The 144,179-nt window shown below is 31.3% G+C and overlaps 1 protein-coding gene, 1 long non-coding RNA gene and 1 pseudogene across 2 annotated transcripts; 2 read left to right on the top strand and 1 right to left on the bottom strand.

Annotated features, from left to right (window-relative positions):
* The first annotated feature begins 19,754 nt into the window (after nt 1-19,754).
* On the top strand, nt 19,755-51,119 carry LOC116775764 (dynein axonemal heavy chain 1-like). Its single transcript, XM_061525148.1, has 86 exons — nt 19,755-19,978; nt 20,336-20,446; nt 20,704-20,826; nt 20,982-21,127; nt 21,230-21,371; nt 21,472-21,557; nt 21,634-21,738; nt 21,810-21,954; nt 22,125-22,251; nt 22,324-22,445; nt 22,514-22,603; nt 22,798-22,877; nt 22,987-23,074; nt 23,291-23,506; nt 23,572-23,689; nt 23,798-23,939; nt 24,996-25,137; nt 25,236-25,463; nt 25,833-25,931; nt 26,009-26,152; nt 26,341-26,521; nt 26,888-27,048; nt 27,665-27,764; nt 29,023-29,214; nt 29,405-29,582; nt 29,662-29,794; nt 29,990-30,217; nt 30,338-30,476; nt 31,130-31,308; nt 31,448-31,611; nt 31,893-32,069; nt 32,263-32,386; nt 32,740-32,837; nt 32,909-32,981; nt 33,312-33,429; nt 33,524-33,702; nt 34,146-34,308; nt 34,427-34,537; nt 34,641-34,732; nt 34,852-35,006; nt 35,201-35,318; nt 35,426-35,629; nt 35,699-35,912; nt 35,996-36,158; nt 36,295-36,413; nt 36,602-36,807; nt 37,379-37,541; nt 38,400-38,560; nt 38,730-38,948; nt 39,035-39,129; nt 39,219-39,357; nt 39,421-39,583; nt 39,799-39,968; nt 40,208-40,429; nt 40,681-40,842; nt 41,087-41,264; nt 41,352-41,482; nt 41,566-41,671; nt 41,785-41,939; nt 42,025-42,213; nt 42,291-42,420; nt 42,501-42,648; nt 42,785-42,888; nt 43,034-43,110; nt 43,200-43,267; nt 43,671-43,800; nt 43,989-44,132; nt 44,346-44,512; nt 44,625-44,850; nt 45,112-45,307; nt 45,385-45,578; nt 45,810-45,964; nt 46,040-46,139; nt 46,268-46,400; nt 46,661-46,794; nt 47,179-47,320; nt 47,492-47,616; nt 47,776-47,940; nt 48,315-48,467; nt 48,655-48,790; nt 48,995-49,130; nt 49,209-49,304; nt 49,372-49,502; nt 49,604-49,785; nt 50,394-50,523; nt 50,623-51,119. The coding sequence occupies exons 1-86, from the start codon at nt 19,811-19,813 to the stop codon at nt 50,835-50,837; spliced, it is 12,561 nt and encodes a 4,186-aa protein (XP_061381132.1). The 5' UTR covers nt 19,755-19,810; the 3' UTR covers nt 50,838-51,119.
* Nucleotides 51,120-90,402: 39,283 nt separating this feature from the next.
* Nucleotides 90,403-92,654, bottom strand: LOC116775519 (uncharacterized; annotated as a pseudogene).
* A 13,360-nt stretch (nt 92,655-106,014) lies between these two features.
* On the top strand, nt 106,015-106,450 carry LOC133319724 (uncharacterized). Its single transcript, XR_009753247.1, has 3 exons — nt 106,015-106,069; nt 106,230-106,303; nt 106,389-106,450. It is a non-coding gene; the product is annotated as an uncharacterized LOC133319724 (long non-coding RNA).
* The last annotated feature ends 37,729 nt before the right edge of the window (nt 106,451-144,179 follow it).

Below are 144,179 nucleotides of genomic sequence, written 5' to 3' on the forward strand. Positions count from 1 at the left end.
ATGCGAACTAATATTCAAAATTTAACTTACGTATATATACGTGCGCGTGTGTGTGTGTGTGTGTGTGTGTGTGTGTGTGTGTGTGTGTGTGGTGTGTGTGTGTGCGTGCGTGCGTGCGTGCGTGCGTGCGTGCGTTTGTTTATCGTGAAACAATAAAACGATTCTTCCCTTATTACCTTTCTTACCTTCTCTTAGTTACCCCGAAAACTGATCATTCACAAAAAGCAAGGATGTAATAGCGATAGCCTTGTAGTTGGATAGACATTTCCGGTCACCAGTCTTTGGTAAAAGTGGGTTTAGCTGTCTTCCAATGAGTTGGAACTATTCCTGTAATATAGGAGACTCTAGTTTAAAGACTGAACCTAAATTATCTTTCAAGTCGTCACTGAGAAAATACGGTTTTTAATAAAATTACAGTTTTTTAATTGACTTTATTTTAACATAAAATGATTATTGAATACTCTCTACGTTGGCATCGATGTATGTTACTGTTTTACAGAATCCTCCTCGACCTCTCCTGAGATTATGTTCTGTGTCACCCCTTCGAAGAACGAAAGGATTAATATATAACCTTCTTGGAAAGAACCAAAAAATGGACACAACGGAAAATAGACAAAATCCAAAGCCATTAGTGGAATATAAAAAACTTTTTTAAAGATACTTCTATGTGATTTTATTCAATACAATAGCATAACGAAACAGACATAATAAAGTAAAGTTGTATTTTATGGGGTTTTCCAATAGGGACGCTTGAACTTTGACAGCTGATTGCGGCCATGTTGTTTGAGTGACAGCTGTCAAATGCAGTGTGTTATATTCATTCCGTCCTCCCAAACCACCATGGCAGGTTACAGTGTCGAGCAGCACGTGCAAATTATAAAATTGTTTTATGAAAATGGGTCTTCAGTTCGAGCAACGTTCCGCGCACTTCGCCCGTTTTACGGTCGCGATGATCGTCCTGCCGAGTCGACTATCCGTCGATTGGTGGACAAATTCGAGTCAACCGGGTCAGTTAACAATCAGCCGGTTCCCGTGCGTCAACGTAACGCGAGATCTGCCGAGAATATCGCCGCTGTGCGCGACAGTGTCCTCGAAAACCCGCGGCAGTCAATTCCGCGTCGCGCACAGGAACTCGGCCTTTCGCAGACGACAACTTGGCGAATTTTGCGTTGTGACTTGAGCCTGCACCCGTACAAGATCCAGCTGACCCAAGAGCTCAAGGTTAATGACCATAGACAGCGCCGTGTGTTCGCTGACTGGGCATTAGAGCAGTTGGAAGTTGACGCCGATTTTGGCAAAAAAATCATCTTCAGCGACGAGGCGCATTTTTGGATGAATGGCTATGTCAACAAGCAAAATTGCCGTATTTGGGACGAGACCAATCCACACGAGGTTCACCAAGTGGCAATGCACCCGCAGAAAGTGACTGTTTGGTGCGGATTTTGGGCTGGAGGCGTGATTGGTCCGTATTTTTTCGAAAACGATAATGGTGTGGCCGTCACCGTCAATGGTGAGCGATACCGGTCGATGATAACCAACTTCTTTTGGCCTGAAATCGAGAATATGGATCTGGACAACATGTGGTTTCAACAGGACGGCGCTACGTGCCACACAGCACACGCTACGATGGAAGTTCTGCACGAGCAATTTCTGGACATGGTCATCTCGCGCGGAGGCGACGTGAACTGGCCACCGAGATCGTGCGATTTGACCCCGCTGGACTTTTTCTTGTGGGGTTTTCTTAAGTCGCAGGTCTATGCCAACAAGCCGCAAACCACCGATGCCCTCAAAGTCAACATACGCCACGCCATCGATCAAATACAGCCCGATTTGTGCGCCAGAGTCATCGAAAATTGGACCTTTCGTGTGCGCGCCACCAACCGAAGCCGTGGCGGTCATTTGAATGATGTCATATTCCATACATAATGGGGTCGATAGACCTTCCAAATAAAAAAAAAATTTTGCAAATATCTTTCCTACATGTATTTTTTTTTGCATTTCAAAGATCAAGCGCCCTTAATGGAAAACCCTATATTACGTCTGTTTTGCTATGCGTTTTATTTATTTTTTATATACAGGGTGATTTTGTTCAAGTCAAACAAGAATTTGAATGAAGCAATTGATCACATGGCTTGACCACATATTGCTATTCGATAAATACCAATTTCGTTCAAATTCAGATACAAAAGTTTTAAAAGATATTAGATTTTTCTATTAAATAAACGCACATATTTTAGGAAGTCAGAACTTTAAATATCAAATATCTAATTGTAATATTTTAATGACGGCGAAGGATAACATCGTGAGGAAACTTGGATTTATAATTTCAAGTTATAAGTTTGATATCGCAAAGCCGCCTTGAGCAAGCGTCGTGATTAAAGCTCTAACCTTCTCCATGTGAGAACAGACCTTGCTCAGCTGTGGGTTCTGATAGGCTGATGTAGATGATGATATCCTTTTGCAACAATTTATTCAAATATAAAATCTAAATTCCTCTTATTACAATCGTATGTATCGTGAAACTAACTAGATACACTTTCTGGAAAATTACTTTCCTGCGCAAGACTATTTTCGTATTTTCTCACACAGTAACTTGCATTTGCCATTACGTATAAGAACAGAATATTACGGACACTGTTACCGCTCCATTAGGTGAAATTTAGTTTCCAATTAAAACAACTCGGTTAACTTCAATACGAAACGTTTAAAATGTTCGTTCAAATGTCTTAAAGATGTTTGATAATTACGATTTAATATTCTTATTGCAGAAAACAAAACAAATAAAAAATAATGTACTTATTATGTGCACCCAAGATTTTATATTATAGGTTACATAAATAAATCTAATTTTAGATATAAATTATAAATAAAACTGTACTAAACAATAACCTGTTAAGTGGGTTGTAAAAGTTGTCATGCTTCAATATGATCCTTCGACATATAAGAGTTGATAATGACATTGTTTGTGTGAATCACGTTTAAATTTACTACTGCAGTTTAATTTCTTCTTTAATGGAAACAAAGTTATCTTTTGTCGACTATTATGTTTCAAATTATCATCAAAGGTTTGTTAAATGTATATTGTTGTAGACAATCCACCTTAATCTTCCAAGAGGACATAATAAACACAGACTTTTACTTTGTTGTTCTATATCGATTAATTCTTATATCGTCTTATTGTTTCACGATAAACAAACACACAGATACACACACACGCATATATATATATATATATATATGTCGGAGCGCCGAGCCCATTAGGGTCTTGTGAACCACTCATATTGCAATCCAATGATTAAAACTTCAATACACTTTGCAATAACTTTATTTCACTTGTCACTATTTTATTAACACCACGAAAGTAATTTACTATTATAGAATAGCAATTATGAATTTGAGCCACGTGGATTGGCGAGTGTGCGTCCAACACGGTGTCCAAGTGAACACTGCCCTTACAATGCGACTGCTCCCATTTATATACCTTGGTGACTGCTACGAAGTTGGCGCCACTAGCAACCCCACTCGACAATCTAACTGACACGTCCTCGTGTGTCCTAACAGAATCTAAAATCAAATAAAGAAATTTGATATTTGGTTACGCTCGGCTATTCTGACAGAAACCATCATAAACCTTTTAAAGACTGTCAACATTATATCTTACTATTGATATCTTTGACAAGATATAAACCACACAGATCTTTGTCAAGATATTAATCACACAGATCTTTGACAAGATATATACCACACAGATCTTTGTCAAGATATTAATCACACAGATCTTTGACAAGATATATACCACACAGATCTTTGTCAAGATATTAATCACACAGATCTTTGACAAGATATATACCACACAGATCTTTGTCAAGATATTAATCACACAGATCTTTGACAAGATATATACCACACAGATCTTTGTCAAGATATTAATCACACAGATCTTTGACAAGATATATACCACACAGATCTTTGTCAAGATATTATTCACACAGATCTTTGACAAGATATAAACCACACAGATCTTTGTCAAGATATTAATCACACAGATCTTTGTCAAGATATTATTCACACAGATCTTTGACAAGATATAAACCACACAGATCTTTGTCAAGATATTATTCACACAGATCTTTGACAAGATATAAACCACACAGATCTTTGTCAAGATATTAATCACACAGATCTTTGACAAGATATATACCACACAGATCTTTGTCAAGATATTATTCACACAGATCTTTGACAAGATATAAACCACACAGATCTTTGTCAAGATATTATTCACACAGATCTTTGACAAGATATAAACCACACAGATCTTTGTCAAGATATTATTCACACAGATCTTTATTTCTAATAATTAAAGAAAGTATAGAATTTTACCACAAAACATAAAAGTCAATTACATACTTTTGCCGTCACCGGCGCATCCAATAAGATTAGGATCTAATTCGAGTGGAACATAAAACTCGGGCAAGGCTCGTAGGCGATCATGGGCATATTTATATGTTCGCTTAGAATCTAAATCTTTCAGGAGATACCTGTCACCGCTTAGAAGTTGAGCTATCAGGTAAGGGACTTTAAATTTGGGGTCTAATTTGGTTTTATTGCGTTTATGGTTTTCTAAGAGGACGTAAACATCTACTTTAAAATGTTTAATTTTAACTTTTGTCTTATCAAACTTTACTTTATCAGTATTAACGTGAGTCAGTATTGATTGGGCCGCCCGCTCTCTTACCAAAGGTAAATCTACAGAATCATTTCTATCACTGTTTGGAATCATTAAATTTAATGGACGCGCCGTTTTCCCTATCAACACTTCTAATGGACTATATCAACACTTCTAATGGACTAGACTTGGTCACATGACAGAAAGTACAATTTAAAGCTATTTGGACTTCGGGAAGGGCATCTTACCAGGACCTATGGTTTTGAGTTTCAATTGAAGTAGGCATATTCTCGTACCTGTGGCTATTAAATGAAGTTTAATACAGTGCGAATCACAAACTTCTTTGAAGTCTTTGCTTGCAAAGCACCTACCCTGATCGGCAATAATACGACTGGGAGCTCCAAGTAAAGAAACGCTGTATTTTAATGCCTATATAGCATTAGGAGATCAATTTTTTTGGCATGATAAAGGATCGTATATTTTGTGAAAGCGTCTATTAAGACGAAAACATACTCTTTCAAGTCATTTTTACCCGTCAATTTTTCAGTTGCATCTATGTGTATAGTATGTCACGGACATGCAACCTTTGGGATGGTATACAATTCAGCTTGGATTTTGCCAGAATGACATTTAGATAATTAGCAAGTTATACAATTATCCACAAATTTCCTGACATATTTATTCATATGAGGAAACCAGTAATGACAGAATACCTTTTCTAAAGTTTTTTTTTTTTTTTTGTTCAACCTAAATGCATTAGACTTTCATGTATGTTATTTATTACTGCCAACTGAAAAGCACGAGGTACCATTGGTAGCCAGAAACTGCGATTGTTTCTTTCAACCTTTCTATGCAAAACCCCGTGCCTCATCTCGTACGTTTTTGCTATATCCTTATCTAGGGAATTGTTGTTAAGTTTTGAAATTAAATCAAGTATTTCCGAATCTTTTTGTTGTTCCGCATTAACCAGTTTTCCGAAATTTCAGTAAAATTTATTTGTTTCTGATTAATTTTTGTTGTAATTTTATTGGGAATAATATTACGCGATAAAAGATCTACATGCTCCATATTTTTTTTTTTATTTTTTTTTTTACCTGGTCGATATTCTATATCGAAATCAAAGATTTGAAGAAAGCACCACCAACGTTGCACACGTGGTGTAAGGTCCATTTTTGCCTTAGAAGCTTTAATTGCATTACAATCTGTAACTACTAAAAATTTTCGATTCTGTAAGTAATGTTTGAGATGTTTAATGGCCTTAACAACTGCTAACGTTTCTAATTCGTAAGAATGATATTTTGATTCACATGGAGAAGTTCTTTTGCTGTAATATTCAATGACATGAGGTTTGTTATAATTTTTTTGTATAAGTATAGCCCCATAACCCTCGACACTAGCGCCTGTATGTAATTCGATCGGAAAATTAGGGTCAAAAATAGTCAATATAGGTCTTTTGGTTAAATGGTAATGATTCTCTGACGGATTTCCTCTAGTTGAGGATTCCAATCAATAACTCCCTTTTAGATGTAATCCTGTAAAGTGTGGCTATTATTTGAGAAAATCCTGGGATAAATTGCCGGAAATAAGAAGCTAACCCTATAAATTGACGAAGATGAGTAGCAGTTTTTGGTGGAGGTAATTGAGTAAGAACAAAAATCTTACGAGGATTTGGTCTTATTTGACCAGAAGAAACGTGATATTCAAGGTAATCAACTTCTGTTTTTCAAGAAGGCACATTATTTGAGATTAAATGAAAATCCTGCTTTGGTCAGAGTGTCTATGATTAATTTAAGTCTCTCAATACCTTGTCCAATTGTGACAGACGGGATAATGATGTCATAAATGTAGCAAACTGCAAAAGATTCAGAAAATTCACCAAGGGTTTTATTAATAGCGCGTTGTTAAACAGATGGTGCATTTCGAAGGCCAAAGGCATAGTGACATATTCATACTGCCCATGTGGTGTTATAAATGCAGTACGCTCAATAGACTCGGGATGAATAGGAATTTAAAGTAATTTAGCACCAACCAAATGTTGTATTTGATCTCCAATTAGGGGCAATAGGTATCTATCATAAACTGTATTAATATGAAGTTCACTACAATCAACGCAGAGTCTATCAGTACCCTCCTTTTCTTGCCTAGTAACACAGGATTAAAAAGGAAAACAACTTATGACACATATTACACACACATATATGACCCGTACGACACCGGCATTGAGATCACGAATATTATCCCTAATATCTATTCGTTCATCTATGCTTAATCTATAGGGACGATGTTGAACAGTGCGACTTTAGTTTTATTAATAACTAGCCGTTCAGGTGATATTTCAACTGTAAAACCTAAAGTGACAAGATCCCGTCCTACTAAAATATCATTTTGAAGTGACTGATCAGGAACAACGTGAAACAATAACTCAATGTTGTGGTTTTGCATCAATAACGTTGACAAAATTTGTAAATGACACACTAAACTTTTCTTACCTATATCTTTCAAAAGCGACAGTATTATGAGATCGTTTACCAGAAAAAAAAATGTTTGCTACGCTTTCTCATATTAGCACAGATATTAGCACTGAGCACCGGAATCAAAAAATAAATAAAAAGGAAATCTCTCACCCAGATTATAAAGGTCCCCTGAAGCAGGACTGATGGTGCAGATATCTACCCGTTGTTTGGTCAGATCTGGGTGTTCAAAAGTTATCCCAGATCTAGTAGGACACGAGGGTGCTATATGTATTGGTTATCCACATCGGTAACATATGATAGTCCTCTGTGATGGTCCTCCTCGCTGCATCGAAGGATATTGATAGGATCCCGATTTGTTACAGAAGAATTATTCGCTAGATGTCCTGTTTTTCCACAGTTGTAGCAAGAACGGTAAAATCTTGGCTTTTGGGCTTCACTCAATGAATAATTTCTTTCAGACACTGGCAAGGTTCTTTTCTTGTAGACAAAAGACAGTAATTCCTGTTGCAATTTTGTTCGTGAACTTTTTTTTCTGTGGTAAATGAAAGTGCAACAGTAGTCGCAATTTGTTCTGTAGTCCGATTTTTCCTACGGTTCATAAGAATATTAAAAATCCGGGATGCGTACGATGAAATATTCTCCCCATCAGTTGAGCGGCTGTTCATTATTTTTAGAAACGGCAGCTGCTGGTGTTTCAGCAGTGCCAAATCGAGCGAGGAACAGATTCTTCAGTTCGGGCCACGTTGCATTTTCATAGGAATTTGGCGCCAGCCATGTTGATGCTGCCCCTCTCAAGGCTTCGCTTATTATCAATTTACTTCCCATTACGGTTGCACCACGCTTCCACATCCGCATCGATTCTATCCGGGTTGAAGTTGAATTCAGGAAAGGTGATTCTTGTTGCATCATCTTTGGGTTCCTTCGTGTAATTTACTAACTCAAAAATGTTACGCTGTTGTAGTTAAAAAAAGTTTTCTCCATTTGTCATGTTCCGCTGTTGTAGTTGACAAAGTTTTCTCCATTTGTCATGTTCGATTTGGAGAATTGGACTCCGACTTCGCGTGTGCGTATCCGGGTGAATCCCACTTCTGATGTCGGAGCGCCGAGCCCATTAGGGTCTTGTGAACCACTCATATTGCAATCCAATGATTAAAACTTCAATACACTTTGCAATAACTTTATTTCACTTGTCTCTATTTTATTAACACCACGAAAGTAATTTACTATTATAGAATAGCAATTATGAATTTGAGCCACGTGGATTGGCTAGTGTGCGTCCAACACGGTGTCCAAGTGAACACTGCCCTTACAATGCGACTGCTCCCATTTATATACCTTGGTGACTGCTACGAAGTTGGCGCCACTAGCAACCCCACTCGACAATCTAACTGACGTTAGCGTCGGCTCTTAGCAAAATTAAAATAAATTGAGTGTCTTTTTAAAATTACATTTGTAATATTTATCAACTAAATATAATCACATAAATAAACGAACACATTTAAATATAAACAAAAGAAATATAATCAAATAATTTTCTTAAAATGAGGTAGTTATATGATATTTTCTTGATACGCCGTCATATATATATATATATATATATATATATATATATTTTGATGACGCAGGGAAACTCTTTTTACGAGTCGTCTCACCGGCCTTGGTGGGGCCGGAGAGGATGTGTGAGACACGACCTGGGCAGGTCCCTACTCACTTTAGTGAGTGGTTTTAACCACTGCGAAAGCCATCGGCCGCTATGTTGGTGCACCGCGGATCTGTCAGCGACAGGGCACTCCAGCGACTGGCCGGTCCTGGCAAAGACCGGACTTACTCCCTCGGAGACACACACATATACTTTAACGAAAACTATTCGCTGTCATCGAAGTTAAATTGTGAATATTAGTTCACATAAAGATATCAATATAACATATTTTGAACAGCAATTTTGTCAAACAGTTTTTTTAACAAAACAACGATAACTGAATTTCCTTTTAAATGTTCCCTTTGATTTTTTAACTCGTCGCTTCTCATTTGCGTCAATTCATTATCGTCGACGGAATTATTTTTGAAACGCTTTCAATAAAATCTCAATTTTAATATACCGAACAAAATGTTCTGCTGTTTCTTTTGATGACAAATATCTTTATTCCACCAAAATTTTTGTCCTATAAACGCTCGAATATGAGATTTTAATTTAAAGCAACTGTCAAACGTAATATAATCAATCATACTTATAAAAAATATGACAAAGTAAACGAAATATATTTTTTCGTAAGACGTTTTATTTTTGGAGAGTCATAGTGTCTCTATGATTATTTACTTTCCTATCTTTATGAATTTCTTGAGAAAGCGAATAGGAATTGGTAAGCAAATAAGCGAAGTTCTAGCATATAATAGATTTATAAAACAATATTATAATAAATGTATCGGTATTATATTTTACACATGTTTATGTTTCTTTCTACATATTGACAATTTTGAGATGATTTCGAAACTGACATTTAAATATTGTAACCCACGAGACACCAGCTACGAGGTACAAATAATAATATTAGTAAAGTAAATCAGGTTAATACAAGACATTTTGAGTTCGATAACTTTGTAATGAAGAGTTAGAAACTCTTTGTCTTCGTTACGTTCCTACGTTTATTTACCAACATTTAAACTGGCAACAGTTTCCTCAACGGCAACAGCTCTATATCTTCAACAGTACGAGGTGTACATCGCGTGAGTTCTACCTTAAAACTGTGACTGTGATTTATTTCAACCGAGCGTTAACTATTAAGGGAACTTACACATTGAGAGTAGTTGAGGCCCTTTCATGCGGAACATAAACCAGCAAACTTTAATGCACTGGTTCAATATCACATTCAAATACATCGGCAGATTGGTTCATGATTTTAAGGTTTGAGTTTTTATACTACAAAAATATTTCAAATTGATCACCTTATCCTTAATGTACTAAGTGTTTTAGTTACGATCATTAAGATGTCAATAAATTTAATAATTTGCTAAGCGAGAGTAAGTTAAGTTCAGTATAAAATATATGTTTTGTTACATGGATGACGCAATGATTAAACCTGTTTAATTAAAATACATTAATAATTTAATTAATGGTATTGACACTATTATCCTTTAGTCTTATAAATATTAATATTTTGCTCAACCGATCTTATAATAGTAATATATTGCTTTGTTTAAATGTCTGTGTTTGAAGAAGATTATAACTACATATTCACTGAAACATTAATGTTAACAAGTGAAGTTTTATTTGTAAATCCCCACTATGCTTAGTTTAACCAAATGTCTTTATAAACGTGATCTGCACAAAACAAATTTTAACTGTGTGTTAAAGTACTAGTAAATCATTGTAGTTAACACTAGAACAAGTTTGTTGTTTCTCGCTCATGAAGTTGTGTAATATTGTTAAATGTATGGTCCTATAGTAATAACAAAACAACTCCAGAGTTTTCCAATAACAGTCCCAAACCACAGATACAATACGTTTGTATGTAAACATGTTCAATGTATGCGGCACTGCAATCCATTGACCCGACAATTGAAATCCTTCCGCTGTGAGTCTTAAGCCTGCTATACAATATATGAGTACATTTAATGTTTCAAAGCAATTATTTTAGTAAACAAAAGAAAGTATTACAGAGAAATCCAACTGCCCTTACCCCGCACTCTAATGTATGGCCTCCGTCATATAATAGGTTCATAGGAGATGCGTTTCGTGACCCTTCACTCTAAACCAGCCGTTGGTTGTATCAAGCTCAGGGCGACTTCTCTTAGCACAACCATACACAAATCACATCAATGTAATTCAAGCAATATAATTTAATCAAGGTAACGAACATTAACGTCGACGAGAACACATCGGTGACGGGTTTAATATGCACAAACAACATACGCCCGGTTAATTATAATATAATACATTACTTCTTCTTGATTGGAACAGTTCAGTTAAATATTTAAATAATAATAGGAGATATTTTAAATTATTATTTCGATATTAGGATACAAGTTGTTTATTCTATATTTTTAAGTATATAATTCTTACCACTTGTCTTTAAAACAGCTAAGGAAAAATAGTATAAGAAATAATATTTTTAGGTCACAGTCAGGCTATTATATTTACTAATACTACAGATTTAAGTTATGACATTTGTCCCTTTTTTTGTCGACTTGACTGTAGCTGTTAGCCCTATTGGCTTTTACAGCGTCACCGGGAGGGGTGGGCGGCCCGATGGGACCTACCCGTTTAATTCTGACCCGAAGGGCCCACAATTGTCGCATTGAGAAATCAAATGGATCTATGTACATATATGTTTATACTTAATGATATTTGCTTGTTACTAGAAGATAAGACAATAAGGCTAAATAATATAAGACTAGCTGTTACACGCTACTTTTCCTTGGTTTATTTTAATTGTTTAACATTTTATTTCATTCCCTGAATCTGAGATTAAAGCTGATTTAGATACGAAACTGATTTCGAGCTTAAAAATTCTGGTTTATTAGACATTACTCCATAGAAGACCAACTTGAAGTGCGTATAAAAGAAACATTTTCTTTATTCAATAAAACTGACGGAATCCTTAAGACTTAGGATATTTTTACTTTTCTGCCTTATCCATAATAGTTTTACCTTCTATTGTTATACTTTTATTTATTAAAAAACAGTTTGAATTATTCAAATCATAATGAAACTGTCCAATCTTCGTGTCGTGTGCTGTGTAGAGAGTGGATCAAGCGCTTAGCTACAGTGAGTGACATTATTACGTCTGAGAGCACAATATTTAAAGTGAGTGTATGTGTGCCTGAAGAGTGAGTCAAACAGAATTAGAGATTTTCCGTCCAATATGTAGCTTTGAAAGTAGGTTCAGCTTTCAGTTTATTCAATTGTGAAAGTTACAGGATGTGCTATTGAAATCATTAACAAGCTACGTTATCATCTTTATAATAATTAAGTCATATATTTATAAAAGATGAGAGTAAATTTACTCTGTCCATTCTTAGTAACAATAGTGATTAAGAGTGAGCGTATGTTGTAAATTAATTACCTTTATTAATGAAGAATCTTCTTCAAATTATTTCTCCTCTATTTCACCTACTATCAATATATTTAGTCGAATCCCAAGTCTGTCACAGTTCGTATGCTTTAAGCTTCTAGTTTGAATAATAAAGATAACACTATAGAATACTAACCATCAATTTCAATTGCTTTATAATATAAATGTCGGTCTTATCATCATCATCAGCCTGTCGGTGCCCACTTTTGAGCAAAGGCTTCTTCTCACATGGAGAAGGTTAGAGGATTAATCACCACGCTTGCTCAATACGGGTTGGCGATTTCAATCTTATAATTTGAAATTATAAGACCAGGTTTCCTCACGATGTTTTCCTTCACCGTCCGTCAGTGGTGTTTAAATATTCTAAGAAAGTACATATGACTCGGAAAAGATCACATTGGTACTTGCCAGGTTTCGAACCCGCGCCCTCACGTATGAGAGGCGGGTCTTTTAACCTCCAGGCCACAACGACATCAAAGAATAATAATAATGAATGTTAAAGTTACAATAGCACTATTTCACTACACATAATAGCAATTAAAAAGACTTCAAACTTCTCATAGTTCCTTTTTTTTATAATTTTCATCGTTACATCACAAAAGAACCGTTTTTTGTTTTTCATGCAATAATCTACGTTGCTACTAATGTGTGATATATGAACCACAAACTGATAACGCTGCGTGTTTAGTGTGACTATAAAATTTGTGGTAAGCGTACTGATAGTGAAGTGATTTTTGCAATAAACATCAGCTGACGTTTCTGAAACTAATCTATTTATCCTAAATTCTGGATTGTATATGTATATATATGCAGGCATCCTCTTTGAAAAAACTATTTTAGTTAGGATAGACGATTGAAACAGAAAGGAAAAGCCTATAGCTTTAATCAAGCCATAAGATCCTAATTTTAAACAAAATTTAATTTCCTTTCTCACTCTTTTGTATAGTTTATATAGCCAATGTTATGAAAGTCAGCTACATTTATGAATTAAAATAAGTAATATTTTATTTTAAGGTCAATTTTACATACTCTTTTTCATTAAAACCTTACGGTCGAGTTAAATTTCAGCACTAGTTTTATAACTGAGAGCATACTTGTACGTACAAATGTCGCATCTGTATTTTTATAGAACGAGTAACGAGAATCTGTTTGATACATTAATAATGATGTATCATTTATAATACTGTCATGTTTATACTCACGGAGATTTTAATGATTTGTATATGAATATATAAAATATAATTCGTAGTTCTAAATAATACTTTGATTCGCCTTAACCATTAGTAGCTAAGTTGTTAAGTCAATGAGTGTTGTAATAAAACTGTTGATGGATTTTTATTAAGAATATATATTTTTTGTTATAGTTAGATTTAAATTTCTATGCACTGGTTAAACTGTAATTCAAATAACCAAACACTAAGTCCGTCGTGTGTTCTGATATATAAATTCTATATAATAAATGTTAAGGTCAGTTGCTGGTCAACACAGACCTATATGATCTCCGACAGAGCAATACTGACAGAGAACTTTGTACAATCAACTCATTACGGTATCCTATATCCATAATTCCAAGGAATATCAAACCAAACAGTCCCATAGACGATATGTCATGTATAGGAATCTGTGATGTTGTATTACTACGTGTTTACATTAAGCTTTCGTTTATACTATGAAGTAAAATGGATTGTATATTTTAAATAACGTTAAGAATAAATGTGTGTATATAAATAAGGAACAGGAATTTGAGTGGTTGTAATTGAAAGGCAAGCAGTAGAAGGATCATAATTAAAATAGTAATTAAAAGGACCTTTTTACTTCACGCATGTATCAGTTTAGGAATAACGAAAAAAATATATTTATATGTTATTAAAAAATAAGTTTCGTGAATAAAAAAGTAATCTTAACTATGTTTAGATGATTTTAATGACTTGAAGTTTATTTTCAGTGACTATTTGCAGAAATCGTGTTATCTTTTTGTTACCTAAAGATCTGTGAGTGTTAAGATATTAAAAGTTATTGGTAAAATTTTTGCATTTCTTTCGATATTGTTCTATACTCGGTTCACTTTTAAACGAATCTAGTGTCTAAATTTTTACATTAAGTGACATGTTCAGGTTCCAACATTGTTTAATTCGCAGATCGACTTGTACCCACTTTTATTTGATTATTTACAAGATTTCCTTTCGATAAAGTTTAACGAGATTAGGTCTTTTGGGGTTTAAGCAAACTACATGCGTATAAAATTAAGGTCTTATCTCTAAGTCTTAATTATAGTTACGATGTGTTTTTCTCTCTATTTTGATTATTGTGGGTATCTAAAGAATCCTGTTTGACTTTAATTAATTTTGCGAATGTGATGGTGCATGCAGGCGTGTTTTAAATCCGAGTTGCCTTTAAACATCCCAATGGATCTTAATGTAATAAATAACTTAATAGTTTTTCGAGCTTTTTTTTAATAACCATGAATACTTAAACGCTATTTTAGCATTGTAACCCTAAACTATCTTGTAGTGAACCTCTCTGTATTGATTTGATAAATGTGGGTAGTAGGGGCTGGGTGAGGGTAGCTGAGGTTTGGGATAGATGACACAGTTTGAAGGAAGTATACGTCCAGAATATGACGGTACTCTGACTTGTTTGATTGAGTGCTTGATTGATTGATTGATTGATTGATAGTTTGGTTGCTATAATATTACTCTGAGATAATAACTAAATGTTTTAGTATGTACGTAACGTTAAAACAATTTAAACTGCGATTTTTGTAAATGAATAAATAAGTTCATAATATCCAGAAACTTGGGGAAGCGCTTTGGCTATTTATTGGATGCCTAAATAAATACATTTACCGTGAATGGATATTTTGATGGGCTTGATAAAAGATCTTTATTGTTATAGGAACGAACACGCCAAAGAAATATTATCTATATTTTACTTACATTTTAAACATTAATCTACCTCAAAAAAATTTACTCTTAAACAATAAACGTTAGCTTCCTGCCGTTTTCACTAATTGATTATGCTCAATATTTATCGCTAAATAAAATGTATAATCTGTTAAATGTCGCTATGAAATTAAAAAAAAAAATAGGTAATGTTTTCAAATATTCTATTTATTTTTAAGCTCTCGTCCAAATTTTTATTTCATTCAAATACCCGTGACAGTAGGCTTCGCCATAGTAAGTTGAAACTCTTTCTCCTCATAGATTTGGCCAATGTCATTTGTGAATATTATATTGAACTGTGTAAGGAGGTGAGTGAATGACTAAGTCACGAATTAAGTCTAAACTAAATGAGCCTTAAGATTTTTATGTACTAATCATTCGATTTGAGTGTTACAGGATTTTGGAGTGATTTAAATTGTGTAATCTAAAAGAACAGAGTTCTTAAAATATAATAATGAATTAATTGATTGATTGATGCATTCACTTACTTTTTATATTAGAATTTTATGAGTCTGGTTTTTATGGAATTTATTTAAAACTAGCTGTAGCCCGCGGCTCCGCCCGCGTGTTGGTCACTTTTTGCATAACCATATATATATCAAACTCAAATTAATAACATAAGGAAGAGAGATGATAACAAAGAATAGACAACCACAACCAGCTAACAAAAGAAAACCAAATGATATTCATAAATTATTTTACGTACAATAAAAGATACATAATTATAACACATTTATAATTTTTTATTAATCTTTATCAAAAACACGAATATTAAACATAAAAAAAATTAAAAACAAAATTTAATAAAAAAAAAAAAACATTAAAATTAAATGTATATTTTTTTAAAACTTTTTGTTAAATTATGCCATCGGTTTAGAGTTGCAAGTATAAGTATTTTAAATAGCAGTGTACAAAAAGGGGGAATAGAATTCAATTTCATAGATATGTATGTATGTACAGCGTTTGTCCTGTAACTTAGTATTATGTAACACTAATGTACTAAAATCTTCATCCAAAACATGATTTGTGAGTGCACTTACGCTTTCGGGTCGAGACTATCAAGAAGATAATAAAAGAGACAATGGCCAGAAATATATCGTTTCTTTTAACTGCTATCCTATTATTGAAACAATTTATAATGAAAAAAAAAATACTTTTTAAATTGAAAACGAAAATGTGTTTTTAAAAAAAAAACCTTATTTATTCGTCCTTTAATGTTGTGAACTTTCCTTGATTTTCGAAATGTAAAATATTATGTTTTTTTAAATAATTTATTTAGTGTATATATTTATATTCTTACTAAATTAAACTTAGTATAATATTATAATTGTTTTCCAGAGACGAAGTATATAGTGATGCTCGTTTATTGATTTGGAAAAGATTCATGAGCTTCTCGTACGCTGTCGACACAATGACTGAACTTGAACGAAATTACTTCAGGGTTTTCATCACCTGATATCTATGGATGGCAATTTCCGTGAACGCTTTCCTAAATTAATAATGTGTGATACGGCGGACATTCTTTTATAGTATACATATGTATAAATTATGTTTTATATCCTAGTGTATTAAATAAAAAAAATCCACACAAGCAAACTAACTTATTCAGTGTGACTTATTTTTAATAATAATTTTGGGGGGATCTAATTAAATATCCAGAAAGAAGTTCAAGTCATGAATACTATGTTTATCGAATGCAATAAGTGGTACTAGCAGTATTCTTATATTAATGAAAACTTATATACATTTTGTGCCTTTTCGGCAGACCCAACTATGATTGAAAGGTAATGAGTTATATAAGGTTTATCCTTTGGAGTATTGGGTATATGACCTAAAACCCCACGATGGCTTTCTGTTTCAGTCCAGAAATCTGTGAAAACACTATGTATGTAAATAAAATTCCCCAGTGCCATACGACTGGCCTACGAATGAGGGTTATTTCTTTTATAATAGCCGAGAAAAAAAATGGGTTAGACAATTTTAAAGGCGGCTATCCCGGCTTTTAAGTAAGTAATAGCTGTTGTGACGTCATCAGAAAAAGCAGTGAAGTACGCTGGATAGGTTTCATTATAAACGAGATATAATTATTTGAAATTTTTAACATTCGTTATAACTTAACAATGACCAAGTAATGAAATATCCAAATCGTCTCACATCCACACAATCAAAGTAAAGTACTATAGTAGCTATTATAATGAATGAAGTTGATTAAGGAACAAAATGATATAGCACTTGGATAAAGGAAACTATGGAATTATATTAAATTTCCTTACATTTTTATACCATAAAGCCTAAATAAACAGCCTCCAAAAACTTAAGGTGCTATGTGCAAATAAATTGAATGAAAATGATTTATTTGTTAAAAAGAGTTTCATTCTACAGTCAGTCGTTAATTTCTTTGAAATACCAACCTTTCAATACGATATATTTAATACTTATATGATAAACTGAAAATTATATCTTAACAGAATAAATAAAATGTTTACTTCCACATGACTTCCGCGTGTAAATTTAGACATTTTATTGTACAGTGTAAATTATAAATTCCATTCAGGAGGTAATAGAGCCAAGCCGTGGTCTAATTACTACTGGTTGAACATGTGCTGGCTCTTCCGGAGAAGCACTACCCTTTCACAGAAGATCGGCGTGAAGTAGTCTCTAATGGCAGCGTTCCTCCGATGAGTGATAGAATCTGTTGCCCTTTCCCTTTTGCCACTCTTTCCTTTCTCAAGATGTTGATGTGTGCCTGCTGTTTTGCATTGCGAAGTCTGTTTTGAGGTATTGAGCGTGTTTCATTGCTATGGGGTCTCCTTGGACCCTGGACCTGGATTGTTCAAAGTTGGCTCCTCGTTGGTCCATAGGATACCAAAACCTAGATTGTCCCGGCCTAGGACCCGTCGCACAGTTAACAAAAAGTTAGTCGATTGTTCACTGTGCCGCAGTGAGAAACAGGAGTGCACCCCAGTTTGGGCGTCTGGTCGTTTGCTCATTATTTCATAAAAAGTTACTGAATTCAATTAAGATGTATTAAATTTTTCTACAAAGCTACTTGCGTATTCGCTCAAGGCAAACCAATTTCGAGATACAGATCTGAGCGTCAACTCCTTATGACTACGTCGTTTCTGGGAGGAACTTTGGAACATAATACTGATTCAAATCCTTCTTATGGAGAAAAAAATTTTCAAACATTCCGTGGAGAATGGTTATGAAAATTTAACATACACTCTATTAAATGTTTTATGCCCATAATTTTAATAACTTATTTGCTTAATTATAATATATTCTTATACAATTTCTTGTTATTAATAAGATAAAGAGATTTTGCTTACGACTTTTTAGATGTTAGTTTCGTATCGCAAAACTTAAGCCTGTATGCCAAAGGATAAAGGGGTCCCGTTTTGAATTTCTTTCACATTTAGGATGATTTACTTTGATCGAATTTATTGGTTTTTTATATAAAGAAATACATACTATTCTGACCGAGGTTTGCTTCACCTTTCATTTAGTCTTCATTGACATACATACATTATTATATTTCTAGTTTAGTCTATTTTTCTATTACAAAGTAAAACAATTGAAAAAATAATAATTAATTCTATTTTATTTTACAAAATTAAAGTAAATGTTCTCCATTAATAACGAAGAAGCTAATTCTTTATGAAATAAGACATTACATACTTCAAATTTAAAAAGCTTTTGTTAAGTCTGCGAGATTAAAGAACTAAAACTATAGAGAGCACTTTCAGAAATATCACCAAGGCTAGAAATATTGGATCACTTTGTGGAGCGCCGTTCAAGCAATTTGTATCTTCATGAGGACTATTTATTATATAGTCCATCCTATTTGTCGTGTTACAGCGAGGATCGTTTGAAAAAACTGTAAAAAAAAAAATCGCAGCACATAAAAATCAGACAATTAAATAAGCAAAGATTTTAATTAATATATTATTTTTATTTATTAATAAAAATTAGGTTTCATGTGTAATCTGTTTTATAAGTCCAATTTATATTGATGTGATGAATACCGATTTTTGCGGTGAATATTTAACAGGGCTTATATTTGTTTTTGTCCAGCAATATGTTAAATTCAGCCAAAAAAAAAAAATAAATGAGTAAATACTTTTTGTTAAATAATATAAGTTGCTATTAATTTTTATTGTTCTGAAATGTTAATGAAAACTTAGTTGTTTGTTTTGTACATAACATATTTATTACATGTAAGCTGGTTTTTAAATTAGAAATTTTTATCTTTTTCGTTTTTGGTGAAAAAGAAATATGGATTAAAACTTATCAAAGAATTTAAAAATTTGGTATTAAGATAAGGTTAAGTTTACCTTATAATAGTTTGGTAATTATTACATGCTGAGAGGTTTCGTCTCTATAATACCAGTAGGATTTTAATATATAATATAAAGATTGTAGATATAGGTGAAAATACACAAACTAATAGTTGGAAATAAACGGAAACAATTGATATATCCCAGATTTTATTTTATACGAAATTAAAACTCCTTAGTTATTAAACATAGTTAAATGACGCTGGTGGTAATTTTACAAAAACATTTTAATGACAGGACACTGAAAATATTATTTGAAATATAATAAAATTTTGAAAATAAATCGATTCATTATATTTAATAAATAATATAAATAATGCACTGCAAAAAGAAAAGGATAAAAAGGCAAGATGTAGTCTACGATAACACCGACAGAGACTTGATTCCGAAGCGTGGATATTACTCAGAATTGGTGTCCGACATGACCAAGGAGCATACAGCAAAACAAGTGTTTGCTAAGAAAAGAATGAAGCTTTTGTTACAAGTACATATATTTACAACCTTAATTTTAAGCCTTGGAAGAATATTTTTACGAGTATGACTGTTTTTAACATCGGTGCTATATTTCATAAGGTTATATTTGAAAAACCAGATTATAAATATAGTGAATAGATCGGAAATTATTTATTATTATCAGTACATACGTTTTTTTTCATATACGAAGCGATATTGCTATAGTAAAACACGCTTGTAGGTTTTTCGCAACAGACCTTTTGCAATCGAATGGAGTTTAGTCTGCTTCAAACCAATTTGTGTTATACAAACGTGTTTACTTCTGAATTGTTAATTAATTCTTATAAATGAATTATAAAATGGTTTAAAATAATAATCTTTTTCCTAGGCAAAAACAGATAAACTAGCGCCAATGGTGACGTCATTAGCAAAACCTCAAAAACCTAAGATGTTACTACCCCCAGGAAGGTGGACTACCTATAGTGAGGATGATAGTGTTGTTAGTATAGTTAAAAAATTATTACTCAAGATATATGTAGTGATTTTGTATTGCTGTCTTCAGAGCTAAAAGAAAGCCACGTTGGTATGATGTTAGTTCTAAAAACTCTCCATATTCGTGGTATCCAAGAGATTAAATTTATTAATATTATATTTGTAATGATAAAAAAATAATATTTTTTTAAGTTTCACAAAAAACATAAGCAACTTCAACAAACTCTTATAGAATTGTAACAAAAAGAAATTTTGATCTCATAGCAATTTCCGTTTGAAACATTTGTTCCGAAACTACAATTTCTGAGCGTCGTTTTGCCAAAAGAGCTTCCCAGACTTGTAAAAATTGAAAGACTTCGGAGGAAATTTCTTGCTGCAAATATTAAGGTACGACAATGCATACATATGTTTTCTTTCAATCCTATAGATTTCACAACCTTCTTTGATCTCCATTTTTTCCTTTGATATAATATATATACGAGAATATATTATATGAACTTATGCTTTGATAGTAGTATATATGTGTACATGTTTTAAAATAGAAAATGTTAAGAGAACGTGGCGTCCAACCCTTTGTTTTAATGCCTCCATCCGAATATCCTATTTCGGATGAAGAATGTTATGGTCTATATAGTCCTTATCCAAAAATGGACCTGGAATTATTTGATAATACCGATTTTGATTGTAGGTAAGTAAAACGGTTTCGTTTGTCACTTTTAAGTATGTAATGGGATTTAAACCACTCGTATTCTGGTCTCTTGCTAAACGAGTAATAATGGATTTTTATTAGAATTCCAGAAGAATGGTTGAGCCTTGGTTTTATAGAAGGCGAACAATATCCCTGTCCAGGGCTAGCTTTTATACCGAAACAAGACGGAAAACCCCATAAACCATCTTCAGATCTTTTGCAAATGCTTAACAATTTGTATGAGGTAGGGGGAATTTTGATCAGAGTTTTTTTTGGTCAGATTGTGGCAATTAATAGTATAAACTTGCAATTATTTAAAATTAAAAATATATCGTTATTTACAGTGGACGAACGTGGCCGCGTTTAGCTACGACAAAAATACTGATAAATGGGAAGTAATGGCGTTGGACGGAACGAAGAGATATTTCAAGTAAGACATAATTTATTAATAAATAATAATAATAACAATAATAATAATACATGTATTATATATGTTTTGATTGTAGCATACCACGGATCCGTCTTATGTTTAAAGCCGATGATCCGGATACATTTGCGGAGAGAGTTAAATTCGCAGTAAATTTGCGGCGAGAAGTAGAGAATAATTTAAGGTGATATCTTCGAATATTCTGTTATAAATAACGATAACTATGCCGACTGTTAAACGTGTTATTCTGCTTAGATTTTACCTATACTTGGATTGTCTGCTTCTGGATGGTCTACCGAGGATGCCGTTGAGTTTCATGCCGAAAATAGTATCACTTGTACTTATACACCGGAGCGCTAAAAGCGTTGACAACGATCACTTAAACGCATTAAAACAAGAGGTTAACTTTTTATTTAACTATCATATCTAAAGATAAACGTCAAAACTATTTACATTTATTAATAATTGAAGTAAAGCCCTGAAGTAATCATATTAATCTAGATATACGTAGCTAAAAGTTATATATACATATATTATGTAACATTGAATACATGTAATGTAATTTTGTAGGCTGAACTCTTATACAGAAAAATCGAGGGTAAGATGAAAATCATTCACACGATGCAGAAGTACCCGAATTTATACAATTTTATCGATCCTCCGAGCAAGGACTACGTACCTCCTGTTCCAGATTATGGTGGGTTTTTGATTTTTGTTTCTTTTTGCAACAAAATAATTTTAATATATAACTTATTCCAAAATCACCAAGGTCGCTATCCATGTGACATGGTGGACTTCAGTGATCGCATGAAGTTCAATCAATGGAAATCTCTTTATGTACTCACGGAGTCAGTCAGTTGTATACATCTGGTTGTAGAGGAGTGCCTTAAGGTTACTTTAAATACAACATTGGTAATTCTCAACATATAAACGTGTATTTTAATACTGATTCGACATAGGTGGAGTCTATGTTGTTTTTCACCTCAAACTATGGTAGGAACGTGAGTCTAGCTGAGTTCGATGCAGCACAACAGCATTGCACCTCAATGGTAAGGTCATACGACTGTATATAATTATATATATAAATGTGTGTGTGTGTGTGTGTGTGTGTGTGTGTGTGTGTGTGTGTGTGTGTGTGTGTGTGTGTATGTATATATAAGTCTGCCTTCTTATTTATTGCATTTATCTTGAATATAAAATATTAAAGTCAGTTTAGGTCCTTACAATAATTTTATTCATACAGATGTTGAAATATCTAAACATAACATGGTTAAATGCTACGGCACACGCTATTCGGATGTCGTACAGGGACGTGGGCAAGGGGTATTTGTTATACTTTACTTTTTTCTTTCTATATAGATCTTAATTATTTATATGATGCAAGATAAATTGATTATATAATTTACTATACTGAAACAATAAAATGTTATAGATGGTTTAATATCTACGAAAAGAAATGGGATTTCTACGGAATAAGTAAGCTTAGTAGATTCATGCAATTAGTGAGATTTCGCATGCAGGTAAATAATTTTACTTAATGTTTTTTTATAGTAATTTGGTAGTTTTTGTCACTAAATTCAGTTGGATGTATTGTAATAAAAAAAATATTACTTTAAAACTTTCATTACATGGAATGCTGTAGAAATTTAATGAGGATTGTGATGAGATTGTTTATAAGTTCTTTTAATAAGATGAAACTAAAATAGTTTATTTAATAAAACGTTTTGGAATCACAGTACGCGCTGCGATACTGTTTGGAGCAATCAATGGCTATGTTCGTAGCCCTTTGTGAGACACCGTGTCTTTGTACGTATTGGTGCCAAGATGATTATGAATGGGACCCAACAGACCTAATAAATACGCCCTTTAGGACCCCTACAACATTATTCTACTTTCATCTAATGATGTCAGTCGACGGACCTTACTATACCACTCCTCCAGAACAGTTTGAGGTGATTATTAAAGTTTTTTGTGAGTCAATTTATAAGTCTCTATTCTGATATATATTTTTAAATAGATCGTGATCCAACGTCTCTTTAGAGAGATGTTGTACAGATGTCATTTCATACCGCAAGTGCATCCTAAAATAATGACTGGGCTCGTCTTTGATAAGGAACTCTTCCTTACTTCTATAGGTTTGTTAGAACGATATATATAATATACATTATTAAAATTAATGAATTATAATATGATAAATTTATGTCTACACTTGTGTTATAAGACACTTGATTAAATAATGATAGGATTAATGGAACCGAACGTCGTCGAATATAGAGACAGGCTGTTGAAGGCTTATAGGAAGGCTATAATTCCCTTAATAGCTTACATGCATCAGTACGACTGCTACAAGGACATATATATGCTGGATATAGAGGAATACGTTGAGTAAGTGTGTGTTCTAATAAATGTAAAACTTTGCAAAAACCGAAACATCGGGAGCATGTAGTTTTAAAATAATAAAATAGCGCGTACTAAATCTAAAAATATGAGTTTTATTTAAATGAATATTCGCGAAAGTATTAGATGTCATTAAATATTTATGTAGTAAATAGTTTTTGTTTAATTTTATGCAGTAAACAATTACCGAAAGGAATCGAACAATGTGAAAACTTTGAAATAAATGTAAAGGAACAAGTATTTTTAATAGTTGCGCCATATCTGTCTTTTTCGATTCACATAAGTTGGGCTGATTGTGTCTTTTCAATTTTGTTTATTTAAAGTATTGTTGCTAGTTTTAGTCATTGAATGAAACTAATATTTTTCGGATATACTACGCGGATTTTATTATTTTATTATGCGAGTCACATCTCGTCTGCCCGTGAACACGGTTGCTGAAAAGAAACCGAAAAGTAGGAATTATGTAGTTTTTTTAAATAATAAAATCCGCGTAGTATATCCAAAAAATATTAGTTTCATTTAAAAGAATAAAACTCGTGAAAATCTTGGATCTCATCATTGTATATTATTCCTTCGGTTGTGTGTATGAGGCGGGTAAATGATTTTTATAATTCAAAGGTTTTTAACCTTATGTTAGGAGATTTATAAAGGAAAAAATATTAATTTTGATAGTTTTTAAAATTAATTATATTTTTTTTGCGTTTTTGCTAATAGTTAAAACAAATTTTCGACTATTATTCAAAGTAAGTAAGGAAGTTTCTTTCAAGAATTTCAGCGACAGTCCCGAAAATGTGCTCTAGTTAACACAGTAGATAAAAATATACATGAACAATTGATTTGTTCAGTCCTGTGTACTTAAACTAACTGCCAATGACTGGCACTGATATAACGCAGTTTATAGATTTTTGGCTTGAACTCTTTGAAAACACTGATTTGTTTAAAAGAAACTAATTAAAAAAATATATAGAAGTTTTAGGGTATGGAAAAAGTCACTGTATAGTTTGAGTTTAATTGTAATTATTTAATACAAACATATTTAAAAAGGAATTTTCGTCAAGAGAAGCATACAGCGTCGGAAACTCGAGAAGAAATTCAAATTCATTACGATGCGAAGCAAGATTTGATTTGGCGTCTGCCACAGTATATTAATATTGGTCCATTCGCTATAAACGTGGACAGTCTAAAGGTCGGCAGTAGTTATCCAAAAAAAAAAGTGACATATGGTTCAATTTATATAAATTCTCCCATATTTTTCTTTACTTTTATATATTTTCATTGTTACAGCAAATGTTGGTAACAAAGCGATCAGATATCATAAAGGCGCTACTCATAATGTGGGCAGAGGAAGTCCGTGTTGTTGTTGAAGACGTTATACAAGCATACAAAAACATTATGAGAAAACTTGGCGAGAAGCCAAACACTATTGAACACGTATTTGAAATACGGGAGTGGATGGAATCTATCCCATTTTCATTAAAGACTCAAGATGACATAATGAAGAAAGTGCATACGGTAATTATATAACACAATAAACTAGGAGATGCACCTTCTCATTTTTTTCTTACTTCGCTCGAAAAAAAAAGCTCTCGGTGCAAGTTGAGTGATACGACCTCAGCGTTTTTTGGATATGGGATCCGTTTTCAAGCCCTAAAATTAAAATTGGTGGTCTTACCTTTTTTTTTTTTTATAAAATCCTCCCGAGATAATTATTGGCTTATATAACAAAAAAAAAGACTTGACTCGATCAGACATTCGGTTGCCGAAATCACGCCCCTGAATGAATGACCTGATTCGCCAGTAAAACGTTCCGCTCGCTTTATTTAAACTATTTAATTACTACTAATATACTCGTATATTTAATAAAAATAATATAATTTTCAGGATTATGAAGTGCTTGACGTATTTTTCACACCATTAGAGAATGAAGACTTCAGAAGCTTGTGGGAGGCTATAGGGTGGCCTATGAATATTACCAAACAAGTAACAATATAATAAAATGACATTTATTTGTAAATAACAAGAATTATTTTAAGATGTTGTGTTGATTTTATATTTAGATGGATGCAACAACAGATTTTCTTGAAGAAGAACAAGAGAAGTTTTGGAAGCTTCATCAACAGGATGAACAGACGTTGTTTGACAAAATTGATATGTTTACCTCACAATGTATGGCGCTGACTTTACAGAACGATTTTGCAAAGGTGTAATCCTACTTAGATGTCTATTATTTCCAAACTACTATTGATTTTAAAAAATTTATTGAATTTAATTTGCTGTGTAAAATGTATAAATCTTATTTATCGACGATTTAGAATAGTCTGTGCCTAAAAAATGAGACAAGATAACGATATACATAAATTAGTATAATATATTACTTGGATATATTTAGATACACGAAATAGCAAACGACATAAAGAAAGCTTGGAAAGGTATGAAGGACTCACAGGAATGGGGAAGAGTTCTCAATCAAAGACAGAAGTTGTTTGGACAGCCAGTTGTACCTTTTGCGGATCTCAATAGATTAGTGAAGGAATTTGAACCATACAGAAATTTGTGGGTCACTGCCTCCGGCAAGTATTTAGTGTTTGGGATTTGATTTTAACAAATTCCTATGATTTCTCACTATTATATTCATACTTAAAGTTCTTATATAATACAAATTTGTTACATAATAAAGTTGTTTGGTGGTAGAGTTGTTCAAAATGATTTTATCATTGAAATTGTGTAACATTTTGTTCAGATGTAGTTTGTATACCTATCCTGTTTTTTGTATTGGATAATTCAAATCGACTTATTACTGTAGTACTGTACACAAACAACAATAATATTAAATCTGTTTTGTTTTGCAAAAAATAATAATAGTAAAAAATTTACTACTCGTCACCTTAAGTTTTTTTTAGTAATAACATATATAATTAATTCTATTTCTTATATAGATTTCCTTAAGGCTCGTGAAGTGTGGTTCGATAATCCTCTCATATATGTGGACGCAGATTCAATAGAACCTTTAGTTAACGACTACTACAAAACTATTGTTAAATGTATTCGAGTGTTTGCCGATCTCCCTAAAGTACAGCAAGTGGCTCTAACTATACGGGTATTATTTATTATTTAGGATGTTTTGTTCCTCTGTCGATTTTATCAAAAGCTTTAAAAAGTAATGTTTTGAACGTATATATATATATATATATATATATATTTATTATTTCTTACGTATTGTTATCTACCTATATTAATATACCTGTAGTACTTTATCACTTAAATCCTTAGAAATGGAGTGAACATTCATAAATAGTTCAAAGATAATTTGGAAAAATATGAAAAAATAATTCAGCTTACGGACAATAATTGTTTTTCAATAACTTATCTATTTATATATATGCATAAGGTGCTATTTAGATTGTATATAGCTAATGCGTTATTTCGTTTCTATTAAAAGGAATTATTAAATTTTTTTTAATCTATAAATCTGAATTTTTCGTCAACGTACCATTTTATTTTAAGGTTATGTACAGTGTATACATAATAGTTCCATGGAAATATATTTGACAAGACGTTTTGTACTCAGATAAATAGTATCACATTCTCCAAAGACATTTTAAGAGCATAGAAATAGTTTAATAAGGCTAAATATTGTTTTGGACATATGTACGTGAACCGTATTTCAATGTTTTTAGCGACCTAACTGACGATATTATAACCTTCGTTAACAGGACGATATGGATGAGTTTAAGCCACTGATACCAGTGATTCAAGCTGTTAGGAATCCTGGAATGAAAGAGAGACATTGGAATGAATTTATGGAAAAAGCTGGTATGTAACAGTCATATGTTAGTTATTTTGTCGCGTTCCGTCTCCTACACTTGTTATTGACGTGTTTTATGCGTTACTTTTGAAAGCAACACGAGTTATCTTTAATTAAAAAAATCAACAAATTCAGTTGAAATAAAGTTATAGTATTAAAAGTTAATACCGTTTTAGGCGTTTAAATGCTATTGATTAATTTTATACTAAAATAAAATCAGAGCGATCTTGAACGAAATAGTTGCTTTTAAATTACCAATTATAAATTAGTAAGACTACAAGTCACTAAATTTTGGCCTGTTAAGGAAGTTATCAGTTATGTGGCATGCTGTTTTACAAAGAAACTCGTATATAAGTAGTTTGCTTTAATAAAAAAAAAAATCTCTAATGATAATTTATTACTGTTTTTTTTTTCAAATTTGATTCTCTTAATATCTCAATTAAATGATCAAATCGAGTTTTTAATACTGTTATATACATATATTAAGAGAATTTGTTTGTAACAAAATAAAAATTGAGTTAGCTAGTTTATTTAACTTGCTGTAGTAGTTTTTATTTATGATAAATAATCTAATTGTTTTTAATAAGTATATTATGTTGATACGCTATGTAATCTCGCGATTACATTTTATGTATATTTTGACATGTTTATACACAAATTATACAATGTCACAAGTTATAAATGTCAAGAGGTGAATGGTTAAATTCTTATGAAAATATGATGATGATTTTATGATCTAAGATTTTCATTTTAATGAATCTGAGGTTTTCTGATAGCAATTTTTTTATTATTATTCTATATACATATATAATCCCCACGTTTCGGTTCTATTTTAGCAGCCGTGATCACTAGCAGACGATATGAAAATACCAGATGACATTGAACATAAACAACGCGTAGTATCTTAAAAACTTAGTTTCATATCAATGTTTGAAGGATTCAAATTATTTCTGTATCCCATATTCTGGTTTATTTTATTATATAAGATTATTTACAACACTATATATTGGTACCATTGTGGTATCTGGAGCAGAATTTCAATATATATAAAAGCATTTTACATCATAATGTGTTCGTATTTTTTTGTTACATAGCGAGGTTTTTAAACAGCAGAACCAGAAACTATGATTGACTTATTTTTTGAAATTCCATTTAATGTGGTAATTTTATCATACAAATGTCAAGCCTATTAAATGACTGGTTGAATTAAAACGAAATTTTGTACAAAGATGAGATTTTTTTAATAGTATGCACAATTAAATATAGGTGTAACGGTAACAATGAACGAGAAGCAGACATTCGCGATGTGCCTGAAGCAAGGAGTGGCGCAACATGCTGAACTGATCGCTGAGATTGGTGAGCTAGCTAGCAAGGAGTACGTCATAGAGCAGGCCCTCGATAAAATGCTTAACGACTGGGCCGCCAAGACGATGGAAGTCACTCCATATAAAAACACTGGTATAATCATTGTTATTAAAAATGTATAGTCTCATGTCATTATTAGTGCTCGTCATTAAATTGTCAATGTTTAAATCTTGGATTAATTTCTAAAACAGGCATTTCAAAGTAGCGCTGTATAAAGTTACGGTTTGGAGAATTAATAGAGTTATGTTTAAATATTTATCATCTATAGTAAAGTAATTTACAGGCACGTTTATAATGAAGATTGCTGACGAAACTCTCCAACTGTTGGATGAGCACCTTTTAACCACACAGCAATTAGGATTCAGTCCTTTCAAAGCAGCTTTCGAGCTTCGTATACAGGAATGGGACGATAAGCTTCGTCTAACACAAAAAGTCGTCGATGAGTGGATTGAATGTCAAAAGTATATTTTAAACTATTTATTTATATATATATGTAATTATAATGCATATATTGTGTACCATAATCGGTATTATTTCAAGGGAATGGATGTATTTAGAACCAATCTTTACATCTGAAGATATATCACGACAATTACCGCTTGAAGCTAAAAAGTATGGCACTATGGAGAGAATATGGAGACGAATTATGTCATCGGCAGCAGCGTGTCCAAAGGTTTATTTTCCTAACTGTATTTGGCAAGCTCTCAAACGAGTTTTAAACTTTATACACACGATATTTAGTCACTTGTAGCACCGTTTGAATATTAATAGTATTTTTTAAATGCTTGTTAAAATTCTAACATGTGAAAGGGAATTTTTTGAAATGTTAGTTTTATAACTAATGTTAATATATTTATTTCGTTTGTAGATTATGATTATATGTCCGGATAGTCGTCTTCTAGACAGTTTGGTTGAAGCTCGCCATTTGCTGGCTGTTGTATCACGAGGTCTGAATGAATACATGGAACTTAAACGAGTACGGTTTCCGAGATTTTTCTTCCTTAGTGATGACGAATTGCTAGAAATATTATCCCAATCTCGCAACCCTAGAGCAGTGCAGCCCCATCTTAGGAAATGCTTTGAGAATATTGCTAAGGTACCTAATTATAAATATAATATATAGTGTATATCTGAGCAGAAATAATCTTGGTTTTAATACATTATAATATTTTTCATTCAATGTTTTGTCATTTTTTATATACAATGATATCGTCAGGTAACATTTGAACCGGATCTAAAGATAACTCAAATGCATTCAAGCGAAGGAGAAATCGTGGATTTGAAGTACAAATTTTATCCGTCTTCAAACGTCGAGCAGTGGCTTCTTCTACTTGAAGACACTATGCGGCATACGAGTGAGCTATGAAATTGATTTATAACATCTTTGTAGGGTCTTTTTCATATGGGTGTTAATATATAATTATAAGTGGCAGAAAGGCAAAAAGATTTAGCGATTTTGTTACTTTATTAACCTAATAGTAAATCACCCTAAAAATAGGCCAAAAGATTTAGCCATTTTCGGATATTATTTTATTAACTTAATAGTAAATCACCCAAAATTTTTTTTCTCATTATTTTATAAATCAAAACAAAATATCATCACTTGTACGGAAAGTAAAGTAGATGAATGTACAGTCATATTCCATATTAAGAAGATCCAATAACCTCTTTAGCTTTAAATTATCATGTACAAGCAACAGGATGTACCAATCAAAGAAATATAAATATTGAAATAAATAGACTATCTGATGCATTTAGGCGTTTATTATAATTAATATAAAATATATTTTATTATTTTCAATGAAACTAATACTTCCGGATTACTACGCTTTATTTTATTATTTTTTGGAAACCACATACTCGTGACGTTTCGTTTACTTTGCAGTAACCATGATCACAGACAGACGAGACGTGAATCTCACAAATAATGCGTAGTAATCCGAAAATATTTGTTTAATTTAAATGGACACTCGCGAAAGTCTTACATATCATTATATTTTATCCTTAGTTCGTTTGACCTTGGTGGATTCAATGGTTGAGTTATGGGAGCTACCACGTGATCAGTGGGTGCTCCGTTGGCCGGGGCAGGTTGTGATTGCGGGATCCCAAACAGCTTGGACGGCTGGAGTTGAACAAGCTATCTCAGAATACCGAATGGATGAATACTTTGAGGAGATGCTCAAACAAGTAACTTATACTACAGAGATCTAAATATTATGTTACCGTTTCATACGAAATAATAAGAAGGACGGCGATTTTTCTTTAAAAAGAAATAATAATATATATATTACTTTATACTGAAGTAATAAGCAAAATTTTTCAACAGTTGGATAGTCTACGGGCCCTAGTTAAAGGTGAACTAACTTTCTTCCAACGCGAAGTTTTATGTGCTCTGATTGTTATCGAAGTGCATGCTCGTGACGTCACAAGGACACTGGTTGATGAAAGTGTCAAGAACGTTACTGACTTTCAATGGATATGCCAGTTGAGGTATTGTTGATTTGTTTCTGTTATAAAAATAAATATGGGAACGATAGTTTGATTGTACTGGATAAAACTTGTTTACTAATTAAACTATTGTTATAATTTTTATTCATTTAGTTGGATTTAAAAAAAATATTTAGTTGCATAATAATTCGTCACGTGGCAAATATAACTTTTACATGCATAATATAAAATGCAATTGCTTCATCTTTATTAATGGTATCTGTGAAAAAGAATTTATATTAGAATCTTTGTTCCAAATTTAAATTAAATTGATGTCCATTCAGGTATTACCAGATCGTAAAAGAAATGATACCGCTCGAGGAAGGTGAATTACCGGAGATATATCAAGACGAAGAAACGCTAGACACTTCATTGTACTATCGTCAGTTCAGTCAAAACAAATGTGATGTTCGTGCACTGAATTCGATTTTCACTTATCAAAACGAATACTTAGGGAATAGGTGATTATTCATCTACGACATAGATTTTGTTCAATTATTTCCTACCCTTACCATTTAATTGTGATGATAAACAATGTTACGTGTGTCCGCGTTAACAATAGTTTTGTCTCGATTACCTAAGTTCATGTCATTGCTGCGAAAAACAGTTTCCAGCAAAGGACACAAATGTAACGATGATACGTGGATTTTTCAGCGGCCGTCTGGTGATCACACCGCTAACTGATAGATGTTATTTGACGTTGATGTGCGCAATGCACCTCAAATTCGGCGGTGCTCCGGCAGGCCCTGCCGGTACTGGAAAAACTGAGACAACTAAGGTTAGGTTTATTCTAAATTTTTCTAAATTTTTTATGATATCATGAAAGATATATGAGAGCAAAAATTTTAATTTTAATGAAACTAATATTTTCGGATTACCACGAGATGTGCATCTCGTCTGTCCGTGATTACGGTTGCTGCAGTTACCGAAACGTCGGGAGAATGTACATAGGTTTAAAAATAATAGAACAACGCGTAGTAATCCGAAAATATTAGTTTCATTTGAATGAATATTCGCGAAAGTGTTAAATATCAAAACTTTTATTATTGCTGGCGTTATATAGCTAAGTATAGTTATATATAATGAACACTAGTTTTCTATTCATTATGTGGAATATATGTTTATTTCCAGGATTTAGCCAAAGCATTGGCTGTTCAATGTGTGGTATTCAATTGTTCCGACCAACTCGATTATATGGCCATGGGAAAGTTTTTCAAAGGACTCGCAGCGTAAATATAATTTTTTCAATTTTAAAACTAGACTTGTGCTGAATGTTATAACTATTACAAAATTATTTCAGATCTGGTGCCTGGGCTTGTTTCGATGAGTTTAATAGAATTGACATTGAAGTGTTATCTGTCGTCGCTCAACAAGTATAAACAATTATACAATGATATCTAAGACTTTCGCGAGTATCCATTTAAATGAAACTAATATTTTGACGAGATAAGACGTGATGAGTCTGTCCGTGATCACGGTTACAGCAAAGTAACCTAAACTTCGGTAGTAGTAGTAGGGATGCAGCTTTAAAGATAATAAAATAATCCGTATCCTCAGTAATCTGAAGATATTAGTTTCATTTAATCAAATTACATAATTTAAAAATAGTTTTGTAGATTTCATTAAGGTACCGCTCACTCACTCCAACTTCCATCTACCATATCTCCTGTCCACTTTATCAAGGCGTAAATTTTATCTGAAAGGTCGTGACGATACAAAAGGCGCAAATAGCTCGTCAGGAAAGGTTTATTTTCGAAGGCTGTGAGCTTCCCTTAAAAGCTTCCTGTTCAGTTTTCATCACTATGAACCCTGGATATGCGGGTAAATTTATTAAAATTAATCCATAAATAAGATGAGGAGGCTTAATTCTAGAATTCTTAAAATAACCATTGGGCATATTACTCTTTCTAAACAGGCAGAACTGAGTTACCAGATAATCTGAAAGCATTGTTCCGGCCGATTGCCATGATGGTGCCGGATTACGCTCTTATAGCAGAAATTTCTTTATTTTCATATGGCTTCTACGACGCTAAGATTCTAGCTGGGAAAATTACTACGACGTTTAGATTGAGCTCTGAACAATTGTCTTCTCAGGTGAGACTTCATTTTATCGCTGATACACCATAATTAAAAATGGTTTTTAATAAAGTTTAAATAGTTTTATTTATATGGAAAACTATTGTATTTACATATATAATTATAACATTAACTATTATATGACGTATATATTGTTGTTATTGGTTATTTTTCTTGCATTTATGCAGATTAGTTTGTTGTTTAGTGTGTAAGACTTATAATTCAATATAAGGACGTTCTTTGTAATTATTTGTATATTATTAATGAATCTTTTGCAATAAATCAATTACCCATGTAATAAAAATAATGTAAGGCTATCTTTGTTACAATTATTATTATTATTATTTTTCATGAAGTAGGACAGTAAAAGATACAAATATAATTGTCTACTGATTTGAAACTTTATTATATAAATTGCGAATGAATTACGGAATATGTACATATTTATTTATTGCAAACAGGAGCATTACGATTTCGGTATGCGAGCTGTGAAGACAGTAATCCTTGTAGCTGGAAATCTAATACGTCAGATGCCCGACGGAGACGAGAGACAAATAGTATTAAGAGCACTACGGGATGTTAATGTACCCAAGTTTCTAGCCGATGATCTTGTTTTGTTCAACGGTATAATACCTTATAAAGTATATTTGTATCACGAGAATATTATCACATGTTGTTTTTTTAATATAGTGGTATGTAAATCGTATTAATTATTTGGTTCTGACTGATAATTTTCAAACAGGTATTATATCAGATTTGTTCCCAAGAGTTGAAATCCCGATAGTGGACTATGGTATCATGGAGCAGTCCATAAGAAATATGCTTATCAAAAGGGGCTATGACGATTTGTACAGTAAGTTATTCTTGGAATTCAAATATTTCGACTATATTTTTTGGCGCAAAATTGTTCTTTTTAACTAAACATTTTATGAATAACGCAATTGTAAATTTTACAGCTTTTATATTCAAAATAATTCAGTTATATGAAACAACTGTAGTGCGACATGGTCTCATGTTAGTGGGTCCTGCAGGAGTTGGAAAAACTAAGGTTACAAATTATATATTTATAAATTATTACTACTATTTCCATGGCGAAAGAATAACAACATAAATTGAACGAAAATCTAACAATAAAATGTTTTTTTTTACAAATATTATTATCAATAGTGCTATGAGGTCCTACGTGATGCTCTGACAGCCATAAAGGGAAAGTTAGCACCAGACGGATTTCCTTTTACTCCAGTTCATACATCAGTGGTCAACCCCAAGTCTATCACCATGGGACAATTGTATGGGGAATTTGATTTGCAAACCCATGAATGGTAAATATAATGATCACACCATGATAAGATTATCAGTAATATGGCGCTATAAGTTCAATACGTTTTTAATAGGTTTGTGATGTAGATATGTTCTGATGGACCGCTTAAATTTTGCTAAAACGACGAAGAAAAATTGCTTTTTTTGGAAAATTTAATAATTAAGTTTGTTAACATTTTGTATGTCAATTCAACAGGACGGATGGTATTCTTTCAAGTCTGGTACGATCTGGAATAGCAGTTGAGGATTCTGATCGGCGCTGGTACGTCTTTGATGGACCGGTGGATGCTGTGTGGATAGAAAACATGAACACTGTAAGTTTCATATAATATTTCTTTGAGTTTTTTTTTATCTGTGGTAACCTGATCTTAATTGAAGGAGTTTTGAATAATTGTCTTTACAATATTTTGAGTTCTCTTAGGTATTGGATGATAATAAGAAGTTATGCCTGTCAAGTGGAGAGATCATGAAGCTAACTGATCGTCAGCGTATGATATTCGAAGTAGCTGATCTAGCCGTGGCATCGCCAGCAACTGTATCCCGTTGCGGGATGGTATATCTTGATACACAGGTTGTGGGTTTGCCTCCATTAGTGAATGCTTGGATGAAGAGTAATCTTCCGTCGGTTAGTATCTTAAGAACACTCTGTGAGAAGTCTATTACAGGCTTATTATAAAATATATATATTTGACAGATTGCAGACAACATTCGAAAAAGTCTACCCAACCTCATAACAACATATCTGTATCCTTCATTAGCATTTTTGAGATCTAAATGTACTGAAATTGTTGTTTCTATTGATTCGGCCCTAGTGCTTAAGTTCCTGGAACTCTTAGACTATAGATTGAGACCTCTTACTGGTAAAGACGACAGACCGCCTCCTGGGGCACCATTTCTAGCACTCATGCGTAAGTTGACCAAATTATACCTATGTTGGACGATCTTATAATATTAACAAGCAATTTTTCCAATATAAGTCTTTATCACAAAGCTCGACTTGCGCCGTGTTGGGTGATCTGGTCGGTGATATGGTCCGTGGGAGCCACTTGTGATCACAACGGTCGGGCATTGTTTTCCGATTTTATAAGAAATCTTATGACGCAACATGAAACGAAACCTCTATTTCCCAAGGAAGGAAGGGTGTATGACTACACGTGAGAATGATTTTTAAACTCGCACTTAAATGTTTAAATGCGTACCATGATTTGACTGTGTTTGTCATTAATCATTTGCTTAAAGTATATAGAAGTACAATTTCTTATTTGAATTGGGTTTGTATATGTTCGATAGACTTCATGATGGCGGTTTCACCGATCCTACTGAAGATGGTGAACCAGCAAACCCATTTTGGTACAATTGGATGGAAAATCTTGAAGAATATGAAGTAGATCCCGAATGGCAATATGCAGGTACATAACACCAACAACCTCTCAGTTGAAATACTACACATTTATACACTTAATTAAAATTATCATCAAGAATTTTAAAGCTGTATATAACCTTGTGGGAGTATACAAAGTATCTATTTCTAATTAATATTAATTGAATAAGAGTTAAACAAATCTTGAGATGGTATGAGTTATGTTTAATTTGACAGATATCGAAGTACCAACGCTAGATAATGTTAGAAGCGCAGCGATTCTTGGATATAAGATACTAAATTATAATCATGTGATCTGTGTCGGCCCTACCGGCACTGGGAAGACTGTGACGATAAGTTCAAAGCTCTCACGAGGGTTGCACAAGAAATTTATCTGTGAGTTTCTAGTGTTTTCTGCGAGGACCTCTGCTAATCAGACTCAGGTAAGCATATAGATTAACGCTTACAGCAATTAACATCTTTAAATTAGATTCTAAATCGAATGATAACGTCAGATATTTTTTTTATAAATTCTTATATTTATTTTCGTAAACTAAGGTATAAATACTACTGTAATTGTGTAAAAATTTTACACCTTCCTTATTTTTTTGCGATGTCTGTGTGAACTCATCTAATGTCATGACCCTCTTGGAAATGTTTTTGTCTGAATTCTGAATATTTTATGTCCTATCTATAAATATCAAAATCCAGAACATAAAGGCATACAAACATATTTTAAAATAAATAATAGATTTTTCTAAAAATTTTCATATACCGATGCTCCGTTATATTCGTACTAGTTAATGATTAAAAAAAAATTTAGTTAATTATAGTTATTCACATTTTACAAAAACAAAGCAGAGTTCGTGTTAGTAAAAATCTATAGCTACAAACGTGAATAAAAACAGTCTCCATTCAGGTTGGTTATTAGATAATTTGTGACAAGTTACATACGAACTAAAGAGGCTTATGAGTTTGTTCTGAATCTAATGTATAATTTCCATATTTTATCAGGACGTTATAGATAGTAAGTTGGAACGTCGGCGTCGCGGAGTGTTTGGACCACCGCCTACCAAGAGACAGGTTTTTTTCATAGATGATCTCAACATGCCTGCCCTAGAAGTGTACGGTGCCCAGCCTCCCATTGAACTACTACGGCAGTTTATGGATTTTTCCGGTAAGTAATTAATAATTCTGCTTTTAACGAGAGTTAGATATAGTCCCTTTAAACCTACACCTGGGTCGCAAGTCCCAGGCAAAGTTGAAGTCTTGGTTTGTGCATTTCCTATAAAACACCGTGAAATTTTAAAAGAAAGTGAAGCCTTATTTATGTGTCGACTGTTTTCCTTGTCAACCATAAGTTTATTGTAAATATAAATATTTTTATTAATAAAATTCTACTTATTTTGAGCTTTAAATATATGTTATAACAAAATAGTAATGTTTAAGATACACTAATAAATACACTGTTTGCATAAGCCATATAAAAATTTATTTAAACCGTGTCATCCCCCAGTTGTGTTACTCAAGTGTAAAAATGTATAAGACAATGTCTTTGCCCATATATTGTTCTTATATCTTCAGATTTATAACTCTCTGTATATAACATTATTGTATAAGAAATCTTATTCCAATAAATACTTTTCTATATAATACCACAAGATTCATGTAAGCGTTCAGGGAAATGATTCCGGTGTTGTATGTGTTATTAACTGGGAATGAAAAAAATAAATAAGAATTTAATATATATGAAATGCATCCCAGCATTAAAGTTGGCCTCTTTTTTAAATTCTTACGAGTTCATATCAATATGCTCACATGCTGAATTGAAACCGCTTATTCTTGGTGTACCTCTCGTATAGTGTTCTGGAAAGAAGAGATTTGTAATCGTGTAATATATGATTAAGGCCACACAATAAACAATATTTTTTTTTATTGAACTGCATAAATATATGTACTCGTATGTTAACATGATAAAAAAATAACATAATAAAAACATAATTTTTTTATGTCAAATTCTTATCGATTTTATTAGGTTGGTACGACCGTACAAATATTGGTGAGTTTAAGACTTTAGTTGACGTGGGTATGGTGGCAGCGATGGGCCCTCCGGGTGGGGGGCGTAATCCTGTTACTATGAGATTAATGCGACATTTTCACTATATATCATTCACTGAAATGGAATACAATAGTAAGGTGAGCTTTAGAATATATTATCTCACGGACTTCTTAATATCAGGAACATAATTAAAAACTTGCTTTTTTTGTTTATATGATGTATTCGATCTCTTATAGCAATTTTCTTCCTATCTGTTACATGTGACTTTGATGACAGGTATTTAAAAATTTATTCCTATAATTCCAGTACGGAATATTTAACACGATCTTAAAGTCTTGGACGCGTAATTTCGAAAATAACGTTTCAATTAGAGAGGATGCATTTCTGAAGAGCTCCATCGAAGTTTTTAATTCCTTAGTCGAAGAATTATTGCCTACACCAACTAAATCACATTACACTTTTAATCTTAGAGACCTCAGTAAGGTTTTTCAAGGAATATTGATGTTGGACCCTCATCATGTGAAGGTGGGTATGGGTGTCCGAATAAAATCTACGAAGCACTTAACAACATATTATAGAAAAGTATAAATATATTGCTAACAATATCGCAGACTGAGGACGATGTGATAAGGTTGTGGTATCATGAACACCAGCGTGTGTATCAAGATAGATTAGTTAATGCTGAGGATCGGGATTGGTTTGTTAAGTGAGTTGTTTGTTTTTGAAAACTACTCTGCTTTATCTCAAACTTAAAAACAGAAACAGAAATTTTGTCAATGATAACATTGTCCTTAGGCTATTAAATAAAAAGATAGCAACTGAGTTCAAAAGGAAACCATCTGAGGTGATAGGAGGTAGATTGATGTTGTTTGGTGATTTCATGGACATAGGCACTGATGATAAAAAATACATTGAAATTGTTGATCAAGAAGAGGTAAGTTGGAATATTAATTTGGTAAACACTACCTGATATAAAACAAATAAAAAATTTTCATAGCTGGATGAGGTGTTGGCTCACTATCTCGATGATTATAACTTATCTTCCACGGCTCCTTTGAATCTGGTTTTGTTCGAAGATGCTGTAGCTCATTTGTGTCGTGTTGCAAGGATCATGAGACAACCAATGGCAAATGCTCTTCTATTGGGAATGGGTGGATCTGGTAATTAAAAACTAATCCAATAGCTTTTTTTGGGGGGAAGAGTTATTAATATTATTATTTGTACTCTAGTACAAGACTGTCGTCTGTGAAGTTATTAAGAAAAATATATATTAATTATACTATATAGTTAATTAAATTTGAAGCAATTTTATTGATATCATACGTTTAATAAAAAAGAAAGATTTCTGCTCTTATTCATAAATAACATATTTAAGGACGTCAATCATTATCCCGGCTAGCGGCGAACATGGCCGAATTACAATGCGTGCAGATAGAAATAACAAAAGCCTATGGACAGTCAGAGTGGCGAGATGATCTCAAACAAACTATGATGAAAGCTGGCGCTGAAAATAGGGGAATTGTGTTTTTATTTTCAGATGCACAGGTTAAGTGGTATTTTAAAAGCCTAACCATAATTATTACCAATAAAAAGGAAATGTTCTGCCAATAATTTTACTTGCTGATCAAAAGATTTTACATTTAGCTGGGTCTACAAAACAGTCAAAATACAAATAAACATGGATATAATTATGGTTTATTAAATGTTTTTTGAATATTGTAATATAATAAAATGTGTATTTATATTTAATAATGAGAGTATTTATAGATATATAAATATTTTAGATTAAAATGGAATCATTCCTTGAAGATCTAAACAACATTCTAAGTTCTGGTGATGTTCCTAATATTTATGAGGCCGAAGACCTTGATACTATTTTCATGTCTGTTCGACATGCTGTTATGGAAATGAATCTTACGGCTACCAAAACAAATCTTTTCGCTTGTTATCAACGTAGAGTGAGGAGCAATCTACATATTGTCATTGTAATGAGTCCTGTTGGAGAGGTCTGTACATTTTTATAAATTTTTTCATAATTTTGCTCTTAGGTCACATAATCGTTAGGCCATGTTTTATATTAATTAATGTTATCTCTATCATTATTTCATCTGAAAGCGAAGTAAGTAGAATTTTATCTTATCGTTTTTCTTGATTTTGAATAAATTAAAATTTAACACGACGAGAAAATAATGTTTTTTGCATAGAATACCGTTAAGTCGTTAAAGTGTGTAGTGTCCAAATAATCTATTTTTTTTAGATTTTCCGAGCTCGTCTTCGCCAATTTCCTTCTCTAGTCAATTGTTGTACTATAGACTGGTTTAGTGAATGGCCGAAGTCGGCCTTGGAATCTGTAGCAAAACATTTTTTCAATAACATGTCCGAGCTTCAGACAACTGATGAAGTCATTGATTCTTTGGTGGTAAGTTACAAATAAGGAAGCGCTACTAAATTAAAGTAATTTAAAAATATTAAAATTCATGATATACTGCTAAAAACCCAACCCTAAGTATATTTTAGTGTTAAGGTTTTCAAAGTTACAATACCATTTTTTTGATAAATATTATTAATTGGAAATTCCTGGTTACCTGGTAAATTATTTTACAAAAGCCGGCTGTGGAATACATCCAAGTGATTTGCTTAAGTGATAAAAAATAAAATTTCAGTCAGTTTGCTGTTTCGCTCACCAGAGTGTGGTAGACGCATCTGCTCGTTTCTTGGCTCGTCTTAACCGACTTAACTATGTCACCCCTATGTCTTACATGGAGATGTTAGGTGCCTATGCTGAGATGTTCAAAAAGAAACAGAAGTCTATACTGAAGGAATCTAATGCACTTAAAAATGGTACGTTTCAAATCATCCATACTAATTATTATTAACCTCTCTTATTGTCTATATCCTTGACATCTTTAATTGACATCTTTAATAAAGGCTTGAATAAGTTAAATCAGACTGAAGTAGAAGTAAAGCAACTACAAATTGAACTAGCTGAACTTAAACCATTAATGGAAAAGGCAGCAGAGGAGACCAGAAAAGTGATTGAGCAAATAGCCATTGATACGGTATTATAACGCTTTTACATTATTGACTATTTCTATTATATCCATTTATGTCCTTGTATATATCGAGTCTATATAATACTTAGGAAATAGCAGAGGAAGCCAGGATTAAAGTTGAAAAAGAACAAGCTATAGCTGAAGTTATGGCTAAGGAGACATCTGCTATGGCTGAAGATGCTCAAAGGGACCTAGGTACTTCTAAGACTACTTTCAATAAAATCTTTCTTTTTCTGATTCAGATCTGTCAAAAGAAAATATAAAAGATTTAATTGATTATCGTCAATTGTACACAATTTTCTTATTAGATGAAGCAATGCCGGCACTTCGAGCAGCTGAAAAGGCATTACAAGAATTAAATCGTAATGACGTTGTTGAAGTAAAAGCTATGAAAAAACCTCCTGCGGGAGTCGTTCTTGTTATAGAGTCACTTTGTGTGGTGTTTGATATAAAACCTATCAAGGTCAGTCCTAGTCACGTGCTTTAGAATAATCTATTCTATTTTATGTACAAAGCATTTAATTGATCCTCATTTCCAATTGAAATAGGAAGCGGGTGCATCATTTGGACAAAAAGTTTTAAATTACTGGAAGCCTGGTTCTCAAATGTTAGCCGACCCCACAGCTTTTTTGGACTCACTTATGAAATATGACAAAGAGTCTATTACAGAAGATATGATTAAAAAACTTAAAAAATATGTTACAGACCCTAACTACGAACCAATGAAGATTTCTAAGGTACGAAAGAAAAAGAAAAATTAAAATTAATTCTTTTATCTTTCGGTTTTGAATTTAAAGTAAATATCTTTCTGAAGGTATCAAAAGCTTGTATGTCTCTTTGTATGTGGGTCCACGCAATGTACAAATTCTATCACGTTAATAAGGCAGTGGCACCCAAGAAAGAAGCACTTGAACGCGCTACTAAAGAGTTGGCGGCTGTTGAAGGTAACATAACCAAAGTAAAAAAAAATCCTACAAATAAAATATTATATTTTGTGTTTGTTATGCTAAATTATTCTTTGCAGCAATGTTGGCAAATGCCAAAGCAAAGATGCAAGCTCTTTTAGAAGGCATCGCAAAATTAAATGCTTATCTTCAAGAAAAAGAGGAAGAGAAACGCAAAATGGAAGAAGATATCAATCAATGTTTAGCGAGAATGGATAGGGCTAACAGGTTTTCATAAATTCCATCAGTCATACATAAAACAATATCTTTTGGTTATTTTTTGTACTGATGCGAATAAAATAAGTAACTAATATTAACAAATAAAGTTGCGAAATAGTATTAAAATATAAATTTATGTTTTCAGACTATTAAATGGTTTATCTAGCGAAAGAGTTCGTTGGATCAAAACCATTAAAGATTTAGACGTCGCTCAAGTTAACCTCATTGGCGATATTATGCTTAGTGCCTGTAAGACTATATTGAACATTGATAGCCTTTTTATTCTATTTAAATTTTAAATAGCATTAAAACACTTTATCTAGCTGTAATTAAATAGAATATTACGATCCGATATTTTAGGAAAAATATTTATAAATTTTATATTTTGAAATAGGTGCTGTTGGGTATGTCACCCCATTTACTGATGAATTTAGAAGAGAACTCTTATCAGAATGGATAAATCATATTTCGGTAAATAAATTTGTGTTGTTTGACTTAAAGATTTGTATTTAAGAGTTGGCAAGAATCAAGTGAATCTATTTTTTTATAATGTTCGACAGGAGGTCAAGGTCCCGCATACTGAAGGCGGTACTCCGCTTTCCATACTTGGTGATGAAGTTGTCATTAGGTAAAATTTTTCATAAACAAATCAATGCTTAGGACATTTATTTTCTTTATTGCTACATCCCTACACCCCTACTTAAGTCAAGAGAATTCGATTAAAACACCAAGTAAACTGTCTTCAGTTGAGAAATTAATTATTCAAGGAGCTACTAAGAATTAGAAATAACAATTCTTCTAATGTGTTCATATATTGAATAAGTATTTTGTTTTTTACTTTTATTCACCACAATTGACTATGTAATTTTAACATGCTCGTATTCGTTAATATTTAATTTCTTATTCAGCTCCATCGACACCCAGAAGGCAGTAATTAGAAATAACGGCTTGCTATGATAGTTCATACAATTTGTTTTTTTTTGTGAATAATTGAAGGCTAGCTAGCTATGAGATATAAAATTTATTTTTAGAAATTGGCAAATGTACGGACTACCTCGCGATCCACTTTCTGTAGAGTCGGCTGTTTTGATGTCCAACTCACGTCGTTGGCCACTCATCATAGATCCACAGACGCAAGCTAATAAATGGATTAGAGCTATGGTGTGTATTTTACAACGCTTAAGATCTTTTTTAGTACAAGTAAAGAATAAATAAATTTATTCAGACTTGCGGATTTGTAACAAAGGCAATTCCCATTATTTGAGAACTAATTTCTAAAACGTTAGTTTGAATAAAGTTCTCGAATTAATATGAAAAATTTTATTACAAAACGCTGTTCGTAATTTTAGGGCAAAATCGAAGGTATAGTCATTTGTAAGCCTAATGACAGAGATTTGTTACGGAACTTTGAATCTGCTCTCCGGTTTGGCAAACCACTTTTATTGGAAAATGTAGCTCAAGAGCTTGACCCGGCTTTAGATCCTGTGTTGAAGGTATTCGAATTCATTTATCATAATGGTTTGTCTCGTTTAAAGTTAACGTTTACTTTCATTGTTCCATTTGTAATTAATAGTTTTGTTGATGTTTCTTATTTGATATTAAAAATAAGTTTATTAAATTTCATAACTATGTCATTTATGCCATTTGGTTTTGATTTAAATCAAGTTGTAGTTGATATTGTTATTAACAAGTAAATTTCCGTATAGCGACAATACTTTCGCCAAGCGGGACAACTAGTTCTCAAACTTGGGGACTCTCTAATCCCTTTTTGTGCGGGATTCCGTTTATATATAACAACAAAGTTGCCTAATCCAAGGTATACCCCTGAAGTCTCGGTCAAAGTTCAAATTGTTAACTTTGCTTTAGTGCCCAGGTAAGCAAATAACTTCTATGTCTTCCGACTAATCCTCTATGCGGTACACTTAAACAAACATACAAGGTGGTGTAATAAATTATTTTCTAATTTCTTTTCTTGTCCAAAACAGTGGTTTAGCAGAACAATTATTATCTATAGTAGTGGCTCAAGAGCGACCAGATTTGGAAGAACTTAGAGGTCAACTTATCGTGTCTCGAGCTCAGCTAGCAACACAATTAGCGGAAATGCAATCTGATATTTTGTATGGCCTGTCTAACAGCGAAGGATCTCCAGTAGATGATTTGCCTCTAATATTAACCCTGGAGGCGATTAAAATCAAGAGTGCTGAAATTCTGGTATTTCTGTGTATAAGAATAAAAATTAGTTTCATAATTTTATCGTAAATACTGAGCTAAGGTATACAGATTTAAAAATAAAATTATTAAAGATAGAGCCTTTCTCTATGTATGAGAACCAAAAAACTCTTCGAAACAACGAACGGGTATGAAAACGTATACGTAACGAGATTTACGATTTCGGAAATAAATATAACAGTTAAGGATTTGTGTTGTACACACACAACTACGTTTTAGAAATATTCTTTTGGTTTACTTTAGATAAAAGTAGAAGACATGGAGCGAACGTCAGTTGAAATTGACGAAGCGCGTTTGGGCTACGTTCCAGTGGCCAATCGTGGCCAAATTCTGTTTTTCTGCTTGTCTGGAATGGCAAATGTTGATCCAATGTATCAATATTCATTAGAATGGTTCATAAAACTCTTCGTTAGGAGTATGGCAGAAACTGAGCCAAATGGTATTGAATATTATTACATGGCTTACATTTTATTCAGTCTATATTTATAAAATATTAATGTGTGGATTATTTCACAGAGGATATAATCGAAAGAGTTGAAATAATAATAGAACATTTCACATTTCTGTTATACCAGAATGTATGCAGGAGTTTATTTGAAAGGCACAAGCTTTTGTTTGCTTTTTTGCTTTGTGCTAGAATTTTGTTGGACAAGGGAGTTATAAGATTCCAAGAATTTAATTTCTTATTAATCGGAGGAAAAATTGAAGAGGTATTATAAATAAGAATCACAAATATATATATATATATATGCACTAGTTTTTGTTTTCTGTCATACTATTTAGCATTTAAATTAACAGCAAGAATATCTCAGCAGCGAACAAAGTGCTTTTCAATAAAGTAAATATAAAAACACATTTACTGTAAACAAGTTTACTTATAAGAATTTTAGTTATCTTCAAAATATTATTGTTACATTAAATATAAATATCTTCAACACAAGGAACTTGAGAACCCCGAACCAAAGTGGATATCTCCCCGGATGTGGTTGGACATGTTACAGTTGGCGTCATTGCCAACGATGCATCAATTCGTAATGGACTTTCCGCAGCAAACCAAATTCTTTAAAAATTATTATGACGCGTGGAATCCTCATAAGTAAAATCATCTTATTATCTTATCAACTAATAAAGTCTATGTTTTGTATAGATAAAATATATCTCAATGTTCCAGACTTGCGTATCCAAAAGGATTAGATTCCCAACTAGATGCATTTCAAAAGCTGCTTGTTTTGAAGTGTTTACGACCTGACAAATTAATTCCTGGTCTTCAGGTATATTTTATTATAGATATTGTACTTTCATAACTCATACTCGAAATAATAAAATTCAAATAATACTGTACATAGCATACAAGTATAACTTGAACCTGAAAATTGACTTGATTGCTTCCTTCGTCCAGGACTACGTAGTGACAGGTCTTGGGGCTCGTTTCGTTGAACCGCAGCCAGCTGATCTTGCAGCACTTTACGCTGAGTCTGATCCACTCGCTCCTATAATTTTCGTGCTCTCCACCGGTACTGATCCAGCCGCTGGTAAATATTAGTTTTTGTCAGCGTACTTGGATGATGTCTTGATTTATGGAAAGTATGACATAGTTTGACTTTACTTAATACTATGGCAGTAATTCTATGCGAAACTAAAAATATCTATGTACAATTTTTATACAGTACTTTATTTATATAAGTGTCCTCATATAATTTTTAAAAATTTCACTTTACATTGTGAATCGTATACAACGGTTTAAGTTATTTTAAATGTTTATATTTATCAATTACTTGAATGCATCTTTTAGACCTATTGAAATTTGCCGACAAAATGAAGATGGGCAAAAGATTTGAAAGTATTTCGTTAGGACAAGGTCAAGGGCCTCTAGCCGAAGCTATGATGAAAGTTGGTTGTGATTTCGGTAACTGGGTATTTTTTCAGGTAAAAATTTACATTTTTCTTTCAATTGTAATGTAATTATTAATTATTTTTTTTTAATACAATTAAAATTTGTAGGTTGGTTAAACTGTTTTTCATAATATAAAAGAATTTTAAGAGATTGTTACAATCATAATTCAAAAAAAGTAATATAAAATTAACCCTGAAAGAGTCCAAAAATATACGAACTATATCCGTCCTATGTATAATATTAAGAATGTGAAAATAACTTTGTTAATTGGCTCCTATTTTGTACAGTAGAAATGCAAAATATATTTTAATGAAATAGATTGCGTTAGATATTAAATGAAACCTATGTGTTTCATACTTTAGTGTGACTTCTGACCGCAGGAAAATGTGATATATATATACTAATATGTATTCTAGAATTGCCATTTGTCTCCATCTTGGATGCCAGTCCTGGAGTTAAATGTGGAGCAAATAGTTCCAGAAGTAGTTCATAAGGACTTCCGACTGTGGCTCACATCAACACCTTCACCCTTCTTTCCTGTGGCGTTGTTACAGAACGGTATTTTAAAGAATTTAAGTACATTAAGTGTCCTTATATACTGTGTAACATGTAATACAATAGGAATTAAACTATTGCTTTATTTACATGTTTTTTACAAAAATTTGTAAACATAAATAATACGTATAGTCCTAGTTATAAAAATAAACAAAAACACTTAAATTTTTTCAGGATATAAAATGACAGTGGAACCACCTAGGGGTATAAAAGCAAACTTGTTAAAAGCATATATGAATCAAGTTCCTGATTTTCTTGAATATTTTAATTCATCAGACAGCAAAGTTCCTAATTTTAAGGTTATCCATATTATATATTATAAGAAAAACAAATATAAAATGTATCTGTTTTTTCATTAAATTTGTTTTATAGTTTTGAAACAAAGATATGTTATTTTATCGATTGACTTCATATATTAGCTATTGTATTATTAGTGACAACAATTATGTAATTTTCAGTGGCTCCTATTTTCATTATGCCTATTCCATGGTGTAGTTCTGGAAAGACGCAAGTTTGGACCTCTTGGTTTTAATATACCTTACGAATTCACGGACGGTGATCTTCGTATTTGCATTTCTCAACTTCACATGTTTTTGACTGAATACCATGAAGTGCCCCTGCGGGTGTGATCATTATTTTTAGCTTAAATTACTAGCTTTTAAATTGAAAAAGAATGCTTTTTAATTACCAGTTGAAATGGAAGAACCAATGAGTTTAAGTGATAATTAGTAGGAGATTATTATGTAACTGTTATTATTATTTGTATTGTTGGTTTGTATGATATTGTGGGAGAACAATAGAACTGACGTTGAGGTTCGTTATTAAGTCCCTAAATGAAACAGGGTTCACGAAAGCAATAACTTAAACAAAGCTTGCATTATGGACAAGAATTAATTTGAATTTTATAGTTATGTGTAACAGATAGGGCAGATTTTAATGTTTACATAGTTGTGATGAGTTCACGTAATAAGTGTATTAGGTAAATTATTTTGTTCAGATGCTAACGTACACAGCGGGTCATATTAACTATGGTGGACGAGTCACTGATGATTGGGATCGTCGGTGTCTGTTGTGTTTGTTGGCTGATTACTACACTACTGCTGTCCTTAATGATAGGTGGATATTCGATGAGAGTGGCGCTTATAAACAGGTATTCAAATTCCTTAACAAATTATAAAAATGTACTCCTGTTTGATTATGATTTCGAAGGTACTTTAACAAAAACTAGGAAAACTTACTGTTGATATTATTCATTTCAGGAATAAATGGTTTCTCCTCATAATTTTAGATCGTAATATTGTATTATATGTTTGTAATTATACTTATTGTTTCAACAGCAACAATCTTCATCCACGATTGATGACTACACTCGTTATATACGCACCTTGCCTCTGAACGATGACCCTGCGTTATTCGGTTTGCACGCTAACGCCAACATCAGTTATGCTATGTCTGAGACGAGTTCCTGCATAAGTAAATCATATGTCATTTTAAATATTACTAATGGATAGGCTGTTTCATATATATTTATTAAGATTAACTAGCTATAAATCCTAGTAGACAATTCTTACAACTACGTTTGTTGTGTGAAAACGAAATGTTAAAGTCTCTTGTTGACGTAAGTAAATTATTATTACACAAAAGTTCTTGATGTAAATTTTGTGAGTTTTATTACAGACACTCTGAGCAATCTTCAACCAAAGGAAGTAAGCGGCGAAGGGGATCTCACAGCCGAGGAGATGACAGAAAATGCTGCAAAAGACATTCTTAGTGTATTACCTCCTATGCTTGACGTTAAATATATCGCTGCAACGTAATTCCCTCATACATTTAAATGAATGAATATCATATATAAATGAAGTTAATATTATATATTTTTTTTCTCCAACAGCTACCCCGTGTCCTATAAAGAGTCTCTAAATACAGTGCTAATACAAGAAGCTATACGATATAATAAACTTCTGACTGTTATTAGCAGTTCTCTTCAGTAAGTCTATATTTCAAACCGCAATTAACGATTTAATTTTTTTAATAATATTTTTTTATTATGTTAGGGACCTACAAAAGGCACTTAAAGGCTTGGTTGTGATGTCGGAAGCCCTAGAAAGTATGTCCGGAAGTTTGGCTAAAAACGCTGTTCCAAATATGTGGAGCGCTAAGGCGTATCCTTCGTTAAAACCACTAGGTATTAGATTTCTGATCACAAAAACAAATGTATGAAAAAGTGAGGTGTATTATTTAAAAATTTTACAAAATGTTTATTATTTATTTTTGTCTTTTCTTCAGCGGCTTGGGTAAAAGATTTATGTCTCAGGGTACAATTTATGCAGCAGTGGGCTGATGGGGGGATTCCAAAGGTGTTTTGGATTTCTGGGTTCTACTTCCCTCAGGCATTCCTTACTGGTGCATTACAAAACTATGCTAGAAAACATGTCATTGCAATTGATACTGTCGCATACGCTTTTGAGGTAAGACAAAGACAAAACAATTTAAATTAAAAGAATATTTGTATGGGACACACACGTTTCCACGGTTTCGCTTGCTTATATAGGTATAGTGTTCGCAAATGGGAATATATGATAAAAAAGCTTTAGTCGCGAATAATTATACAAATATATGTTCTGGTCCCAAAGTCGCAGACTGGTCTCGGATTAGTTTACGATAGTTAGCCTTTATTTGATTAATTATTAGAACAAAAACATTAGTCGTTTATTATACTTTATTATAAGTATATATTATTCAATGGAAAACAAGTTAATAAATACAATTAAAAAAAATGGTTACCATGACATGAAATATGTCAGCAGTCCATGGATTCACCGTGCGGTTGCCAGGTCCATCGCGTTGCAGGGAGGGGAGCTTCAACAGTGCCTGGGGCTTGCGACCCAGGTGTAGGTGGAAGGGGAGCCTATCTAAAGCGCGTTAAACGCTCACCTCTGCTGTCCAAGCTCCTCTCTCTATCTAACCAAATTTTAAACGATCCAACTAGTGCTGCCTTCGACGCACGTTCCAATAATAAATAGATATGTAAAGAATATATGGAAATATTCTGATATAAACTAAGTTATTTCTCCAGGCTCTTAACGCTGCGCCAGCGAAAAAACCAGATGATGGGTGCTGTGTGAGAGGCCTATTTTTAGAAGGTGCCAGATTTAATACTGGTGATATGACTTTAGAAGAAAGCAGGCCTAAGGAACTACATACCGGTTGGTTTTTTTAGAAATTCACTACTTATAAACATTATTAATGATTTATGTTAAACAATGAGAATAAAAAAACTAAATTTTTTAAATTTTCGATTCAAGAAATGGCAATTATCTATATGAAACCAGAGCAAAACCATCGTCTAGCGCAAGGTTTATACGAATGTCCGACATACAAGACACTCGTTAGAGCTGGGACCCTCTCAACAACTGGACACTCGACCAACTATGTAATGACTATTGAACTGGCGACTCACAAGCCACAATCTCATTGGATAAAGCGTGGCGTCGCTTTGTTCTGTGCTTTGGATTATTAAACGATTCGGTGTACCACTTTTTTCATGATTACTCTTTATTTAAGCATCGTTTGATAATTTTATTAACGTACATTACTAATAAAAAAAAAATTGCTACGTATCTCAAAATAAAATGGGTAAATTTATTATTTATACTTGTGTTATAAATAATTTATTTTTATGTTTCATGTTTTTGTCACTTTAAATGTAAAAATGAGCAGTGATTCGAAATGCCACACTGCCTTAGAATGTAATTATTTTATGTTACATAAGTTTTAATTTATTATTGAATAAAGTTTTCAAAAATTATCTTAATATCGTTTTTCCTTCTATTTGGATAAGTGTAGGATAAAAATTTTTGCCATTTCTTTTAATTGTCGTGAATATTTTGTGGCTATGCTCTTAGTAACTTCCGCTCTTCGTAGTATAGTATAACTACATAAATTAATAAAATTCACATTACATATTATAATATATAATACTTAATTTATGTGAATTTAGACAGATTATTTTATTTAATCTTTATTGCTGTCTAATAAGCAATTTCTTTAAAAATACTACTTAGTACTTCATTGATTTCGTGAGATAAAGATCTTTAATATAATAGTATTACATTTCTAGGTCTTATACAAGTGATTAAAAAACATATTGGCAGTTTTTCGAAAAGGAGTTATTATTGGTAGTTTTTTTATTATTAGCATTTATTGTAGCGGTCTTTTAAAATACTTTTGAGCCCTGAAACGAAATAATACCAACAAAATTATTCAACTTCCTCCTCCGGAAAAAACGTGATGGGCATAGCAAAGTTTCAAAATAAACGTCCAATATAATATGAAGGCCGCTATGTTGCCTCAGATTACACTTTTGACATGACTCACATAACTTGAGCAAATATTCCAAAAGGGTAGGGAAGATTTATGAAAAACAAAAGTAATGCTTTTGACTTGTCAGCGAATAGGAAAGGAAGCGATTTTTCTTCGTGTTTTCTAATGGAAATTTTCAAGCCGTTGCCCAACGCGAATAATCTTGCTTGAAACAATTGTAAACATCAATTTAATGTACAAACATATAAGTACATTTTCCAAATATATATATTTTTTTGTATAAATGTATAAATTAAATGGCTTTGTTAATAAAGCTCTTATTGAAACGAAGTGATACATAAAAAAATATTTAATGTCTACCTTAAATGTAATGAAAGATTTATTTTTATTAATCATTATAAATCAGCAAAATCTTAAAGTATCCTAAGTCTTAAAGTAGGCAGCAGTAACTCGATATCTAGTTAGTATATTGTTTACATAGATTACTTGTCAGCCTCCATGCTCGCCGTCAATTAACTCTGTAAGGTGCTTTGTATTAAAATATTAAATTTCACTTCTATCTAAGCCCCACATTCCTAAGCTATACAATTCAGAAAGATTTATCCTATCTCACAGTATTTGTGTACTTATAGCGGTAATTAAATATATAACAAAATGGGGAAGGTAAAACTTCGTTCTTCAACATCCAGAAAATCACTTTACAAAGAATTAATTTACCCAGGAAAGCAATATAAATAGGTGCCTTGTGAAGCCTTAAGGTGGGCCCTACAGACAAAAGGTGACCGGGGAAGTACCTGCAGTTGATTAAAACTATGCGCCGCAAATTAAGTATCCTAGTTCAACGGGACGATTGGCTTGAACCAACGATTGGCGTTAAGTTCTTTCCTCATCCTGCTAATCACGATACCGTGACCTCGAATATTTGGGAAGAGGCACCCTGGTGCATTCTTTTTGTCACGGAGATCTTTTTAATTGCAGAGAGTGCTTATGAGAGATCGGAATAATGGAATCGGTGGAGAGCTTGTGAAAAGTATCTTAGAAAATAAAACACAAAAATCAAATAGATTTGTTGCAATTATGGCGGCATCTCCAGAATAAGTATCACAAACATAAGACTGGTTCTCTTAGTCTATTCCTGATTAAGCTGTTTTAGGTGATTTTTGCAGGATAACAGGTTTTTTAATCATGCTTTTAGCTGGAAATTCGACTAAGACAAAGAAATATCGACCTCTTTCATCCACTTTATACGATCCTATAAAGCCTTCTGAATTAATGGGGCACGTATGTAAGACAATGATATTGTATGGTATTTAGGCAAGGCGTATGTCGATAAAGACTTAAGTGCACAGAGATCCCAATGGTGATGGGGCTTTAGGAAGTGTATTTGTCTGGATCCTTACCAGCTGCGTGATCATCCAAATTCAGCTGTGGTCATTCTTTAGCTGTTTATACAAATTGTGGAAATCTCAGCAGGACAATAGCAAGTTTTTTCTCTTACCGATTTATTAATGCGAACAGAGAATAAATTATATAAACGATCGGTCACATATTAAAATCCTTTTTTCCTACACGTTATGCTAAAAAAAAAACAATACATCATATACTATATTATTATTTTATGTTTCTAATATCCTTTACTATTATAATAGCTTGTACGACATATAATGTTTTGTCTGTTAACGTATTTTAAATGCGATTATGTCATTGTGAACTTAAATAAAGAGAATACAATTTTAGACATAGTGGCGTCATTAGAGCAAAATAAATTGATGGCTGTGTATGCTAAATCAATAATTTATGTATTGTGGTTATGATTTATTGCGAAATCTAAATTTATGTTCATTGAATGAATTGGATGTTTTGTAAATCGTCAAATAATATGTGAAGGTCGGTCAATTTTACTTGAATTACGAGAATACGAGAATAATCTGATTGTAAACAATATAATTTTTGCTAGCGTACATTATTTTTTGTAGGTGATTTATAAAAATTTCGCAGTCGCAAGATTGATGTCCGCATATTCTCGCACATTATGATCCACATGCATACAAGATTAGCGCATTAAGCTCGTCGTCAGTTATCTTACAACAAACGATGAAATATAAGCCTCCCTTATGATGATTTGTTGCCTATTTTATTTGACTTATTTGCTTTGCCAAGTGTACATTGCTCCATGCAATAAGCGTTATTATAAGGATAACTGGTCGTAATAAATAACAAAATTGTAATGTTTACAGCAAAAAAAATATTGATTAAACATTTGTGTGCCACGATAAATATCAAATAGTTCGTTTTTATTTATTCATAAGTTAGTTAAATGAGGGTGTTTTTTTTTACAAAGGTGCACCAGCTAATATATATACTAGTTGCAGAGACATAGTTTATAAATAATAATGCTTAAATATATGTCCTAATTAAAATATTAAAAAAAATTCAAATATGCAATTAATATGTTTACGTTATATTATATGTTGTATTATAACGTTTCTAGAATACTTACTGATACTACAAAGGTTATATGGAAAAATCGATTTATGATTCATTCATTCATGTATGTGACTCGAGCGACGTTGGAACAACTATTTGTCTGAAATGGAATATCGTGAAACTACTGAAAGCTGTTTATTTGTAAGTTAAATAGAACGCTCAAACCAATTTAAACATGGGAAGGTTATAAGCAAATAGTGTGTGTGTAATTGAAGATTTTGCGAATGAAATGGTGGGTAAGATCGGTGAAACAAAACTGTTAGGCGAACAAAATACAAAAAAGCAAGAAACTAATACATGAAAATAATATGATAGCATAGTAAAAATAATGGTAGCGGTTCACATATAACATTAACGTTAAAAATCGTAATTAAATACGTCGGGAGTATGTAGTGTTTTACAAAAATAAGTAACGCGTAGTTTATCCGAAAAATACTAATTTTATTTAAACTTTAAAAATCTTCAATAACTCTCTTTAAGTTGTGTAAAATTTCATCCCTAAACACAAATTTTGTCTGAGGTAGAAAATGATTTTAATTTTATTTTTAAATTACTTTGTTTATGTGTTTTGCTTTACAGCGTTACATTTTGATGGATTTTACAAATTTATATTTCACCACGGTTTTGTGAGACATACGTATGTATGTAAATACACAAATATTTCAACACAGATGATCGAATTTTCTTGACTAAGTTTCTAGATAAGTGTTTGATGATGTAATTTAATGTGTTCGATCATTAAACAAAAAATATTTTTACTATTACCGCTCTATACATATATACGACTTATGCTTCATTATAACAAAGATCAAATTGCCATGTTAATTCTTATGGTTCTGTCCTAATTTCGAACATGAGTTACTTAAAGGAATAAATTGTTACTCTTCACTTTTATTATTTAATATCCCGATCAGCTTGTAACTGTTTATTTTCAGTATCTTTTTCTTGTATTGCTTAAAATATATATAATTTTATTGTTCATACACGTGTAAATAGTAGATTTCTATTTTCCCCACAAAAAATAACAGGCTAAATGATGTTAAAATCCTATTTTAATCCGTATTTTGATATCAACGCCTAACATTGGTATAGGAAAAATTATTATCTGTTTTCCTTTCAAAGTTATGCATTAAAAATTAAGACCTTTTACTTTAGTTTCAGACAATTTTTTATCTTCCATAGCAATTTTTTTTTGCTTATTTCCAATAAGCTACTTCAGGTTTTCCGAAGAAGCAAACATTAAAAAAAAATTAAACTATGTTTTTATTGAAAGTAAAATGATAATACTTCTACAACAACAAATTAAATTTTATTTCCTTTTAACTTCTCCCCTTTCTTATTGTAGCTCAACATCGCCCATAAAGGTAAATTAGTTTGAATATCGCAAGCATTAAATTTTAAATTTGAAATGTTTTCAATGAAATATAAAATTTAATGTTCTCAATAAAATGTTTTGGCTCTTCACTTCGAAGAGAAATGAGTTAAAATGTTTTTTTTTTTATATAAAATATTGTACACTTTTGCCTCTTGATAGCTTCAATATTCGCTGGGTGCGTAAGGCATAGTGGGGGACACAAAAGTGATGTCAGTGCTCGCTGCGGACAATGCAGGACTACGGGTGGCTCTTTATTATCTATGACCATAACAATAACACGTGTGTCAGTTTAATTAAATAAATAAAATAAAATGGGTCATCAAAGTTGTTGTGTAGTCGATTGCAAAAATACTAGTAGGAATAGTAATTGTGAATTTTATAAGTTTCCGGTTGCCAAGTGGAAATTAAATCAACGAAAAAAATGGATAACTAATGACATCTAAGACTTTCGCGAGTATTCATTTAAATAAAACTAGTATTATTCGGATTTACTACGCGGATTTTATTATTTAAAAACTACATAATCCCGACGTTTCGGTTACTTTGCAGCAACCGTGATCACGGGCAGACGAGGTGTGAATGTCTGTCAGTTGGTCCTTGTTATTTATCATCTACCGCCATCGATTTCTTAATTTTCTGGCGTACCGCTCTGGATGCCGGTAGAATGCGCTCACGGTGTCTTGAGGTCCTGCGGTGTGGTTTCGGACATGGGATTTTATATTTTTAAGAACGGGGTCCCAGGTGTTTGATAAATTCCAGCCATCTTCTCTATTGAAATTGGGATGTTTTTTAATTTCAATAGCCTCGCGAATTAATCTCGGTATATACTTGTCTTCCCGAGCGAGGATTTGAGGTTTATCAAAACGAATGTAGTGGCCTGGTTTGTCCATTGTGTGTTCACACACTGCTGACTTCGACGCGCGCCTGTTTTTGATGTCTGAGATGTGTTCCTTAACCCTTGTACCGATGCTCCTCTTCGTCTGTCCAATGTATGACAAGCCACAGTCACAGTCGAGTTTGTATACACCCGCTTGTTGTAAAGGAATGTTACTCTTGATTGGTCTCAAGAATTGGCTCACTTTTTTATGTGGTTTGTAAATCGTTTTAATGGAAACCTTCTTCAAAATGTTGCCTATTCTGTCAGTAACTCCCTTCACATATGGTAGTATCGCAGGTTGTCGTTCAACTGTGGGTGGCTTCAGGTGGTTCTTGCGATGCTGGCGAGGCACGGGCAGGTTGTTGATGGTGAGAGCATGTTTTACATGCTGCAGCTCGGCCTCTAGGTGGTCAGCATCACAAAGGTGTTGGGCTCTCTGTAACAAAGATTTGCCAACGGTAGCTAACTGTATAGGGTGGTGGTGCGAGTTACCGTTGAGGTACCTGTCCGTGTCTGTGGGTTTCCTATAAACAGTATGTCCCAAAGTATTGTCAGGATTCCTAACTATTCCTAATTTAAGTCGGGCAACACAAACATCGGTAACTGTTGTCAATCGGTCAAAACAAACTTTAGATAAAGAAACCGTTGAGATCCTTAAAAAAGGATTGAATTTTGCACCAGTGCCATCAAAATTACCGTTCGAAGACATTATCTGTAACGTTGAGGAATGTCTTCATAAAAATCATGTCACGAGAGAAGAGTCTAAAGCAATCCGGCAGGATGTTTCGTATGTTCTGCGCCGGAGCAAATTGCCTCGACAAAATATCTCTCGTCAAGAATCGGTTGCACTCAAACAACTTCGCAACAATGAAGACATGACTGTCCTCCGTGCAGATAAAGGGAACGCGACCGTATTAATGGATACGAGTGATTATGATAATAAAATAATCGAAATTCTTTCGGATAACTCTATTTATAAAAAAGTTAACAAAGACCCGACAGCTAAAATTTTAACAGAAACAAAATTTTTAATAAATAAATACAGTTCAAAACTCAATCCAGATATCAAATCACTCGTACCATCGTGTGCAAAACCTCCAAAATTGTATGGGTTACCTAAAATCCATAAACAGGATGTTCCATTACGCCCAATAGTAAGCCAGATTGACTCACCCACTTATAAAGTGGCTAAATTTCTTTCAAAGATATTATCACCTCTCCGGCGCCACACAAAGTCATTTGTTAAGGATTCCTACCAGTTTGTCAAAGATTTAAAACACCTAAAATTGAGCGACAATGACAGTATGGTCAGTTTCGATGTACAGTCATTATTCACTAGTATACCTGTTCTTGACTGCATTGAGATTGTAAGAGGTAAGTTAAAGGATAACAATATGCCTATAGAATATGCAGAGCTATTAAAGCATTGCCTAACATCTGGCTACCTCATGTGGAAGGATGAATTCTACATACAAGTAGATGGAGTTGCAATGGGTTCGCCGGTTTCCCCCGTTGTTGCTGACATATTCATGGAAGACTTCGAGGTGCGAGCCCTTTGCTCTCCTCCTGTAAGACCTTTAATATATAAACGGTATGTAGATGACACCTTCACAATATTAAATAAAAATAAAACATCTGCTTCTCTGAACCATCTTAATTCTATCAATAGTAAGATTCAGTTTACTATAGAATTGGAGGCAAATAATTCTTTAGCTTTCCTTGATATACTTGTCGTTAGGAATCCTGACAATACTTTGGGACATACTGTTTATAGGAAACCCACAGACACGGACAGGTACCTCAACGGTAACTCGCACCACCACCCTATACAGTTAGCTACCGTTGGCAAATCTTTGTTACAGAGAGCCCAACACCTTTGTGATGCTGACCACCTAGAGGCCGAGCTGCAGCATGTAAAACATGCTCTCACCATCAACAACCTGCCCGTGCCTCGCCAGCATCGCAAGAACCACCTGAAGCCACCCACAGTTGAACGACAACCTGCGATACTACCATATGTGAAGGGAGTTACTGACAGAATAGGCAACATTTTGAAGAAGGTTTCCATTAAAACGATTTACAAACCACATAAAAAAGTGAGCCAATTCTTGAGACCAATCAAGAGTAACATTCCTTTACAACAAGCGGGTGTATACAAACTCGACTGTGACTGTGGCTTGTCATACATTGGACAGACGAAGAGGAGCATCGGTACAAGGGTTAAGGAACACATCTCAGACATCAAAAACAGGCGCGCGTCGAAGTCAGCAGTGTGTGAACACACAATGGACAAACCAGGCCACTACATTCGTTTTGATAAACCTCAAATCCTCGCTCGGGAAGACAAGTATATACCGAGATTAATTCGCGAGGCTATTGAAATTAAAAAACATCCCAATTTCAATAGAGAAGATGGCTGGAATTTATCAAACACCTGGGACCCCGTTCTTAAAAATATAAAATCCCATGTCCGAAACCACACCGCAGGACCTCAAGACACCGTGAGCGCATTCTGCCGGCATCCAGAGCGGTACGCCAGAAAATTAAGAAATCGATGGCGGTAGATGATAAATAACAAGGACCAACTGACAGACATTCACACCTCGTCTGCCCGTGATCACGGTTGCTGCAAAGTAACCGAAACGTCGGGATTATGTAGTTTTTAAATAATAAAATCCGCGTAGTAAATCCGAATAATACTAGTTTTATTTAAAATGGATAACTGCTGTTAAAAGGCAAAAGTAAGTATTACTATAACCTACAACCGTATTCTATAGAATAATGTCATATACATGTGTATGTCGTGTAAGAAAACGGAGTAATAATTTAATTAATATTTTTTTGTAAAGTATTGATGGATCGTTATGGTCTCCAAAACCTATGGATGTTATATGCAGTGAACACTTCATTGGCGGTGAAAAATCAGATGTTGAATCAAGTACTAATTAAAGTCTGTGGTTGAAAAATAATATTATGTGTGATAGATTGAAAACCCGTTCTTAACACCAATTCCATTTTTTATCTGCAAAATTAAATAAAAAAAAAAAAAATTTAAGATACATTCGTAAAAATATAATTATGTTAAATAGAGCTATTTGTTATTTTATATATTATTTTAGATTGTTTATTAATATTAATAATGATTTTTTATTCTATATTAATTTACAAAAACATCTTGATGTCTTAACCTAATTCACTTATTGAGACTTGTTTTAGTTGTTGTATTTATTTTACTTACTGTTTTTAGCTGACCCACGGAAAAAATTTTAATTTAATATTCACTCCGTGTTATATATCACATTTCACATTGAAAAAAAATTTTTTTCAAGTTGATTTTATTTTTTCAATAACTATTTGACATCCAATACATGTTTATTTTCTCAAAAGAGCCACCGTACGTTGTATCGTTAGATGGCGCTGGAGTCAAGCACCCAGCGAATAGAATATTTAAAATTTTCAACGATAGAACGACTTAATATATCACAAAGAAGGTATGAAAAAATTCATCTATTTTTGTTGCAACTGCATAATATAAGCAATATAAATTATTGATTGAAAAGCTTTAATTTGAAAAAAAAAAAGAACCTACATTGTGAATTGTGTAATTGTCTACATATTATTTAATGAACAAACACAAAACACAGTAATAATACCTAGATTTACTTATTCTCATACCAACCAAAGCCAAGACAGTGGAGGCAAATATAGTAATATGTATTTATATGTTAATAAAAAGTATAGAACCATCATTATGGGTACATAAACTCAGTCCACTTTTTATAACATAATATTAGTCGAAGTAATAAAGATCAGAGATTATCGTTAGGCGGTTAATGCGTTTCTGCGGTTACGAAAACTGCTCCATTTAAAGTTCTCGCTCTTAAGACAGATACTATAGGTCGTACTCCATCCTTAAAAGGAAAAGGGAATAGTTTTTTAAATGATCTTATGAAGGTAAATAACAAACCGATAAGTAACGTCAAAAAAGCTTGGATCAACGATAATTACCTACCATAACCTTTAAATTAGCCTTTCCGCGACTATGGTTTTAATAAAACCCTTTTGTCAAAGGTCATAAAGGTTTGAATGTTGTGGCTAAGGCTTGCGCTACTGGCTAATTTGTCTGCTTTATTCAGGGAATGCGAAAGTTTTGACATGAGTCCAAAAAGGCCATCGAAGTTATATAGATACTTAAGAGTTTCCAAGAGACATATCTATCATAAATCATCTTGGAAATTTCCCAGGATGACGTCGTTACATCACTCCCAAAAAAAAGATGCCCTAGAGCTGGAGTCAAGACTAATTTCATAGACAGTTTTTGATAGGGGCGCAAAGTAACAGAGTAGGGTTATGATGAAGTAAGAAGGCCAAGGATACGGATATATTAAAGTATTTTATTCGTAAAAACGAGAATGCTAAATAGAAGATCCATGCAATGAGTCAAGAAATGCAGAAGGAATGGTTAGATAAAAAAGATTTTTGCATCTTATTAGCACTAAAATGGCACACCTTAATTCATGATTGGTCGCCAGTACTTTTAAAATTTTATCTCAATACGTTCTAAATGACTGATCCTAGATCAGAGGAATGTAGTGAGATGGGGTAAAGATACCGAAAATACTTGCTATGTCTGCGAGGAGGCAGTTGAAACTGCTAAGCAATTGCTGGTGGGATGTAGGGAACTCCTGGATAGCTGTCAATACTCACGTCTTCATGATAGGGTTTAAGAAAACATACGTGAAGCGATTAGTCTTTTGGTAGCCATAACGCATAAAGAAATAACCACAAACCGGTGATCAATATGTTTTGTGAGAGCAGGCACTAGGGCTGTAAAATGAAACGTTAAACCTTACTCTATTCTTAAAGCGGCTCCTGATTGGACAACAATGATGGATATGTATGAAAAGCGATATAAAATCCCAGAGCATATTTGTGCATCGGCGTCTAGACCAGAAATATTTCTGTATTTGTGAATTTTAAAGCGCGTTGTGTTAATAGAGCTTACGGTTCCTGAGAAATTCAACATCCCCAAAGACCATACCATCAAGGTTAACAATTATTACGAGCTTACTAGGAATAGGTTCGTTATAAATTTGTAGAAGTGGGAGTAGAGGTATTACAGCTAAATATCTTTACAACCTACTTAAAGACTTGGGCCTGTCCAGAATTAAAATTAATTTATCCTTAGAACGTTCTTCAAAGGCAGCCCTAGTAGGTTTCAGTCAAATTTGATTAGGCGGGGAGATGAACTTGGACGGTGGAAATGAACGTTTAACGTACGTTAGGTATAGTAGGGTAGGTTAGGTAGGGTCCCTTAAACCTACACTTGGGTTGCAAGTCCTAGGCACTGTTAAAGCAACTCTCTCTGCAATGCGATGGACCCGGCACCCTAACGGTGAATTCAGGGAATGCTGAGAAGTTTTCGTCGTCGAATATCTTATCCAAACAAAATATATAAACAAAATTATCTTATCTCTAAATCTTTAGAATGGTTGTGCAATTTAGACTTTAAGTATTCCATTGTTTAATAAGCAATATGGCTAAACTTTTTGCTTTATTCTTTAAATAACATTTCCAAATATAATAAACAAATACGAATATTTTAACGACTAAGTATAATTTTTTTTTTAAAATCATGTTTGAATTCTTTCTGTTTCAACGAACTCCCAAAGAAGTATATATATTCGTTATTTTAAACATAACCCGGTTTATTAACAAAATTCCTTGTTTTTTGTTTGACGTGCGCTCTTGAAAACTATGCTGGATACAAATTATAATCATAAAATAATTATTTATATTAATTTGTAAATAACAGTTCTCGTTATTAACAGTATAATTATATATTTTTTTTATTATTTTGAAACCAAAATACTAACTCAAATTTTATTCTTACGTCAATCAAGATTATTAATCATCTATGTTTTTTTTGTAGCTTTTATTGTCTTTGGCATTGTAATTATATATATCGGATTTAATACAAATTCATTGTTTTAAAGATAGGACGCCAGCCTCGCTGACGTCACTAATTTCACTTGTTTCAGTACGTTCCAGATATTTTAAAATGAAACTTCAATTCTTCTAAATGTTCTTGTATTTCTCGAAGTTTCTTCATAATCACATTCTTTATGATCCGCACTCGCTGAACTCTGCAGTCCGCTGTCGTGCGTCCAGAGGTCATATTTATACCAGAATTCAAACATAGTTCTATTCTCTTTGATTTCGTTTTACTTTTAGCAATAGTAACGACCAATAAGTTGTTATAATAATTGATGACAGCCTTGAGTCATTTTCATGTTGCATCCGTCATTGAAGCTGCTTGCGCCGATATATACACAACATTACATAAGAAATAATTTTAATCATAATACCTCATTATATATTATTTATAGGAATTTAAAATTGTATACTTGTTAAATCATTACATTTGTACTTTAATTACAAGACAACTGACTTTCTTAAAGAGAATAATTAATACAGTACAACTTATTCGTATAACACTTCTTTATTGCGAATTTCAACAGAATAATGAATATTTACATATTTTTTTTAGTTTCTACTTGTCTGAAACTGCTTTGAAACGTGCGGCAATACTTTCGCCCATAACGGACGACGGGATGAGGATATTCTCTCTGCTTTAACAGGGAGGTGTGTGATAATGTGAGAGAGCACTTAATCTAAGTCCCTGCTTTTAGCTAACAGGGGTGTACTTATCTTCCTTACTGACTGTGAAATACCTGGTGGCAGAATAACGGCAGCTAGGCGACGGTAGCTGCTACACTGTTCGGAAGTCTTCTGATCAATACCATACACGATGATCTTCTAAACTCTTCTTTGCACTTTTAAAACTTTTTAACGAATTATTCATCGCATCACTGGACCACGCGACTGAACGGCGGTCGGAGTCGCGCACCCTAATAATTACATACACACATGCTCTTTAAATAATCTATCCTCTCCTCTCCCCTAATCTCCTTAGCACGATACATTACACAACTCCACGCCTCGCCCTTCGCGCTAATTCATCAATTACTCAATATAGCTCCTTTAAATGAAACTAATATTATTCGGATATACTACGCGTGCTTTATTTTTGTTACGTACAGTCATCTCGTCTGCCCGTGATCACGATTGCTGAAAAGTAACCGAAACGTCGGGAGTATGTAGTTTTTAACCAAAATAAAGCACGCTTAGTAAAACCGAATAATATTAGTTTCATTTAAATGAATAAAACTCGCGAAAGTCTTAGATCTCATTAATATAGCTCATCTTTATTTTTATTACATATGAAAATACACACTTCTTATGTAAATGTTTATTTTGGCACTAAAATAGTAACTCAAATCAAAAGTTTTCACATCACAGAACTCATAGTTTAATTATTCATTATGAAAACTTAAATTAATGTCAGTTTTATCGTAGAAGTATTGACCATTTATTATCAAGAGTAATTAAAACTTCGAAATAGTTTAACCAACAAATTTTAACGTGATGTTCGTTCGAGGTAGTTTTTTAATTATCCGGCGGGCACGAGCTTCATAACTTCAAAAATATCAATTATTCTTTCAAAGTAGGTTATATATTAAAGATTCAGATTTTTAGATTACTTTTAAAATGTATTAAGTGTTTTTCCATTTTTCCATTATTTTTCCATTCTTATTTTTTTTCGTTAAATTCTAATAAAGTACTTAAGTTTTTCTGAAGATCCACACATTTATATTAAACACAAAATTTTTCTTTATTGAAATTTAAATGATAATATTTTTACAACAACAGACTACATCATTTTATTGATCCTGTACCATATAAAAAGATGATCAAAGTACACTTCAAAAGGTTTTAATTATAGAATAAAATGTTGTAATGACAACTTAACGGCTTTTTCCCGGAATTATAATTCACTCAAACATTATTTTATTGTTTTCAGGAACCGGAAGCGGGAGACTTTAAATTACTTTATGGGTATAGTCTTTTAGCTATACAGGAATAGCTTCATTATTTTCTTATATCGTCAAATAGTTTAAATGACGTCAATAAGTTAAATAAATTAAATAAAAACTGAGCAGAAAATAAAAATAACTTTAAAATTCATCACTATTCACAGCTGTCTGGAATAACAGCAAAAGAAAGTCTTAATGATCCGATAAAAATGGCTTCAATCAGTCTAATATAAATAATGTTTACAAATTATGATTTAGAATATCAACTGTTTAATAGCACTCGTGCATTGAGTCATTGGTGTACTAGTGATTCTTACAAAATTATTATTAATGATGAAAATAATAAATAAAATCAGAAACACTCGGCCTTAAGAAAAATGTGACAGCGTCGATGTGAAAAGGGTTGTGTAGCATACTGCATCGTGACTTGTAGTGAGGCTGAGTTTAATATAGTAAAGAAATATAAGACGAGAAGAAATAAATATAAATGCTATTAATTAATAGAACAAATAAAATAAATAATGAAATGAATATAATTAAATATACTGAAAAATTTAAAACATTGCATACAGGCGAGTGCAGGAATATCGCATACTAGTGATTTTATTTTAAACATTTGCCTCTGTTTTTAATTCAGGTTTTTAATTAAATATAGTGGAAATTGGAATGTAATAAGAGGAATTGAAATAAGTACGAAGAAGTCTGCTGTTTTTTCGCAACCAATTCAGAAACTGCGGAATTTTACTAATACAATTATCACATATATATATAGATTATGAATAGGTTGTATTATGAGTCAAGAATTAGTGTATTTAATCACTAGTATGAATAAATTAAAAACTTCTGTGTTGCTCTCGTTAAAATTATCTACTAAGAAGACTCAATTTAAAAGATAACGTGAACATATATTTTTTAATTAAAACCTTCATAAGCTATTTATTTTTGCAGCATAGTTTCGTACAACCTTATTTTCTTAACTGGTCAATCACTGTCAATGTATTTTCTAAAATAGTTCTAATATTTTCATGTGATGTGATAGTGAGAATACTATTACGACAAAAAATATTTAACAATTAATTTTGAATTAATTTACTTTGACAGCAGTCTTTTATTTCCCGAGGATTAATCGATACAAGTAAAATTACCCTGCCTAATGAACAAATGAGCAATTTAAATTCAAATTCTTTGTTAACTGTATTAAATCAAGTTTTGTATCTTACAATACAGCAACTGAATCGTGTCATTAAAGTGACAGCAAATAATTACAATTATATTAAACATAATATTTACAAATCAAATCCTATTTAAATATTTATATCTCAGAATTTTTAGAATACATGAAAATATATACGAATTTCCAAATAAATACAGTACATAAAAATTTAAGACAAATAGAACTAATATATTAATTCCATTCTTTGATTGTAGAACAGATAAGTTCGTAAAAGCGTATGAAAGTTCTTCAATGCTATTCTTTTCTAAGTTACTAGACCTTAATTTAATCACAATTTTTTTCCCTAAAGGCAATAAAATGTTACACATTGTAGTGTAATAATTTTCTTAAATCGTTGAAATTGTCTGTAAGCATCAATCAAATTAATCTAAAATTAGTTCTTCAAGGCTAATCAATACAACAGTAATAGGAAACCTATAATAAAACTGTGCACTAAATTACTGTTCTTACATACTTAATTAAATATAATGATGTAAAATTAAGATAGAGACCATAAATTCCCAGGAATAAAAACGTTTCTAGTGATGGAAGTTTTCAATCAAATTACGGGATGGGTAAGTCACACGCAGCGAACACGGGATGTAGGGTCGATATGGAACACGTGGGGACTCGATTCATGGGGCCCACACGGAGCACGTTATGACTTAAATTACTTCTCAAGACGGTATTACCTCGAAGAAGCCTCCGGATGGTCAATGTCTAGGGATAAGATTATCAGATGGACTTAAAGCGTAGGTACAAGGAAAAACCCCTTCTTAGAGGAAAGCGGCCACTGTATAGTAATTAAACTTCGTTGACTTAAGAGTTCAAATTCGGTAGGATTCTAGGATCTAGTCCTACTTCAGATAGCCGGTGATATGTTATCACTATTAATAAAATCTCGACTCCTAGACAGGTGATCCAGAGGTAACAGAAAGACTCAACACCACTCGGGGTAGACTTGAGAGTCCATAACGAAGAGATGGGCATATGACGATTTCTCTTATTTTCCCCTTTAAAACAAAAGGATTGCAACGAGTAGACACAATTAAATTAATAACACAATTATAATTATAGTTCATAATAATAGTTAATAAAAGATTACGAGTAAACAAAAGAATACTCAAAACTAACGGCTTAACATTGTATAGTTATATATTTAGAATACATGTGAAACTAATAACAGCGAAATAAACAGTGGGAGCGCCGTAAAGTTAGCTGAAATTCGTACTTTTTGTTCTATGTTAATTTATTTATCGTATTCATTTTTTTTGTGCTTCATTTGATAGGGATATTGGATTTACATATAATTAAATAGGGCAGTATTTTATTTTCACATTTTGTGAAAAAGGATTGTTTACAATTGCGAAGTTTACTCCTTCCGCGCGAAGGGACTTCATGCAGTTTTTAGTCTATATTTGAAAATTTAAATTTAATGCAACACGAAATTATTAAAAATAAAGTATTTACCATTTTTTGAATCAAATAAAAAGGTTCAACTAGCATCATTACTTGCATGGTGTGATACAAAAACCATGCACACTGTAGAGCGAGTTTAATGTCCTCCAATAAATTATCTGCAATTTCAGTTGCGTGTAAAAATATATTTTGGTATTCCTTATTATTATTATTTTTTATTTATTTGAATTTAACTTTAAACAAATACTAAAAGATGACACATTTATAGTGATTCAACAATTTATGAAGATAGTATATTTACGATAAAAAAATCTTGAACCGATAATTTTTTTTTTTTTTAAATGATATCAAAAACTGAATCCTGTATTAAATATAATTATTCATTAATGTGAAGAAATGCATGTTTTGATAAAAATTTCAGTCTGTAATAAACCTATCAGACACGACAAAGAGAAGTAGAATTATTAAAATGAAAATATTAAATATTTTACTTAAAGACAATATTTCAATATCATTTCAATAATAAATAACTGTAGTTCCAAAAAGGGTAAAGGGTATTCTTAAAAATGAAAATGAGTTTTTTTTCTTTTACTGAGATACTTGACCGGTATCACAAAAGATACCTAAATTCTGGTCATTATTGAAATAAAAAACACTTACAAAATTAAAATTCATACCAAGTAAGAAAAGTGTTAAGAAAATGTTATATATCGTGAATGCAATATTGATAGTAAAGGAAACAAGAAACAAAAATAACAATGAGTTATCTGAAGTATTGAATTCTTTTAAAACATCACATGTTTGAACGAAGGAGTTTTTGATTTGACTGTTCCTCTGCGCTGTTAACTGCCTTTTAAAACTGTTCTCATCTTAAAAATTAAAAAAAAAACATGAAGTTGCCACATTAATAAATAATTAAAGTTTGTGTATTATTCTACAATTATGTATTAATGTGGCAACATTCGTATAAGCGTACTCTGACGTGTGTAATCGACTACACCGATCCTATCAATGGCAACATTGATTGATTCTAACGTTATATTCGAATCTCTGAAACAGAAATTGTAATGGTTTCAAGGAACTTGAATTATTGTGGTGCTTATTTTAATGAATACATGAAATTTACTTAACAATATTATATATATAATTAGTTTGTATGAAATATAGATCAAGTAAAAACTAACGTTCCACTGTCAGTCATTCTAGACAGTTCCATTTGTAGTTCTGATCTGATAATTTTGAATGGAACGCTGACTGAATTTGCCATATTCAAAAATTGCAGCTGGAGAAGGTTTATCGCAGTATTTTGAATAATGATGTCATAATAGATGGTTATTGGATCTGCAATTATACATAATAACAAAAATCTCATTAGAGAGAACGTTATCAAACATCGTGAGGATGTCTCCTGAAAATGAGTCACAGATCAAATTGGTATTCTTCTAAAAAAAAAAATATGTAAATATTGCACATAAATGGAGCAATCAACATAATGTAAATAAATAATACATATAGAAATAATAAATAAATAAAAACTATAGAAAATATTAAACGTTAACATCAAAACGTTATATATTACAAACTTTCATACTTTTAACATTTAAAATCTGAAAAAGAAACAAAATTATACAAGGTACATTCATTGTGAAGCTCGTGCATACTTCCTTATTTGTCTCTTTATGACTTTTTAAAAGTACCTGGCTATTGTTTACTGAATTGAATGATGATTTTATTTTAAACGCCTCAATGAAAATAATCCTTAACAGTTTGCTCTTTTTTCTATCGTTTGAGTATTAAAAGTATATGTACTCAACAATTATATTAATATTTTATGAAGACAAGACGTATATTATTCATTGTCATTCGCTAGCCAATAAGCTTACAAGGCGTAGAATACAAAAATGTTTTTTTTTTTTGTCAAATACACATTTTACATAGAAGAGACGAAATGAAACTTTTCAGCATTCCGTAGATTTAACGTGCGTATGCCGGGTCCATTGCTTTGCAGGGAGAGGTGATTTAACAGTGCTTGGGACTTGCGACCCAGGTGTTTGTTTTAGGAGCCTCTATGTAACGTGCGTCAAACGCTCACCTCCACCGTCTTCTACCTCTTTACCTAACCAAATTTGATACGAACCTACTAGGGCTGCCTTCGAAGTACGTTCCAAGAATACATTGATGCTAGTTCCAAGAGGCCCAAAGTTTTTAGGAGGTTGTACAGAGATTTGACTATTATGCCTCTTAATCTACCGCGTACAAGTGTAACGAACCTATTGTTAGTGACTTCGTTAGTTATCTCGTTATACTTGTTCACCTTGATGGCATGGTCTTTGGGGATGTTTGTTTCTCAAGGAACCGTGAGCTCTATTATCACAATGCGTTTTAAAATTCTTGAATATAAAAATATGTCTGGTCTGGACGCCGACGCACAAATATCCTCTGGGATTTTATATTACTACTCATACGTATCCATCATTATAGTCCAAACCGAAGCCGCTTTAATGATAGAGTAAGGCTTTAAACCCTAGTGCCTTCTCTCACAAAACCTGAAACCTGAAAGACCAACTTTACGTATGTTTTTTAGAATCCTATCGTGGCGACGCGAATATTGACGACTATTCAGGAGTATAGGTTATATTGTAGGTGGTAGAACCTAGCTGTAGTTAAATTACTGCAGCTCGAACATGGCTCGACCGGAGCAGTACCACCCTCTAACAGAAGATCGGCGTTTAGTAGTCTTATACGGCTGCGTTTCGTCCGATGAGTGAGAGAGTCGGGTGCCCTTTCCCTTTTCCCACCCTTTCCTGCCTTTTCCTTTTTATCACCCTTTCCTCTTCCTCTTCCCCAAATAATGGTAGCAACGCATGCGCAAAATTGTTTTGCGGATGTCTATGCGCGACGGTACTACCTCCGTCAGGTAGGCCGTCTGCTCATTTGCCCCTTTTGTCATAAGAAAAAGTATTTTACATCCCGCTAACAACTGCTTAGCAGTTTCAGCTGCCTCCCCGCAGATATAGCAAAATTTTTGGTAACTTTTCTCCATCGTACTGCATTCCTCTGATTTAGGTGAATCTTTTGGAACGTATTGAGACAAAATTTTAGAAGTGCTGGCGACCAATGATGAATTAAAAAGCTATTTACTTTTTCTTCTCAAGATGGAGTACGAACTACATTATCTATCTTACGACCAAGAAATATAAATAGAACATTTTCCGTAACCATAGAAATGCATCGACCGCCTAACGATAATCCCGGATCGGATGAAGTATATTTTGTACTCCACCTACCGATACACAGATAGTGGTATTTCTTTGGGGTTATCCTCAATCCATCCGTCTAGCATTTATCCACTTCATCCAGTAGTACTTGATAGTGTTTGGTATAACGCAATACATATACATATCTACGTGTCGTCAGCGAAGGCTAAATGGATTCTTGGTATTTATTATAAAACTGGAACTTATATTACTATTTTTTCTCGTTACTAATTTATTTATCTACTTAGATTAATTATAATATTAAAAATTATTCTAGATAAACAACAGCGCAGAAATGGTCGTATATTGTAACTTAAGTTTTTGAAAGGCTTTCTTAAGTTATTATAGAAAAATGTTTATTTTGATTAACATGACGTGATCATGTCTCTAATTAGTGTTAGAAAATTATATCATCTTAACGCGGATAGCATTAATTCATGTTGTATCAACCCGAACGCGTTCTCCTTGTCTATCCCTTTCTGGTGATTTCGGTCTAATATCTTTCGGATCAGTAATTAGATATTTTTTGGGAATGAAGACGAAGATTACTGTCACGAAGGACTCCGAGATTTGCTCCTTTAACCATATTTTACCATATATATTTATGAGATGTTTGTAAGCCGATAAATAATTTTGGAACCGTATATATGGGATAACATCATTTAGACGATTTTATTTTTATCTGATTACTTCTTTGCTCTAGCGTTGGTGGAATGCCGTGAAAGTTGATACGAGGAATTTCAGGTATAATAGATAGACTATGACGATGTATACCTATGAGAAACAATATAAAATCCCAGAGGATACTCAGCTTCGGTGTCCAGACCAGACATATTTCTGTACTTGCGAATTTTAAAGCACGTTATGTTAATACAGTTTACGATTCCTTAGGAAACCAACATACCCTAAGACCGCGCCATCAATGTCAATAAGTATTACGAGCTCGCAAACGAATTCACCAAGAATAGGTTCGTCGAAAACTTCGTACGTACGCGGTAGAAGTGGGAGCGAGAAAATAGCTAAATTTCTTTGCAACCTACTAAAACATGGATCTGTCCAGAACTCAAATCAATTTATTCTTAGAACGTTCTTCAAAGGCAGCCCTAGTAGATTTGTGTCAAATTTGGTTAGGTAAAGAGATGAATTTCGACGCTGGAGGTGAGCGTTTATCGCACGTTGGATAGGGGCTCCTTAAATCTACACCTGGGTCACAAGACTCAGGCACTGTTAAAGCTCCTCTCCCTAGAACGCGATATACCTGGAACCTGCACATTGAATCCATAGAATGATGCGAAGTTTTCGTCGTCTTATGATATAATAATTGAAATTTAAATAAAACTAATATTTTCGGATTCGGAAGACCATAATTCCAACGTTTCGGCTACTTTGCAGCAACCTTGATAACGGGCAAACTAAATGAGATTTATTTTATTGAATACGGGTGAAATTCTTCGATCTCATTATAAGAATTGAAATTTATCTTATAATACTTACAGCCGTATGAATAGATTATGCAATCCATAACCATGAGGACCGGTAATCCACTGACAAAAAATATTATTAATATGACGTCACGCATTCCTAATTTTGGCATTTCTTTACCAGTGTTTAAGCATCTTATAGTCTAAAATGATTTTTAATATATCAATTGATAGTTATTTAACAATTCATAAAACTGAATAACTTACCTTTTATATTTTACTTTCAAAAATCAGATAGTTTTTTATCCTAACTTCATTATTGATAGCTCCATAAACAAATATTGTCATATTTAACATTGTTTGTATGCTATAAAATAAGAATTTTCTACGGTAAATACTGTCCGTGTCAATTGTTACGAGAATGTAAACCTTGGATGACACATACAGTTCTAGAAATGTAAATACAGATTAATATTATAATTGAATTAATTGAAAATTAATGAATAGGATAAAATGTACTATTTACTATCTTTTAATTCTTTTTTTATACATTATTTTCTATAGTTCCAGTTATACACATAAAAATCTTCGTATGTTGTTCATTTATCTTACAGTGTTTTATTAAAATTATTTTTATTTTGAAATTATATATTGTTTTTAGCTAAGCTGTTTTCCATTACTATGCTTTATTATTCTGTACTATTCGTTACAGATGTTCAAAGATTTTGTCAACTAAACTTTTAAAACATTGCCATTTACTGTTATATTTTTGCATAATATAATATTGATAAAAAATTATGTGACGATATACAGTTTTCTTTGAAATAGAATAGGCTTTCAAAATTTATGCTAAACACCTAAGGATTAATTTTGTGAGTTAAAAAATATATCAATAATAGTAATAACTAACCGATGATAATAACGGCGATGATGTTAAAAATTTTGACCGATCGAGGAAAGTAGCCATCAGTTCGATTTGAAGAAAAACGTATTGGAGCAAAACAGCATAGTCTTGAAAAATGAATGAATGAATGAATGAATGAATCGCCATAAATCCCTCAGTATCAAGCTGCGTGGTAATACCATTTTCTGTAATTATAAATGGAAAACAGGATTTATAGTTTTATATACACCTAATAAAAAAGTTGGCTAAATATAAATAACTGAAAACTTTATTTAATTAAAAATAAACCACACACGAGTTGTTATATCAAGATCATGTAATCATAGGACAAAAATGTGTTCCATCATTTTTAAAAAGTGCTGATACCCTTCCGCTAGACCGATCTTTGCTAAACATAGATAAAAACCGCTGCAATGTGGCTTTCAAATGAAAAAAAATAACATCGAAATCGGACGATCCCTTTGAGAGCTACGATGCCACACACAGACTCCACGCAATTAATAAATTTTAGGATATTTTGAGACCATTTTTGCTAATATTATATAATATTCCATATGGAAATAGGACTTGTTTGACCAAATATGTTTAATGCAATTTTAAACAAATCTACACCAAATTTTTTTTAAACACAATATTTTCGTAAGTTATTCAAAATTGCAGTTAAATAAAATTACCTTACGGCAGCGTGATTTTTTCACATCGGGATTGTATCATCATCATCATCATCACGTCGGGAGTGTATCATCATCATCATTATTAGACTATAGGAGCCCACTGCTGAGCAAAGGCCTCTTCTCACATGGAGAAGGTTAGAGCATTAATCACCACGCTTGCCCAAGACGGGTTTGCGATTTCAATCTTATAATTTGAAATTATAAGACCAGGTTTCTTCACGATGTTTTCCTTCATCGTCTGTCAGTGGTGTCTAAATACTCTTAGAAAGTACATATGATTCAGAAAAGATCACATTGGTACTTGCCAGGTTTCGAACCCGCCCCCTCGAACCCGGGCCCTCACGTATGAGAGGCGAGCCTTTTAAACTCCAGGCCACTACGACTTCGGGAGTGTATAGTTTAAAAAAAAGTGATAGTACATCAGAAAATATTACTTTTATTTAAACCTTCATTCTTATGAAAAAATTAAAAATAGTATGTATGGTTGAATATGAAATCAATATTAGCTTCATCTATTAATCTATCTTTATTTGCATTGACTTTGTATTACTATTTTTTATATAATCAATCTCACATGTTAGCCTTCATTGATGTCTGTTTATAATATATAAAAGGCGTTTTAAAGGTCCACTATTCGAAAATGAAATATCTGATGGGACGTTTGAAATGTATTATTTGAAAGCTCACCAATTAAATTGATTAATGAAAATTAATGTCGCTTAAGTCTGTGTCCCATTCTATAAACTAGACATAAGTTACAAAAATGAGACTATTCATTTAGTAAACTCGTTTTATCACATTATCCACTTATGCACGCAGTTATTTTTATAGAAGATGTAAAGTGATCTTTCTCCATGAGTCTAAGGATCTGTAAAATGTGAAGTATACGAGTATTATTCCTTCAATACTGTCAAAATCACATTCTTAACATCCGCACTCTTGTAAATGTACAACGACAATGATGATTACTGCTTTGTAAGACTTCTGCTGCTGCCACCTATGTAATTAATTAATAAACAATCATTGTCCGAGCTTTGTGCTTTGACTTTGTTGTTTGCACAACCTTTATTTATTTTTGATACTATTTGTTAATCACCTTTAACCTTTACATAGCTTTCTGTTATCGCATTATCAGCACATTTAGTTGTTTTCATCAATATTTTTTACTCAATATTATCAAACTTGAGTAAACATGTAAAAATTTATAATGATGTCAATAGAAATGTAACGAGCTTGGAATGATTCGCTTGAAATCGCTGATAAATGGTAATTAAGACCAACCGAATTATTATGTAGCTGTCAGTAAAATATCAAATACTTTTTTTTTAAATTTTCATAACTTTTAACATCAAAAATATTTGCTTATTTTTTAAGATTTTTTGTGTCTATTTAATGGGGAACTATATTCTATAATTATTTTTTTTACATACAATTTTTTTTTTAATCAATACTCTTAAAGAAGAAATTGTGAAGAAATATGTAGTTCCCTGTTTCAAACTTCCTACATTTACAATGATACTGAATGTATTGAGATTTCAAAAAATTTTTTTTTACCTAAAATCAAACCAATCTATCGACAGGAGAGGATTAAAATTGGTCAAAAATAAACGAGACGAGTCTAATCAAAGTGTTTAACAAAACAATATACTGTCGGTATACAAGATAGGACCTAATAACATTTATCTTTAGTTTTAACAATAAATCATTGCCCAGCTTCATGTTAATAAAAAAAAAAATTTTTTTCTTATTACTGAAAATTCTAAGCTGCTGTGCCATAATTTGAGAATAATAAACACAGATTATTATTAGGAATAAAGAAAATTGATATAAAAAGTAACACAAAATAAAACACATTTATTATAATGAAGAATTTATTTTAAATTGCGTTAATAGCACATTTTTGTATACAACCATGTTTACATTTCTCAAAGCTATCCTTAAAACTCGAAGAACACAATCAAAATGGTTGTTACAAGTCCAATTATCTGTGAAAACATAAAATTTTTATTATAAGTATTAAAATGAGATCAAAAAATAGTCATTTTTCACACTTTTCTTCTTAAAAGCTTTAGATATATGAAAAAATATACCGTTGGAATGAGCGGCCTTCCGACGTTACAGATTCCTAAGGCCGTATAATGAACATTATTTAACACCAGATGTTTAAAAAACTCATCAACTACACAATATACTGGATCACTTTCAGATAACACATAACTCATCATATCCGCCACTAGTAAACGAATTTTACCAACCTAAAATAATTATGAGACGTTATTACTTCACAGCAGTCGTTTTAAATTAAATATGCAGTACTTACCATTTTTGGCACGAAGTAACAAGGTTCAACGAGCAGCATTATTTTTGTTGTGTGATAAACAAACCATAATAATTGTAGCAAGAGTTCAAGAAAAAAAAATTCATCATCTGAAACATTAGTAACATGATTATTTCAACATTGAAACTTAAGATAAATAATTAATTTAAAATAAAAATAAACAATGCATAAAATACGACAACAACAGTACAACTATTTTTTTTAATGATAATATGTTTATGACCTGAAGTGTTGTTGTTGTGTTATCTTTCGAAAGCAAGAATATTTTTCTAACAATAAAACTACTTATCAAGTAAGTAAGTTAAACTGAAACGTAAGTTAAATTAAAACTTAAAAGTAAGACTACAATTTAATTGATATTTGAATACAAACCTCTTCTTAATAATAATATATTGTATGTCGTAAAAGCAATATTGAAAGTGAATGATGAAATAAACAAAAATAACAAGGTACTTTCAGAACTATTGAACTCTCTTAAAACATCGCACGCCAGAATAAAAGATTTTTTTATCTGGTCGATCCTCAGCGCTATTATTTGCCTTTTCAAACTGTTTGCATCTAGGACATGAAAAAAATAAAAAAAAAATACATGTGTAGTGTAAATATATAAATTTAAATGTTTTATAAAACTCTTTATGCCCTTTATTATTATTAATAACGAACTTGGTTGTGGGAAATCGGATATACCGATCGCATCAATGGCCTCGTTGATAGATTCTAAAGGTATATTTAAATCGCTGAAAAAAGTCAATTTATAAAATATTACTAATTAGTACACCTTGAATGTATATATTTTAATGATTATATGGAAATCCGTAGGCGGCCCATAACGAACTGGCCTAAGTATGAACTAATGAAAGGAATGAAACGAAACCAATTTTATTTTTCAATATAATCACCTCATGGTATTCATATACCAACACACTTCTGACATCTGTGAAACAATATCTCAAGACTCGCGCTTGCTCTGTGGATCCTAATGCAAGATTATAGTATCAACACACGTAGCTAGCCGCTCATAGCCGCCGCTATGAATTTTCACTACAAGGTTTCAAAAATTTCGAATCGCAGCGCACTCTTTCCTGTCTTTGTACCGCTGAAAGAAGTTTCGTTACCCATCTTGTACTCACTTGCTCCATGCGAAAATGTTTATTAAATGTACTATGAGCGGTACTTTTAGAGAGCCTAAGCCTAGCTGCAGTTTGTCTAAATCAATCGGCGGTCACTTAGAATCTCTTCTATGAGAGCTATCGTTTCGGGAGTGAGCACTTCCACAGGTCGACCGTCGTGGTCAATGTCTTCGACAGTTTCTCTCCCGAGGTGATACTTGCTGTGCTATTAGAGGGCAGACTTCTTATACACGTCATCCAATCGTTCTTTTATTTCGGCATACGATTAACCTTCTTTAAAAAAAACTTTATAACACTTCGACAAAAAAAAAAAAACGATATATTGAAAAAATATGCGATTTCCGTTATTCAACACCACTATTAGAACTATTAGGCCAATTAATTACGGGACCGGCTTGGTAACTAGCACTTAGGACTAAAACTGAAATGTAACTAAACATCTCATTTATTAAGGCAATTAATTAAAAAACTAACCATAAATTATCAGAAATTTTAGACAGTTCCATTTGCAGTTGTTTCCGGATCCATTTAAATGGGATGCTGATGCAATATATCATATATACAAATTGCAGCTCTAGAATATTTACCGCAGAGTTTTGAATAAAAATCTCGTAATCAATTTGAAATAAAGCTGTAACAATATGTAATAACATTATAATATAAAGATTATAATAGATGTATGAAAAATCTCTTGGCATCGTATAAATAAACGCACTTATGTTCTGACAAGCTTCGGAGAGTATTTAGCTGATAACAACTCAATTCTCCAGCATTAAACATTTTAAGTATAAATAGCAATAGAAAAATTTAAACACATAAAATTTAAAACAATTCCTTTAAAGCATATAAATATGTTTTGTAACAAATTTCATAAAGAATTATTAAATTTAATCAAATAAAGTATATGTCGCGCCGACAGCCTTCTCGTATCGAAAATATTCCTTTTCGTGTATTCGTTCATTATAATTGTTTTCAAATTACCCACTTCACCGATGTTAATAATTTTATTAATACATCAGGTGATTAGTTTTTTCCAAGTACCCACAATTGTAATTGTGAATTTACCATATAAAAGTCCAAGCATAATTGTACTGAATTCATTCTACATTGGTCGCTCTTAGGAGCCACAGTGGTAGAATCTCTGCTACACAATTCTTGACATTCATTGTAAGAATTTGTTAGCAATAAACAAGTATCATTTTGAGTAAAGACTATCTTTGCTTCAAAATGGAAGCCTGTCCATCGTCATCGGTACTTAACGCCCAGACTCGAAATCCTTTTAAAGGACTAGGGTCTTGGCCAAGGTTCTACGAGGATCCCCTCGCTCTCACATATACGTTTATCGATAGAATTTGAATTGTAGTTATTGCTATGCTCATTATCTTGTCGCGTTTGATTTTTGAAGGATATTTTTTCTGGATTATTTTCTAGGGATATACTGTGTTTGGTTTTTGGGACGGAAGGTTTCGTATCTTGTATAACATTCTATTTTGAGTTAATGGTTAATTTTCTTGTCGTCTACATACATTATCGATTATCCCAGAATAATTTCTCAATCATGGTCATCATCCATGTATCATTAAAATCTGAATAATGTATCTGTATTATGTCCATCAATTAAATTTATACTCATTTTTTCTTACAGTTTTTAGATTGTTATAATTCAGTTAGGTCTATACAAATTTACATTTACTGTAGATGTTGTTAAGGCATCTCGATCGTATAAACGCTCGTGCGATACTGTCATACGTGACCAATAAGCACCAATTAGCATAAAGGTTATTTTTAAACAGGTAGCAAATATTACATAGATAATGATAATAATAATAAATAAACCACAGTAAATTCAAACCGAGAAAAAAATTGAGGAGTGTTGTTTGAAAATATATTTATCCTTTTATAGTTGACAAATCCTTTTCTAGGCTACACAAGCTAATGATCACTTTCCTCCTAGCCAAAGGGTGAGTTGGAGAGGTATATTGGTTTCGCTGAAAGTTCTAGGACTATCACTTTAAATAAATAGCAAAAAAACACAATCTTACTTTCAGATTATTTAAATGTACTTTGTAAATTACCTGACCAACTTTTGGGACCAAATAACCCTTAAACGTAATTAAAGTGCCCCAGGAAGTAAGCACAAGCATGATAATTAAATGCCTTTTTAATACTGTTTTTCTAAAAATTAAATGTGTTTTGTCCGTTAGAAAATAAGTAAGGTCTGGGGACCTAGGATCTTGGTCTGTTAGTGAAGCACCACGGGTTCGTATGCTTATTCGACCGTGATGTCAAAACTATACCTCGCCGCATATTATATTTAGAGAAAGGTATTTTATGATGTCTGAAATAACTTAAGACAGTTGTATTAATTATAATGCCTTGTTAAAAAGTATATAACTCAACTAGCAATCTTTTTTATTAGTAAGAAAAAGTTTTGTTGTATTACAAAATGGACTATTATATAGTATCGATTAATTATTAGTCACTAAATGATTATATAAACTATTGTCTTTATTTGGAATGACATTTGAAAAGTTAAAAGAAATATATAAATACTCACTTCCACCGTTACTAATGCCTTCAAGAACCATAAGGATTAAATCTCCAACAACAAAAAATAATATTAAAGGGACACCATACATTTTTGATATTTTCTTTTCTCCGCTAATTTGTAGGATTCCCATTATCTAAAACAATTTTTTTTTAATGAGATCTAAGATTTTCGCGAGTATTCATTTAAATGAAACTAGTATTATTCGGATTTACTACGCGGATTTTATTATTTAAAAACTATCACGGGCAGACGAGGTGTCGATCACGGTTGCTGCAAAGTAACCGAAACGTCGGGATTATGTAGTTTTTTAAATAATAAAATCCGCGTAGTAAATCCGAATAATAATAGTTTCATTAAAAAAAATTTTTAAGTTTATAATTAATACATAATTTTAAGAATAATCATAATGAAATAACATACCTTATATATTTTTTTATCGTACATCATATAATTTTTTATCCTTCTCACACTTTTGAAAGCCCCGTACATAAAAATAACAGTATACAATTCTACTTCAATGGTTTTAAATAAGTATCGTTTACTTGAATTGTCTTCTTTACCAGTTGATATGTATTTATAAACCTTGTGTGAACAAAAAATTTCTAAAAAGTTGAAAATCACCAAATCATAATGGAATAATAAAAGTACTAATAATAATCTTCATTACCTTACATATTATTTTGCTTTCCTAGATATATTTAATAGATTTTTTTTTTATTCTTTTAATAGGGTCTGGCTTCAACTTTTTGTAAATTCTTTACATATTAAGAAGTTGTTTCATGATAAAGCAACTTAATCTGCAACTAGTTGATTTTACCAAACAAACAAGCAGTCAAATTATTCAGATTTATAATTTATTGTTAGTATTGGTATATGTCTGATTTTCAGTAAACTATATTTAAAATATTGATTTAGTCTATTTGCTATATTATCAAAATTATTGCCTTTCATGAACATAATGAGATCTAAGATTTTCGCAAGTTTTATTCATTTAAATGAAACTAGTATATCCGAATAATACTAGTTTCATTTAAATTTCATGAACATGATATGTTGTAGGTAAATCCGTACATCCGTAAATGGATGTAATATTGTTTTTAAAAAATGTTTTACACGTTTGTTTGTTATTAAATTATAACAAGATATAAAAAAATATATGGAACTAACGGATTACGATAACAGCGATTACATTCATAAACCTCAATATACGTGGAAAATAGACGTCAGTTCGGTTAGGATAAAAGCATATTGGAGCTACGAAGCTGATTCTTGAAATCAGAAGTATAAATCGCCATGAATCACTTAGTGCCCAGTATTCTTCTGATGTCATTTTCTGTAATGATAGAAAAAAACGTAAAAAAATATTACAAGTGATCAGAAATCTAGAAAGCTTCTTATTTTAAAAATGAACGTTTTTTTAAAAAGCTTGGATACCATTTTAGATATTTATAGGTTAACATGAATTCATAGGTGGTGGACGCACTATCTGAGTAAGGACTTTTTAACTCTTGCTTTGAATTAAGCCTTATTTTAAGTAGAAGAAAACAAAAAAGCAGTTAGATTGTTCCAATTCTCTGCTTTTGGTCTCAAGGAATAAGTAAGGGTATCGTTTTACGAAAAGAGACGCAGGCTTCGCAGTTTGGTTAATCTACCCAATAGCTATACGACTTACAACTTGAATTTTTTAGCTTAATCGCATTGGACCTCAAACCGAGGGCGATATTCGTCATTTACGTCGTTGAAAGAAATAAAATATACCACTTCCTGGCATTTGACATCAATTGTAGCATCAGGTTTAATGGGACTAAAGGAGTGAAACAAACCTACCGCCAAAGACAAGATGCAAGTAACCGTCACATATCACCAAAAGCTGCCGACTTCTATCACCACATTCGATTTTCAGTGACACTCGTGATGAACCGAAGGATATAATTAACTAGACGATAGTCAGAGGTTCGAATATGGTTAAGAACTTGATTTGTCTGGATCTATCTTCAGCCGTAACTCCAGGCAATGTTTTGTATGTTCAACCAAATCCGGCTCCTATGAAGTTGAGCGAAGGAAGTGCAAAAATGAGCAATCCTCTCCACAGTGGTGAGTTACAAGATGAATGGAACCAAGCAGTTTGGATAGTCTGTATCAACGACTGAAAAGAGACCGGCTGTGCTGAAGGGTGCTGAAATTGCATTACATGAGCAGACTTAATGATATTTAAATAAAACTACTTTCATCTTGTTTACCCGTGTACACCGTTTTAATATATCCGAAAATCAATGCTGACATTAAGGTGTATACGTTAAAATCCTAGTTATCATACGTCTAATCGATTTAATTATATAGAAGAATGTATACCAACATTCATAGTATGGAGAATTTGAGTATTCAAGGTTACAAAGTGTATGACAGCAGTTGTCATTTCATTTCAAAGGTGGAGTCACAAGAGATTGGACTATACCTCTTACGTTAGTGACATGCATGAATGGTGAGAAGAATTTCAGCCGCTGTAAAAACTTGTTATTTTCATTCAGAACATATATTTTTGAGAGTTAATAGATTAATACAAAGGAAAGAACCAGAAATATGCCTGAAACCCCCCCTCCCACACCCCTTAACTGACACATTGGAGCCACCATGAGATGGGCAAAGACAGCAGGGCGTATTTTATGGCTGTCTTGTTCACTAATTAAGTCCCCTAACGTCCGCCAGTAAAGCACTCGTTGTCAGATTCCGTAACACTCCACGATGAAGCACCCAACACAACGAAAATTTTGGCGAAATATATTTGGCTTCAATATCAAAACAGTTCCGACTCATTTTCCATACGACTTCAACGGATAACGTAACCCAAAGAATCGTTAGGTAGAATGATTTTATCGAACCGGTAACTATGCCAGCGACCCATAATGTGGTCAGCAAGCGAGGTATCATATAAACCTTGTTGTCCTATCGAAACCACAAAGAATTAATAGACAGCAATCAGCTAAGATAAAAAAATAAAAGTTAATTTTATAAAAATTTATATGTGAGCTCACAAAATATTTGGCTTTATTGAACATTAACAGCTCTTTTATTCCAATAATTACTTGTAAGACATAAGTTATATCTAAATTTATATATTTTGTAAAGTATTATTTATATTATAAAATGACAAAAATCAGCCAGTCTAGATATTAGTATGTCATAGTATTAGATACATGCTTTGAAAACCTTCACCAGACATTGGAACAATAAGTTATTACTTAAATGAAACTAGTATTATTCGGATTTACTACGCGGATTTTATTATTTAAAAACTACATAATCCCGACGTTTCGGTTACTTTGCAGTGATCACGGGCAGACGAGGTGTGTTATTAAGTTATTAAGTTATTACTTTTCAGGCTAAATAAGTTCCATGTCTCTTAAGGTTTTAAAAAATTATGTAAAGTGACAATATGTGAATAAACTGTACGATAAGCTTCCAATAAAAGATATTCTGATGATGTAGTCTAATCCAGAACTGATAACGTATAAGACACGATTATTATTAATGATCAAATTTGTAAATATCAATAAACAAGTAATATTACATAAAGTAACTTGAAATTGATTTTGCAGCATTGCCATCAAAATTATAACAATTGATTACCTTAACACAGTACGAGTGTGTTGGGGAATGCACTTTGAGGATTATAATTTTTACATTTTTATACTTTCTCTTGTGACCAGCGATTATTTAAAATGCATTAATTTAGATAATCTCTGTATGTTTATACTAATTATTATTCTCTGAACCTACATTTAATTCATGTCAATAAAGTATATTAGTCACATTATCAAAAGCAATGATCAATCAGATTAAAACTTAAAAACAAATGTTTCACGAAATAACCTTAAATTACTTAAAATCTGATAATTTTAACAACGATAACACTGGATTTTTTTTTTATATCCAGCAATATACACATATTATATATATATATATATATATGTTTGTTTAGAATAAAACGTATAATTTATTTTAACAAAATATATTCCTACAATATTTTTTTGGAAAAATATTATTTAAATAAGTATTTCAGTTTTAAAAGTACTTTCTCGCACCAGACAATTTGATACATATGCGATTTTAAATCCGAAGTAAAAAAAAGTGTAAGGAAAATTTTCAGGAAGAAAAAAGAAGTATAAATTATTAAAAGGAAGAGTAACAGAATACTAAATGTTGAATAGTATAGGTATATATAAAAGAGGTATTATGGTAACTGCAAAATTTTTGTAAAATAAAAAACTAAAAACCCTACTCAGGGGGCTGTAAAAAGTGAAGTAGTTATCAATAAGTTTTTAATTTTTATATTTCTATGTTTGCAAGGTTCTTTTTTAATAACTACACTACTAAAACTCCAATTTGACTTGACTGTTTTAAATTAAATTTTGCAAATCTCAGATCTTTACTGAAAAAAGTGTCGCTAGCGATCACAAAATATCCGCACCACTGAGCTCTTTCGCTGGAAACCATCCAGGAAAGAGATATACATCTAACAGCCGTTCGAGAACTTACGCAATGCTTGAAATTAACAAAATATTGCTGGAGTTTGAGAAAGTGATAATCAACAATATTACTACGAGAAAGTGAGAGTAAATGAAAGAAAAAAGCAAGAAACCAAACAACAACATTAAGCATGTTTGGAGTCTGATCGAAGACGATGCTTCCTAAGTCGAATTTCAGTTTCATTTAACTATTCAGATGGAACGATATAGATTTACAGTTGATAGAAAATAAAAACGTGCATTTATATATTCAACCAGGTTTTCTATGCTTACTATCAATTGGAAATGGAACGATATTCAAGTATACTTTTCATGAAGCTCTGAAATGCTCAAAGTATGCAGCTGAATAAGTTGTGAGAGTAGAAATGTTCATGTTTCTTTATTTTACGATCCCCTGGAGTTTTATGACGTTCTGCTGAACGAAGTCCATCTACGTTCATAACATTCCTGTGAAAATATTCGTTCCTGTGATAAGGTTTTCCCAGTGACATCGTTTAATGCAAAGCCAATAACAGAAAGGCCATTTATTCCCATCGTTAAAGTTAAGGGACGGGATTATTAATATTAATATTTTTTTAAAAATACATATATTATATCTGCTTGCCAAAAACAAAAAAAATTCAGAAACTAAATTTTTTTCCCAACTAAACAATAATTTGGTTTGCCTGTCTCAAAATCTGCATGAAATTATTATCTGTGTATACAGTTTTAAAGCTTGGGAGTCTATTCCGGAAGTTCAGACTATAATTGACCCCTTAGTTGGGCATCCAAGCAGATGCTTCAAGATCCAATGCTTTTGTCCAAAATGAAATATTCAATATTTTGATCAAATCAAATGAAAAATCAAATACCAAGAATGGTAGCACTGAGTCACCGTGTGGCTTACAAGACAATGACTTGCAACTTATTTGCAAAACCCATTGGTTTGACAACTCTACAATACTAAACTATATTTATTATGACATAGAAGACGGTGAAATGAGATTTGGTATCACGTTGACCATATAATAGAAGCACCTAACTATACAAAAGAAGGTTCAGCACGACGATACTGTTGCAAATAAGAGAAACCGCTATGATTAATTATTTGTAGACATTGCAGCCAACGGCTAGTTAGTTAGGATAATAATACGGAGAAATTAAGCCTATTAGTAATTCTAACTTCCAGATTAACTGATGGAGCCCGCTACATAAAGGAATGTTCTCCGGAAACATTCTATTTCGTCCAAAAAAAAAAAAATCCCGCCTAACGTTTATAAAACTTTCACCACAATTCCGATGTGGACTGAAATTGCATCAGTTTATATTAAATAAAAGGGAATGTGCGTAGTTTAAAACTGAGATCCCAAATTATAAGATGTTTAAAATATTTTTTTGTTCAATTATTGTTCAAAGGATAATGGTTAATATTTACAAGAATCTTTTACTTATTAACAATTTGTGAAATGATATTTATTTTATAGTATTCTCATGGCAGTAGATCATAAGGTTCGTGAAGAGTCTATATCTTGTAAATGTCTAAGGATAATACCTACTTACCACGATGTGGAACGTCTGCTGGCATTAAAAACTAATAAAAATATATATTAGGATTATATTTGTATAGCATTACTATTCTTTATACTTAAATCCTATGTATTCACATAAAACAGTGTGATTAATGATGTTTGCTCAGATGTTTGTCGAAAGTTGTTTGTTAGCAAAGTTTATTCAGTCTAAATCATTTTGACGTCTCATAAATTGCCGAACGCCGGCTGCACTCATGAAAAAGTATAACACAGCATTAAAATATAATTTTTTCTCATTTACAATCAGTCTTAATTTCCAAAGAAGTGGTGCTATTTTTCAGAATTACCAGGTTATTTAGTTTTCAGAAAATTAATATGCATAGGATTTTTGTGAGACCATTTCAGGAAAACAATAATTACAAATTATTTTTCGTTTTGGGTAAATCCAGACGCTAAGTACATGTCTTGTATAACACAATAACAGGAGTTAGATAGAGGCCCCTTACACCTACACCTGGGTCGCCAGTCCCAGGCACTGCTAAAGTTCCTCTCCCTGAAACGCGATAGACCCGACATCCGCAGGGTGAAAAAACATGTTCTGATAACGATTTTGTCTAGAATTGTTTGAAATTCCTAGATTAATTTTCTAATTTTTGTATGTCAACCACAAAAAAAATTGTACGCCCTCCATTGTAACAAAACATTTAAAAAAAAAGTCCCACTTTTTCTGTCAACATGTTATTTTTATTTTCTTTAAATTCTTAGAAAACTCACAATAGTTAGATATAAACAATCTTGTAAACTTGAATCTACTGACATCGTTTCAGAAAATTATACCTTCACGTCGTTGGATAATAAACGATACATTGAATTTGATACTTGTGATTTTAAGAGTCTGTTGTTTTGCTAGAGTTCGCTTTCCTTCTGACCGAACATCTTCTTCTTTTTCGGACAACTTCTTTTTTCCGTTTTCATTCAAATTTCTCAAGTCCTTTCATCATAATGATTCATTTTGCTAGCTGTATTAAATTTTCCCCTTTTATTTCAATCAATCGTAAGCGAAGAAATATTTTAGTGACAATATGACCAATTGTCAAGGAGGAGACAGTGTATGCTACTAGTTTTTATTGATTTCAATATGTAGCAAATTATTATAGGAAGGTATAGACTTTTATAAGTCTTGGTGATAAAATTTCGAAACATGCATTACATATTGAACGAATTCTAAAGCAAATCAATTTAATTAGAACCAAATCTATGCCTTATAACTACAATTTATTGAGACATAATAGATAAAAAACACCCATTTGATATTTAAATGGACCTAAAGCAAATACTCGTAAATTCGCTTTCGCATACATCGCAAACTTGATAACTTTTTGTCAACACAGTAAGTAATATAAAATAAAACTGTGATGTGTTATGGAAGGTGTTCTATTTGTGTGATTTAAATCTGTCTTATTTAGAATTCATTATTTGAATTACGCTTTCCATATTTTAAATGTATAAGTTGTCACATTTTGAGAACTATTTTTCACATGTAACATTTATTATTATCAATATACCACCAAGGGAGGTATTCGTATCAGAAAATTCGTACTTGAAGCTATTATAGCTCTGACATACGTGATGATATCAAAGAGTTTCGCGTGTATTTATTTAAATAAAACTGAGATTTTAAGAACTACGAGTTTTTTATTATTTTAATAATATACGTGATTGCATTTTTTATGCGGTTCTAAAAATGAAACTAGGAAATGATAATAAATAATATTATTTTTGATTAGGAAATATATATTCTATGCAATACTCTTATAGGTTATAAATAATGAAATAAGTACCAATCATTAGCTTACCTTACCTTTACCTGGTAGATTATTGAATGTCTACAAAACTGTGAATACTGTGTTTAAAGGATGTCTTTTAATAATAATGATGTAATTTTTTTGCTGGGATCTTAGTCCTCACCATTGGATAGCATCGCCTATTTTTATGGCCGTAAGTTTTTATACATTTTATGCAATAATGATGTCTTATTTGTATAAATGTTTCATTTTTAAAAGTAATAAATCTTCTGCGGGCAACTTCTTCGTGAGAATTTTATAGTTTAGTGTAGACAGATATGAGCAATGATTTTAAATATTTTTTCGGTGTTCTAATATGTTGTTGTGTTCTAAAAAATAGGTCAGACCAATCGCTTTGAGGTATCTACTAAAAACGATACTCCAAGTTTTTCCTTGTTTTTACATTGTACCTGAATGCAGTGAAATCGGAAGGCTGAAAGGTGATCCGCTGGCTCGCAAACACTAGCTATTAGCAATTAGCTATTAGTAGTAGCCGATAAAAGGCTGTCCTTGCAACTGTCTTAACGGCTGCCTAATATGATCGACAGCCGGATTCGAACTATTACATGTTCCATGTTAAGAAGTAATTAAGAAATTCTTAAATCTAGAGAATCACTACGTAGTTTAATGTTATAGGGTTACCACAATATTTTGTACAAAGCTATCATCATTTAATTTAATGTTGAATTGTGATGGATAGTTCAATTTCATGGTGTTTATATTTACCTTGACTTTTTTTTTCTTTTCATAAAAATTTATGAAGTGTTCTTGTGAATGTCCCTAAAATTGTAAAAAAGTCATTATTGCCAATTAAGTTTACAGTACAGTGCGATGGCTTGTTTTGCGGCAAGTCAAAAGTAATAATATAATTCTTATTGAACCTTGTTATTTGGTGCCAAAAATGTTTTGTGAATATTCAGTTCATCGTCCCCTTGATTTATATTGTTCAATATTAGTTTAACTAAGCTATACTACGTGTATTAAAGCTGGGAAGATGACTATTAATGACTATTTGATGTTCTGAAAGTGATCTAATTTATAATGAGTGAATTCTTTAGACGAGTCGTTTTAAATAATGTTCATTATACACCTTTAAAAAGGATACAAAGTGAAAAGACAACTTATTGCTCTTAACCCATCAAAAGCTTAAAATAAATTTCAATTAGTATTCCAGTAAGAAGTTATTAACAAAATTACTTTCATAGAAAATAACTTATCATTAGGTTAAATATATGTAAATCAACCACTTGAATTAATTGTAAATAATATATATAGATGAAATAAAATTAAAGTGTTTTTATTTAAATCTTAAATAATAAGACTAAGTCCGTGATCTAATGTTATGGACGTAATAAAAAACTGACGTCCCTTAAAAAATCTATTATACCTAACACTATGCTATTAACCGCTATATATGTATATATTATGTTTAATATGTAAGGTTAAATTGTTATGTTGGTAGTTAAATGTAGTATTCAACTATTTGTTTGTAAACAGCCTGTTTGTTATTTTCTCTTTGAACACAGAAACCAACCGTTTATTTATTTAATTTATTAGCTGATGATTTTATTATATATCGATTCGATAAACAAAAGATTTCCATTACCGAAAATATGATTTTTTTTTCACATCTGTATATATTTCAAACAGAGCATGTTTATACGGAATTAAATGCTAAATAATTTATTGAATGAAACATAGGTCCATTACATAATTGAACCTTCTCTTATCGCTTTATTCTAAGAAAGATAAATGGAGTCGTTAACAATGTAGGATCAGCCGAGATGAGATTCATGGCCTCATATTCTGAATATTGTGTTGATAATATTAAGCCTTATGTGCGAATATTTGCGTTAACAAAAAAAAAAAAAATTAATCATTAGTGAAGAATGAAATGCGAAAAATTTAGTTGCAAGAAGATCTTATAAATGGTATTTCTGTATTAAACAAAAGTACATTAGGGTTTTTAACTGGAATTGACTTTCAATATCAATATATTTTTTAAAAAGCAACTGGCAACATATTATGATACTCTTTGTTATTTTTGTAAATGAACATGTCGCAAGGAAATGACTGTAGACAATACTCATATATTTAGTACCAGTATATTGCTCTATTACTTCTTTCTTCCGTAACAACTCCAATTTCCAAAAAATAACTTTATTACAGAGATATTTTATATTTAGATGGAGATTTTCATTTGGACTCAATAAATTATATATATTCTCGTTAATTCAGAAATTCAGAATTCTAATAAAAAGTCAATTTCTCAACTCTCGAAGTAAAAAAACTTTTCGAATATAAAGTAACAAATTTATTTAAATTCCATAAGTGTAACTGAACAATTTGTGGCAGCTTTTATTATCTGAAAGATAACGAAACAAAAATAATAAAAATGAAACTTTAAGTTTTGATTATAACACGGTAAGGCAAAATTAATAAGTTGGAATAATGATCAAATAGGGTCAAAGTTCAGGGCATAAAGTTTTGCCTCCTCCTTTGTTTGTGAATATCTATTAGAATGAAAATGTAATTAATTATACGATTATATCGGGAAACATGTTTTTTCCTCTTTAATCGTTTAATAATAACAATTCTGGACTAGTTCCTTTTTAAAATCTTAACAGATTAGTGAAGTGAAGTAAATTTGTAATTTTTTTATTCGTAAAGTTTAAATTTGTCGCAATTCTCAAATCATCAGTAATTAATTTTACTGAAATTAATCTGATATTGTTGAAATTCAAACTGACTATAAATTAATCAATCTATTTAGCACTACTTGAAGGTCTTCTTTGACAACTTTAAATATTTCGCTGATGGAATATACAAATATACAATTTGCATCTCAAGAACGGTTAATGAAATTATTTCCTTTTGTACTTCAAGGTTTTCAATTCTGAAAATTTAAACGTCGTTAGATGTTCAATCCAATTTTCAGTACATTCAATAAATAATATTGACAATTTGATAACATAACATATCTCCATAAGTTGATTAACAACTGTTATTGATGTAATTGCTATAGTAAAAGTATTTTATAACTAAAACTTTGATATTCCTATTAGTCTTTTCAATAAACCTAAGTGATACAAATATTTAAAAATAAATATTTAAGAATATACTTTCTGAATAACATTTTTCTGAATCGTCAAGGGACACCCATTACCTCCAACGTTATAAATAAATAAGATGTTTTGTTTTAACTGTGACATGGAATCCCAAATAGTAAATAAAATCATCCTTCTAAGTAATATGAATATAAAAGTGTCAACACGTTGTTTAAAACTATGTTTATTATTTCTTAAGTACTTAAAACAGCGTGATCGATGCCTCCGGACTCATGCAGAATAGATCCAAGGTACCTGAAATTTTCCGACTTAACGGCTGGTTCGGGACCTATATGGATAGTGCAAGAGTCCGGGCTCCTGCAAGTCATTTACTCGGTCTTCGTCAAATTTAGTTTAAGACCACCGTTCTGAAGCGTACCCATCCAGAGGTTCACTCTCCGCTGCAGCGTCAACCGGCTCTCGTCAATGAGCGCTATGTCAGCAGCATACATCATCAGCCACGGAGGCTGGTCCTGAATGTTAGCTGAGACAGTGTCCAGCACTACATTGAACAACAACGGGCTAAGAGCCGAGCCTTGGTGAACCCCTACTGATATCGTGAAGGGTTTTGTATTGCCAACAGCAGTCCTAACCATTGAAACGGAATCGCGGTACATGTCTCTGATGATCTCAATATAGGCCTCAGGGATCCCCTTACATTGCAATACCCACCAGATACATTGACGGAGCACGCAGTCAAAGGCCTTCTGCAGATCTAGGAATCCGGACCTCTCCTTTTTTCCCTATATGCCTCCATTAGAGTTCTGATGGCAAAAATGGTGTCCAAGATGCCCGATCCTGGCTGAAATCCATATTGAATACTGAGGCAGTACACTCTCGGCGGAGCCAGAGGTCGATCATGCGCTCAAAGAGCTTCATGATGTGACTCATGTTCTTAAAGCCCCTATAACTACAACAAACTTGAACACTGTCGAAGACAATTTCGAGTTTCGTCAGGTGTTATCGGGGCAATAAGTCCAATATCAGGAGGTGGTTCGGTTGGAAGACTGCACGGGTGCTGAGTATTTAGCAACTCCTTGAAGTAGCATCTCCATCTCTCCTTCACAGAGGTATGGTTACACAGCAGTGTGTCCTGGGAATCTTTGGCGCAAATACATTTTGCGATATCTTGTGTCGCTTTATACCGAACTCGTGCCAATTTGTAAAAAGCTTCTGCCCCTCCACAGTTTCAAGTGATTATATAGCGTTGATAACCTGTCACTGCGGGCTCTGGCAACAGCCCTTTTACTGGCACGTTTCGCTGCTATGTACTCTAGTCTGTCTTCAGGAGAGTTTGATTGCTGCCGCTACTTAGAGGCAGTCTTCTTTTCACGAATAACCTCCTGTACTTCGTCATTCCATCACCACGTCTCCCTATCAAACATCCGTCCTCCCGTAGAAAGGCCTAGAACTCATTTACTTGCTGTGATAATTGCTGACTGGGATCGATCCCAAACTTCCTGAGCAGTTTCGGATATTAGTCGACAGATTTGATTCTCAACCTCTGCCCGAAAGTTGGTCTGCATCGTTCCATTCAGCAATCACCACCTGATCCGAGGCTTACTCGTTTCTCGGCTACTTTCTTTTTCGGGGTAACGACATAGTCCATGACAAGACAACGATGTTGGGCCGTCAGGTTTTAACCAGGAAATACTTTACAGTTAGTCACCTTGCCGATATGACACCGTCTGGTCAGCAGATAATCTATTTGAATTGAGTAAGACCCACTCTTATACGTGATAAGGTGCTGCGGATTCTTTTGGAAAAACGTGTTATTGTATTGCGTCTGACTTAAACGCTAAGTCAGACGCAATACAGGTTCTGAGAATATTTTCGCCCTCTGTATTGCGGCGACCATAACCAAAACCACCATGTACACGTTCAAACGTATCCGCACCCCTACCTACGTGGCCATTTAAGTCCCCCCCCAACTATGATTACTTCAGCAGATAGTATAGCACGTAGAACCTCTTCAAATTGCTTATAGAATGACATCCCGCCTGAGGAGTATAAGGACTGATTAAGTTAGTAATGAGTTCCCCGATCAGTACTCGCACCCGCTTCAGGCGGTCGCAGCGACGGTCTACTTTAAGAAGACTATTCCGAAGGTCTTCAGATAGCACTACCGCTACCTGCTTTACCTGAAGGCGAGCCAGTGTATATCAGCCGGTAACCTCGTCCGATGTTCCGAGACTTATTGCCGTTCCAGCGAGTTTCCTGGAGGAAAGCACACTGGACCCGACGTCTCATGAGTTCTGACATCTGCGAGTTCTCTGCATCTTCCGGTTAGAGATCCAATATTCCACGTAGCAAAGTGGAGTTTCCGTTTGGGTACTGACGTCTTTAGCCGTGCCCGTACTTGACACGGTAGCCCTTGCCCACTTATCGCAAGTGTAGGGCGATATGCCTGCGCGTCGTTTATCGGCGACGCCAAAGCCGTACCCAGTCATTGACTTTGTCAACCATATGAGTGGCGAGGAGTGATTTTAACGGAGTGACTGCCATCTGACATCCAAAACCACGTTTTAAGGGTACAAACAGGAGAGTTCGCGAGTGACACGTAATAAAGCCTTGTGTTTTTTGTATTTTAATTGAACGTTTTGATTTTTCATTCTAAAATAAAATTATTAAATTTATTGCTTTATTGTAATTTTCATAGATGTCAACAGTTTAACAAGGCAGAAAACAGTACAAAAGAGCCGTCAAATAGAGAACAGCTTCGTTCTAGCGTGTGATATTTTAAAAGAATTCAATTCTTTGGATAACATACTCTTTATTTCTACTCCTCATATCTTTTTCATTGAATTTTCCATTAAAAAATACATATATACGATTTTATTAATACCTCGAGGAACGTATGTATGACGTGTGTGATATGACCTTCTTACTATAAACGTAGATTAAAATTAATTAAGTTACTTAAAAGGTAAAAATATTAAACTTAAACTACAGTATTTAAAGAATAGAATGACTGATTTTTACAAATAAAATATTTTATCTCTATCTACAATACATTTAGATACTATAATTGTAATAGTTGTATTGTATTATATATAATTTTCACGGCAGCAGTATTTGTACCTACCTGCTTACCCGAACTGGTACATACAAATAAAAAATACTCGTAATTCAAATTTGTTAATTTAATATATATTATGAATGTTATAAAAGTTATATATTAAAAAAATTACAATGTGTTGTATTGCTGTCGGGATTTCAATCATAGTATGATTAGGGACAGTTCTTTGTACAAAGCTAAGTCAAGACTATGTATAGCCATTTAATTGTACATGTGTGTATACGTGGCCTAATATGTACATGTATAACTAATGCAAATTAAGTAATTGTTGCATAAAATGCTTTGGTATATATGCTTTGTTTTATTCTGTTAGTTTTCGTTCCTTTTATATATTTTTATCCTCAATCGTCTTTTAAATTGTATTCTTGTAAATTAGCACTGAAGAACTATAATAAAACGATATATATTTTTTTATACCTCATTTATTACTAACAATAGTCTTAATATGCAAATAATTGAAATAAAACGAATATTTTTCGGATTGCGTTATAATTAATTTCAACAACATGCTTTCGGTTACTTTGCAGCAACCGTGATCACGGGCAGACGAGATGTGAATGTCTGTCAGTTGGTTTTGTTATTTATCATCTACCACCAACGATTTCTTAATTTTCTGGCGTACCGCTCTGGATGCCTGCAGAATGCGTTAACTGTGTCTCTCGGTGTGGTCACGGACTAGGGATTTTAAGTTTTTTATGAGAGATTCCAGGGGTCTGATAGATTCTAGACACCTTCGCTATTAAAAATGGGATTTTTACTAAAATTCCTGTTTATCATTTCTTCCTACAGTCACGTATTTTAAAATATGACCATTCAAAAGTATTTGTTGTATTTAGTTATATCGATAATTCTTTCAACTCCCAAAAAAAAAAAATACCGGAACAAATATTAAAATTGTTCCTGCTGAGGACTTTGACACAATCAATTAGTTTTACGAAAGAATATGGTTTATATGCAAGGACGAAGGAACATAACAGATTCTACACAGCGTCATGAGGTCAATATATATTTTGTTAATAGGTATTTATACATATTTGGTATGAAATAATTTAGATTATTTTTAAAAAAAGGCATTTTTAATTTACATACGACTTCGCCAAAGAAAATGCCAGTAGACGTCGGTACATTTCAAAGGAACTAATTAAAATGATTTTCAAAGACAGTTGAACAAATATTATAACAGTGTGTATAATGATTATTTCAGCGTCAGGCAACTACTTTTAAGTCCATTGATATTATCAATTCATAGAATAGAATTACGTACTATTTTATTCAATAACAATGACATATGTACATTCAAGTAATGTCTTCAACAAATTTATTAGCTTACAATTTAGGGAATCATAGTTCAGAGCTTAATTTTGTCCATTAATACCTTTCCTACTCTCTTGTATTTAACTTAAGAAACTAGCCGAATAGTATTTTTTTTTTATATTCCACTAGTTTCAGATTTCACGAGATATTATCTTAATTATAATCTACAGTACTTCTTTCTCACTTTATGTAAATATTGAAATGTAACATTTGATTAAAATATATACACTAAGCAAATACGATAACATTTTACGTTATAGTAAAAACGCAATATATCAATGACTTATTTCTTATATCATATTAATTTTTATTTGAATTATTCCTTATTATAAGGAACATTAAGTCCAAATTCATTTATTTCAAGGGTCGTTATTTTTATATTTTATTTCTAGTACGAGTTCCATTATAAACTTACGTAGGAAAATTTATCGCGTCATGCTTGATTGCTAATGACACTACATACTTTAATATTACATTTACCAAGCTATTGTATTTTTAGATTAAAACATTTGATTACCGTTAATGGTAAAAATTCGATAATAATAAAGATATAGTCATCTGTTTTTTCTGTTTTTGTTTTATTTTTTTTGTGTAATCCAAGATTTACAAACTTTAAATTTCATCCTCCTTTTTTTTCTATTCCAGTACGACCATTTTTTGTTAAAACCACAAAAATCGCTTAAAAGTTTGATTTTGTTTTTGTTACTCTTTTTCAACGAGTACCGACGCTGTTTTATGTACACTAACTGCTCCTAGCGTACACATATTTCAGATAAGTGTTTATACTATCGTATAATTTATTATTTTTCTAGTTGGAAATATTTTTTATTAGTAAAATGACAAAATTTACAAATAATTTTAATTGATTTGTATCCATAAAAAAATTTACTGCAACACCGATATTAATTACCGATTGCTAAGTATTCTCTCGGTTAATTAATGAGTCTATGTATATATAAAAGACAGAAGGAACTTCGAAGAAAAGGTAATCAAAGAAACAAAGAAATTAAGTATGTAGCTCATAAAGGAATCGGAACTGAACCTTTCACAAATTTAATGCTTTTGAATGAATAGGACAAGGAAAGTGAGTATTTTTACAAATTCAGACACCTGTTAATATTTTTTTTCAAGCAAAATTTTAAACGTAATTGTTATAGCGGTCTACGCTTATTTATTTTCATTCGTTGTCCATGAGACCAATCGTTGCAGACTAGAAATGAAAAAAGGGTGATGGTAAAAAACTTTCAATGTATTCTGAGCGGAAAAATTTTTGCAGTAAAAAAATATCCTGAAGTCTTGTTTTTAAACTTATAAAGATAATATATGCAAAATAAATATATATCAATGAATCTTAATAGAAAGCAATTTTTTTGCAGTTATCTGTGGCCACTGAAAACCATTGGTTGAATTTTTATGGAGAATATTCAATCCCGAAACACTAACCGCCAAATGCAATATTTATGTTGACCGTGGGATATATGTACACATTTGTATGTACGTATATATATATATGTATATATATAGTTTGAAGCTAATCTTGGAATTTATCAGATTTTAGGATGACGATGTAAACTCGGGTTAAGCACACTGATTACATCTAAAAACCAAACGTAACTATCAGAACCGATCTCTCTTTAAATTATCATTGATATACGTATATTAAACCTTGAAGAATTATTTTCAAGTTTTCTTGTATTCAGAAATAAAATTAAATTTATGTTATTCACCTTTATGTTTCTAAAATGTTAATGTTATTTTTAGTATAGTGAGCTTAATATATCACTTAAACGATTCCAGTGGAGGCAAATTGGTTCTCAGATTAATTTTAGACTGCGATTTCGTTCGGCATGACTTGGAAATTAGACTTACTGAGACATTTATAAAGTATGTCTAAACAAAGATATGGTACCCAATCGACAGTTACATCTAAAGTCTGCTTTAAGTGACTCTATTTAATCCGTATCCTTTGAATCTTGAAAAATACTTATATATCTATAGTCTTGAATATAAAATTCGTGTCGGCATTATTGAGTCACGCCGTGTTGTCCCTACATATACTTAGAACATATTGGACTGATGATTAAGATTTTATTTTTTATTACACAGGTAAATCCACTTTCAATATCCACTCAGACAAAGTGACGGATGAAACATAGTCTATTATTAATTATTAGTCGGACTTGTTAATTTAATAGAGTACTTTTTTTTAAAAACTGAAGCTAAAGTTTTGGCTTACTTTAAAATCTAAACAGTGACAAACTTGTACACAATACATTAATAGTTCTAAATAAGTACATAAGTTTTTTTGTATAAAACAATCAAAATGTTAAAAAAAAAAAATCTCTCAAATGTAACATTTAAAAATACAATTTTTACATAATAAATTGGGGGCGGAATAAATGTTACTTCATTTCGTAATTGCATTATTTGTAAAACTGGGCGTGAGTTTGTATAAAGGCCACGTTAATTAGTAACGACTACTTGTTAATAGTAACGATGAATTGGAATACTGTACAAACTTGATAAATATAAATTTGGGTGAAGGATTTAACTTAATTTGTACTTAATATATTCAGTGAAACAGTTATATAAATATAAATATTTTAACATAAAATTATATTGCAATAAGTGTATTAAATAACTGTAGATTAATACTAACCTATATATAATTGTTCTTGGTACGGTTAATACAATTGTGACCTTATTGCAATTGATTGTATTATATTACATTTATTAAAATATATAAATATATATATTATTTTTCATTTGATTACTTATTAAACATGTATCATCATCATCGTAATAGTCTTTGCAGCCTTGTCGTGGTCATCACGTATCAGTGATCCGTATACATGATGACTATCTTGGGAAGATAGTTGCAGTGGTTCCCTTTGCCTTCTGCACTAGCGCTTTTTGGGGCTATGTGAACCCCAAGGCTCGCTGTAGCCTCTTACAGACAGTTTCCTTGCTGGGCTTGTTGGTTATCCCGCCACTGCTCGGTAACACCGTCTGCCAGTGGCGTCTAAATAGTAAAAACTCTTAGAAAGTACATATGACTCGTAAAAATCACATTGGTACTTGCCAGGGTTTGAAACCAGGCCCTTACGTGTGAGAGGCGGACCATCAGGCCACCAACACACGATTTCATGAAACATGTATACTAAATATAAACTTATTTCAGTCAAGTATGTATTTCATTCAATGCTAGGTAATAAAAAGTGTGAGAAAATAGTTGAATTTAAATGATGAACATTTTATCAATTTGTTATTCTTTTTTCAACTATTCACGAAGACTAAAATTAAAAAAAATCGTGTCAGTGCCGATGTCTGTAATATTAATAGCATCTTAAATTTCCAGCAAAAAATACGATTCGAGACACCCTTCCTATTTCTTTATGAGTGTATATGTGTTTGTTGGAAGAATTTTTTAACGGTTTTATAATTTTTTTTACTTTATTTTATAGCTACGTAGTACTACCAACCAAAATTTCGAGAGAAAATGTGAAAACTTACTTTAAAGTATAATATAATAAAAAAATGAATTCAAAACAATAGATTTGTATATGTATATCCCTCTGGCTATGTACGTATATTTTTAAGGGGGGGTTAGAAATAAAGTCTCTCCCTTTAAGTAAAAAAAAAATCAAGTTTTATAAGTTATAAGTAGATAAACTCCCATTATGATTAACTTAGTCCTCTCGTTTGGAAATGTTATGTCATTTCTATATGATTGTTGATGAATGAGTACTTTAAAATGAATTTAAAATAATCCTAAGTAAGGAAAATAAGGAAATTTTTTGAAAATATTAAATTAATTTATTAATCGTGATCACAACTCAATGTGTATAAAGACAAAAGCTGTGGAATAAATAAGGAAGCTTTACACTATACTTCTGTTTTTTATTGAAACAAGCGTGATTAAATACGTTGATTAATGACGCCTAGTCAGTTTTTTCATCAGGTTAATATCATATTAAACATCATTTCCATCGAATTGTTAAATCTGAGAGTGATGTACAAATTTTGTTATGGTATCGATAAAAAAAAATTATATATTTTATTATGAACTTGCCGAGTTCAGGGCACAGTCAGTACTGAATAATATTATTTATAAACTATTATTTAACTTGCAATGTACTTACTTGTACTTGTATGAACAAATAAACAAAATTGGATTGTCTGTTTGTTTATTAATTTAACAAAGGAGTTATATTATTCATTTATTAATGTTCAGTTTAGAAACATACATGACAAGTTATATATATTACACGTTCGTTTTTTACTTCGATTTTGTTTTACGAATTTAATTTGTCTACAATATATCAAAATACATTATAAAATTTACATATGTGAATAAATTAACAAATTTAATTTTCAGTTTAATTTGTAAAAATTCTATTTATGTTTTAGGTAATTTTAGAAGAGGATAAATTATTTTCTCAGCCTAAGTAAATACTAAATCATTAGTAATTTATGTAAACGTGTTTTCATAATCAAAAAATACACTTTTGACTGCCAAATGTAGTGATAAGACTTTATTATACAATCTCTTTTAATCTATTCACATTTACAAGTGAGACAAGGTTTGTTATATCATATATCGACATGATAAAAAAAAACAGTTCTGTGAGTTTCAAATTAATCTTTACTTTACGATAGGCATACATTTTTCATTACAAATGCGTATACGTGTTTTTGTTGTGTTTGCTCACTATTCATTAGCACTACACTGAATATTAAGTAATTTATGGTGATCTAAACTACAGCTGTCAAAAGAGCTCAGTTTTTGCTCCAATCAGTATTTTTTGTAACTGGTATTGTTACTTTTAAAAGTTTCCATTCCTATATCGACTTTTCCATGATTATTTATACTAACGTTATTTATACTAACTTATTTGATAGTTGACAAGATTTCAATCTAGATATTTCAAATACATTTTCGACTATTTTAGATGACTAAATTAGCAAAAAGAAAGTCAATGAAGGCTAACAGGCTAGCTACATGAGATGGTGTATATTGAATAAAAGAGCATGTAAGCACGCAAAAGTATAGTTATTTGCTAGCGAAGGTTTATTTCATCTGACTTATCGTAAAAGTAGATAAATAGATGAAACTCACATTATGTATGTACTATTGTGTTGTATATAAATAACTGTCGCCTTGAAAATAAACTTTTATATAACGGCACAATTCCTATTACATATTTGAATAATGAATAATTGTGGGTAGTTGAAATTATCTGGTATCACCCGCATAAACTGCGAAGCCATCTGTGCAAGTGTACTCACGACAATGAGTGTCGGTTGGTATAAATAGAGGCGAGAGTACAGTTTACAGATCGCCAAGCTAAGGACCTCCGATGGCAATCCTCAGGCCCGCATGTTGGCAATGTGCCAGCATGCGGGCATTTTGAGTCCCATGGGAGCGTTTTAAGCCAATAGCAATTAGTAGTAAAGATTAGGGGTCCCAGACACTCCTCCTACACCCTGACAATAAAGATATGACCGACAGTACCAATACAAATGTCCTCATGACACACAAAAACAACATATACACACACACCGCCTGTGCTGGCGACGACGAGGTCCCGATTCATACACGTCGCTCCAGCATTCAGTCGTCGGGGGGCGTCATACAATCCCATCACCCGATGCCATCCTCCCCTTCAACGATGTCCTAAGCCGAGGTCCGGCCTCTTAGAGACACCCCTGGGACGGGTGTACCCCCTCTTTTTTTTATTAAACAGTTTATTTATGTTATTAAACAGTAGTTTTATTAAATTAAACAGTTAGGTCCGATCGGGCCACCCACCCCTTCCGGTGACGTTGTAAAAGCTAATAGGGCTGACAGAGACAAGTCGAAAAAAAGATTACAGATAGTCTCCCTCGAGCTGTTGCAGGGATGAACCTCTTCGAAGTAAGGTGTTCGTCAAATCGTCTACTAGGTTACCTTCCAGAGTCTGAGATACTGATGACATTCAAGAATAGTCATTGATATGCTTTCACGTCAGTTATGCTGACGTCACTCTTTTAATAAGCAACAAAGTGCTTCCTACTCCGACATATATAATTATGCAGAGATTTAAAGATTACTGAATGTGTTTTATAGGACAGTTTTATTAGTCTTTATGCTTTAATTTATTTTAGTTAATAATTTGCAATTTTATTTTATCTGAATTGTCGTCGTTATTCAATCCCCGAAATGCAATATTTTTTTGAAAATAAACTAAATAAATATTATATCTGCATTTACTTCGACTTCTTTATTTTTCTATTTAATAAATTTTTACACAGTTTGTTTAAACTAATTGATATAAAAGGATTGTTAACAAATAAAGTAAGTAAAATGCTCGGGCTGAATTGGCTCTACTTAACTTTTTAGTATGCGAGCGGTTCAGAATCTAGAACATTTGTTTGGACTACCTTAATATTTATACTACTAGGATAGAAACTATACACACAATATTTTTTAATATAGAGCTAATATAAATAGTAATAATAAGAAACTGCAGATAAACTGATTTTATTCTAAATAATAGATATTGTTTTTCATGAAAGCCAATGTGTGATATATAAATAGCAAAATATTAGGTGATATGACACCGTTGTAGTTTTTCGAATTGATATCACATGTTGGCTGGCTAATTAATGAAATTCTGAACTTCTTAGTAAGAGATAACAATGAAGTAATTAATTTTTATAACTGGATTGATTTCAATAAGTAAAAATCCGATTTTTATTCCTTTTGTCAGGGACAGGTCCCTGCCTTAGTTGCCTTCCACTGTAAGGAATCAACTTAGGCATAAGTTAAAAGAATATTCTTTACAGTGATTTTATTTGGTTTGGTAACATTTTCATAATCAAACGAGAAAACTTACCTACAAAAACAAAAAAAACAATATTATGACCTCATTAGTGGAAGGATGTTATGGTGGAATAAACATTGAAATAAAACAAATATTTTTCTAATTTACTCCACGATTGTAATTATACTAACTATTTATTTTAATAAATGTCTCGTAGTTAATCCTAAAAATATTAGTTTTATCACAACGAATACTCGCCAAGTCTTAGATCTCATCATGGAATCAACATTCTACTCGTGTGTAAAATTTCTTGTATAAGATAAGGTGATTTTAGTAAAAATATTTTTTTGTTCCTAAATAAAAGTAAACTACAATTTCGCTTAAAACCAAGCACATGTGGACTTAAAGTAGTCAGAGATATCGATCACCATGCCTGTTATTAAAGTAATTAAAATGGATCCATTTTAAAAAGATTATATGGAAAAACATTAAAAACTTTTTGTTCAATGATTGCTACAATATCAGTGATTTACCTTTAAGTCCATTAATGTGGAGATTTATAGATGTTGAATTATATTTAAAGTTGATCTATGCGGATGATAAACTCCTAATGACCATAAAACTGGCATAATGTCAATATGATTCTGGTTGTTAAAAAAAAGTTTCGTTAAATAACGGTTTGGTTACTGAGTGAATGTTTTTTCTTTTATTCTATGTATGGTCGTGAGTGAAGTTATTGTGATAATTTAATATTTCCAGCATTTCAGTTTAAAATAGAATATATGTTTAATTTGTATAAACTGGCGAGGTACAAAATTATGTGTAAACTTTTTGTTAAATTTTACAGCAACCAAAATGACCAATGTATTATAAATTTTTAAGTTAAATCTGAGCCATTCAAGTTAAAGTAAATAAATGTCTTAACCATTCAGCCGAATATCTTAAATAGATAGATTATTTAAGTAGCTTTTATATTTACCATACCATATAGGCATTTATCTGATTTTTTTTTTTTTTTTTATAAAATTTGGTTAAATTTTCTATTAATTTTTATGTCTACTCCCTAAAACTGTTTGCCTTCTCAAATAAATTAAAGCTAAGAAACAAAGGAAAAAAAAAAAATTAAAATCGGATTGCAATTAAATTCATTTTTCGACTCTTCGTATTTTTCATTAGATAAATACATTTTTGATTTTTTTTACAGAAAATGATAGCTTCACAGCCTTGGAGAGTGAGTGATGCTTGGAGCTTAATACTGTTATTGTCAAGAATCTGCTGCTTCGCTCCAATTCGCCTTTCTCCTAATCGGACTGTTGTCTATTTTCCACGTTCGATAAAATTTTTGAACGCTATCATCGTTATCAGCATTCGTTAGTTTTCTACTGTATTTTATAGATCAAAATATTAAAATTTTTTCAATTTATATTACAGACGTATATTAATAAGAGGAAATATTGAAAATAAAAGATAATTCATTTTCCATTTACTGAGTGCAGTGTCTGCTCACGTTAAACTTTATAAGTGGTAGTTTTTTTTTTGTTTCACATTATATCGGTTATACTTTGAAGTACAGAACTACAAAACTTTCAGCTCAAAATTTGGTCCTCTTCAAGCCCTAATTAGTTCCCTAAAATTTAATTTCACGCTCCCGCTTCAATAGCATGACCAAAAATTTTAAAAGTCCTAGCTTATAATTAAACTAGCAGTGTAGTGGTAGTTATAAAGTTATGGACAGAACGATTCTTATGGTAGGAAAACGGCCATTTATTACATCCGGGACAGGTCTAATATTGCTCGGGGGAGCCGGCATCATGTAGCGGCATCACTTGAGTCTTGCTTCCCGGGAAAACAGGTAACCTCGCTTTGGAGGGCTCGGTGTCATTTATGTGTGTCATCGTGTCATTGGATTCGCTCTTTTCACGACATGAGGTCCCAATTGACCGCCGTAGTGGGATACCGAATTGACCGGTTCGGGGAAATGTCTTATAACAGAGGGGGTCTCTGGATGCATCTTCAGAATTCGAAGATTTTTCCTGTTCTGCTGAGTAAGGCCGTCATTGGGTTTTACTTAACTAACTAACATAATTCGAACGCTATTCCCGGCGAGTGGGTATGTAAAAGACATTTCCTGGCGCACACACAAATCAATTAAATCAATAATTCATCTTAAAATTTAGTTCTGCATCACATGACAAGCGTTGTAGTAGTTTTGTATATTAAAAGAATGAAATTCTTTATGCTCACAATAAACCTGCTACCACTACGCTGCCAGCTCAGTTAAAAGCTGGCTGTTTTATAATTTTTGATAATACTTTTGACACCTAAAACCCAAATTTTATTCTGTCGCTTCAAATATATTAAATTACAAGCGAAAAATGTTGTGTCCGTTTGACTTTTTTAGTTTAAAAATCGGTTTCGAAGTTGGTTATAAATATTAATAGCATAATACGTTATTGCCAAAAAAGGGTATACATTTTTTTTTACCAAATATTTAATCACAAAAATAATTAAAATAATAAATAAACATTAAACAAAAATAAATACCATAACATTCGCTTAATTTCACTGATTTTAAAACAACGAGTTCATATTTCATGTTCCGTATATACAGGCTTCATAATAATTCCAACAAATGAAAATAGTCACTTATTAGATGCAGAATTTTGTAAGGTAATTGATATATGTGATAATTTTGGTTTTGAGGAAAGAAAATAATGAAAAAGACACCAAGCAATTTCGTAATTTACAGATACTAAACATTAAGCATTAAAAATTATTAGGAACTTAAAAAAACTTAATATAAAAGAATTTTTTTTTTATTTCTTTTTGAAATATATGTTTCAAGAGCTATGCTTTCTTTTTATTTGTTTTTTTTTTAATACAAAATACATGTTTAAAGAGGTGCATGTCATCGTTTGGCCTAAGAAAAAACTGTGTTGTTTGTAAATATATATATTTTTTGGCATGGTATTGTAAGACTCATCTTAGGTTAAAATTTCCAGTTTATTAGAAACGATCTGGCCCAAACAATTTAATCACGACAGACTGAATTAGTTTGACGCATGTTTACCTTCCCTTATACTGCTTACCTCAAGTTGAATAGTGTGAGTTTATAACCAAAACAAGGAGACTTTACACAAATTATATTTTTGAAATATATTAGATATTATTAACATCTTAATAGAGGTTATATAAAATTTCGATTAACTTGAGGTAGGCGTGTCAACTTGCAGTTAATAAATATTTTAAAAGAGGTTAGGTATGTAACGATGTAGGTGTCCAGTTTCCAGTACACAAGTTAAAAAAAAATTACGTTTTTAGAACTCGTTGCAGTTCAAAACGCTTATGAAAGCATATCGATTCTCAAAGAGAAAGGTTTACACAAAAAACTTTCATTTGGAATTACAAATACGATATTATATATAATTATAATATTGTACGGAACAGTTAAAAACGAAACCAGGATAAATAATTATATGATGTACGACAAGAAATTATTTAAGGTATGACATATTTTTAAGTAATTAAGTAACAAGCATTTTTTTTAAATGATTGCATTTTTTTTTTAGATTTTTGAATGTTTACGAAATGGTAGAGATGAAAAAACGTCAAAAAAACGTGCTCTTATATTAATAATGTTGTTCGTCGGTTTATTCACAGTCCTTATGATTTTGGACAGTATAATCTATTGTTATGACTGTAAGTTCAGTTTTTTTCTTTAAAAATCTTTTGGGTAATCAATGAAATGTACTCAGTCTAGGTAAGTCTTAACCACACCCGTTATAGACTATTATTTTATTGAAGTAAATAATACCTTGCAGCGTAATTATTTTTTAAATTGAATTAATTCATATGGAATATTGAATTCGTTCAGAAACTTATAGACAATATTGAATAGAAATTGATAGTGGTCGAGTCGATGATTTTTTAATTCTATATTTCCCATTTCATTTTTAATTGTATGAAGGTTGAGTACTAATCAGTTCTATGGAAGTCATTTTATAAAATATACCTCGTCGTTCTATGAATAAAAATGAATGAATAAAGAGAAAATAATAAATAGAAAAAGCAATGCCATGCGCATTTTGACCTGCAATATTCGGAATGTTGGGCTCTAGTTTGTTTACTATTTTTTTTTATTATAGTGTAAAATAAGAATATCACAAATTTTAAATTTAATTCGAAAACTCACCAATACATGCCACCTTCTTGGCACCTCCGGAGGTGTTAGGTGAATACTAATTTTGTAAATTTTTTTTGCATCCTATATTTGTTTATGTCATTAGCTTAACATAACTTTAATGTTGAAACATAATTCAAGGGATGCCCAAAAAATTTACTAAAGCACATTACACTGTTGTATGATTGTGAACTCAACATGCAGTCTCCAGACCAAAACCAGACTCGTAACCAAATATTGTCGTTTGAATATGGATCTCTATAGTATAACAATAGATTTCAAATTCATTAAACAGATAATCTTTCAATGATAAATATTGTTTCAGCAAAATTACAAATTCAATATAACGGTGCCATTGGGAACATTTTAATTACCGCTCTCGAACTCCAGTTTGTATATATGGTGTATTCAATCAGTCTACCATTTACAATTATAAGGACGCAACTGCAAATGGAACTCTCCAAGTTGTCAAATAGTAGATCGTTAGTTCTTATTCAATTTTAAAAATAAATAAATTATGTAGATTTGAAGTTTAAAAACTTCAAACAGTGCTTTTCTATTGCCTTAATATTATAGCAAATGAATTATCACGGAAGTGTACTCATTTAAGACGAATATTTTAATAAGAAAGTTTTATTTCAGTGATTTAAACATACCTTTGGATTCCATCAACACCGCCATTGATACTATGGGTATGGTTGACCACGTACTACTAAGTGCGTAATCATAGAAGTAAAAGGATATAAAGATAGTTCTTTCATTTTATGTAGTTTTAATAAGTATTCTCTATTTTTTTTTAAGATGTGAATACTTTAAAAAGACAGAAAGTAGCACAAAGAATCGGTCAAATAAGGAAATCGTTCGTCGAAGCTTGTGATGTTTTGAGAGAATTCAATGCATCAGATAATATTTTGTTATTTCTGCAAGTTGTATCTTTCACTTCCCATGTAGCGTATACCACATATAATATTTTGTTAATACATTGGGGTACGTATATACTTATTATCAACTATGCGTAGTTTGATCTCTTTATTTCAAAGTGTTCTATCATGATTTAATTGACATCTCAAACATATAGCTCTTAATAAGTACAATTATTTAATTTCAACATTATAATTTAAACAATATAATTTGGACCTTCATATTTGACTGTATTTTTTATGTAGTATTTTAATGCGAATGTTTTATTTTAACATACGAAAAGTAAATATGGCACTGGAATAATAATACCTATATATTAACCATTGTGTTGGACGATTCACTGAAGTTAATTAGGTTACTATAGATAATCTTATTCCTTCTCTGATCATCATTATGATGTATTGATATATGTTCATCTAACTGTCACCCGCATCTCTGTCTGTGTAAAATAAAAAAACAATGAAAAACCGTATATATATTAATATGCATGTAGTAAAAAACGGCTGTTTCATAAACACAAACAGACACTCCAATTTCATTTATGTATATAGTTTATTTACTAAGTATTTATTTATATATGAACTTCTCTACACTCTATACATCTATGTGTATATATATATATATATATATATTTCTTAAACTACCTTCAATTGCAGAAAATACATTTTTGGAAGTTAAATTTGCTCTACAGTGCCTGTGGTTTCTCCATCACACAATAAAAATATCAATGCTTGTTGAACCTTGCTATTTGGTTCAAAAAATGGTAATAACTTTTGTGATATTCGTATAATAATGTACAAAAGTGTACTACTGTCCCATTTTTTTTTCAGGTTGGTAAAATACGTTTATTACTGGCTCAGATCACGTGTTATGTGTTGTCCGAAAATGATCCAATTTTTTATGAAGTCGATAAATTTCATAAACATCTTGAATTAAACGATGTTCAATTTACAGCTTTAGAAATGTGTAACGTGGGGAGACCGCTTATTTTAACGGTATATGTTTAGCATTTGTGCAGAAACTGTATAATAAATGTTTTTTTCCCCACTAATACAGGTTATGTATTTTTAGATCATTGGAGCCATCACAACCATTTTGATAATTTTATTTGACTTTTGAAAATATGGTGTGTTTAATTTGTTTAAATAATATAAAGTAATAACCGAATATAAAAGTTATCTTAATTAATAAAATGTGTTTTATTATATTTACGTGAAACTTTTGCTTTAACCAAATACGATTTTGTGTAGCTAAATATTTAATCCTTTTCCTGTTGTCTATTTATACTTTATAGTGGCTGACGGTGACACATTTATTTTCTCTTCTAGAAATAACCTTCGTTAGGTGGTAGAGCCTAGATGTGGTCAAGTTACTGCAGTTCGAACATGGGTTGGTTCGACCGGGGAAGTACCACCCTTTCACAGAAGATCGGCGTGAAATAGGCTTTAATAGCTGCGTTCTGTCCGATGAGAGAGAGCCGGTTGCTCTTTCTCTTTTCCCACCCTTTCCTGCCCATTCCCTTTTCTCTCCCTTTCCCACCTTTTCCTCTTTCTCTGCCCTAATCAAGGGTGGCAATGCATCCGCAAAACGGTTGTCAATGGGTGACGGTACTACCTCCATCAGGTAGGCCATCTGCTCGTTTTCACCCCTTTATCATAAAAAAAACCTCTGTCCATAGTTGTTGCTTAAGGCGTTGTTGAACTGTGATGATTCAGACTATTATGAAATTATATCGACATATTAACTTTAATTGGGGTTCAAGTAAGCAAAAGCTCAGGTAGAAGTACAATAATAAACCACGTATATATATTAAAAAATCATAAATTCATTTACACGAATACTAGCGAAAATATAAGATACTATAATGTGACGCTTTCATATTGCCTGGCCGTGATCACTTTTGAAAGTAATCGAAACGATGAGTAAAATATAAAATTTAATAATAAGTACGGGTAGTTTATGTTAAAATCATAGCGTTATTTAAATTCTTTCCCCTTATTTTGTTAGCATATCTCCCAAAAAGTTATAAAAAAAACTACTTTTAAAGCGAATTATTTAAAGTTAACGTAGTGGCACAGGAGCATAAACTATAATATGCGATAGGACATGGATGGTTTGGTAAATTGTCTTGATATAACATTTTCCTCGACGTGTTGCCTGGTTTTCTTACTTTGCGATCGACTGTTGTCTAAAATTAGTTGTTAATGGCTGCCTTAGCCTGTCGTCTTTTATAGTCTCGAATTGCTTATGATAGGAGAAGTCAGTGGCAGGGGAGAGTATTCGCAAATTTTAAAGCGAAATATGTCAATAGAGCGTACGGTTCTTTGGGAAACCAATATCCCCAAAGATCATGCCATCAATGTCAATAAATTTTACAAACTCACTAACGAGCTCACTAGGAATAGGTTCTTCGTAGATTTGATCGCGTTAGAAGTGTATCTCTCTAAATCCTCCTAAAAGACTTGGGCCTATTCAGAACTAACAATAATTAACTAGGTTCTTTACAAATTTAGTTAGGAGGAGAGAGAAGCTTGGATGATAGAGGTAGGCGATTATGGGAAAATCTTTATCTCTGAATATATTTTCTAAGATAATATTTGAGATGAGCGACTATTTGATTGCCTTATTTGATTTTTAATTGCCTTCTTAAAGTTACGAAAAAGCAAAAAACTTTATAAAACAAACTTTTCTTGAGAGTGTCTTATCATTTATGTGATATTTTATCCTTTATCCTAAGCCTATGTAACGTATGTTACAAATTTTTTCATTGTTTATTTAAACCCTTTATCAAGTAATTAACCTAATAATAAGGCTGTATAGACATAAAGACTTTTTCTGATTTTTTTTTGCACAAATAGACCAATAAAAATATTTCTTTTTATAGATTTTTTATAGAAGTCAACGCTTCACAAATACGACATAATCTCATTATTTTTTCATTCATCGTAAATACACAAATAAAAGCAGTTACATATCCCAAATCTGATTACGATCGAGGATAAGCTTTTATTTATATTTTTGATTCGATTTACAAGTTTATTAACTTTTGTGGGAAGCGCTTAATCAAACACATTGTTTCATATAATATTTATAAATTTGTATCTTTTAAAAATCATTTCCAATTTGTATAGGAAATAACATACCTTGTTATAAAAATGATTTTGGATTGCTCTAATTTACTGACTTTTTTTCTAAAAATAATAATCTGTTATAAGTTTTGACAATATTACTTATACATGTCCTAGGGTATGGCATAGTAATATAAGTGATGGGTCTCTTCTCTCTCTTCTTAGTCCTAAATTCCCTATATGGGGCAGAGGCCGTCCACAGTACGCTGTCATCCCGTTTAGTCTTGAGCTTCGCCTTTCATATTACTCCAAGTTTTTCTGATGTTTTTGGCTTCTGCAAAGATCGTTTGCCGCTAGGTCTGCTTAGGGCGGCCACGTTTTTGCTTTCCTTGGGGAAGCCAGTCTAGGGTTTGCCTCGGTATGTGTTCCGGGTCCATCGAAGTGTGTCTCCAGTCCACTTCCACTTGCGACGTTTGATTCGCAGGTCAGCATAACAGCACGGTTTTGACATTAGACCGGAATAAGATCGGTCCAGTTTTGTACTGTATTTGTTTCACTAATCTTTTGGGTTAAGGTAAGCGAGTGATTAACCTACTATACCCTAGCTCACGGATGGGCTGCCACCTATTGAGCTTGTGAGCGTTTTCAGTTTTACTCGGGTTTCCTCCCTAGTGAGTAGATTCAGTTTTAAGGCGCAGAATATTCGCCTTTCGCCCTGCACTCTCAGCTCAGCTGAATTCCATGGTGGAGGTCTCGCGTCTGCGCGATGGCAGCGGTTCCCAGGAGGGCCGACGGGAACGTGGATGACTTGGAATTGGTACTAAATAAAAATTGACAGACAGTTTTCTCAATATATAACAAATTTTAGGAACCATGCAAATGACTAAGGTTATTGATAGGTTGATTAATTAAAATATTCTTGAATATTTACTACAGGGCTGATAATTTTTTAATTATATAAATAAATATTTTAAAGTGCAATGATATGTAATATTTTTTCGCAAGTAAACATTTAAAATGAAACTTCATATATGTTCCTTACATGACTACTTGATCAAATCATTTTATTTTTACATTTTCCTGCAATTTCGATTACTTTACCATCATCACAGCAACTCTAATCACGGGCAAACAAGTTGAAAGTGTCTGGCAGTAAAAACAGGAGGGATAATGAAAGCTATGAATAGCTTATTTCATATAATTTCGTAGTTTAAAAATAAAATGATTTGCGGAAATTAAAGTATCAAACAAGGGTAATTTTTGTTTAATAAACATTTATAACAAGAGATTACTACTATGTTTCAATAGAATATTACGCGAATCAAATTGATATTCCATTATGTCTTAATTATTCAAAGTAAATGTAAGCTCAAAGCGAACAAACGTATTACAGAGACTCGGATCATAGCATTATATATACACACTAAACAAATTAGATACAAACAATATGGTTTGGAAATGATTCCACTTTGACGAAGTAAATTAAATGATGTCTCTTGATGAACACGGCACTTCATTTATTTTCTATTGTTTAAAAAATGCGGAGACTACAGAAAATCAACGAATTCACTTTAGGAAAAATCTGAAATAAATAATACTGTTTGTAAACTCTTTACTTTTAATGATTTCAATTTTAAAAGACACAAAAATTGTTATTTAACATATTTTTTGAGTACGTATGATTATGTACTCAAATTTAGCTATCCCTAAATAGTTATTTTTAGCCGATCAGATGGTCTATCTGATGGAGGTACAGCCGTCGCCCATAGACATACATTTTGCGGATGCGTTACCACCCTTGATTAGGGCAGAGAAAGAGGAAAAGGTGGGAAAGGGAGAGAAAAGGGAATGGGCAGCAAAGGGTGGGAAAAGAGAAAGGGCAACCGGCTCTCTCTCATCGGACAAAACGTAGCTATTAAAGCCTACTTCACGCCGATCTTCTGTGAGAGGGTGGTAGTTCCCCGGTCCAACCAGCCCATGTTCGAACTGCAGTAACTTGACCACTTCTAGACTCTATCACCTACAAACTACTGTTGCCGATTTTTATCAAATTCTTTTAGTGACAATTGAATAAGGTTTCAATATTGTGTACTCAATTGTTGTTACTTATAAAACAACTCAGTACAACTACTGGCAGATTGCTTTGTTGTAAATCTATAAGAAACTTCGATGACATCATTCTACTAAAGTGTAAATAATGAATTATTCCCATGTGCTTTGATGATGTGTTTTTAAATTTAAACGGATGAAAGGGACTGAGACTGTAACAGATTGCAATAAACATAATCGATTATTTCAGCAGTATCCATTTTAAACTATAAAAATCTCGCCTGTCATAATTATTTTGTAGTTTGAGTAATTGGCTAAACTTAAATAAAACAAACAATCCATAATATAGTTTTTTTTTATGGAGAAATTTAAATAAATGAAATAGGTAATTGCTTAATATAAGTCAATTAGGCCACGTAGAGTGAAGCAGGTAATTTTCAATATTCGTTCATGTATATTTCCCGAATATAATTTGCCTATTTACGGACATTTGTTTGATTATTTACTGAAATAATATTCCATCATCAATTTGTTAAGTAGTTTCGTTAACAGTAATTCGGAACATTGGTTTGACGTAAGCAAAATATAATATTATATCAACCGGATTAACTACTAGAAATATTAAATTTTCCTTTTATTTTATTATTGTAATATACTAAACTAATATTATTAAATATAAATAAGATATATTGTTGACGATTTTCAAATTAAACTATAAATTGTTTCACTGAAAATACAAAGAAACGACATTTAAGGTTTACTTATATACCTCTACATGTTTTTATAATAATATAATACACAGAATAATATAAATATCCACAATCATTCAAGCACCTTCAACTCCGGTGTGTCCGATGTTAGCTTCCACAGATTTCGTACACACGCGAGAAGAGTAGCAAATTTAAATGAATGATTGTCATTATCAATGCCACTTATTTTTTGGGCTCGGGTTGGAATAAAAATCCAACCTGTGTTCCTCATGTACCCGTGTGTCAGAGGGGCGGGTATCGCCAAAGCATCATCGCTACCCCCGACAGGTATTGACCCACCATGGTCAAGTGGGCCCCGTCACCCACTCTGTGGCCGTCACCCGGCCACAAGACTCAACTATGAGGCGCGCGGAACACACGCCGCCTCCTCGAAGCCTGCAGCCATTGTCAATGCCACTTACATTAACATCCATTTACAATCAGCCAAGTCTTATTAGATAAGTTGAAAATTTCAACTATTTTTCAATTATCAGCTTAATGAATTATTAAATGTACTGAGATAATATGAAATTGATTACCAGCAATTGAGTCTGAGACGAATAAAATTAGTTATTTCTATTATTACTCATTATTTATGTACGGTGAAAGCTTACATAAGTTCTCAAAACTTATTTTATTCAAATTTTTAGTCGTTTTTTTTTATGACGCACTAGATATGTGAGGTTAGTTGGGTGAATTGAAAGACCTTTATTTTGCAAGACAAAAAAAAAAAAAAGTGTTTCAATTGAAGATGGGCAAAAAAAAATAAGATAAGTGAATATAAAAAATCTTTTGTCTTATATTTGGAGTAAGGTAATTATTAATTATATTTTATTATACGTATAAAACTCAATATTCAAACATAAAAAAACATTATGAATTACACTTTTAATAATAATAATTAAGGTGCGAATTTTAATCCTTCCAATGTCCCCAATAATACAAATAAAGATAGAAAAGGTGCTCTTTAGATACCAATAGCACAGTTAAAGATAAGAGGTCATGATTTAAACTTCAGGTTATTTATAAGAGACTTAAAATTGACGCACCACAAGCCACAGCTATCTCAGCATTGATAAGATGAGAAAAATGGAATTACCTACTTAGAACCTTTAGTGAGATGGCACCATGGCGTTAATAGATTTGAAATAAGCTGTTATTAAAATAAAACCTTATATTATAAAACATTAAAAACGATAAAAAAAATACATAAAATTTGTTTTTGTTGGAACAAAATTTTTATTGGATTAGTTAACTTAACTTTTAAATTGTAACCGAAGTAAGAAAAAGCAATTTAGATACAATAATTAATTAAAATATAAGATTAATTTAATATATTTTCTTTTTAAGCAATTATTTGCTTTAATATTATTCTTCACTTTTTGTTAGGAAAATGTGATTTTATTTAATTAAACCTTTCTTATATTTTTCTTACTATGCAACACTAACTGTAAGAAAAAGCGTCGGTGTAGTCATTCCTTTCAGGAGTTTCTTTGCACAATAATTAATAGGAAAATTATTTTTTTAATTTAACTTAAGTCTGTATATTGAATAAAAAACAGATCCTTTCTAACAATAGTATAAAAATAACAAATGCAAAATATAAATTATACATCGACTGACAAATAGCAGCGGGAATTTTTTTTATTCAAATATGCAATATTGATTAAACTATTTTTTTAACCGTACATAGCACCAGAGACACAATCACATAATTTGTCGATCAAAAAATTATAAATGTTGGAATTCTTTCATTTTTATTTCATCATTATCTTTTTTTTTTCAATTTAGTGATGTCATAAATTTCTACGTATTAGATTTTATAAGAATGTCTGAAAGCAAAAACGTTATTAACATAATTATTTAAATAGTTATTTTTTCTTTTTATATTCAGGATATAAATCAAGTTTATATAGATTTTAAAAGCTGTTTGCTTAATTTAAATTACAAGGATTGATCAGAAACAAAAATTCAAACCACGTATCTCGTTTGCCCGTCTGTCTGTACGGAACTTTTTCGGAGCGAGTGGAACTGTCACCTTGGAATTCCTCGTAAAGCTGCAGTAAATACTTTTGAGGTAAATAACAATAATGTTTTCCTTGACACAGGATTTTTCTTAATTTCATTACATCTAAATTTTATTTAAAATCTTGAATTTAATTTTATTTTATTTAAAACGGTTAGAAACAGTTAATCAACATACTTAATTTCATAATAAAACTCATACGCAATTCAACTTGTATTGCTGCAATCCTTAAATAATACTTTTGTGCTGAATGAGCGATGGAATTAAAATTTAAACCATTGAATTGAATCATATAAAACAACATTTAAGTATATTAAATAAATGAGGCTCTCTATGTATCTAATTACGTAATAACGTGTTTGTAAGTAAACACAAAACCTATATAATATAACATCTCAGATTCCACAGTCGCATAGGGACTTAAAACGCAAATGCGGACAGGTATAAGATTTTATCCTAAATTGCTGTGCTTTAGCTTTCGTGAGAAATTTTCATTTACGTACCCTGCCATCCTGCATTGAAAGAAAACGGAACTGAAAATTTGTTACATAATATGCTGAGTTCTACTCTGCATTTTGTGGTTGACGATCAAATTTAAACTAATATGAAGTATCAGTATATAGAATACACAAAATACCAGTATTTGGTCATCATATTTCCAGATTACGTTCATAGAAAAAGAACTTAAAAAAAAACCTCTACAAGGAGTCCGAACCCGTCTAACTTGTTATTATTAAGATTCTCATAGAAGCTAAAATCTCGCCTCTATATTCAAAGTCCGTTAGCACTGGAGCTATTTAAGAACGTATGCCTTTTATTTTGAACATTTTAAAAAGAGTCCACAGTTTACATGGGAATAAGGCATAATGTTATTTATATATGATGTTCATAAGTCAAAGAAAAAATTTTCTATGAGACAAACATTGAATTGAAAAATCAAATTCAGACCATATTATCCTTGCGTTCGATCAGCAGTTCCCAAATAATATTAAATACAGTATAACTGTTTTTTGGTAGTGTACGAATTAATTTCAATGAGTAATATTATTCAGTCACAGAATCGTACTGCGATCATTTCATATATTTTATTATATAATAGTTATAACATAAATTGGATCGGACTCAAGAGTCGGAGTTAAATTGACTTTACGATGATAACAACAACAACTCTATAAATAAACGTCGCTCTTTATGCGATTCAATCACTAAATTATGTTGTATGTATAAAACAGGCTTTCCTGTCATAGTAAACTAAATTTTATATTAGTCTAGACGAAATAGAGATTCAAGGTTACATTCATTCGCACAAAGCTGAAAAATGTTCATGAATGTTGGAAACATGTGTGTATCGATGTATGTACGTATGTATGAATAATGTTTGTTGATCTTTCACGCAAAAATAACTTAACGGATTTTGAGAATATTTTACAGCATTGTAGCTAATCAATCATACAAGGACATAGGCTGTAATTATACCGAAATTGTAAGTCTAATTGCAAGCCTAATCCCGAAGTCAAGCCGGACGAAATCGCAGTCTAAATTTAATCTGAGGACCAATTTTCCTCCATGGGGATTAATAAAGTGATACACGAAGCTCACTATAGTAATTATGGGATTAAAATTTTAGAAACATATAGGTGAATAATATTAATATAATTTTATTTATGAATACAACAAAACTTAAAATTAATTCTTCCAGGTTTACTATACGTGTATCAATGATAATATAAAGAGAGATCGGTTCTGATAGTAACGCTTGGTTTTAGATGTAATCAGTGTCCTTAGCCCGAGTTTACATCGTCAACCTAAGAACTGATAAATTCAATGATTAGCTTCAAACATATATATATATATATATATATATCGGGGATTTAGTACGAATTCGTTGTTTAAAGAGAGAGAGAAACGCCAGCCTCGTTGACGTCACTAATGTCACTTCTTCCAGTACGTTCCATGATATTTTAAAATGAAACTTCAATTCTTCTAAATGTTCTTGTATTTCTCGAAGATTCTTCATAGTGACATTCTTCAATGGTCCGCACTCACTGAACTCTGCTGTCGTGTGTCCAGACGTCGTATTTAGACCAGAATTCAAACATATGTAGTTCTATTCTCCTTTTAAACAGTCTTTGATTTCGTTTTACTTTTAACAATATTCATGAATACCAATAAGTTTCAATAATAATTGATGACAGCCTCAACTTTTCAACGTCATTAATGCTGATAGCACCGATATATATATATATATATGTATATATATATATTATGTGTATATAAATTTCACGCTAAACTCAGATATTGCATTTGATGGTTACTGTTTCGGGATTAAATATTCTTTATTAAAAATTCGAGGAATGGTTTCAGTGTCAACACAGATGACTATATCTTTATTTTTATCGATTTTTTACCATTAACGGTAATCAAATGTTTTAATCTAAAAATAAAATAGCTTGGTAAATATAATATTAAAGTATGTAGTGTCATTAGCAATCAAGCATGACGCGATAAATTTTCCTGCGTAAGTTTATAATGGGACTCGTACTAGAAATAAAATATACAAATAATGACCCTTGAAATAAATGAATTCGGACTTAATGTTCCCTATTACAAGGAATAATTCAAATAAAAATTAATATGATATAAAAAATAAATGTGGGTTTTCATTCTCCATATAGTAAGTTAACAATTTTTTTAACACCATTACTTGAATGTATGCCGTTGTTATTGAATAAAAAGGTATGTTATTGAGATTCTATGAACTGATAATATCAGTGGACTTAAAAGTAGTTGCCCGACACTGTAACAATCATTGACGAAACGGTTTTACTTGTTGAAGCGTACGGACGTCTGTTGGAATATTCTTTGGCGAAATCGCTTCTAAATTAAAAGTGCCTCTTTATAAATACGCAAAAGTATTTCATACCAAATATATCCAAATACCTATATACAAAATATATATTGACCTCATAACGCTGTTTAGAATGTGTTAGGTGCTTTCGTCCTTACACATGATCCATATTTTTTCGTAAAACTTATTGATTGTAAAAAAGTCAAGACCCTCAGCAGGCATAATTTTATTGCTTGTCCTGGTTTTTGTTCTTTTGGAGGTTTAAATAATTATCTATATAAATCCATTAAATACTTTCGAATGGTCATATTTCCGAATGAGTTATTGTAAAAAGAAATGATAAACAGGAATTTCTGTCAATGTTAACCTTACAAGTTTTATCAATTGAAGAAATTTTCTTTCATTAGTAATAGATAATGTTTTAAACTTAAAACTTTCATAAATCTAGAAATACTGTGCTTTGGTAAATATACCTTATCCATCATATTTTACATATCTTATCAATACGTGGTTGTGGACTTGTAAATTTTACTTATTTAGAAGGGCGCACACATATTACTGTTCTTTATGTTAATAAAGCTATTTCATTGTAGAAAATGCCGACAGGACAAACGTGGATAATGAGCGATTCACTATTGTTTTTGCTGAATGTTTCAAGAGTGTGTGGCTTGGCACCAATCCGATTTTCCACTAACAAAACATTCGTTTATTTGTCACGCTGGTTGCAGTGTTTGAGCATCTTCATGATAACGATTATTCGTAAGTTAAAAATGTAAATAATAAGAAAAATTTAACAGGATTTTATGAATGTTGCTCCTTATACTCTCAATATGGACCTTATCGTTATAAATATAGAAGTATTTCTCATTTTAATACCCACTGGAACTATAAGGAGGTTTAACCTTGAAGAAGGTTCTTTCCAGGAAAATCAGAGTTTCTTATGTTTGTCTTTAAATATCTTAGTTTGATATAACTCATAATTCTAAAATGTAATAAAATTAAGTTTAGTTCTTTAAATTGTCTGAAAATTTCTTCTGCAGAGATGTAAATATCTATAAATTATAAAAAAAAATATATAAAACATAACCCATAATCACTATTGCATATTTATAATAATAATAATATAAATAATATGTTATATATTTTGAAAAAAATCAATAATATTAGTAAACCTCTTAAATTTCAAAATTTAATTGTTATTTTCTACCAAATTGATCCCAATTTTTGAGAACTGAGGAGATATTGCTTGCATTTTCTGTTAAATTGAATTGGATTGGAGACAGTTAAAATATATTATAAACAATATAAGACCAATTCTTACTTACAAAAGCATGTCGCTAAGAATTCTTATTATAATTTTATTTCAAAATAAAATTGTTTTGGAAGATAAAATAGCTTAATAACAATAGGTTTGAAATATAGTATTTTTTTGTTTCGTCTAATATTTAAATGGCTAACTTTATTATTGTCGTTTTCTGTATTTTTAGATTTGTTTTATATGAAATATATATATGACGCCCTGATAATTGATTTAATAAAAAGCGATCGAGGGATGTTGTTTGGAAATGTTATTATCAGTCTCTACGTATTATATACCTGCTTTGCAGTTTTAAAAAACGAAACAAGAATTAAAAACTATTTGAAATATGACAAGAACCTCAAAAAGGTGTGTTTTAATTTTATTTATTTTAAATATATATTTTTAGAAACAAGGTGAGAATTGACTTTTTAAAAAATAACATCCGAAACAATTCCACTTCTAATTTATTTTTACACAAAAATAAAAATAATTCTAAATGAATAACTTTCAACTATCTTGATTTAAACAAATCGTTAAATGAAATCTGAATATAACAAAAACGAAAGATTTAAACACACTTCGAAAATCTACTAATGACTATTCTAACACACCAACGCGCGTTACGAAAGAAAAAAGAGCCCTGATGTCCTCTGACAACCGCTTATATGTCGTTTGAGTCTCTCCTACCCTCTCATATTCCTACATTGATTCTCTTCTACCCTCTCATATTCCTACAATATTTAAAATATATGTTTATATATAGAATTCTCAATAGATCATCCGAAGTTTACGCAGTGATATAATAACGAACATAACAAAGACACATGTTGTTTTGCTGATGTTCATGATCATTGGAGGGATGTTTATAATGACCGTTTTGGATGGAGCTTTGAACTTCGGCAGTAAGTTTGGTTACGTTATATACGTTTGCACATATAATTTATTTTTACAGGTTAAGATTTTATTTAATATTTTTTGGCTTTTATTTAGTAAATTTTTAAAATCTTAGTCACTAATAGTCACATAAATTATCATATATGTAAATATTTTTTTCTACAGAAGTGAAGTTTTGGCATGGACCCTTTATATTGGAAATGTTTTTAATTAATATTCTTGAGATACAGTTTATGTATTTCGCTTATTCCATCAGTATCACATTTAAAGTTATTAAAGAAGAACTTCAAACACAACTCAGTCAATTGACTGATCTACCGTATGTATTTCATTTATCAGTAATATCAACTATCCCAAGAGATAAAAAAAAAAAACAAAAATTTGGTCACAATGAGAATACATGAAATATTCGTGCAGGAAAAATTTATAGAGCGTTAAGTAAATGAAATTAATTTATGTCAGGTATAATCTAAACATATTTTCATATCCTTTCAAGAATCATTTGTTTGGTAATTGGTTCGCATGATTAAATTTTTAACACTATCGAGATATAACAGTTCATCTCTATCTTATTATATTCTATTACCTATCGAAGGGAAGACGTTGTATTTCAAGTAATAATTATCGTTAACATTTTATTACAGTGACATTATTTTCCCTTTGGAATCCTATAATGGTCACAACCATAGCATTGGTAAGTAAAAACCTATATTTTGAGGCAAGTAGGGAAGGCAAAAAGCAGTAAAATTGACGGAATAATTTAAATGTTATGTTTGATTTCTGCATTTTTTTAGACACCATCGGTTTGAGACGACAAAACATAGCACAAAGGATCCATCAAATTAAATCCTCCTTTATATCAACATGTGATGTTTTAAGAGATTTGAACAACTCTGATAATGTTTTGTTATTTTTACAACTAATGCAATTCACCTTTAATATTGCGTTTACATTATACAACATTTATGCATTACGAGACGGTAATACTTTATTTTTTATTTTTAAAACTCATAATAATAATTCCCAATAATAGTGACACTATCGCAGCAGTTTTTCGAATCCAACAAAACTATGAAAATGAAAAAAAAAATATCTCTCTCTCTCTCTCTCTATTTTTGTAAGTCGTTCAATGGCAGAATGTGAGTGACTCTTCGTCAATCTGTGTTGTTGTTTGATTGTCATGCCATTATGAATTGTATCGATTGAGGTAATAATTAGATATGTTTTTTTAGTTGACGGATCAGAATTATACGCACAATTCGCTCTTCAATGCTTATGGCTTGTGTACCATACCTCGAAATTGATGTTACTAATTGAACCGTGCCATTTAACTGAAAAAAAGGTATATTGGTTTTGTATTTTTTGCACATTTATATCAGAAAGACATTAAAATTAGGGCAAAAACAGCTTAAATTATAATAATTACTTATTTATTTATAACTAAACGTGGTGTGACATGTGGAGTGTTTATTAAATAAATAATATCAGACATTTTAATAGATTCACAGGTTAGCAAGTCTAAAAGCAATCTGAATTTTGTACGATTATAATATTACAAATACATTATATATATTGGTATATATAATGTTTTGTCGACATATTTATTCACCCTAAAAAGGGCTTTTGTATAATATTGCTAAATAATAGCATACATTTTTTTGGTTGTTTTCAGATCAATTGATCTGAAATTACCATTTTTAAATGTCCAAACTATAATCCTTTTTTTTGTCATATATATTTTTGCACGCGTGTAAATTTGATGAAATAAAATGTTTGGTTTACATAAATGTCGAGTATTATGTAGAGTTTGTTTTTGTTATTTGTTGTATAAATAACTTGATTTATATGTCTTAAGATTATCCTTTATTTCAAAACTTAGACAAACATCAAAAGGTCCAGAATTCAAATGGTCCAAACATCTAAACATTCAGAACATACTCACAAAATTCCGTTTTTATAACAGTATGGCAGTATAATAGTAGCATTCATCAAAAGCAACCTTCCATCTTTTCAAGGTCACCTCTGGTTTCATGATGTTCTCTTGCATATGATTTCGTCGAAGGCCTGTCCGGTTAATACTAACGTTTTTGAAATTTATCTGCTTTCGTTCGTCACAGTAGTTATTTTAACAAATTTATAATAATATGTTGAAATTATTTTAAGAATTTACCCCAACATCTGTCAATTATTTATAATAAAATACTTTGCTTCACCACACTTCGATGGATACGAAATTCAAATCTAAGTCACGTGTCATAGCACATATTATAATAGTTTTAGATTCTTTGGCATATGGAACTCATTAGATTATTTTAATTTTTAAGTAATATCTTTTAAAATAAAACAATATAAGAATAATGACAGCCTGTGTAATTTAAACTACAGTTTTTTCTTCAAATTTGTCACACTTGAAATCTCCTTTTGGCCTCCCCTCTTGTTAATGATTATATAAATGAAAACAGGTAACTCTCAAGATATAGCGTCGCGAAAACAATTCAGAATGAGTATAAGTAACAAAATGGAATATATCAGTTACAAAAATGTCACGTATATAAAAAAGAGCATGATATTTATGTTAATTCATTATTTAGATTCGAGAAATACGAGCGTTAGTGAGGATGATGTTGTGTTTTGTGACGTCAGAAAATGATCCAATTCTTAACGAATTAGATGCGTTGTTCAAACAACTTGTATTAAATGATGTACATTATTCAGCACTAGAAGTTTGTAACCTGGGAAGACATCTCATACCGACGGTTTGTGTATAATAAGTGTGAAACGATCTATCTCACTGAGAAATATTATAAAGAGAGTGTGAATTAATGACATAGTAAGGTTCTGATAAGTAAAAATAGTGACAAAATAAAATATGTACATATTTTTATTTAGTGCTTCTGATATGTATTTGCTTTGAGTTATAATACAATATAGCTTAGTAATTTTTTATTAATATTACAGATTTTTCAAACCATTACGACGATTGTGGTTGTGAGAACCCAGTTTTAAAGAAAGGTTCTGAAATTATAAAAATCACTTTGGACGGTGAGTAAAAGAAGATTTAGAAATACATTGCTCATGTTATAAATTATGGGATCGTAATAATAGAGAAAATCTCAATAGTTTAATTATTTTATTTCAGATAATTGAAAGCAGAGTCGTAGTACAAACATATACAGATAGTCATGAACATTGTCGGGTAATACCAATGACTAAAAATATTGCTTGTAGCTTACTTAAAATAAAATAATTGTCGTTTTCACATCATTTTCTTATTATTACACTTCCTTGGACCCATTTTCGTCTTCTTTTGCAATGCATACACTGTGAAATCTTCTGTCCAGTATATATGATTCTGATCCGATTTACCATGAACATGTCGTTTTAACAATTTAGAACAAAGGCATCGGACTACTAACACAGCTCATGATTCTTATAGTACGTGGCGTTATAAGGTTTAAAACTCAACAAAACTAAATAAAAATAAAAGGTAAATGATAAAAAAATACAAGTATTAACTTAGTATTTTTTTGTAGATTTAATGTAATGAGAATTATAATATGCGGGAAAAACATGAGCAAATAAAATGAATAATATTACAAGCTGACAAAAAAGATGGAGTTACCAAATAATTAAAAACTCTTTTTGTACTATACAAATCTATATGTTTCCTTATCATCATCGGCCTATCGGAGCCCACTGCTGAGCAAAGGCCTCTTCTCACATGGAGAAGGTTAGAACATTAATCACCACGCTTGCTCAAGACGGGTAGGCGATTTCAATCTTATAATTTGAAATTATAAGACCAGGTTTCCTCACGATGTTTTCCTTCACCGTCCGTCAATGGTGTCTAAATACTATTAGAAAGTAAATATGACCCGGAAAAGATCACATTGGTACTTGCCAGTTTTCGAACCCGCGCACTCACGTATGAGAGGCGGGCCTTTAACCTCCAGGTCACCACGACTTCTTATCTATTTGTTTATTTTAGGAAACAAATATAATATATATATATTATTTATGCATTTTGCAATATTTTTTTTTTCATGGGTGTAACTAAATGTTTTTGTAAAATTAAGGAGATCATAATTTTTTTAATCTGGTACTAAAATATCATTAAAATTTAATCTCTAGGTTATGTAACGTTACGCAAACTATTTTTTTGGAAATCTTTACTGTATTTATGTTTGAGTTGATTGATACACATAAAAATAGAGATAGTATTTACCTTCCTATGCAGTTTGGAAAAGTTTTTTTGTAACTAAACTTGTCCCAACTCTCTTAAACAAACTCAGTGTGCACGTGTATTTTTATGAACGATGTTGTATACTGTACTATATTTTGAATACTAGCTAGGCTAACGGTTAGGCTAGGCTAACGGCTAGGCTAACAGCTGCTACGAATTAGCAGGTATGTAGTAAGACCCAGACCCGCCTAGCCCCTTCCCCACTTCTCTATGAGGATGATGATGGGCAAAAATTTTTCGTAGATCACTCATTTATATAAGTTACCTTAACATAGTTATAATTCAACATCTACGCATATAATTTAAAGAAGATTCTAAAACTTTCTCCAAATATTTTAGATGTCTTATTCAATATTAATTTAATTTTCTTATTTATTTGTTAATTACAGTTAATTATAACTTTTTTTTATCAATGTAATATGTAACCGTATGTTTTTCGAACAATTCAAGAGTAAATTTTAATAAGTTGACTCAAAATGTACATAACAATTAAAATAATTGGTAATTCGAGTTTCTTTTCGATTCTTTGCATTTTATGGGAAGATTAACTGTATTAAAATATATGTATATATTTTTCACAATCGGACAGTAGAGATTTCAACTAACAGAACACATACCAACCTTTGAAAAAAGCTGATATATTGACGGTTGAATTATCGATTAAAAATTATGGGGTTTTTTCGATTTTAATTCAAAATAAGGTGAATAAATATTTCTAATCAAATAAATTAATGCATATTTGGGATATAATAAAAGGCAAGTTATCACCAAATGACGTGGAAAAAAAAATAAAAGATAAAAATAAAAAATCAAAAACTTGGTTTTTTGAATTTTTAACATAAATTTTGAGGTTAAGTGAAAAAAGTATAAAGAGAAAAGTTTTGGATCTTTTTATTTCCTACAAGTTTGTCACTTGACTTTTTTCCATAGGACTTTTAGTTTTGCCGGAAATCGAGATAAACCGGTTCTTGCCCGTAAAAACTCACCTCCATCCTCTTCCCGGCCACAGATAGCCCGTAAATTACTTTTTCTTCCATTTTCGTAATATTTTCCTGTTTTTCTAATAGAATTTATCCTACTATTTTCTTTTTCAGATTTTATGATTTTTTAAGGCTCTTACCTGGTCTTACCTAAATAATATTAAAGACGGTATCAATAATTTTTTTGGTAGTGTACGAATTAATTTCAATGAGTAATATTATTCAGTCACAGAATCGTTCTGCAATCATTTCATATATTTCATTATATAATAGTTTTAAAATAAATTGGATCGGACTCAATCGGAGTTAAATTGACTTTACGATGATAACAACAACAGCTCTATAATTGAACACTGCTCGTAATGGGATTGAGTCACCAAATTATGTTGAATGTATAAAACAGGCTTTGGCTGTGATAGTAAATTAAATGTTGAATTGGTCCAATAAAAATAGACATTCAAGGTTACCTTAATTCGGACAAAGCTGAAACTTAAACGAACTTTTAAAAATGTTGAAAACAGTATTACAAAAAAAAATATTATAAAATGGCCATCGATTCAAAGCGTAGGTACAATTTTTTTTATTAAAGGACAAATGATGCAAAAAATTTGTATTTTTTATTTTACAGCTAAACGGTAAGTCTTATTACATAAATACAAATAGATGGGAAACAAATCGTTCGTCATACAATGTCTATAATAATTAGATCTAAGATTTTCGCGAGTTTTATTCATTTAAATGAAACTAGTATTATTCGGATATAGTACGCGGATTTTATTATTTAAAAAACTACGTAATCCCGACGTCGGGATATCCGAATAATACTAGTTTCATTTAAATGTCTATAATATTTTTTATTTAAACATATGTATGTGTGAAATATTCTGAGATATACGAATATCAGATTTGAGGTTTATTATACGAAGCTTTATTTATTAATAATATTCTAGCTTTTTGAGAAGGAACAATGGAGTCTAATCATATATACCGATTGTAATTACATGTATTCAGATGGCCTCTATTACATTGCAGCATTTATATTCAACGTTTGGTAAACCACTGGGTGATTAAATATATTATACATACATATATATATATATATATATATATATAAATATATATATGAAAGTTTGATTACTACTAAATAAAAATAATTCTTTATTAATACTTTGTAGGACTATAATTTAACCAATTATTATAAATATTTATAATGATGTGGAATTTTTTGAGGCTGTAAAGGAACTATGGACCTTAAAAAGTATGTTTTATAGCTTCAAAATAATATGTTCTTATATTTACTTTCTGTAGTTTAATTTTCAATGTCAACAAAGTTTATTATTTATTTTGTCTCAGACTCGTTTAACAGAACTTTTGTTTGTCCAAAAACTTGAAATCTCAGTTTTAATTTCGTGTCGAAAAACTTGAAATCTCAGTTTTAATCTAAATTAACTATATAATAAAAAGAAGTATTGAGTAATATTTTCTTTTTAATTTTTTGTAGCGATGCTCCTCTTTGTATGTATAACGTACGGCAAGCCACAGTCACAATCAAGTTTGTATACACCCGCTTGTATTAAAGGAACAGTAATCTTAATAGGTCTCAAGTATGGCTCACTTTCTTGTATGGTTTGTATATAGGCTTGATAGAAACCCTCTTCAAAATGTTGTCTATTCTGTCAGTAACTCAGTTCACATATGGTAATATTCCAGGTTGTAGCTTAACTGTGGGTGGCTTAAGTGGTTCTTGCGGTGCTGGCGAGGCACGGGCACGTTGTTGGTGTTGAGAGCATGTTTTATATGCTACAGCTCCGCCTCTATGGTCATGCTCATCATCACATAAGGTGTTGGGCTCTTTGTTATAAAGATTTGCTAATGTTAGCTAACTGGATAGGGTGATGGTGTGAGTTAACTTTGAGATACCTATCCGTATGTGTGGGTTTCCTATAAACAGTATGTCCCAAAGTATTTTTAGAATTCTTAATGACAAATATATCAAGGAAAGCTAAATAATTATTTGCCTTGGATTCTATCATCATCATCATCATCATCAGCCTATCGAAGCCCACTGCTCAGCAAAGGCCTCTTCTCACATGGAGAAGGCTAGAGAGCATTAATCACCACGCTTGCTCAAGGCGGATTGGCGATTTCAATCTTATAATTTGAAATTACAAGACCAGGTTTCCTCACGATGTTTTCCTTCAACGTCCGTCAGTGGTGTCTAAATACTCTTAGAAAGTTCATATAATTCGGAAAAGATCACATTGGTACTTGCCAGGTTTCGAACCCGCGCCCTCACGTATGAAACGCGGGCCTTTTAACCTCCAGGCCACCACGACTTTTTTTTTGGATTCTATAGTGAACTGAATCTTGCTATTAATAGAATTAAAGTGATTCAGAAAGGCAGAATTTTTATTTTTATTTAATATTGTGAATGTGTGATCTTCGTACCGTTTATATATTAAAAGTTTTATTGGAGTAGAGCAAAGGGTTCCCGTCTTGAATTCGTCCATGAATATATCAGTGACAACTGGGGAAACTAGTGAACGAACGAAGATGGCTACTTGTATGTAGAATTCATTCTTTCACATAAAGGAGCCAGATGTTAGACGATGCTTTAGTAGCTCTGCATATTGTATAAGCATATTGTTATCCTTTAACTTACCTTTTACAATCTCGATGCAGTCAAGAACAGGTATAATAGTGAATAACGACTGTATATCGAAACTGACCGTACTGTCATTGTTTGTTAATCTTAAATATTTTATTTCATTAATAAATTGGTAGAAGTCCCTGATAAATGATTTTGTGTGGCACGGCGTGGTGATAAGATGTTTGAAAGAAATTTGGTAAGTTTATAAGTTAGTGAATAAATCTGGCTCACAATAAGGCGTAGGGGAACATCTTGTTTATAGATTTCAGGCAACTCATACAATATAAGTGGTTTTTGCACACGATGGTACGAGTGATTTGTGAGAGCCACAAGAGCTATTGAAATACAAAAACATCCCAATTTCAATGGAGAAGATGGCTAAAATAGGTATCTGATACCTGGGACTGCCTCTGTCCGTGTTCGTGTCCGTGTCCGAATCCCATGTCCGTTATCACACCGCAAGACCTCGAGACACAGTTAGCGCTTTCTTCAGGCATCCAGAGCGGTACGCCCAAAAACCAACTGACAGACATTCTAATCTCGTCTGCCTGTGATCACGGTTGCTGCAAAGTAACCTAAACGTCGGGAGTATGTAGTTAAAAATAATTATATACACGTAGTCAATCTGGAAAATATTAGTTTTATTTCAATGAACGTTCGCGAAAGTCACAAGGTAAAAAATAATAATATGCAAATAGACTAAGAAATGTAAAAAATTAAAGAAAATTAATCGAAATTATTTATAATTTATTTATTTTAATTTTTATTTTGAAAAAGATTCAGATGTTCAAAAATATCTTTATCAAAAAGTTATTACATACCTATTGAGCCGGTCCTTACGATAAAATTGTTTGAAAAATTTCCTTTCATATAATTTTATACCGTTAATTAACGATCCAGTTGAAAAGTTAATTCCCAAATTTTGTTTGCTTTGATCTATATATAAATTGTGAAATGAAATTAAGTTGTTATTTGTCAACAAAATATTTTAAATATAATAATAGTTCAATTAAATTGTTGGAAATAAATTGCATTGAAAATATTTAATAGGTATGAATAATATGTAACACAAATTATTCCAAACAAAACACAAAAAAATATATATATATGGCAGTTTCATATCTATAGATAATTTTTAATAATAAGCAAATGTACAATGTTATTTCACCTAAAACTTTATTTGAAATAGTATAATTTTGAAAAAAATATAATATAAAAATTGTTGATGTGTACTAGTAGGCAAAGGCTAGGTTTAAATACTGATTAACGTTGACCGAATCACGTTTTGTTGTCCTATGTGCTTTGTATGATCTCTGACATCTACATAATGTTTTAGGATTTCGTACAAGCAAGTCATCCCGACACCTTTTGAGCATCGTTTCGGAAATTATCACCAGACAAGATGAGTCCATACCTGACAAATTTGGTGATTTGAAATGCTTACCTAAGTTACTTAATTATTCTTTCTGAGATTTATTTGTCCGCTAAACTCGCGTGCATCGCGTGCAACTCGCGTACATATTTGTAATATTGATAACAAAATTACAATAGTTTATTTCATGTAAAATTATCTTTCCAACTATTCTTATAAGTACATTATTATAAAATAAATAAGAACAATTATTTTTACTAAGAATATAAGAAATATAATCAGTATTTAAGTCACATATATATATTTTTTATAATATGGTCTTCATCCGTGCAAAGACGTGCACAGTATATTCTGCCAGTGTCATGTAGTGGAGGAGACACGATCCGGGATTGAATTTTGAATGAAATAAAATTTAACAGTCTCGACTGAATAAACATTTTTTCACAGTTATAGGAGAAAGTATTCGATAATTTATATAAGTGACGGTTGTTGCAATAAATGTGGTATCGATATCCGTTCCGGTTCAGTGAAAACAAAAATAATATCTTGATTTATCCTAAATGAAATGTATATGACATTCTTTATGTAATTATAAATTTTAATATAAATTATAAAATATTTATATGCCAAAATCCTGTTACTGTTTTTATAATGCTGGAATTTTACTAGGAAATGAAAATCAAAATAATTATGTTATTCAGAAAATTATGGATACTAAATGAAATGATATCATTTAAATATAATTTGCAATTTAATTACATTCACAGTACACAGTTTATAGGAAATTAATAAATATTTCCCGGGAACAAAACGAGTTATGTAACTTGGTTTGCTAACTCATTTACGCTATAAAATAATGTAAAACTATATCACTCTAGACAACTTTTTGTCAAAAACAATACGTAGAAAATATTTAATAAATAAAATTTCGTATTTTCAATTACATATAATTCCGCAATATTTGAGAATGACCTTTAGCAGCAGTGAGAGGGAGATAGTCCAGAGAAAGTATCTCGTTTGTGATTTTCCCCGCATTTACTGTGACGGTGATTAGGAAGAACGCGAATAGGAGATTGAGGTGACTAACCAATATTAAAAAATATTTTTTGGGAGTTTTTAGAAAAAAAAAATAACAACTTATTTTTAATAAGTTAAATAAAAATTATATTAATTTGTATTTAAAGATTACCGTGGTCTATTTATTACTTTTGTCAAAAAAAGAATTGAAAAAATAAAACACTACAATATTTTATATAAAAAAATCATCCATAAGATTATCAAATGTAATTATACAAATAGTAAGATAAGGTTGCAAAGCCAGTTGAATGCCCTTAAGTAATAAGTATTGCCTTTTATTTTTTAACCCTATGAAACATTATTACTGAAAATATTATCTTTAAAATTATATAAATTTTTAAAAATATTAGCCAGAGAAAAATTATTAGATCTCTGGTAGACTACTGTTCAGACCATTTGTATCTTTATGGGGGCTATTTGTCATGTAGTACGTTTTATTTGTACGGTTATACAAAGGATCTATTGAAAATGTGTAAGAAAGTTATAGAACGATGATAAAGACATTGGATACTTTAATGAACAATAAAGTCTATGAAATTATTTTTGATTTAAATGAAACTAGTATTATTCGGATAAACTACGCGTGATTTATTTTTGTAAAAAATTACATACTCCCGACGTTTCGGTTACTTTGCAGCAACCGTGATCACGGTATCACATACTTTGATTTCAGTCCAAGACTAACAGGACTATCAATTTGAGAAAAGTTACGTATAAATTAATACTTGTCATTTACACATTACACAGATACATTTTACCATTTAAATTTCTGTACAAGATTTTGAGGAGAAGTTACAAATAACAATGCTCTAATATAAAACATCGTTATTTTTTGATATGCCACAGTATTATAGATAGTATATATAAATTTGGGAAAATATTTTATTTTTAAATTGAAAAACAAAACAGTCGTGGGGTTTCACATGAAAAAAATAAAAATCAGTTCATCCACTTGTATGTTGCAATAAATTTCTTGTTATTTGTTTGTTAAGAAAAAATTACTTGTGGTATTAGCGTATGTTTACAATAAATAAGTGTTGATACAAATAATTTATTATATATAAAAGTTTTATAAAATTCAGAATGAACCTTGATGTTCTCTCATTTTCTCGTTGAAATATTCGTTCAGAAATTCAAGTTTTTGTATGATTTTTTGCTGAAAAATCTTGAAAGACTAGTGAGAATTGAAAGACCTCGAAGAAAATTTCTAGCTGAAATATTTAGTAAGAGCAAATTTGTATCCTTTTAAAGACGGTTGTTTTTAATATTTTAACCAGTTTCTCGGTTATAGTTTTCCTCTTCTGTGAGCTTAATTAAAACTTTCCTTGTATATTTTGCCTTAAAATGTCCATGATTTTATTTGCTTTTTAATGCAAAAAATTTAATGACTGGAAGGTATTACGTAATGGACTGTTATTTTCTTCTTGGGTGTATACACTTTTGGACTAGAATAACTTTTTCCAAAGCTAATTTGTCATTTAAAATATTAATTAATTTTTATATTATTATTTTGTTAAATATGGCTATATATTAATATTTACAATAAAAATATGACATTTTGTAAGTGTCGTAGTATGTCTGAAAGTTTTATTTATAATGTAACTACCTGAAACAGGGAACTACTTAGTCTCTATTATATAATCTTTAATATAATCATAAAAAGTGTACAATTCCAGGCGAAAGGTAAGCGAATATTCTTCCAAGGTAAAATTGGCCGTACCTTCATAGTTATCGACGTAGCTGCTTGAGACGGTACAAGAGCACTAGTTGATGAACGTGTCAAGTATTTCACAAATTCTAAGGCATATTTCAATTATTGATGCATTTCTTTTTGCGATAAGGTATGTAAACGCTTCAAACAGAATTAAAATAGTTAAGCCAGAACGATCACATTATCAGTTTACTGCATTAAAGAAAAAAAAAATTTTCATTTGTAACAGAACTTTTGGCTGAACTAGGTATATTTATGTCCCACCTATTTACGACTATATCTTAATAAATACTATCGAATTCCCTCTCTTAGTTATCGATCTATTAAAAGGGTATCGTTTGTTAATTATCTCCGAATTACAAAAGTGTTACGAGTTTCTTGGAGTTTAGATAAGGAGACTCGTGGCTTTGTGGCTTAACCTCAATCTTAAAACTTATTAGTTTCTTTTAGCATTTAAAGCTAAAATTTTTATACTATTTGAAATTCAATGCTTGAAGATTAGGGACAAGTTAAGAGTTATTTTATTTCGTTACATGTATAATATATCACACAGGATACAAACACCTGTTACGGAAAGTTATGTGACCATTCTTTCCAAGAGTCCTTACAACTTACCCGAAAAAGGATCTTCAAATTAGATTGGGGTCTTGTCAAATATAACTGGACTTGGGTCTTCGTGATTAAATATTACATCGGTGGGTAAGTAAGTGACTCATTTTATAATGATTGCTTTTTAAATTAATGAAATAAAATATACAGTGAATATTCAGGCAATTTACTGTACTTGTTTTTAATTAGGTTTTTGACAGTGTTTAACTGGTGAAAATATATATTTGACAGTGTTTAACTAGTGAAAATATTTCACACACAAGTAATCAACAAAACTTATAGAGAAAATATATTCATCAACTTCACATTTCATTCAAAAGATAAGTTTTTAGTGTTATGTTGTGTCCTATTTTTCGCTGCAACAAACTGCTATCAACTTAAAAATAATAATACCCGTTATTCCTGAAAAAAGATAAAAAAATAAACTATTAAGTTTGAAAAGTATGACATTTTGTAGTTCCATATACGAGTATAGTCAATAGTGTAGCAGGCACTTTGCCTTGAAATATAAGATTTAGACAACAACATGAGTGATCATCGGTGAGTAATGTCATGTCATATTATCATCTAATAGCAGAGAGAAATTAATTGCACGAATGGAGTAGATTTTAGTAAATTTAATTATGTCCCATAGAGCTGTTTAAAATGCCGAACCCTTCTACCAAATTATATTTTAAACAAAACAAAGAATAAACTTTTGTTTTGTTTGCAAATACAAACTTTTTTTAAGAATTCTATACTTTAATTTTGCATTTATTTATTTGATTTGGTCGCTATTTAATAACCAAGTTGTATGAGTTATTTTTTTTATATGTCTCTCTGATTTTGATGTGGTTAGAACACAGTCCTAGGCACTCTGGAATATTATAATTTATACATGGCAGTACGTACATTTGCATCTACACACAACATACGTAGCTGTTGCAATGTCATTCATATTCATAAATATTCGCACAAAAGTATCAACATAGTATTAATTTATGAATAAAATAAGTGCTGTAAAGCTGATACAAATTTGTAATAAAGTTATAGAGGTACACTATTAACAATAAAATTGAATATGACAAAAAAAATATATAAAATGAATCTCAATCATCAAAAAAAGAGAGAAATATAAGTGATCTTTAATATATTGTGAAATTGTTGCACATTCATAGAAACCAGTTTAAATATGAGTTACTATAATATCTGAAGTCGCCTTTGTTTAAATTGAAAATCGCGTTGTATTCGGTGACTGATTACATCGTCTTAGAGCTTCAGTGTACTAAGTTTTGTTAATGTTATATTACTCTAAATTTATAAGAATTTTTAGAATCTATGCTTTTGTTTCATAGAATACCAAGTACTGTTGTTTAACTTTGTCAGTTTTTTACATTTTAACAGACTATCTATGTCTATCCAATATTTTATTAACATACAAGTTAATCCAATGTTACTTTAACATACAAGAACTAATTTTATATCCTTCCAAACATTTTGTTGAAAATTTTAATCGAATCGAACTTTCTCTTTTTAGAATCCCTGTTTTTTTTTTTATTTCTACATTAAAAAAAATTATACCTTACCATTGTTATATTTATAGGGTTGTAAAGTATATAAAAACACCTCTACATATGTGTTATCTAAATCAAACATAAATAATTAATACAGTTATCCCAACACTACACTAAGCAATTTACTAGATTGGTTTAAATTTGTGCTTTTAGATACAAAGTAAAGTGGTTGTTTGTGTACAACTGGCCGCCCTAAATTGAGATCCGCTCGCAACTGTGGTGATTGATTGAAACATTATTAGCATTTGTACAATAAATGAACTCAGCGTAATTTATTCGCTTCGTACATTTCTATAAACGTGTCTCGAAACGTATTTCAGTAAATCGACTATTAAATGAGATGATATACAAAAAACCCGTTAAATAACATTAAAGCTCCTTTGGAATTACTACCAAAATTTAGGATAACTTCTGCGCAAGTTTTGAAATAATATGATAGAAAAAGTTATAGTACGTACGAGAGACGAAATATCAAATTACAAAAAAATTATATATACATCTCATAAATGGCAAAATTTAGGTTTCCAAGGTTCCGTGTTGTTACAAAAAAGAACAGGTCTGGAATAAGAGGCAGATCCATTGTCTTTAAAGGAAATTAAAAAACACGAATTCAGAATTGATATTATGTTCATAATTTTGATAAACATCATATTTCATTATTTTGTTTTATTAGGAGAGTAAATTAATTTTTCAAAACTTACCGCTACACTGTTCCTTGATTGACTATAGCTGAGCACTTCAAAAACATATTTTTAATATATCAAAATACAAAGTATTTTTGACAGTTCATTTTTTAATTTATTATTCCTTTTTCCAAAGTGACATTTTATATCCAACTATATGTTTCGATATAACAACGTTTGACAACTTATGTGATCAGTATATTTTCAATAGTTGTACTTTCACAATTAAGTACGTCTTTGGAAAGCATCACTTGGCACGACCATATCAAAAAATACTTTCTGTAACACGTTTTTCATAAAATTTCTAGGATAACGTGTAAGCAGTGCCCATATTTTTAAAATGTTCTTGTAACCACAGTTTCTTCGTATTTCACACTAATTTTAATTATACATTGCTCCTTTTATATGTCTACTAAATGATATATTTGAGAATTTTCTAAGGTAAAGTGATGTAATTTTGATATAATTTCTCCTTCCAAAATACGTGAAATAAAATCAATACACGCTGCTTATCTTTTATATATACGGTTTTATTGATTTTTTTTTCTAAATATAATTTTTCAGAAAGTATTCTAATTGGCACTGATTTAAAGAGGCAGTTCTAATTAGCAGTTTTGGTAAGTTAAAAATTATGAATGGCACGTTCAATAACTAGTTCATCAGTTAAAGCTAAGCAGTAAAGTATACAAAAATGAGTGATAAAAAAATAATGAAATGGATCATTGAATACATAATTGACCAGAAAAATAATTAAATGGGTGGTAAAAATTATTAAACGAGCGGTTACTTGTGGAAAGTTATAAATCGAAATTTGTCGGCAAGAAATCTCATTCTAAGCAATTCTATAAACAATTAGGTAGTAAAAAAAAAACTAACCTAACCAACTTACGAATATGTACCTCTCTTTTCAATAAATTTAAGTTCGGGTGTCACCGCTCGCTATGATCTGCCGAACTATTTATTGTACCGCTCATTCCGTCATTTTTACCGCTCATTCGATTATTGGACTGCTCAATTATTTTTAGAATTGACATTGTATGATAAAATAAACTAATTGATTTTTTATTACTGTCCATGTTTTACTGTCGCAATAATTACTCAACCACCATTAAATTAAATAACTGCTCAATATGTTTTTCAACTGATCATAATAACATCTCAAATACTTAAATAACAGCTCGAAAAAATACTTCCCATTCTAATTTAATTGAATATTTTTCCTTAAAACAACGCTATCACGCCTCAAACAATTTTTATATTAAATAGTTTTTTTTTTTAATTAATAAAATTTATTTAAAATTAAATATATATTTAAAGGAGGTGATATTTAATTCAAAATTTGTATAAACAAATCGCTTTTCAAACCTATTCAAGCAATTCAACAGCCTTTTCATTAAATTGACACATATTGATTTGACAAGAAACAATACCGGGTATATTTTTATTATTATAAAAGAACATTGGACTTTGGAAAGAAATTCGCTTTGTTGTTTCATAACTCAGATCTATTTACTATTAACTATCCAGTTAAATATTTTGGGTTACTATCTCCTATTCACCTTTTTTTTTAAAGAAAGACATTCCGGGTTCTCGCCTTTATTAGGTACCACAATTTCGTGTTTATTTTGTTGCTAACGAATGATATATTTATAATTATTTACTATTTATAAAACAAACACCGAAACAGTACATAACCAGCTTGTAAATACTTTGGTGTATTTCTAAAATACTCGTGACTAAGCGACTCAATAAATTTACTATATATTTTTTTTTATATTGAACTTTAACAAAGTTCTTTTTTAATGTGGCTCATGAATTCAGGTAAGATAACATAAGGTTTAATCCTCATGAAATGTTACACCTGACTCTCATAAATAAATTAATTATTAGTATATTAAATGTCTGTTTCAAAATTATTATTATAATATAAACATTTTGAATTAAAATTGAAGTTATATGGATAATTTTCATTAGCAAATATCATGAGGGTAGATGTAATTTATTAGTGATGCAAGTTTTTGTCATAGCTCCAATGCATTTTAAGTCAGTTCGCTTTATTCATGAATATTTTAATAAAGTGTTATCGGTGTAAAATTTTAAACAGAACTATAAACTGTCAAATAAAATAATGTGTTTGTGCTTGTGTAAATTTGGTGTGAACTCTAGATTAATTATGGTTTCACTGGAAAAGTTTCGCATAACATTGTCACCGCTGCGTTTAAAAAACTTCAGATGAAGATACGCTCGGTATGATTTTGATTTTATATTATTATAACACAATTTTGATATAATTTTTTTGTTGATAGACTTGTCGTTCGTCACCAATGATTATCACCTTTTTTTATATCTATTTAAGTCATCTATCCTATTATAAAAAAATGTTCAAAAACTTTGTTTTAACAATACATTAGCAGTACATGATAGAACTGATGTTAAAATAGACATAAAACATAGAATATTTTTTGGTGATTCGGTTCTATTAGAACAATTTTTTTACGATGTTACAATTACTAAATAAAATCATTCAAAGTAGGTACATTACACTCATCTCAATAAATCCTGTGTTAGCTATTATTTATTCATTTATTTATTATTTTCCATTTTAAATCCGTGATATTACTAAAAACCTTATCAAATTACTCCTTATATGTTACCACATAATAGCTAGACTGTGTTTCTAGCTTTAAATTATTGAACAGATGAAAGATCCATTGAATAAAAATTTTGAGCCCGTAAATAGTTTTTAAAAGCGCTCGAAATCTTAAAAACACAGTCACATATAAACTAAGACATTTATTAATTTAATATTTATAACAAATTTTTAGCTTGAATAGTTTGTGAATTTACTAAGTACTTTGATACTATTTTTATTAAGTTACAAGAAATTGGACCAGACTTTGTTCGCCCACATTGCTTTCCTATATAATTACCAACATATTGATCACTATAATAACTTTCTGGAAGTGTAGGTTGTGCCAGGATAGAATTATTTAATCATCATACTAATTTCGGAAGTCGAATAAATACAAGTAGCTATTAATTAAACTATAATTTATGTTTACAATATATTATAATGTTAAATATATACTAATTTACTAATGGAAACATTTATTCATCAATTTGTATTTTGAAGCTATAAATATTGGCCTCAGTAATTTTATACGATAATTACTAAAATAAACGCTGAGCGTAAACCGTCACGTATTTCAGTGACATTAATTTTGATTTCTTCTAAGAGTCGTTGTATATTTTTTTTTATTTCAGTGTCACTTACTTAGAAAATATATGCTTTAATTTGAATATTTGATAAAACTTGTGAACTCGGGATATTTCTGAAATAACGTGAGATATTTAAAAGGATTTATACAAAAATGCATTTAGAAATTTTATTTTTTATATAAATTTATTCGGACATAAAAAATAGAAACGGTGTAAACGTTGCTATAGTCCGGTTGGAAGACTTCAATTAAAAACATGTAATAAAAAATATACCCTTATAATAAAAAAAAAAAATACTTATGTTGTTTTAAAAAATTGTATAATGCTAAAGGATTTTAAAATTCAAATTTACAAACTTTAACGTATAATATCTGAGTTGTCGGAACATAAATAAAATGCAATGGATTGCATAACATTGAACTTAACAGTTCCCATTAAAATGTCATCAATACCGAATTTTATTTGAAAGAGGATGCAACATTGTACATATTTCAATAATGTTTTAATGTTACAATTGTTGTACAAATAACGAAAATAAAATATAAATGGTGCATGTAAAGGATGTAGGTAGATCTATCTTTTGTGTTATTTGCGTTTTATTATAGATTAATTAAATATAATGTGTGTAAAATAATAGTTCAAATATTATACAATTTAGAAATTCACTCGAATTAATTTTAAAAGGTGTGGAAATATAAATAAAGATGACGTCAAAAAATATCAGTCGCTCCAACTTCGACAACCTTTCCCCAAAACAGATAATTGTCACTTGACAAGAAACGTAACTTTAGACTTCAGAACAAATTAAAGTTGAGAAGATTTCTTAAGTTAAGTTAAGTAGTCTAAAATGTTTATGTATTTTCCTTGTTACGTAGTTATTTAGAGCGCTAGTTATTTACTACCTGAAATTTAAACTTAAATAACACTTGAAGTGTCAATTATTTTTAATAAATCATGAATATCGAGTGAGTGAGTTATTTTATTTTGCTAGATTTGAATGCAACATTACGTTACTGAGATAAAGTCTGATGTCGTCTTTGATTCCTTCCAGTCACGTACAATTGGATACAGCTATTAGATCTGCAACTGAATTACTATAGATTGGAAAAAAATTATTTTCCCGTAATAAATTTTGATTGATTTTAATTTTTTATTTTAATGATTTCTTTAAATACAATGTTTTAAATATGTGACAACTAAATGTGGATTATTCCATATCAATGTTTCTTCCGTTAAATTATTAGCCTACCTGTTAATGAATAATAATAAAAAAAATATCATATAAATGCGCAGTAGAAATACATAAGATCAGTAATATTTTAACTATTTTATTTAAGATGAGATTAATAACATTACTTTTTTTCTTCTTTCCTTACTTGAACTTACATGACAGATAAAAAATGGCACGGCAATGGCAATAAACAGTTATCATGACTTATTAAATGAAAAAATGCCAGTCATATAAAGGAATATTTTTTTAAAAAGATATCTGTATATGGAATACATATAATATTTATAATTTTCTTACTAACGACTGTGCCGGAGTAAGATCGATAGAAAAAAAAAAATAACGCATTAATCAAAACTTAGTTCTAAAGCAAAAATTCCATTTTAGCTTAAGTATATTTTATGTTTTCACGTACCACAGCGTCTAACCACGTGTTTGTTACCGCATTTCGTTCATTAAAAATACTCTTTAGAGTAATTCTGTCTGATGTTCTCATTAGCCGGTGCGAATCTAGAATGTAAAATCAAAACTTTTCATTTGTTATTCAAGAATTTTATTTGTAGCAATGAATATATATTATTTTTAAACGGTTTTAACATTTTTAATGAATTAAATACTTTGAAAGTGAAAGACAAGAGATTACGAGTGTTTATATTTATTTATAATGTGTGCTGTTTATTTCAATAATATATATAAATATTTAAAAGTAACAAAAGATGCTACTAGATTATTTTATTACCGATTTCAGTGTGAATAAGTTGAGTAAATGAAGTTAAGACACTTAAATTTTATGTAACAAATAATAATTAGTAAATTATATAAGGTATAAAACTACGAATTTTACTTACATATATATATATATATATATATATATACATATATACATATATATATATATATATATATATATATATATATGTGTATATTATAATATAAATTACATATTAAAACTTATAACCTATACCTAAGACTACATGATTGCCCCGATGTTAGGACAGCAATGCCATTCCAATGATTGTGTGGTGTCAGGAATCTTCTGGTTCACACGGCTTGGTGATCGTTCCGCGGAGTCAGCGGCGTCACTCGTTATATGATATTTTATCCATACAACGATGTTGCCCCGGCGATGTTCATTTATTTTATAATATGTAGCGCGTACGTAACAAGTGGATAAATATTACTTTTACTATTTATAAATGTAATATATTAAAGTATGTCACATATTTTATTTTATGAAATTTCATAGATTTATAAATCAAACTAAATTTGGTATTTCGTCGAATTTCATAGTAATGTTATATTAAGTTGTGCTGTGAGTGAACGTGGAGAGAAGATATGTTATTTAAAAGAACCTATCCACTGTACAAATTGACTTTAAATTAAATTCCTCTAAATGGCGCTTCGTAAAATCTAGGCATAGTTTTTTTATATCATTAGTTACAATTATTAATTAAAACTTATTTGATCTATAGAGCAGATTAATACCAAGAAATTTTTCTACTTTTTTAGTACTCTTGTCACTTGTCTTAATATTTAAACTGTAGTATTTAATAGTTGTTGTTAGAGATTTCATTATGTAAACTGTCATTATTCTAGGATTAATTTTAGACTACTACCTAGTTCACAATTGTAACAATTAGAGGCAAATAATACTTGACAGTGTTTGGGATTACGAGTCAGTATTGCGAGATCGTCAGCGAAGGCGGATATGAATTCTGTGTATTTATTAATAAACTTGAACCGATAACCCCATTTTTTCTCGTTACTTTTTGTATTAGTTTATCTACTGAAATATTAATTAATTATTAAAACTTAGGAATAGACGTGAAACTTAAAAATAATATGTTTGTTTTACACCAAGCTGTTGATATTACTCTTCCACCACGCTAAGTATTTAGAACGTTGTCTCTTCGCAACATGGAGTGTACATTGAGACAAACTAAGCAAAGTTTCCCTGACGTGTTTAAACTTTCTGAATTGTTTAAATTCGAGAGATATTTTGTATGGAATTTGAATTAAAATTTTGTACAACATCTTGTATCTAGTGTCAATTGTATTTCATTTAATATTTCTATATATATAAACTGTATATATGGGATGCACAATCACTGAAACAAGACTTAAAAACTCAACAATGCCGTGGTCGCCTTAAAACAAAGTATTAGTCGTGCAACGCATGTTTGTAAATTGACGGAATGTATTGAAATTGATTTTTTTCAATGTAATAATTAAAAAAACATAATTTAATATAAACATCAAATTAGTTACAAGATTTTGAATATCTATATATTTCATGATTAGGCTGTCTGAAAGAAAAATAACACAGAATGGTGACTACAAAATAAATAATAATAATAATATAAATATTAAAATAATAGCCATAACGGAAATTTAAAATTTTTATATATATAGAAATTTGTGGAGACTAACTAACTAGTATACTTAGTTGCATATAATTGAGCTATATATAGTTATGAGAATTTATTTATTAGCCTTGTATAAAATTTTCTAATATATTTTTGATAATTCCTAAATAGAATATTAATCTTATCACATTAAAAACCAAACTATATGTTAGCGTGTCTATAAGGCGGATGTATTTATAACTACACCTTAAAAAAGGAGTGAGTATCATTAATAACACATTTACTCGTCTTAAGACGTATTTTACCTCTCTTATCCATCTTATCTTTGTTTTACCACGACCCACATGGCCTTTCACATTCTTGGCATAAACCAAGCAGTGTCCCGTTCGGACTAAGTGCGGCTGTCACGTATGCTGCCAAATGTCACAAAACTGTTTTTGACTCCTTAGTAAAATATTTAATAAGTTTTACGTATATATAATATGTAACCACGATTTGGTTAACATAATTTTAGTCAGTCTAAGTCAAGTAAACGAGCCAGCGTATCAGTAATTCATAGATTATACTTCGGAGAATGTACACTGGAGACGAAACGATTTATCCTACCAGCAAAAGCTAGATGTCCTCCGTTAAACAATTAAAACAATTATTATTACTATTACATATAAACAAATAATACACAGGAACAGAACAGACTGTGTTAGAAGTAATAATAGTGCTTAAATTTCGATTTTACTCTTGCTGCAGCTGAAAATGTCCCTTTGCTAAGTCAAATACCTGATGTCTGATACTTGATATAAGCTCACATTTTCTTATTGAAATACGAACGTTTCTACAATTGTCTTTAATTACATTTGACTAAACTTCTATCTTCAACAAAACACTTTACAATGCAATTTACAGTAAACGTTGATGTCCACCCTAGGCTAGGTCTGTATCGTGGACATCAATTAATTTTTAGCAGACAGGATTCAGTAAATTATTAATACGCTTGTAAGTGAAGAGTAGGAGTTGTGAGTGTTTATGTGTATGTGAGTGTGAGTTTGGGTGTGGGTGTGGGCGGGTGTATACGTGTGTATCCGTGCGAGTGTGTGACCCTTTTTTACTTAAACGAGATGAGACTTACCACTGCTATATATATTTTTTTTTGTATTAATACTTTTTAATCGCTTTTGAAATACTATTTTTTTTTAATTCCATTCCAATTCCAATGTTATCGCTACCAATATAAAAGTAGTTACACAATGTTTTTAATAAGGCCAGCAAAAACACAGCTACGAAATATCCGAGAGCATAAGGAAGAGACGTTTCTAGAGTAATTGGTACATAATACGCACTGACAGATTCCAATACGGATCACTATTTGATTGTGGTAACACGTAAAGATGATTTACTCTCTGATTGGTGCAGATTAGATTGAAAAATATTTTAATAAAAATAAGAAGAAAATCTTCTGTGCTGCATAAGAAACTTTTTTTAATATATTATTGTACTTATTGTTCTTCTATTTACTCGTATTTAAATGACAAGGTCAAAATTCGAGAATTAACCTTTCATATAATAAAAAGTTAAAGTTTGTGTACTATATAAATAGTACCAAGTTTATTGCTTATTTATATGTACTATGATTTTATATACATATATGTTATATATTTTTAAATGTTTTGTTCCGAATATGAGGGTAGAAATGAAAATATTTCTTTGGGTACTAGTTAGTTAATATTGTAATTAATAGGTTTATCATTTCAAATAATTATTTTTACTTTTTGGGTAAAATTAAAACAAAAATTTGGCAATACTAATAAGTTGCAAATGTATCTAGGGAAGCACCATTGTTGAATTTTTGAATGGCATTATAACGTAAATCAAAAATACTGGCTTTCCTTGGAGTAATACCGATTTTAATTTTTATTCCTCAAAAGATGTTTATAAAAGGAGTACCGAAAAAGTATGATAGTAAAAAGTTTTTGTTACCTAAAAATATTGTTTTTCGAAAGAAAACTTGTAAATTTATAACTTAGAAAGCTTTCTAACAGTGATTGATGAGCTACTTTTTGTCGAAATGTTGTTCTGCCCGGATTTTTGATAGTCAATGACTACACTACATATACAACATCTACTCATCGATATGGACGATGACATTACGATTGGTATTAGGGACCACCGCGTCGTCAGTTCGAAGTATAGGTAGTACACCACATACAGTTACACACACTCACCGCACTCGCCGGCGCGAGCGAGGTCCCCGCTTCCGCATGTCCCTCGCGAGAGGGCGTCGGAGGCCACCGCTGGCAATCCCTCCATCATCCACGACGTCCTAATTTCGTTGTCCGAACCTCACTTTTAGCAGGCCCTCTTGGAACGTATGTACCATAGAGGCTTTTCAGGATCCTTCGCAACGGACGCTTTAAAGCCGCAGGTCTAACAGCAATACACATTTCAAAAAAAAAATATACAAAATCTACTAAAGTAAAACTGTAATAGCTAGTTATATCTTAAATATAAGCTGTGATTTATGTTTTATAAGTCTTAACATATGCACGGACGATAGCTAATAATTGTATATTTAATTTGTTCGTAAATTAATTTTCTTAATTAATATTACTCAACCAACTAATAACAGCGACTCTATAACGAATATTTTTTTTGGTATGAACAGAAACACGTCACTGCTTCCGTAGTATTTATAAAATCGTTTAATATTAAATTAATTGAATTACTAATCTTTAATTAATTAATAAAGCAATTTAATTCCAAAATCATTTTATTTTTTTGTGTACTATTTGTTATTTTTTTATATACGAACTAATGTTTCATACTTCTTTCGTGATAGAAATAAAAAAATATTAATGTCCTTAATTAGTCCTTATGTCCTAATTAGTTAACTGTAAAAATGAGTATATATTTTCTAAATTCACTAACGATTCCCTTTTAATCTTTAATTTCAATAATAAAAAGAATAAAAAATTCAGAACAGTATGGAGTTATTTGTATTTTCGTTGGTAAATTTGTTATCAGTTTACTGTCACCGCAAGTTTTTGTTGTT

Source organism: Danaus plexippus, chromosome 27 (assembly GCF_018135715.1).
Source record: "Danaus plexippus chromosome 27, MEX_DaPlex, whole genome shotgun sequence".
Taxonomy (NCBI): domain Eukaryota; kingdom Metazoa; phylum Arthropoda; class Insecta; order Lepidoptera; family Nymphalidae; genus Danaus; species Danaus plexippus.

What these genes read in the sequence shown, in the direction of transcription:
- LOC116775764 (XM_061525148.1), top strand. Translation starts at nt 19,811, where the DNA reads ATGCACTGCAAAAAGAAAAGGATAAAAAGGCAAGATGTAGTCTACGAT. An exon ending in TGAAGAGTAATCTTCCGTCG is followed by an intron (nt 35,630 to 35,698) that starts GTTAGTATCTTA and finishes TATATTTGACAG; the next exon opens with ATTGCAGACAACATTCGAAA. An exon ending in AAATTGTTGATCAAGAAGAG is followed by an intron (nt 39,358 to 39,420) that starts GTAAGTTGGAAT and finishes AAATTTTCATAG; the next exon opens with CTGGATGAGGTGTTGGCTCA.